General features: G+C 54.3%; 3 protein-coding genes and 1 pseudogene across 10 annotated transcripts; 1 reads left to right on the forward strand and 3 right to left on the reverse strand.

Moving 5' to 3' along the window:
* Positions 1-10142: 10142 nt before the first annotated feature.
* Positions 10143-18167, reverse strand: MEX3D (mex-3 RNA binding family member D). The gene is made up of 2 exons (XM_052643464.1): positions 17564-18167; positions 10143-12008 (listed from the first exon to the last, which is right to left on the reverse strand). The coding sequence occupies exons 1-2, from the start codon at positions 18165-18167 to the stop codon at positions 10639-10641; spliced, it is 1974 nt and encodes a 657-aa protein (XP_052499424.1). The 3' UTR covers positions 10143-10638.
* Positions 18168-23332: 5165 nt separating this feature from the next.
* Positions 23333-32182, reverse strand: MBD3 (methyl-CpG binding domain protein 3). 3 transcript variants are annotated; one of them, XM_052643040.1, is made up of 7 exons: positions 32104-32182; positions 27719-27878; positions 27102-27239; positions 25892-25982; positions 25448-25625; positions 24616-24813; positions 23333-24532 (listed from the first exon to the last, which is right to left on the reverse strand). In XM_052643040.1, the coding sequence occupies exons 1-6, from the start codon at positions 32115-32117 to the stop codon at positions 24621-24623; spliced, it is 774 nt and encodes a 257-aa protein (XP_052499000.1). In that variant the 5' UTR covers positions 32118-32182; the 3' UTR covers positions 23333-24532; positions 24616-24620. The 3 variants fall into 3 exon arrangements, with proteins under 3 accessions (XP_052499000.1, XP_052498997.1, XP_052498999.1); XM_052643037.1 differs by having other exon boundaries at positions 32008-32134; XM_052643039.1 differs by having other exon boundaries at positions 23333-24813; positions 32008-32134.
* Positions 32183-44913: 12731 nt separating this feature from the next.
* Positions 44914-77501, reverse strand: TCF3 (transcription factor 3). Of its 6 annotated transcripts, none has more exons than XM_052642468.1 (19): positions 77402-77501; positions 75015-75138; positions 71847-71919; positions 59788-59861; positions 59492-59570; positions 57081-57148; positions 55872-56001; positions 55567-55616; positions 54251-54353; positions 54008-54171; positions 53797-53926; positions 53408-53466; positions 53229-53307; positions 52436-52509; positions 51928-52089; positions 51740-51842; positions 49407-49536; positions 49017-49252; positions 44914-46823 (listed from the first exon to the last, which is right to left on the reverse strand). In XM_052642468.1, the coding sequence occupies exons 2-19, from the start codon at positions 75084-75086 to the stop codon at positions 46681-46683; spliced, it is 1929 nt and encodes a 642-aa protein (XP_052498428.1). In that variant the 5' UTR covers positions 75087-75138; positions 77402-77501; the 3' UTR covers positions 44914-46680. The 6 variants fall into 6 exon arrangements, with proteins under 6 accessions (XP_052498428.1, XP_052498431.1, XP_052498429.1 ...); XM_052642471.1 differs by lacking the exons at positions 49017-49252; positions 77402-77501 and adding exons at positions 47022-47248; positions 76980-77090 and having other exon boundaries at positions 51928-52086; XM_052642469.1 differs by lacking the exon at positions 77402-77501 and adding an exon at positions 76980-77090 and having other exon boundaries at positions 51928-52086.
* A 23531-nt stretch (positions 77502-101032) lies between these two features.
* Positions 101033-116927, forward strand: LOC128051015 (60S ribosomal protein L18-like; annotated as a pseudogene).
* Positions 116928-140648: the final 23721 nt, after the last annotated feature.

Here is a 140648-nt window from a genome sequence, read left to right on the forward strand (position 1 = left end):
GGTTTTTGTTTTGTTTTTAAGATATTTTTTGATATGGACCATTTTTAAGATCTCTGTTGCACGTGTTACAATATTGCTTCTGTTTTATGTTTTGGGGTTCTTGGCCATGAGGCATGTGGGATCTTAGCTCCCCAACCAGGGAGGTTCCAATCCTAAGGTTTTGAACAAAGGTTCTGAGCCCTTTGTTGACATCCTTGCCAACTGGTGTGGCTGCATGTGGAGGCGGGAGGTTCAAGCCCATCTGCTGTGCTCAATGGGCAGATGTCTCAGGGGCTGGAGGCATGGCCCAGGCAGAGCTGCAGCCCTCGTTCAGGTGGCCCCTCACAGCCCCGGAAGGATCCCAGGGCCCACAGACACCCACCTGCAGGCAGGGCACAGGGGCAACTGAAGAGGGACGAGACCTGTGCCAGCCACCGAGCAGGTCAGAGTTGGGAACCTGAGCCCACCTCTGGCAGGCTTTTCCCTTTGAACTGCCTACTTGGAAAGAATCAGTGCAGGAGACCCAGGCTCAGTCCCTGGGTGGGTAGACTCCTTGGAGAAGGGAATGACAACCCACTCCAGTCTTCTTGCCTGGAGAATTCCATAGACAGAGGAGCCTGCTGCTGCTGCTGCTAAGTTGCTTCAGTTGTGTCTGACTCTGTGCGACCCCATAGATGACAGCCCACCAGGCACCCCTGTCCTTGGGATTCTCCAGGCAAGAACCCTGGAGTGGGTTGCCATTTCCTTCTCCAATGCATGAAAGTGAAACGTGAAAGTGAAGTTGCTCAGTCATGTCCGACTCTTAGTGACCCCATAGACTGCAGCCTACCAGGCTCCTGCGTCCATGGGATTTTCCAGGCAAGAATACTGGAGTGGGGTGCCGTTGCCTTCTCCACAGAGGAGCCTGGCAGGCTACAATCCACTGGGTCGCAAAAAATCAGATACGACTGAGCAACTCACACACACACCTGCTATCAGTTTCCAAATTGCAACCTGACAGTGAAGCTAAATCCCCAGGGCTGATGCCTCTCATCTCTGGTCCTCTTCCTTCCTGGTCTTCTTCCTTCCTTCCTTCTCTGGATCTTTCTACCCATTTTCAGGCACTTATGCCCCTGTGGCTTCCCTGGTGGCTCAGCTGATAAAGACTGCCCACAGTGCCGAAGACCTGCGTTCAATCCCTGGGTTGGGAAGATCCCCTGGAAAAGGGAATGGCTACCCACTCCAGTATTCTGGCCTGGAGAATTCCATGGACTGTATAGTCCATGGGGTCTCGAAGAGTCAGACAGGACCGAGTGACTTTCAGTGTGTTCCTATGGAAAAAATTAAACCATCAGTGTTGCTCTTTCTCTCAACCCTGTGACTCGGTGCATTCCTGCCTCTGGGTGGAAAGACCCACTTGAAGATTTTGTGGAAGAACGGAGTAAAGGGAGGGAACCAAGGGGCTGTGGGTCCATCAGGAGAGGTTGCAGGCCTGAGTGTGGTCAGACCTGGGAAGAGAAACTGTTCTGCATAAAAGAGAGAGAGTTTAGAATCTCCCTGGATTCCCTGGAGAATCTGGAGGAATGGGGTGTGAGCAGAGAAGTACACAAACCGTGTGTGGATTGTGTTTTGTTTTGTTTTTTTACTTTGCTACTATCATTACTACTGAGGTAACATGAGATGAAATTCACCGTTTTAAAGGGCGCAGCTCATGGCACTGAGTGCATTCACACTGTTGCACAGTCACCACCCCTGTCTAGCTCCAGAACAGTCCATCACGCCAGAACACCTGTCCTCATCAGCAGTCACTCCTCACCCCCTCCACTCCCCCAGCCCCTGACAACCAAGAACCCACTCTCTGTGTCTGCGGATCTGCCTGGAGATCCACATTTCCCATTTTCTGTTCTGGACATTTCCCATCAACAGAATCACATGCTGTGTGGCCTTTTGTGTTTGGCTTCTCTCACCGAGTATCATCGTCTTTTTTTTTTTAATTAAAAAAAAATTTATTTATTTGGCCTTGCTGCATAGCATGTGGGATCTTAGATCCCAGACCAGGGATGGAACCTGTTCCCTCTACAGTGCAAACCTGCAGTCTTAACCACTGGACCTCCAGAGAAGTCCCGAGCACGGTAATTTCAAGGTCCATCCACACTGCAGTGTGTCAGAACGTCACTCTTTTTCCTGGCTAATACTCTAATGTATAAATGGATGTTTCAAGTCACTCAGTTTGGGGGTGATGCATTACCCAGCAATAGCTAACTAATACACATGCCAAAACATGAAAAGGACCCAGCCCCTTTTCTGCCCAGAACATTTGTTTCTGGGAGTGGAGGGGAGGCAAAACATCCACGGTCCATTTAACTGTGCATCTTGCAAAATGACCTACCTAGAGTATTTATTTCCATCTGTTTGTGGGCGTAAGAACAGCAACAATCTGTGAAAATCGCCCACACCCTGAGCCTACAATGGTGGTTTATTAAAAATAAACCAACCATGGAATATATTAGTATCATAACCTCCCAGGCCGATTCTTATTTCTAGGTATGAGAACTTCGAGAGATGGCAAAGTGCCCACACCACCCTCACACTGAAAATTTCTGGAATCTTCTTCAGAGAGGTTAACTGTGTGTCTTAAGAAGTAAAATTATTAGAAGAATTATTAGCCTCACCTTTTGGGGCATTTACCACTGGCTGGAGCTTCATGAAATGGAAATAAATTCATTCCAGGGATGACCAGGCCTTTTTTTTTTTTTCTTTTAAGAAACCATGCAAAGCCTATTTAAACCTGAAGAGTGAGGGAAAATTTGGCTTCACTCAATTCTACCCTTTTCTCCCAATCTAAAGCGTCGGTAGAACCCAGCCTCTAGACTATCTCTTCATTGGTCTGTGAGAGTATGTCACGATGCCTCCTCCAATCACCAGCAAGTGAGGCGGGACCAGGGCTGTAGCATCCCGGGCAGGCACGTTGGTTGGTGCCATGGCAACCTGGTGTGCCAACACAAAGCCTCGCAGGCTCCAGGTCCTGACTGCGGGCATCTGGTTCCCTATCTACTCTAATTCTCAAAGTTCACCTAAGTGCTGGGGGCTTTCCTCTCCCCATTTAATAGATGAGAAGACTGAGGCACATGGGTTGCTAGGAGAACAGCTGTAAGTAGGTCAACCTGAATAATATCAGACCGCCTCACTGAAGAGTTTAAAAAATTCTGATGACTCCGGGAAATCATGCTGAGCAAAAAACAAAAACAATGTCACAGTCTCATATACTGTAAGATTATGTTTATATAGCACTTTTGAAATGATATCCTTTTTGAAATGGAGGACATTTGAGTGGTTGCCAAGGTTAGGGAAATAGGCCACTGTGGTGGTATATACAAGTACCTACCCTACTGATACAACTGTAGACAACTAAATACACACACATACACAAACACAAGAAAAACTGAGGAACTTGGAAATCTGATTTAGATATAAATGTATCCTGGTTGAGGTACCGACTGTCGTTTTGCAAACACAAACTTTGGGGGAGACTGGACAGAGTGTATACGGGATCAGCATTATTTCTTAAAACTCCAGGGGAATCTACAATGATCTCAATAAAAATTTCAGTTAAAAACTCTGCATTGGACTTCCCTGGCAGTGCAGTGGTTAAGACTCCTTGCTTCCATAGCAGGGGTGAAGGTTTGATCCCTGATCCGGGAGCTAAGATCCCACATGCCAGCGCAGCTCAATGAAAATTAAAAATAAACCCCAAAACTCTATTCCTTGGTTCCTCAATAAACTAAACATAGAATTACCAAATAACTCAGTAATTTTATTCCTAGGTCTCTATGCAACTAAGCCTGTGTGCCTCAAATACTGAAGCCAGTACTCAGCAATGAAGACCTAGCACAGCCAAAATTTTTTCTTTAATTTTTTAACACAAAAACATTTAATTTAAAAAATTCATTCCTCAAGGATGAATGGATGACAAAAGGTGGTCCATATATACACTAGAATATTCTTCAGTCATAAAAGGAGAGAAGCCCTGACACTCCCTACACTGTGGATGAAACTTGAGAACACGATGCTCAATGAGGGAAGCAGACACACGAGGACACACAGGGTGTGATTCCACTGGTGGCAAATGTCCAGAACAGGCCGATCTATAGACACAGATCCTGCTTGTCAGGGACTGGTGGGTGCGAAGTGACTGCTAATGGAGGTGGGATTTCTTTTTGGAGTGATGAGAATATTCTGGAATGAGATAGGGGTGATGGATGGGCCAAATGGTGAATATACTCAATCTACACGTCAAAGTGGTAAATTTTGTTATGTTTACTACAATTGAAAAAATATCCTGCTGCCCACATGGCACCCAGACTAATTATAGCATAACTAGGGGGATTCAGGCTTGGATATTTTTTAAACCTCCTCATCCACACTGAGGATCTGTGTTGGGAACCACTGGTTAGAGTACATGAACAATCCATGAGAGCCAGATCTCCAGGGAGTATGCGCCGGATGCAGATTGAAACCAACTAACTTGTAAACAATAACAATACACTTGAGGAAAGGGAAATGCTGCCTGGAGAGTTACTGTTAAGGAATCAGCCTTACCATGAGGACTCCCCTGGTGGACAGTGACTAAGACTCTGCTCTCCCAATGGAGGTTTGATCCCTGGTCAGGTAACTAGATCCCACATGTCTTAACTTTTTTTAAAAAAAAGTTATTGTTAATAATTTTAAGTTCTGATGGTGACATTGTGGCTACGTGTGTTACTCAGTAAGCATCCTGGCCTTGCCGACAAATGCAGTTTGCTACAGAGCCTGGTGGAGGTGGGGCAGGTGGAGAGAAACAGCCAAGAATTGCTGGGGAATTTGAGAATTGGTTATTTGCTGAAGCTGGGTCCTTTGGATTGACCCTCTCTACTTGGATTTACATGTGACATTTCCAACACTAAAAAGTTTCACGAGTCAAGCATAAGTCATTTTAGCTGGGATATGAGTCCATCTTAAGGGTTGCTTGAAATAAACGAAAATCAGATGTTCCAACTCTGCAAGCGGAACCCTCCATGTGGGTGGGTATGTGGGGAGATTCCGGGACACAGCCTGTTCAGGGCCAATTTGGTCCAATCCCTGAGAAACAGGATGAACACTTCTCACTGGGGGAGGGGAGGTTCCTGCCACCAGGGGAGACTTTAGAACATTTTCATCATCAGAACTGGGGAAGGGGGGCTCCTGACATCGAATGGAGGGGCAGGGATGCTGGTCAACCCTCTCAGTGTCCAGGATGCCCCTCAGAGGATGATCCAGGCCCCAAATGACCACAGTGCCTAGGGGGAGAACTTACATTAATTATTTGGAAAAATAAACTCCAAGCCCTGCTCACACTGGACACCAGGGTAAATTCCCAACAGTCAGATGGTGTAAACCAGGTGGCCTCCAGCGTCTGTGTCACCTCCTCTCCCACTCAGGTGTGTATTTAAATGTGTGCAGTATCTCAGGACCTCAGGAGGTCAGGCGGTTAGGGATCTGGTTAGGCTAAAGAAAAAACCCTCAGTTTCATTTGGGTAGGGGGCAGCGGTCCCTGTCGGGTCCGCCAACGTTTAGGGTTGCTGAGCGATGGATTGTGGGCTGTAGAAGGGGACCGGCTTGTGTCCTGAGGAGCCCACAGGCGTGGGCCAAGGGCAGTTACGCCCACTTTACATAAATAATAAAGAGCGGGCTCTGCCGCTGTATCGGGCAGAGTGTCATGCGCGGCTCCGGCCACACGGTGGCGACAGAGGACAGGCAGTTCTGGTCCCTCCCCGCCGCTGGAGGGGCCCGGCTGGGAATGGCGCAAGGGGTTAGTAGCAGCAAAAGTGCTTGGGGCTTTCTGGCTTCCTCCAGCTTCCGCCCCGGAGCAAACCCGCTCCTGGAATGGCAAGGATCAAGGCGTTCAGTCCATATCCATAAATGTGTGTGGAATTAATTCTGCTCCAGGTTCACGAACCTGCCAGTCCCCACCCCACATCCTGGTGGTGTTCAGTCCCTAAGTGGTGTCCCAGCCTCTCGGAACCCATGGACTGCAGCACACCAGGTTCTGCTGTCCCCGGCTATCTCCCTGAGTTTGCTCAAATTCATGTCCAATTGAGTGGTGATGCCATCCAACCATCTTATCCTCTGCTGCCCCCTACTCCTCCTGTCCTCAATCTTTCCCAGCATCAGGGTCTTTTCCAATGAGCTGGCTCTTCACATCAAGTGGCCAAACCATAGCTTTGACTCTACAGACCTTTGTTAACAAAGTGAGGTCTCTGCTTTTTAATATACTGTCCACATCCTGTTAGGCTGCTCTGCACCTTTAAAGTCAGGGTGGAATTTAGGAACCACAGGAGGGATCTCTCCAGCATATATGTATCTCCCTGCAAATCAATGGGTTCTCATCCCCCTTCTCATCCCCCTCCATACCTCATAGAGTTACCACATGAAGCAAATAAAAACATAGTATGTTCTGTTAAATCTGAATTTCAGGTAAGTAACTGAATGATCATCAGGAAGAGGGGTGTCCCAGGCAATATTGGAGACACATTTTGACTAAAAGCATGATCCACTGTGTATTAGAAATTCAAGTTCACTGGGTGTCCTCTATCTTCTAGGATGCATTATTTCAGCTCTGGCCTCTGGCTTCGGTGTCCCTTGGACATGCCCTCATTCTCATGGGGTGTTTTGAGGATGTCCTTACTTTCTGGCACTGCAAGATGTCTAGGCTCATTTTATAGTTTCCCTGTGCAGGGCATAGAATCAGCCATTTCTCCAAGGTGCAGGGGCAGCTTTTAATACAGCTGTGTGAGTTTCCTATGTTGAAACAAAGCACCACACATGTGGGGGCTTAAAGCAACACAAATTTATTCTCCCTAACAGTCCTGGAGGGCATAAGTCCTCAGATTCACACGTGGGCAGGGTTGCCCCCTCTGGAGGCTCCTGGAGAACACTGACTTCCCCCTTTTCCAGCTTCTAGAGGCGCTGCATCCCTGGCTTGCAGCCCCTCCCTCCATCCTCACAGCTAACAGTGCAAATCTCCTGTCTCTCTGCCTCTGACCCTCCCTCTCCCACTTATAAGGGTCCCGTGATAACACTGGGCTCCCCCTGGGGATTCCAGGGTTATCCGCATCTCAGGGGCCTTAACCCCGCCTGCAGAGTCCCCTCTGCTGCATGAGGTGACCCATCCACAGGCCCTGGGATCAGGATGTGATGTCTTTGGGATTATTATGCTGCTGACCACATCAGCCCACAGGTTTTCCCTCACCCGTGGCTTTGTCACCTTGGGGCCACTCTGATCAGGACTTCCACTCCTTGTTACTCTCATCACAATCTCTGGGCATACTGGCCTTCCTGTTTCTCTGTTTTAAGAGTCTACATAGTAAACAGCTTCCCTAGATGCTATCTCAATTTAAAGTAAAGCCAAACAACATTTAAGATTCAATCTCTTGGTTGCACAAGTCACATTTCAGATGCTGGGTCACCCATGTGGCTGATGGCTCCTGTACCAATCGGTACAGGTCTACAACAGTCCCATCATAACAAGATGCCCTATGGGACAATCCTGAACTGGAACGTTCCAGAGAGATGTGGCCCACAGAGGAACCTCCAGTCACCTGGGGCTATTTACATTTGAATTCTCTTGGCCGAAGTTCAGTACGGGCTGGTGTGTCTTTCGTCTTGTAAAGGGGAAGGTCCAAGGGTAAGGAAGACCATGGCTAAAAATGGGGACCCAATAAAAGTCCTGACACAGGTGGGAGAGATCAAAGGAGGAATTCCAAGGCCTGGCTCCAATTCACCTTTTCAACTCATCTCCCATTATTCTCACCTGTCCCTCTGACCAACCACTCTATGTTCCCTGGATGTGTCCTGGGATCTCATCACCTCCAAGTCTGTGCCATGCTCTCTGCACCTGACTGTGCCATCCAGTCAACCCCTCAATCTAGCCCACCTACCATATCAGTTTCCCAGGGCAGCTTTTAAAAATTACCTTAAAGTGGGTGAAGGAAATGGCAACCCACTCTAGTATTCTTGCCTGGAGAATCCCAGGGATGGGGGAGCCTGGTGGGCTGCCGCCTGTGGGGTCACACAGAGTCGGACACGACTGAAGCGACTTAGCACCAGCAGCAGCAACAGCAGCAGCAGGGCGGGTTAAGACAACAGGTATATGTTTTTCTTGTTCTGGAGGCCAGAAGTCAGGGATCAAAGTGTGGCAGGACTGTGATTCCTCTGAAGACTCCAGGGCGGGTGGTGGGCAGTCCTTCCTGCCTCTTCCAGCTTCTGGGTACTCCAGGCGTCCTGGGCTTGTGGCTGCATCAACCCCAGTCTCACCTCCAGTGTCACACAGCTTCTTCCCACATGTCTGTGATCCTGCTGTGTCTCTTACAAAGACATTAGATTTAGGGCCACCCTAACGCAGGATGAAGGTTTTTCTGATAGCTCAGAGGGTAAAGAATCCATCTGTGATGCAGGAGACACAGGAGACACGGGTTCAATCCCTGGGTTGGGAAGATTCCCCTGGAGGAGGAAATGGCAACCCACTCCAGTATTCTTGCCTGGAGAATCCCATGGACAGAGGGGCCTCCAGGGTCACACAGCTTCTGCCCGCATATCTGTGACTTCTGCTCTCTTATAAGGACACTCTCTTACAGGGCCACCCTGATGCAGGATGATCTCGATTCTTGACTATAGCTGCAAAGACTGGTCTGTAAGCTCCCACCCATAGGTTCCACGGCTGTATCTTTTGGAGGCCAATGTACCAATGCACTCCAAGGCTGGAGCCTCACCAGTGCCGGGAGTGTGGACCTAGGTGTTTCCCCATTTACAGATGGGGACATTCCAGCAGGACTAGACTGGAACCCTGGATGCACGGGGTCTGTCCTGAGACCCACCTGGGTTCCACAGTCTGGGGTGACTACTCTCAACCAGAAGGTCCGAGGTGGCCTCCATTTGCTCTTGGGGGTGCCCTTTCCATCTCTGGCTGCTTCCTCTCTGTCCCTGTTGCCCCTTCAGATGCTCCTGTTATCCCAAACTCTTGGCCTCCTGAAAGCCCTCCAGGATGCTCTGCTGTCTTCCTAGTTTCCCTAGTGGGCTGTGTTCTCCAGATCCCTCAGTGCCTGTTCCCTGAGCCAGCAGCCTGTGGTCACCTGGCCCCTGGGCTTGTCCCTGGAGCAGTCCTGGGCCCCTCCCTGTCAGCACATCCCATCCTCAACTCACTCCACAGCTTCCTCCCACCTCTGGAGCTCTGGTGGCCCCTGCCAGCGGCCCACAGTCCAATATGTGGTTCCCCAGTCTTTGCCTCTGGGCCAGTCCGTCTTGAAGAACCATGTCTGGCAGCCCCACACCCCAGAGTCCTCTGCTCCCAACTAGACGCCTGGGGGACAACACCTGAGGCTTATCATTCAGATGTTCCTTGGGCCCAGGAGACCTCAGGACCCCTCCTAGGAGGAAGACCTACCCCTCCTCTATACAATGTCATCCTGCTGGGCATGGGAGTGCCACGGCAGCAGGCAGGTGCCCCAGGAAGCAACCAATATCACCACTCCCCTACATGGCTCACGGCTGTCCCCATGGTTGGTTGTCCCCTAGGATGTGGGGTCCTGAGGATAAGAGGACCTGGCTGGACCACCTCTCTGTAGAACCCCGATAAGATGCCAACAGCACCTGGCTTGTGGAAAAGCCTAGAAGCGGGATATCCTGAGCCCTAATGCTTTGACCTGGAAGACTAGGTGGGTGGGGCTGGATCTGAGCCCCCACCCCGATCCCTCCCCCATGCCCACCCACCCCACACCAGGCCAAGGTCTCACGTGTAGTAAAAAGACTTTATTAAGAAGGCTTTGAAGTCAAAAAATAAAACTCTTGATACAATTTTCTGAACCCTTAGGTCAGCTCAGCAAATATATAATCAGTAATTTAGCTGTGTAAGATTAAAGGTCCGTTACTTTATTTAAAATAAAATATATTTTAGTCTTAAAATTTATTCCATAAAGTACATATTTCCCTATAAATTCCCTACATATACACGAGGTAAAAAGTAAAAGTTTTTAAAAAAAAATAAAAACAAAAATTAAAAACTGTCAACAGAAACCACAGCAGAAAGGGATTAATAATTAAAAAAAAGTTAGAAAGTTCCGGATGCCCCTCGCCCCCTCCCCTCCCCACCCCCCTCCAGCCTGCGCGCGGCTTACATACTACAGGGTAACCATATGATCCCCCCAAAGGGAGCCATCCTCCTCCTGGAAGTTTCTACAGAGGTTGAGACTGTGGGAAAACAAACACTGTCAAATTGATATCCACTACATACAAAAGAAGTACAACCCAGAGTTGTAAAAATCGTGTTTTGTTTTTTCTTAAAAAGATCACCTTGGGCTGGGGGCAGGGGTTGTGGGGGACAGGGGGTAGGGAGTGTCTTAAATAAAAAGTGCAAGCAGGCAAGCAGGCCTTTTCTCTCTGGTTTATTTTAACCTGTCGACTCAATACTGTCATTTGTTAAGAACTGAGGTGCCGCTTGGCCGCGTCGTCTCCACGCCTGGGACCGGAAGAGTTAAAGCTCGTCTGTAAACACTGGCCACGCAGCCCGCTGCCCCACCCCCTTCCTCCCCTCCAGGCCCTGCGCACCCACCCTGCACCCATTGATGGCCCGGGGGTGGGGGTGGGACCGCGGGCGCGCCAGGGGCCCAGCTAGGAAAAGATATGGATGGCCTGGGTGGCGGGCGTGCGGCAGGCTGGGCACTCTGGCTCGCTCTTGCCGCAGATGCGGACGGCGCAGTCCATGCAGAAGAGGTTGTGGCCGCAGGGTACCAGAGCGGCCATCACCTCGCCCTCGGCACACACCACGCACTCCCGCGCCGGGGCCGCAGGCGCCGGGGCCGCTGGAGGCTTACGGCCGCTCTCGGGGGCACTGGAGTCCAGCGCCGAGCACGAGGAGGCCGAGGAGCTGCTGGGCAGCGAGGTGGCTGCAGAGAAGCTGGCACTGCCTGAGAAGGACGTCAGGGAGCCCTGTGGGGGCCGCCAGGGCAGGGCACCTACTGGGTCTGGTGTAGGCCGGCGGGCCAGCGGGAGCTCCAGGCCCAGGCCACCGGGCTCGGGCAGCGTGGGTGAGTGGCGTGGTGTGCCGGTCCCGCTGCTGCGTCGGGCACCCGGGGCTGGCGGCGCGGGGGCCCCATTGACCGCTGAGCAGCCACCAAAGGCCGGCAGCGGGGTGGCCCGCTCGAAAGGCGCCCAGATGGTGGCCGCGGTGGGCACGGTCAGGTCCAGCGCCAGGAAGTCGAAGCCAAAGTCGCAGTCCTCGGGGGCGGGTGGCCCCGTGGGGGCCCCAGGACCGTCCCCACCGAAGGTGAAGCCCCCGTTGCCAGAAGCGCTGTAGGGGCTGGCGGGGCCAGCGTCCGGCACCGGCACAGGCACCGGCGGCCCCCCGCGGCTGCCTGCGTAGAAGGACTCAGGGCCTCCCGGGGCGCCCAGCGCAGTGTCCCCACGAAGGCTGGCTGTGGGTGCTGGGGGCCGGCGGCCGGGGTTGGGGGCTTTGGCCCAGAGGCCTGCGGCCGCCCCGAGCAGGTCCAAGCAGACATCTGTGCCGTTGGAGTGGAAGTCGCTGTCGGGGCTGGCGTCGGTGAAGGCCCCCGTGCGCAGTGTGATATGGGCCTCGATCTCCTCACGTGCCCGGTCCACGTTCTCAGGCATGCCCGTCACAGCAAACACCGGCTCCTTGTCACGCCCAGGCGTCACGATGTACGTATGCGTCCGTTGCTGGATGCGCTTGATGGTGGCGCCCTTGGGCCCCACCACCAGCCCCACCACGCGGTAGGGCACGCGCACCTGGATCGTGGTCTGTCCAGGCAGGTTGGGTGGGCCCTGTGCCGTACCCGGCAGCCCGCCCGCCTTGCTCCGCGTGGCCCGGATCACAGAGAAGTGCTCGGCAGCTGACAGGATCTCACGCTTGGCCATCTCCACGTCCTCCTTGCGGCCGGTCACGATAAAGACTGGCTCCTCCCCTCGCACTGGAGTCTTGATGTACGTATTCGTCTTGGCTCTCAGAGCCTTGATCTTGCACCCTGGGGTAGGGGAGGGGGGGACATGGTGAGGGTGGGGACCCCTCCTCCGGACAGTCCCTCCAGGGCCACAGCTGCATTGGACAGCCGGTGACCTGGGTGGGCGCCCCCACCTTCCAGCTGTAACACCAGACAGCCACTCTACACGTCCTTCCTCTATAGAGACACTGGTCACTGGATTCAGGGCCACCCCAACCTATCATGACCACACTCTAACTACATCTGCCAAGACTCTTGCCAGGTAACGTCACATTCTGACATTCCAGGTGGACATGGATTTGGGGGGACATCTTTCAACCTACAACAGGGCCTCTTTTTGCCTTTTTGACAATCCCCCTGCTATGCGGCAGGGGTTTGTAGGACCAGAGCGGACACTGAGGCTGTGTGGAGGGAGGTACACAGAGTGTCCCTGAGATTACAGTCACGTGAAGATGGAGCCCAGGGCTGGAGGAAGGTGGCCACAAGCCCCAGGATGCCAAAGCTCGTGAGCACCACTGGAAGCCTGGAGGCCAGAGAAGACCCTCCACTGGAACCTCTGGAAGGAGCATGCCCCCCACCGACACCCCGATTTCAGATTCCCACCCTGCAGAGCATTCAGTTCTAGTTTCAAGCCATTCGGTCCACTGTACTGGACAGAGGACACTAACGCAGACTCTCTCACACCAACTCTCAGACTGCCTGGAGGGGAACCCAAGGCCTGGGTGGTGGGAACTTCTCATCACGTGACCCTCCCCCAACAGCAGATCCTGCGCCCCAGGTCAAAACACCTCCACAGGCCCCCCAGTGGTCCCAGCCACTGAGGGGAAGCCGGGGACATGCCCTGGGGGTTCATCACTGCTGCCCAGGTGACCCTGGGCCGTAGTCTGAGGGTTGACCCTGCAGAAAAGGGCTGGGACATCTGTTAAGGAGAGGGTCAGTCATGCAGGGTCCTTGACTTGGCACCTCACTCAGCATCTAGGCAGCCCTCCCAGGGCTAAGGGGAAGCTACCCATGAGAAATCGAAATGCCAGGTGTGGTTTCAACCAGGCCCCTGACACCCCACCCCCACCCCAGGGCCTTCTGAGACATTTTGAACGGGGCCCAGGAGACTGGGAGTCCCCCCACCCTCTAAGCACTGCGAAGCCAGAAGGACACAAGAATATTGTTTCCCTGTGGCACAGAGGGCGGCTCTGAGTGGAGTTAACAGTGTGGCTAAGTTCTCAACAAGAAAAGATACAAAGTTAGCGGGCAAGCCTTCTGCGCTGATGAAGTCAGAGTGATGGAGCCTGGGTCCCGGGCAGGCGCCCTCACCCAAAGCTGAATAAAAGCAGGGTAGGTGAGCAGGGGTCTGCCATCTCTCAGCCTCACCTCTTGGTCCCTGGCCATTTCCTCCATGCCCACCCGAGGTCCTCCCCTTGGTGGCTGCCCAGCCTTTCTGGTAACTCCAAAGGCACCCTGACCTGTGCCTGCCCCGATGGTCTCCTCCCTACTTTGCTGCTGGGAAGGGCCTCTCCTGCAGTCCCCTTGCACCTGACCTTTCCCATGTGCAACTTTACTTTCATATCCTCCTCCTTCTTTGCATCACATCAGAGCCTGGCATGCCTTCCTCCAGGGAAGCCCACCCTGACTATACTGGGACAGGCCCCAGTACACACTTCTCGAACCTTATGTCTAACTTTCTGAACTCTCTGAGACTGGGGGACTGTGATGTAAGGCTGGTACACTGGGGGTACTCTGGGCATCTGAGGGACCGTTCCATGCCTCAATCTCCTCATCTGTCAAAAGAGAGCAGAAACAGACCCAGCCTCACAGGTTTTGGGCAGGATCTAATGGGCCAGGGACTGGAGCCTGCCCTCATCGGGGAGCCTCAAGGGGGGTGGAACCCTGCAGCTTCCTGTTCATGGGACCCCATCCTGCCCTGACCTGAGAGAAGCCTCGGGTGGAGCCCTCAGTGGCCAAACAGAACCCTGCTCACGATCCCCACTTCAGCTGTGATAGCCACTGGACCCCCCACTAAGACCCCTAGAGGTGGCAGAGCTTGGGGGCATGAACTGCACAAGACAGGAAAACTGGGGCTCCAGGAGTGACCCTGAGGGCTACTGCCAATTGGTGGGTACAGCAGAAATGCAGATTCCTGGGCCCTGCCCCTACCAAGGATTCCAACTCAGAGAACTGGGGAGGGCGGGTGACTTCCCCTGGCCTCAGCGAGCCCCATAGCGGCCGGACCTGCCCTCAGAGAGGCAGGGCCTCCGGTCCCCACAGCCAGCCTAGTTGCAGGCAGTCCTGCTTCCTGCTGCTCACATGAGCCTGGACCAGGATCCAGGCCACCCCTGCACTGAGTGTACTAGGCATTCAAGGAACCAGGTCCCACGGGAGCTCATGCAGGTGACCACAGACCACACTTACCCAGGGAACCTCTCAAGGCCACGTGGGAAGGAGGCTGTGTGCTGGGGGAGCGCTCCCGGCTAAGGGGACAGTGGGGAAAGCATTCCACAAGCAGGTGGGTGCTGGGACAACCCAGTGGGGTGCTGTCCCAGAGCAAGGCTGAGTCACAGTCGGATGTCTGGGACAAAGCGGGCTCCCGTGTGAAATAGGGACCCGTTGTGCAAGCAGGGAAGGCTGCGACCCCCAATCTGGGCCTGGGGATGGCTCTCTTCCTATGCTCCCCACTCTGGGTGGGTAGATAAGAATATCAAGGCATGGCCCCCATCACCCTAGGATCATCCCACAGGGATGGGGCCACACACAGGCAGAGAATAGCTAGCAGAGGCCCCCCTCACTGAGGGACAATGAAGGGGACCCTAGGTGGCTGGCAGGTCAGGCCTGGTGCTGAAGATCCAACCCCAACATCCCAGTCATGGCCACACTGCAAACTATGGCAAGGGGAGCCAGGCAGGAGGGCACCGGGGTGGATGGGGGTGGGTCTTGGAAGGAACTGGGCCAAGGTCAATGGCAGCAAATATGTGCCAGCCCTGCCCACTTCTGATGATGGGCTGGGGTGACACCCCCCAACTGGTCCTTCTGAGTTTCCACTTTTTTGTTTGTGGAAAGGGGTCAGCTCCTGACACATCCAACCCTGGAGCCAGTTCTCTCCCAGCTCACCTTTTCTCCCCACAGTGCAAAAAGAGTCTGAGAGACTAGAGTGCAAATTCCGGCCCTACCAGCTGGCTCTGGCTGCACTTCCACCTCTGCCGCTTTACCCTCCTGGCCTGGAGGTGGCAGGTCCTCTTTAGGGGATACCAAGGGGCAAGCTGAGGCCCCCACTCAGTGGGTCCTCTCAGTCCCTCAGGCCTCTTCAAGCCTCAGGGACCAGAGAGCACCACAGGGGTCATGGTCCCCACCCCTTGCCCAGAAGTTGCACAAACCTAGCGGGGAGATGACTGAGGCTCACGGAGCAGCATGGAGTTGTCCAGAAAAGGGAGAGCCCAGGTCTGTGGCTCTGGTTGCCAGAGGAGGCTGGACAAATGCACACCCCCTCCATGAACTCCAGGGAAGGGGCGGCCTTGGACCAGGGGTCAGACAGAAGAGTAAGTTCAGGGCAGGCCACGACCCTTGCACTCGGGCCAGCAGAGCAGGAAAAAGGGACAGGCTCCATGTTCAGGGACCCACAGGGTAGACGGGGCGGGGTGGGGGATTGTGACTGGAAGAAGGGCATAGTGTGTCTTCCAGGCTAGGCTTGAGAACTGGTGAGGGAAGACGGGAGCCACAGATACTTCAAGAGTGGGGAGCAAGGGCTGCTGAAGTTGCTGACCTGTTCTGGCATGTGTGCTCCACCCGGAGGCCCTGCACCCGACTTATTACGGGGCGGCGACTGTGTGTCGGCCGGGACTGGGCAGAGAACCAGCATCTTGCTTGAGAATTTTCACAAAAACCTCCATTGAGGTGCTCTCCCCCACCTCCTGTCGCAGGCAGGAGCCATTCTAGATTCAGGGAAAGCTCGGGGCGGGGGGGGGGGGGGGGGGGTCCCTGCCTTGCTGCCTGCCATCAGTGGGAACCCAGGCGGACACCTGGTAAACGGGTACCAGAGGCACAAGTAAGAGACAGGGCGGAGCCTGACGACTCAGCCACCAGGCGGCTCAGATAAGACCAGGGCTCGGGGCCCTCTGCCTACTGCCCACGCCCCCAGGTGCTGCCGGGTGCATCCACAGGGGGCTTGCCCTCATGCTCCACCATCCACGGATCAGCCTAGTGACCTTGGGTGGCATCCCTGGCCTCAAGTCTCCACATCTGCCTACAATGGGCTTCTGGACACTTGGCATGGGGCGGCTATCTTCTTCCAGGTCCCAGTGCAGTTACAGGGCACCGGGCAGGGAGGGGACAGTGCTGGGAGGGGACAGGGCAGGGAGGGGAAGTGTTCAGTTGGGGTCTCTTGGTGCCTGCCCATGGCCAAGGACCCCCTTATGGCAGTCCCCTGACCTAGCACCACACCTGGCCCTCCTTGTGTCCACATGAAGGGCAGACAAACGAATGACTGAATGTACCTGTGCTCGAAGCAGCAGGCTTGCTGGCCCTAAGGCCCCACCCACCCGGAACTAGTAGAGGGTGGTGTCCAGGTATTCCTGTGGTCCTCTGCCCGTGGCAGTTAGGATGACAGGTCATCTTGCAATTCAAGCCCCCCATACCTTTCTCTAGCTCTTGTGACCCAGGTCCCAGAGGCAGGGTCCCCCAGCCCCATCACAAGCCCCGCCCAGGCCCCACCCCAAGTTCTAGAACCTGGCTGACCAACAGGGAGGCCCCAGCCCAGAGGTGTGGGCAAGAGAAAGTTGAGGCTGGTGGGCAGGCAGCTAACAGGGTGGGTGGGTGTGTGCTGGGACGGGCACTGCCCACCACCCTCCGGCCCGCCCGCCCCGCAGCTCCAGGGCCAATGAGCGGCCGCCGGCCTGATGTCACCCAGCCTGGCTCTCTAACAAAGAGAACAATGGGGCGGCTGCAAAGACCTCCGACAATGCTGCTTCGGGACCCCCACACCCTGGCCAGAGGAGGGCTGTCGGGTTGGATCCGCCCAAGTGGCTTTCACAAGGGGTCCTTGTGCACACCCCAGATCCCTGACTGGGGGCTGACAGCAGGAGGGATATTCGCTCACCCTGTCCTGCTCCCCACCCCTAGCAGGGTGCCCAGGCTGGCAAGTCCTAAGGTGTACCCTCTTTGTGCCACTAAATCTCTCCTGACCCTGCCAGAATGCCTTCGCCCCTAGCCCCCCTCACACACGAGCGAACCGCCCCGGGCCATTTCTGGGTGTGGAGAGGGCACTGCCCGTCCCCAACCTCCTTATCCCCGGGATGGAACCTCCGGGAGCCCAGGGCCCAGCAGTGAGCTGCACGCAGGGCGCTCTCCAGGCTGGAGGAGCCCAGACAAAGGCAGCAGCGGGGCCGGAGGGCCGAGGGGAGGAGCGCGGGCCGCGCCCAACTTTCTCCCGCGGCCAGCGGCAGGACAAAGGCGCACAGGCGGCCACCGAGGCCCGAGCCCACGCGGGGCGTGGCCGGGGTCTGGTGTCCAGCTGTCGGCTGGGCTGGGCGGCCCCTCTAGGGGCGAGTCGCGCGGGAACCCCTGGGGCGGCGCCCCCGACGGCGGCCACTCACCCTGGCGACCCACGATCTCGGCGACGTGCTCGGAGCTGGGCACGGGCACGCACTCGGTCATGTTCACGCTCTTCTTGCGGCTGCCGATCACGCTCATCTGCTCGGCCAGCAGCGTCGGGGGGCCCAGCGCCGCGGGGTGGGGCGCGAAGCCCGCGAACACGTCGGGCGGCGACGGCCGAGGCGGCGGCGGGGGACTCACGTCCGGCTCCAGCAGCGATAGCGGGCCGGGGGCCACGGCCACCCCGGGCGCCCCCGTCTCAGGCCCGTCGGGGGGCGCCGGCTCCGCCGCGGCCCCGCCGTCTGCGCCCCCAGTCGCTGCACGCGCTCCGTCTCCGCCGCCCGCGGTCGCCCCCTCCTCGTCCTGGTCGCCCGCGCCCCCCAGCCCCAGCCCCGAGAGCTGGTCCAAGGCCAGGCGCAGCGCGGCGGCCGCGTCGTCGGGCTCGGGCGGCGGCCGGGGCGCGGGCGCGGCCTCATCGGCGCCCTCGGGCAGGGGCGGCGGCGGCGGCGGCGGGGGACCCGGGCTGGGGTCCCCGCAGACCGGCGCCCCGGGTTCGCCGCCGCGCGCGCCCCCGCCGCCGTCGGGCTGTCCGGTGGAGCTAGGCATGGCGGCGCTAGCGCTCGGGCCCGCGCTCCCGCCTCCCGGCCGCCGGCCGCCCCCGCCGCCGCCGCCGCCCGCGCCGCCGCCCTCCGCCTCTGGGAGCTCGGCCGCCGGCCGCCGGCATCCAGCAGCGGGGCGGGGCGGCGGCGGGGCTGCTCGGGCGCGGGCGGCGGCGGCGCGGCGCGGCGCGGCGCGGCTCTGCTTGCTTCTCGGCGGCGGAGGCTAGTCGGCGGCGGCGGCGGCGGCGGCGGCGGCGGCGCGGACGCTCCTTCCCTCCGCCCTCCCGCCGCCTCCCTCGGGCCGCCGGCCGCCCCGCCCCGGCCCCGCCCCCGTGACGCGGCCTCCGCCAACAATGGGGCGCCGGGCAGGGCGCACGCGCGGGGCGGGCGGGGGTGTCACGTGGCGCGGACACCGCTGCCGCGGGCGCTCGGGCGGGCCGGGCGCGCTGGCACGTGCGGGCGCGGCCGCAGGTAGGTGCCTGCGGCGGCCCGGGCCCAGGGTGCGCGAGGGCGTCCGGCCCCATCCTCGCCTCTGCGCCGGGGTCCCGGGCTCCCCACTCGGAGACCACTAGCGCCCCGGCCTGGCTCGGTACTCCAGTCCCCTTCCTCTCCGCGGCCCCCGTGCACACCTGGCCTCTGGGCACCCCCGGGAGGTCACGGGCTCCCACATCCTCTAAGTGGTGGTGTTTCCGGGCTTTGGCTGGTTTCCACAGGCCAGAGCCCTCGGACGTGAGCGCCGCTGGGTAAAATTCCCCGAGAGCGGCCCCGCGTGCCCACGCCTAAAGCCATCCTGTCCTAGTGGCCTCCAGCGCCCTTCGGGGGCTTCTTTTTGCCTTTGGGGCGAAAGAGCCTTCCGGTTTCCCTTTACATGTAAATAGATGGGCTGGAAGGAGGATTGGCCCGCCGAGTCGCCAAGGGGACCTTGGCCCCAGTCCCTGGCTGGATGCCGCGGAACCTCAGGACAGTTGCATGGGCTCTTTGGGTGCGAGAGGGGACGGCCTGCCCCTTTGCCCAACACTGGTCTCTGCCTTGGGTCTGCTGCCATCCTCACCGGACATTGATTCCTGCCCCGAATTCCATGGAGTCCCTCAGCCATAGCTGCACCTAGTCTCTTCTCTTCATGGACTCTTGTCTCTCCTGGCAGGTGCCCCCTGCCCCTTGAAGCCCTCAGCTCCTTGCCTCCTTCTCATGCCTTTCCCGACCCCAGGCTACATTCCACCCAGCTTCTCTCCTGGGGTCTGAGAGGAACTTTTTTCCTTTTCTGTGTTTGAATGCTCTCAAGTATTGATTACTTCATCCTGACTTATGTGTGTCCCCTCCCCGCTAGGACTGGGCTCCTGGAGGCAGGCACTGGAGCTACAGAACTGCTGGGCTCCCAGGAAGCACTCAGTGTGTGACCCCGGCACTCCCTCCCATGCCTCCCTCTGTTCCAGCCACAGGCTTTGTCCTGTCTCCTCACCCAAAGTTCTGCTGGCTTTAGCGGGTGTTCAGGGAACAGGGGGACCTGCCCTGGCCCACCTGGCCAGCCTCAAGTCCCCCTGGGGGCAGGGCGTGGGGAGGGGCCTTGGTGCCTGCTCATCCTTCCCCCTTCCTGGGACCCCACCCAGGGTGGCATGCTGGAAAGGGGTTTGGGTGGGGAGAGGAGAGGCCAGGAATGGAGGAGACAGTGTTTGAGCTGGGGCAGAGTGGTATCCAGCCCTTACTGGTGACAGATGGGGAACAGGCCAGAGGGGCTTGCCCTGGGTGCACCCCTGTGGGTGGTCATGCATGCACATGTGTTCTTCAGACAAGCTCGGACTGGTGAGAGTTAACAGCACAGTAGCAGGAGTTCAACATCAGCAGGAACTCTCCCAGAAAGTCAAGCAAAGAGACAAAAGGTGGGGGAAGAGAAAATAGAGGAAAGTGGACAGAAGTTGTCCAGGAAATAATGGGATAGTGGAGCCAGAGCCTCCAAATAGCTAGGACCCCACAACTTGTTTGGGGACTCAGGTGTCCTGGGACCACTAAGGGCTTTCGGGTCACATTCCAAAGGATCAGGAAGAAAGCCGAGGTTCCTAGGGAAAGTGATGGCTGACCCCAAGGTCCATATCAAGAGGAAGGAGAAATCAGGATGTTTCAGGCCGCAGGTCATCACAGATTAGCTTAGTATACTGCAGGATGCACTCCAGCAAAAAAAAAGGGAGTAAGTAAATGAAGAAACAGGTGCTGCGCTAGGAAGGTGAGTTTTGTGGGGCTGGATGATCATCTGAGGGGTTTGACTGAGGTCACTGAGGGGAACTGATCATCAGAAGCAAAGATTTTAAAAGAAGGCTGCCAGGCAAGAAATGGACAAGAATGAAAAGGGGGAATGGGGACTCTGGGGCCTTGATTTCAACATGCAGTTGGAGACACCTGAACAATGACCTGTTGTATGTACGTGTGGTTTTGTTCATGATGGCCCTGTGGTGATGTGCTTTAAAAGTCCTTTTAATAAAAAATAAAAGTCCGTTCAGAACTGCAAACCACCCATCTCTTAAGTGCTTTTCATGCTGAAGTATTTAGGGGCAGGGGGTGGTGTCTCCTTCGAAATGTACCAGAAATAAGATGAAGGGAGGGATGGACAGAAAGGTGGATGGGGGTTGGGGGAAGCTACAAATGAAATGGCAGTCCTGGACCCCTGGGCAGGGTACTCCCCTTGGCACTGTGGACATTTGTGGCGGGGTCTTTCTTGATGGCTCAGAGGTAAAGAATCCCACCTGCCAATGCAGGAGATATGGGTTCGATCTGTGGGTGAGGAAGATCTCCTGGAGGAGATAGCAACCCACCCCAGTATTTTTGCTGGGAAATTGCACGGACAGAGGATCCTGGGGGGGGGCTACAGTCCATGGAGTTGCAAAGAGTTAAACACGACTGATCAACTAATCAACAGCATCCGCAGGGAATGGGGGGACGCTGTGGGATATGGAGCAGCCTTCCTGGCCCTACCCACTTTATGCCTGGAGTCGTCACCTCTCCTCTACTCCCTGGAGTAGTTTTCTGTGGCGCCATCTGTCCAGCCTCCACCCCTGAATCGCAGGGTGTTCATCTCCCTGTGTGGCTATGTCCTCACTTTTTATAAGGGCACCAGGCATTGGGTTCAGGGTCACTCTACTGTGTGTGACCTCATCTTAATAGTGACGTCTGCAAAGATCCTATTTCCACATGAGGTCCTGCTCACAGATTTAGGGGCTGGGATCCGGATGTATCTTTTGAGGGGACAATGCAATGCACCAGACCTCCCTGGGTGCAGAATCACCAAGCTGAGAACCGCTAATCACCCCCCCACACACACACCCACGCATGTGGCGTGGGGGGCCTGGATGGTCACTTAAAATGCTCTCAACCCTGCTCTTAAAGTCTAGTAGATCAGAATGAAACTGTTGCAAAAGGTCCCTGATGGGTCGGCTGACACCCAAATTGGTGAGGATGAATTTCTCTACTCGGTCTACTGAATCAAACGCTCATCTTTTCCAGAAACATCTGTGCAGACACACCCAGAAATGTTTTACCAGCTATCTGGGTGCCCCTCAGCCTGGTCAAGTTGACCCCTAAAATTAACATCATGGCGTGGTTATGTCTGGCTTCTCACTGACCAGCGTGTTCTCAGGGCCCATCCACACCCATGGTAGCAAGTGTTAGGGCTTCTCTGGTTTTTGTGGCCAAGTGACGCTCCTGTGTCTGGAGGAGCTGGATTTTTGTATTCACCACTGGATAGACACTTTGGCCATCATTAAAAAAAAAATTATTTATGGCCATGCTGGCTTTTCATTGCTGCAAAGGCTTTTCTCTGCTTGCAGAGTGGTGGCTACTCTCTAGTTGAGATTCAGGGTTTCTCACTGTTGTGGCTTCTCTTGTCGTGGAGCATGGGCTCCAGAACACGCCAGCATCAGTTCTGGCGCAGAAGCTTAGTTGCTGGGACATGTTGGCATCTTCCTGGATCAGGGATCAAACCCATGTCTCACGCATTGGCAGAGGAATTCTTTACCACTGAGCGATCAGGAAAGCCCTGGCAGTCACTTTCTGAAAAGCCTCACCTGATCTTATACAGTGGGTATCAACCCCTGATTCCCTCCAACCCCACTGAGGATCAGCATCCCTATTCTGGACAGTGTGGAGGTGTTCTGTTACTGTCGTCATGGCCCCCAGCCCCATGTGGCCAGGGCAGCTGAGGAATGCAGTGCCTAAGTTGTCACCGATCTCTATATCCATGGCCACATGTGACTGGTGGGAGTCCCGCTGCTTCCTCTGACCAGAAAGTCCCTGTTGCCAGGCATCACTGTCCCGTCACCCCCGGCCCATGAACCTGGGGGATCCTGAGGTGATAGGTTTCCAGGGCTTCCATAACAACTCTTTATCCCCTGAAGGGATAGCAGTGACAAGGCCCAAGAGGCTACAGTGAGCTGGGGGAAGCTGAGGTTGCAGGGGCTTGGCCACATGGCCAGGCAGGAGCTGCCTCCACTGAACAGGGTAATGTCCCCCAAAGTCACCCTGGGGCCTGTGGACACATCACCTCATAGTGCAGAGAAAACTTTGCAGGAGGGATTAAGTTAAGGCCCCTGAGATGGGGATGACCCTGGATTCCCTGGGGGTCCTAGTGTCAACACAAGGTCCTTTAAGAGGGGGGCAGGAGATGCTGCACTGCTGTGAGGATAGAGGGAGGAAGGGGCCACAAGCTAGGGATGCGGCACCTCTAGGAGCTGGAAAAGGCAGGAGCCTGTGCTCCCCTGGAGTCTCTGGTGGGACTGGCCCTGCCCATGCCTATGAGCCACAGAGTAGGAGTGAGGAGGGCCCAGGCCACCAAAGCCCTGACCAGTTGTGGATGCAGACAGAAGCTCTGAGGGTCCAGGCTAGGTGGCCGGGCAGTGGAGGAGCCAGGGTTCTCCCAGCTCCTGAGTCTGGCTTTGGGTCAGGAGAAAAGCCAGCCATGACCACTCCCCTAGGGGTGGAGGGGCTGCTGGAGTAGGGTGGGTGGGACCAGCTCTCTCGCTCACATTGCTGGGGCCTGACCATCAGGAGACCCCGCTTAGGGCCACGGGGAAGCCATCCACCATCCTTCTCACTCTCTGGCTCAGGGAGACGATGAATTTGAGGGAGGCTCCCGGCACGTGGACACAAAACCCCCGGATCTGGACTGACACAAAGCCCTAGGCCATACTTGCCTGACACGCTTTATTCGACACCACCCACAGAAGCCTCCCACAGCCTCCTGGCTCCCCTCAGGGCTGCAGCGGAGGGCCTTTCCTGGGGCCGGTGGCTACCTGGGCAAGTGGTGCTGCAGCCTTCACGGGGCAGTGCCCAGTCTTCAAGGCTTTGTGCTTTGACTGAACTTGGGAGGACAGGGTCAGCCAGCCTCCTGGGCTGGTGTCCTCAAGAGGGAGCCAGCAGTGTGACCCAGCCCCCGGAGGTTCCCAAGGCCACTACCACCCCGCCAGCAGGCCACCAACAGCCCAGGGAGTCCGGACGAGTCCAAACGAGGCAGTGACCCGGGCCTCTCCTGACAGTCATGGCCACAAGTACGGCAGGCATGGGACAGGTCTGGTGTTCACAGGCCACACTGGCCATGGCTCAAGCCTCCATGCTGATGGATGGGCTGCAGCGAGGGTGCTGGCTGGGATCCACTCAGGTAGCAGGGTCTCCCTTCGCCCAGGCCCTTGGCCTGCTCGGACTGGGGCAACACGACTCTGTTCACCTTGTTCTGCGGAGGCCGCTGCCCAAGCTAGCCGGAGATGCACCTGATGAGACCCAGGCCCGAGGGTGGCACTAGCCTGGAGCCTGGCCCGAGTCTGGCTGTGAGCAGTTAGTTCTCCGTCAGGCTAGGCCAGGTCGGAGACAGCGAGGTCTTCAGGCGCTGAGGCCCGAGTTCCCGTCTGTGTGCGGCCAACACAAGGTTCGCAGCAACGGAGATGTTTGGCCCCCGGGGGACGGTGAGTTTATTGTGGGTGCGCTGCCCGGCTGGTGGGCCTGGGGAGCCATCCTGTACTGCCTCTGGGAGCGCTGACATGTAGTCTGGGACATCACCCCTCACGAGCACAAGTCAGAGGCGAGACTGTTCCACATAGGTTTCTCCAGTCCTAGGAACCCTCGCAGACAGCCTGGTGGCAGTTGTCCTGTGTGAGGAGCTCAGGGCAGTGGCCGTGGGGACCAGGTTGGCCTGAGTGCGGTGTGGAGCAACCACCTGAGCAGGGGCCTCCTGCGGACGGGCCAGGCACTTCAGAGAAGCAGATGTGGGGGGTCCGTCAGGCGAGGGGCTGTCCTTCAGCCGAGCTCCTGTGGCCCAGGGGAGGGGGCACACCAGGGCAGGGTGAGGGCCGAGTCTGAGGTGGCCCCATGCGGGCAGGCTGGCAGGTGGGGCCCCTGCAGAAACAGATTGAGTGGCGTGAGTGCCTGGCCAGTCCAGAGCTGCCGCCGCAGGCACAAAAGGCCAAGCCTGGTGGCACCTGCTCTAGACGTGCTCCATTTCTGGGTCCTGGTCGGGCTCCTCCTCCTCCTCGTCCTCGTCTTCCTCCTCATCAGCGCCCGCCCTGTCCAACGGTGCCTCACCGTCCCGGGCCAGCTCCTCCACGTGGGCCAGCATGTCGGCCATCAGCGCCTCCTCCAGCCGCTTGCGGACTTGCTGCACCAGCTCTTCTTGCTTCCTGGGGACACAGGGACCCAGTGGCCAGGGTTTTCCGGTCTCAGACAGACCCGAGCCCCACGCTGTCCCACCTGCATTTGCCGCTGCCCCTCCCCAAACCAGCTCTGCTGAGAGGGCCGCTGTCAACCTGGGCCCACAACCCCTGGGCCCTTCCTGCCTCTATGCCTGCCCCCTCTATATGGGCGAGACTTCCTACCATCATCAGCCCATCCTCGGTGCCCCCACACTGATGGCCAAGAGGGCACCCTCCAGGCAGGACCAAGGCCACAGTCCTGCCTGGGCCCTGTGGTCCCCACCTTGCTGACTCTATTTCTCCAAGTGGTGCTTTAAACATCGCCCAGACTCTCACACAGTTGTGTCTTGACCTATCACTTCTGTCACCTCCTACCCACTCCCTCCACATGAGGCCTGTGTGTGTGGTCTAAGCAGGGGTCCTCACCTCTCACGAGGCTCCCCTCTCACCAACCCCCAGCACTCTAGGTGCAGCTGCTCTGCCTTGCAGTCTCCTGCCCACCCCCCACCCAGAGCCCCTTGAGGGGCTCACAGCCCAGCACAGAGAAGCTGCCGCATGGCCAAGAGACCTGGGCTCTCTGGAGCACATAGCCTTTGGGGAGGGAGGAACAAGGGGCAACTACCTGATGTCCTCATCAGTCACCATAAAGGCCTTGCAGAGCGGCTGGGCCGTGTTGAGCCACACCCCAGGGTTCTTCTCCACAGCAGCCGAGAGCTGCCCGGTGATGGGCGTGGTGCTGGTGTGCAGGGCACTGGCGATGGCCGACAACAGTGTCTCATCTGTGCAGCCGGGACCCACTCCTGCTGGGCATGGGAGATGGTTACCAGCCTTGCCCCCTCAGCCCTTCTACAGGTTTGTCCCGAACCTCTCTCTGCAGTGGGCAGCCTGCAGTGACACAGGAGCACAAGCTGCCCTCGCAGTGACAGCAGGGAAACCAGACCCCCAAGGCTTCTCAGGACCAGTGACAGTCCCGTCCCCAGGGTCAAGTGCACCCTGGCTGGCCCCAGGCTGGGGGAGCCAGAGCCTTGTCCCTCCTCTGTCCCCTGCTCCCTCTGTGGCAGGTCACCTTGCAGACCCTTGGGGAGGTCCATGGTCTTCACCAGCTCCTCCGCGATGTCAAAGGCATTCAGGCCGCTCAGCTTCTTCTCCCAGAAAAGCTGCCACCAGACACATATCAGGCGAGGGGATTCCCAGGCCACCCGCCCCCACAGCAGGCAACACGGGGGCTGGGGTTTCAGCATGACCTCTGACCCCACACTTGCTGGGGCTATTTGCACCCCAGGGCGGAGAAACCCCAACCCCATTTCCAGCAGGATGAACACCCCAGACATCTGACTTGCTGTTGGATGGTCTGTGGTCCCTTCACCCCAGGGTTGGGGGTCAGGAGGCCGTCTCCACCTGGGCTGAGCCCGGGCCTGAGGCCCTGGGCATACAGTGAGCTCACACCCTCAGGCTTTACCTTGAGACCCGGGAAGGGTGTCTAAGGGGTGAAGACCTAAATGGGAGGGTGGGAACACAGAGGCTTCTGACCTGTTACCCGGAAGGCTGCAGCCCACATGGCACCAAGGGCACTGCCCATAGTGAGACCCCTGCCCTGCAGGTCTCCCAAGTGTCACCCCTGTGCCAGCCATGGCCTCCTGACCCGGGCCAGTACCCCCACATCTCGCTATCTATTGGGTGTTTGTAACACATGCGAAAATGTGCTAAGTCTTGGTTTTTGGAAAACAGTAATAACACTGCATATGTGAAATATCACTGACCTGTTCGTGACAGTGGTGCCCAGGAGGCCCCGTGTGTGTGTGTGTGTGTGTGTGTGTGTGTGTGTGTGTGTGTGTGTGTGTGTGTGTGTGTGTGTGTGTGTGTGTGTGTGTGTGTGTGTGTGTGTGTGTGTGTGTGTGTGTGTGTGTGTGTGTGTGTGTGTGTGTGTGTGTGTGTGTGTGTGTGTGTGTGTGTGTGTGTGTGTGTGTGTGTGTGTGTGTGTGTGTGTGTGTGTGTGTGTGTGTGTGTGTGTGTGTGTGTGTGTGTGTGTGTGTGTGTGTGTGTGTGTGTGTGTGTGTGTGTGTGTGTGTGTGTGTGTGTGTGTGTGTGTGTGTGTGTGTGTGTGTGTGGAGACTGCTTCCTGTGGGAGTGCACTCCAGGATGACAGTTCCTGATCAACAGTGCTGGGGGCCCTGGGCCCACCAACTGGGCTCTGAAGAGCGGACCAAGCTCCAGAGCCCACCTGACCCAGAGGCAGGCCTGCTGCCGCAAGCATCAAGGTGTGTGTGCGGGCTCACCTGCCGGGGCTGTTCCACAGCCTTCTGGGGGTCGCTCTTCACCTTGTTGCTGGGGTGGTTGGTGATCTTGGTCACTGGCTGCTTGAAGATGGATGCTGTTTGCCTGACTGGGAGGGCTGTGTTCAGGTCAGGCTTGCCCTGTGGACATGGGATGGGGCAGGTCCTCAGAGTGCCTTCCTGTCAGTGAGAAAGCTGTGCTCCAGGGCTTCAGGGTCCCCAGCACACCCTCCAGCACCTCTGCCCTTGGTGAGCTTGGCTGGGGGCTGTGGACACACACCTGCCCCCTCCTGCCTCATGGCCCCGTTCTCTGCAGAGCACAGGCTGGCGCCCTTAGCCACTTCTGTCCTGCAATCAGGGCAGGGGACAAAGTCCCTGAACACTTGTTTATTGGAGACTTGTAGACACTCCAGGCACCAGGTGCCCAAGCACAGACTGCAGCTGGGCCTCTCCTGGGTAGGTGATGGGCAGGTCCCGATCTTCCTTCTGCTTTTCCATAGCTGCTGAGTCTCCCCCAAGGAGCAGCCACGCATCTAATTCCAGGACAGGGGGGTGGTGGTGGTGGGGGGGGGGGGGTAAGCTCCCCCCGCTGCCCCCAGCAGCAGCTCCCATGGGCTCACCTTGACCTGGCTTGGGGAGTCGTAGCGCACCCGCTGCCGGCCCTTGTTCACCTTGCTCATTAGCATCTTGCCCGTGCGGAAGTCAAAGGTGCTCAAGTCCATGGAGCCGCCCAGGTAGCGTGCCAGCTGAGGCTTGCTTCGGAACTTCTTCCCGCTTGGGCTGCGGACACAGAGGGTCAGCGGAGGCCAGGCACCCATTCCCCCAGCACAGCAGATGCCAAGGCCAAGAGCAGGGACAGATGCCCCTGCCTACGGCAGGATGGGGCCAGCCCTGGGAGCCTGGCTGACATTTCTGGAACATTCCGGAAGCAGAGTGTTGTTGGGAAGCCTGAGCCCTGGCTGTGAGGCTCTGCAACCTGTGCAGCCCGTCGACCGGGCCAGGCCTTGCCTCGCCTCTCAGAGCTCACACCGCAGGTGACCAGCATGGGACCCTGCACCAGCAGTAAGGACTGGTCACTGGGGACAAGGACGGGTGCGGCCGCTTTGAGAGACAGTCCAGCAGTTCCTCTAATGGTTACAGAGCAAGTCCACCTCTAAGTATCCAAGAGGAATCATGACACACGTGGCAAAAACAATGATGCCTCGTCACTCACGGAAGCTGACTTACACTGACCAAGGGAAATGGCCTGGATGTCCCCCGACCAGGGGACCTCACTCAGCCATGAAAATCCCAAGAACTAGTGAGTTGTACACGTGAAGGCTCCAGCAGGCCTGGCACCCATCCAAATCATCCTTGTTGCTCTCCGTCCCTGTCACTTTCCATCTGAGGCTGATGAGGGCTGCATTTTGTAGACCTCCCCTGAAGGCCTTTAGTCTGAGCTCATGCCAGCCCACACCTGCCCCCTCCAGGTGTCCCTGAGTACTGCAGACCAGCGACAAAAGCAGGCAGCATGGAACCCATGCTGAATATCAGCTGGGCAATGCCAGCTCTGCCCTCCACACCTCCCACCCCAGGGTTCCAAGGCTGCTGGGGACTCTTCTGGAAGATCTGCTTTTCCCTTACTCCCTGTGCTGGCTGACATGAACAGAGTTCATATCCTGACTCCAGCTTCATGGGCCGAGGCAGGACCTAGACAAGCCCTCGCCCCCACCCACTGCTGTCCTGCTCACACAAGGCCAGGGAAACAGAAATCCAGGCTGCAGATCTAGGGCTTGGGAGCAGGGGTATGGGGCAGAGGTAGTTGAGGTCTAGGGCTGTTTCTGGAAGAACAGAAGGGTCTACTATGACCATGGTGACAGCTGCACTACGTGTGATCTGTATGCTTTACACAGGTGACAGTACAGATGTCTCCTACCTCAGTAAAGCTGTCACAATAGTGAAAGTGAGGCCAAGTAGGTGGGGGCTGCCAGCAGCTGGAGAGCTAATGGATGTGGGTCTCTTCTAGGTGACAAGAACGTTCCAGAACTACAGTGGTGATGGCTGCACCATGTGTGTGAATGTTCTAAAAACTGCCGAGCTGGACACTTTAAAAAACTGAATCATGCAAAACGTGAACTATATACCCTTTTTAAAAACAGTTTTTGTACACTTGTATTGGTACATAAAGATGTCCGAGGTATTTTATCCAACAAAACAAAAAAATCTAGATTTGGTAAAACCTGACATACAAGAGTGACCTTTCTACAGAACAAGGCCCACCCCGGGGAGCAGATCGACAGCCAGAAGCCAGATGGAGGGTCCCCTGAAGCACTGGGGTGTTGTGGGGATGGGAGCCAGTGCCCAGCGTGGACACAGGGCTATGGGAGGGGTGAGGAGTGGGCAGCAACCCCAGGCCTATAAGGGAGCTTGTGATCCAAGATGCCTTGTGAGGTCTTAAGAGCAAGACACAGCTGGTTCCAGCCAAGCTGAGCCTGCTGTTCAGGGAAGGGGGCTGATCTGCTGAGCACCACCTGTTTTCCTCAGAGTATTCCAAATTTTAAAACAAGCTCCACAAAGTCCTCTCTGTTCCACTCACCCTAAAGAGTGACGCTAACTGCCAAGTCCTCAACTTCCTGCCTGGACTGTAAACGACAGCCACAGCTGCAGTCAGCTGCTTCATCCTCATCGCCCAGTCCTCAGGACCCGGTTGCCAAGCTGGAGGCGGGTGTGTGTGTATAATCCCTCCCCAAGTGTGTGAGGTGACACCACCTCTCCTGCAAAGAACACTGTCTCCCCACTACTCTGTGGACCAAGACACCAAGGTTCCATGTGCCCAGGGGCCGGGCTAGGATCCAAGGGCAGCTATGTCCGACTCAACAGTCCTGAGAGCTGCCTTCCCTCTGCGAGAAGAGTACCAGGGAAATCCACGTGCTCCTGCCCGGGCACCTGGCTCCACATCGGGGGCTGAGAAGGCCAAGGATCCATATCCCAGAGAACACTGTGGGTTTCCTATCACAGCCCCCAGATCTCCCACTTCCTGGGACCATGCAGATTACCTAGACCAGAGGCCTGGGAGAGGCACTGGACCCCACACCCCCATTCTGTCACCTCTCATGGGATCTGTCCAGTCCCATTCTGGAGGCTTTCCCTACCACCAGATCCCAGTGCTCAGGACCAGGGCCTTGGAGTGGGGTGCCACTGTCTGAGGCCCAGACAGGCTCCCAGGTAGGGAGCAGGTGGGGACGAGACCTAAGATGATGGCAGTACGGGGCCTTTCAGCCACCCTGGCCACGGTTCAGCTCCTGAGCCTCCTCGCAGGCTCCTCCCACTGCCTGGACACTCCTCATGGCTCCAAGGCCCAGCTCAGCTCTGGACCACCTATTCAGACAAGCCCTCACTGACCTACCCCCAGCTCAGCTAGGCACCCTGTCATTCACCCCTCAGAGACCCCTGCATCTCTGCATATGTCATCACCTGTAACTATGAAAGCAATGGGGCACTTGATGACTGGGGCACCAGCTGTCACCCAGGAGAGGACACCTAGGGCTTGTTCCCAGCTGAATAGTCAGCAGTTGCTACAAAGGCGTCTACTAAATTAACAATGGATTAAAAGCACAGAGACCTGCCTCAGTCTTTGGATCTAAAAGGAAGAAGTAAGTACCCAAGTGTGCTTGGAATTAAATGAGGGCACGTGGTTCCTAGCCAGAGGCCACTTCAGGCACCTGGGAGGACAGAACCAGGATTCAAATTTTCTAAAGAGCCAGCCATGCAGTCAGATACAGTGAAGGGGAATATACATACAGGTCCCTAAGAGATGCTGATTGTAACCCCACTATCTCCTGCTTGACCTTTCCAGACGACAGCCAATCACAGTGTACACTGGAGGGCTACCAGCGCTTTTCCGCTTTTCCGACGTGAGAACCTGAGCTAGTCCCGGGCGAACTGCCATCCCTTTCCTGCTCACTTCCCTCACTCCTCCCAAAAGGCGGCTAGCAAAGGCCCTGAACGTGCTGCACACTCCTCACCACCTGGCAGGCATTCAACACGTGGCAGGTGTCCTGCCTGCCTGCCTGCCTCCCTTTCGCCAGGGTCCTGAAGCAAAGGGGAGGGAGCCATCAAAGCCGGCTCAGAAACAAAGCATCCTCACCAATCAAAAAAAAAAGGAACAGAAAAGCAAACCGCAGGTGGCTGACGGTCTGAGGCTGGGGTTCCAGCCTCTTACTAATTGTGTCACAGAGGTGTGGGTCCGTGCTACCTCACCCAGGCCAAGGGCAGGTCTCCGTCCAGTTTGGGTATGGGGGAGGGTTCACAAAGGCCGTGTCCCTGGTCTGGCGACTGCAAGGGCCACTACCCACGGTGCCGAAGGACAGAAGGGTGGATCTTAAAAGACATGCAGCTCTGGAGCCCAGCAGCCCTGGTAAGGGGCCAGGAATCTACATCCCTAGGCAGCCTTCCCTGGTCCCCCAGAACCAATACTGCTTCCGGAAACCCTGGCTCCCCATCCGCCCAGGCTGCGCCCGGCTCGGGAGAGCCCCACGCGGATCAAAGGGACAGCCCAGCCCCCACCCCTGCCTCCCAGCGGCATCTGGCTGGAATCGGGGTGCCCCTTGCCCAGCCGGCCGCTTCGCTGCGGCCGCCGAACAAAGGCCTCCGCGCGCCCGGGACCGGTTCCAGGGCCATGCGGCCGCGTGGGAAGCGCAAGCGCACTGAGACAGGGCCTCGCCGGACACGCACGCGCACCGGGCTCGGCCCAGCCGGGCACGCACGCGCAATGGGCAAAGCGCCCGCCGCGCGCCGGCACGCACGCACGCATGCACGCACAACGCACGCGCGGGGCCCAGGCCGCGGCCCCGGTCCGGGCCCCCAGGCCGCCGCAGAGGCCGCTGGGAGGCGCCCGTTGGGGCCCTGCCCGGCCGGCACGTTCATTCACCTATAGTAAAAGACATCCCTGTGGCCGGCCGACAGCCCCGACCTTCTGGGCACTTCTTCCCTTTCCCAGCCCTGCGGGAGCGCCGGGCACTCCCACCTCTTCCGCTCCATCGCGCCCGGGTCCTCGGCCCGCCGCCGCCGCCGACGCCGCCGCTGCCGCCCGGACCCCCGCTCGCCGCCGCCGCCTTAGCTGCCTCCGCCGCTGCCGCCGCCACTTGCCGCGGCTGTTCCGGCCCGCAGGCCCCCACCCTCCGCCCCCAGCCGGGCGTGCGCCGGCTTTGCCGCCCTCTCGGCCCCCTCCCCGCGCTCGCCAGCCCCCGCTCGGGGGGCCCGCTCCGCCCACCCGCCCGCGCGCGGGGCCCCGTGCTGCGCAGGCGCCGCGCAGGCCCCGCCCGGACCACCGCCTCCGGCCCCGCCCCTTAACGGCGGCGCCAATCAGCGTGCGTCCTGGAGGCGGGGCCTACGGCGGCGCGCGGCTTGTCTGCTATGCGCGTGCGCTTTGGGCGGTCCACGCGTTCCTCTTAGCGCCCGGTCTCAGCTGCCCCCGTTTGAGTGGTCTTTTCCCCGAACCTCCTCCGCGGTCCCTCTGGTGTTTCGGGATGCCAGTCCAGTGCCGGATCGCTATCCTGCTGCTCCCCTAGTCTCGTCATTGGCATCCACGTCTAGGCGCATTGTAGGTGACCACCCACCTCCACACCCCAAGGCCCACCCGACGCTTTAATGACACCTCAGAACCCAGGCGCCAGCCCCTTCCGCCTCCTCCTTGGTCCACCGCATTCTGTTTTCGTGGGCTCTAGGACCTTCCTCGGAAATCTCCCTTCCCTCTTACGTCCCCTCACACTCCCCTGGGAGCTCCCCTGGCTCCGCTGCTCCCCCAGGGCTGAGCCTGGGCGGTCCAGGGCAGGTATTTCAGAAAAGACTTATGAGTGAGTGGGCGAAGCTGTGGTCAGTGCCAGGAGTGAGCTGGGCCTCCCGTCAGGCTTTTCCGGGCTTCCGGCCCGTGGGGGATGGGAGGATGCGGGTGGGAAGAGTCTGGGCTCCCCCGAGGGCAACCAGCTGGGTCCGCAAGGCGCTAACTCCCTGCAAGTGCAGCCCTGGGTCTCCCGGTCTCTGCTCTGCTTGGAGGCGGTGCCTGGGCGGAACCCCAAAGATCGAGGCAGACAGGTGCCACTTGTTTAAAGTCCCCGGTAATTGCAACTTATTCGTTACGTCCCTTTCTCTTCTGGGTTCCCCAAGGCGGGTAACTGGGCTGTTCTCCCACAAACAAAGGACAAGGTGGCCGGGCAGGCACCCTGATGGGTGAGCGGTCATCCGGTTACAAAGCTGGTTTCCAGCACTGGATGCTAGTGTGCAGTTCAGGCCCAAATCCAGGCCTCGAGGACCCTGGCCTTGCAGGGAGGGCAGTGCTGGTCACTGTTGTATTTTCTCCCAGCGTGTGTGACTTTATTTTTCTTTTTAAAATCGTAGTTGCGAAGATAGACACGTGCATTGTAATCAATGAAAGCACGGGTGAAGACGCTTAAAGGAAAAAGTTGTCATCCTTCTTGCCGCAGGAGCCCCCAGCCCTGCTTTTACTGCTCTTGGGTGCACATCAGCTGGAATTACTAGGTCATCTGGTGATCCTGTGTTCTTAATTTTTTGTTTTGATTTCTTGAGAAGGGCAAAACATTGTTTTAAACTTTTTATTTGTATACGATTTTCAAAGGTTACTCTGCTTTTGCAGTTATTACCAAATATTGGCTGTATTCCCCTTGTTGTGCAGTACATCTTTGAGCTTGTCCATATCCAACAGTTTGTACCTCCCACTCCCCTGCCTGTATATTGCTCCTGCCCCCACTGGCAACCACTAGTTTGTTCTCTCTCTATATATGTGAGTCTGCTTCTTTTTAGTTATATTCACTAGTTTGCTGTATTTTTAGATTCCGCCAATATGAATTAGCATACAGTTACTTTCTTCATCTGAATTTTGTTATTTTTTATGGCTGAGTAATATTCCATTGTATTGATACACACACACACATACACACAGAGACATCCATATATACCACATCTTCATTATCCATTCATCTGTCAATGGACGTTTAGGTTGCTTCCATGCCTTGGCTATTGTAAATAGCCAGAGCAGTAAATAGTGCTGCTCTGAACACTGGGGTGCTTGTATATTTTTGAATTACTATTTTTATTTTTGTTTTGTTTTTTGATATATACCCGGGAGTGGAATTGCTGGATCTTATGGTAGTACTATTTTTAGTTTTCAGAGGAACCTCCCTGCTGTTCTCCACAGTGGCTGCACCAATTTACATCCCTACCAACAAGGCAGTAGAGTTCCCTTTTCTCCACGTCATCACCAGCATGTGTTATTATTGGTAGACTTTTTGATGATAGCCATTGTGACAGTTGTGAGGTGATACCTCATTGTGGTTTTGATTGGTGTTTCTCTGATGATTGATCATGCTGAGCAATTTTTCATATGCCTACTGGCCCTTTGTTTAATTTTTGGAGAAGCAGCCAGGCTCTTGTCCACTGTGGCTGCGCCCTTTCTGTTTCCCCCCGGGAGTGAACAAAGGCTCTGATCTTTCCACACCTTCCAGGGTTAGTCTGCGGGTTTTGACAGTTGCACACGACAGGTGTGTAGTGTCAGATCACAGCATCTGACATCAAGAACCAGCCCCGCCAGTCTCTTGCCTCTCAGGGAAGCTGACCCCAGAGCATAGATAGTGGGCCTGTGGGTGCTACTTGGCCCAAGCCAGGCCCCTGGGATTGTCCTTGAGGGACTGCCCCAGAGGCCTGACCAGGAGGGTGGCTGACCCGGGGTGCCGGTGGCAGATGCCAAGGGGAAAGGCCAGGAACACTGCAAGAGAGGGACAGGGGCTGGCCAACTCTCCTGTTGGGTGGCCACTGGCTCTTTGAAATAAACTCTGTTTGCCTTGGCCTACTGGCCCAGTCCCTGAGCAGACACCCTCTCCTGCCCATCTCCACAAGGTGAAAGGTAGAAATCAAACCAGGAGGCTTAAACCATATGAGGACCTTGGAAAGACTTTCAGAGGCAGGGTCTCGCTCCCCTGCATCTGCTACCATGGAGGGGCTGTCCCAGGCCCTGTGGGTTATGGAGCAGCATCCCTGCCCCCTCCCATCCTAACTCATGCCAGGAGGACCCCCCCCCCCCAGTCATGACGACTACAGACATCCCCAGCCAAGGGTTCCTCCAAGCTGATACAAGGTATGCGTGGCACTCACCTCAGGGAGAAAATTTAGTGAGCACCAAAAACGTCAAGATTTATGGCACTTAATGTACTATTTTAACATTTCAAAATGAAAAAATCCATGATGAGCAAAATGTCAAAATTTTTTACTGAAGTATAGTTTATAGTGTTTATGCTGCACAGCGCAGTTACATGTAGTTATATTGCACACTCAGTTATATGTATATATATTCTTTTTCATATTCTTTTGCATAATGGTTTATCATGGGATGAATAGAGTTCTCTTTGCTATACAGTAGGATCTTGTTTATCCATCCTATATATAATAGTTTGCATCTGCTTGTCCCAAAAACTCCCAGTCCTTCCCTCCCCACTCCCTCTCCTCCTTGGCAACCACAATTCTGTTCTCTATCTCTGGGAGTCTGTTTCAAAGATATGTTCATTTGTGTCATATTTTAGATTCCACATATTAAGTGACATCATATAGTATTTGTCTTTCTGACTTACTTTGCTTATTATGCTCATCTCTGGTTGTATCCATGTAGCTGCAAGTGGTATTATTTCATTCTTTTTGATGGCTAACGTTCCATTGTGTGTGTGTGTATCCTATCTTCATCGATTCCTCTGTTGATGGACACCTAGGTGGCTTCCATGTCTTGGCTGTTGTAAATAGTGCTGCTATGAACATAGGATGAATGTATTTTTTCGAGTTATAGCTTTTGCTATATGCCCAGGAGTGGGATTACTAGATCATATGACAACTCTTTTTTTTTATTTTTGGCCACACCATGGGCTTGTGGGATTTTAGATCCCCTACCCGGGATCAGATCTGGGCCCTTGGTAGTGAAAACAGAGTCCTAACCACTGGACCACCAGGGAAGTCCCTATTTTTGGTTTTATAAGGAATCTCATGCTGTTTTCCATAGTGGCTGCACCAATTTACAGTCCCACCAACAGTGTAGGAGGGTTCCTGTTTCCACATCCTCTCCAGCATTTATTAGCTGTAGATTTTTCTAATGATGGCCATTCTGACTGGTGTGAAGTGGTTCCTCACTGTGGTTGTGATGTTCATTTCTCTAATAGTGATGTTGAACATCTTTTCATGTGCTTATTGGCCATCTTTGGAGAAATATCTATTTAGGACTTCTGCCTATTTTTCAATTGGATTGTTATTGAATTGTAGGAAATGTTTATATACAAAATGTCAAAATTTTAAATAGATTGAACAGTGCTGTTTTAAAGTCTGAGACAAAATGAGGAAGATATGCCCTTTATATGTGTTTTTATATAGTTTTTGATGGTTTATTTTTCTCTCCCAGAATATTAAAGTGGTTGAAAAAGTTAGCCTAAATATTGTACTTAATCCAAGCCTGCATTTATTAGAATTTTACTTTTTTGGCTTTCGCAGGAGCAAACTCTGATATTTTCATTAAAACTATTAACCGTCATGAAAATACAGAAAAACTCATGTATGGCAGGTTCACATTTCCTTTTGTCTCAGGCTTTGATGGGGCCTATGGGACTGTCCACACCTGCGAGTTAGATATTGTTAAAAAAATAAAATAAGTGTAACTTGTCTCACAATCCATCACTTATTGGTACTCAAGTGACATCTATTAAATACAGAGATTTAGGTGATGTCTGAAGTCACATCACTCCACAGATAGTTATAATGGCAAATGACAGGAACAGAATGTCTCACTCTTCCCTCACAGCTCAGTTGGTAAAGAATCCGCCTGCAATGCAGGAGATCCCGGTTTGATTCCTGGATCAGGAAGATCCTCTGGAGGAGGGATAGGCTACTCACTCCTGTATTCTTGGGCTTCTCTTGTGGCTCAGCTGGTAAAGAATCTGCCTGCAACGTGGGAGACCTGGGTTCAATCCCTGGGTTGGGAAGATCCCCTGGAGAAGGGAAAGGCTACCCACTCCAGTATTCTGGCATAGAGAATTCCATGGACTATATCCATGGGGTCTCAAAGAGTGGGACACACTGAGTCACTGAGTGACTTTCACTTTTCACTTCAGTAGACTGGTTGAGCTTCCTAGGGGGCGCTAGTGGTAAAGAACCCACCTGCCAATGCAGGACATAAAGAAATGCAGGTTTGATCCCTGGGTTGGGAAGATCTCCTGGAGGAGTGTATGGCAACCCACTCCAGCATTCTTGCCTGGGAAATCCTCATGGACAAGGAGCCTGGTGGGCTACAGCCCCTGGGATCACAAAGAGTGGGACACCACAAAAGCAACTGAAGGTGCATACAGTAGACTCGTTAATAAACGTTGGTACCAGGCAGCTGCTTAAAAACTGAGGATGCGGTGTGGGTTTTAATTGAAGTATAGTTGATTTGTAATGTGGTAGTTTCAGGTGTATGGCAAAGTGATTCAGTTATACACATGCACGTATATATTCTTTTTCATTATGGTTTATTATAAAGTGTTGACTGTAGTTCCCTGTGCTATACAGTAGGTCCTTGTTCATTTCATATATAGTAGTGTGTGTATTGGAGAAGGCAATGGCACCCCACTCCAGTACTCTTGCCTGGAAAATCCCATGGACAGAGGAGCCTGGTAGGCTGCACTCCACGGGGTCACTAGGAGTCGGACACAACTGAGCAGCTTCACTTTCATGCGTTGGAGAAGGAAATGGCAACCCACTCCAGTGTTCTTGCCTGGAGAATCCCAGGGACGGGGGAGCCTGGTGGGCTGCTGTCTATGGGGTCGCACAGAGTCAGACACAACTGAAGCAACTTAGTAGCAGCAGCAGCAGTGTGTGCATGTTAATCCCAAACTCTTAATTTATCCTCCCTCCCGCCCTTTCTCTTTTGGTAACCATAAAGTTTGTTTTCTATGTCTGTGAGCCTATTTCTTACTAAGTTTTTTGTATCATTTTTTAAAGATTCCACATATATGCAATATTATAGATTTGTATTTTTCGGTCGTTTATTTTACTTAGTATGAAAATCTCTAAGCCCATCCACGTTGCTGCAATACTTCATCCTTTTTATGGCTGAATAATATTCCATTGTATATATATACCACATTACCCATTCATCTGTTGATGGACATGTAGGTTGCTTCCATGTCTTGGCTATTGTGAATAGTACTGCTATGAATATTGGGATCCATGTATCTTCTCAAATGAGTGTTTTCATCTTTTCCAGATATATGCCCAGGAGTGGGACTGCAGGATCCCATGGTAGTTCCACTTTCGGTTTCTTAAGGAGCCTCCGTAACGATTCTCCACCATGGCTGAACCAGTCAATGTGGGAGGGTTGCCTTTTCTCCACACCTCTCCAGCAGTTATTATCTGTAGACTTTTTAATGATGAAGCTGGGTTCCTTCTGAAGCGCCCTGGCCTCCAGGAAATAAACAGTAGGTGAAAAAGGCTGGTGCACAAAAGTACGTAGCGCACGCCACTCCTTGTGTTAAAATGTGTGAAGCTGCTGTGGACTCAAAGTATGTGTCAGTATGTCTCCCTGAAATGTGTGTGTATATTGACACCCCAGCCCCCCAGTGTGGCTGCATCTGCAGACGGGCCCCCAAGAACGCCATCAAGGTTAAATGAGGTCAAAAGGGACCTGATCCCCTAGAAGAAGCGTGTCCGAAGAGTCCCCAGAGAGCTCCCCTGCTCTCAGATCAAGGAAAGGCCACGTGAGGACGTGGTGAGGAGGCGGCTGAACCAAGCCTCCAGAAGTGAGCTCAGGCTGCAGCCTCCAGAACCAGGAGAGGTTCACTGCAGCCTCGGCGGCTGGGCCTCTGTTCTGTGGTGGCAGCGCAGGCAGAGTCATGAGATGGCTGTTTTCACAGAGAGGATGTTTCTAGCCTCCTCCGGGACTTGGCAGGTGTTACACAGTCCATCCTCCTGCACCTGCTCGTGTTTGTATCTGTGCCTATGCAGATAGGTTCTCAGATGCCTCCCTTCAAGACACAGAGTCTCCCCTGAACGAGATGTGGAGGGGATGGCCTGAGACTTTTGAGTGGCTTGTAAAAGGCAACTCCCCCAACCTCGCCCACCATATAGTAAGGAGGCTCAAGTCACACCTGAGAGGCCCACATGGGGAGCAGCCATGTGAGGGGGCCTTGCGGAAGCCCCAACACCTGCCCACCCCCACCCCCACCATGAAGCTGATGCCTCTGCTGCAACTTCGTGAGGGCCCCTCAGCCAGCACCCCTCAGACAGATCACTCTCAAACTCTCAACTGTGAGGTAATGTTTGTCCTAAGCCACCAAGTCAGAAGTAATGTTTAGGCAGCAAGAGATAAAAACACCATGCAAGTATCACCCACCACACATCTGAAATGATCAAACCATGTCTGCCAGCCCCTGGGAACCTCAGACCTGTGCAGTTCTGGCATTGAAGGGGTCCCCAGGTCACTGCACCCCAGCATGAGCACGTGCAGGCAGGCAGGTTTCAGAGCGAGGTTTAATGCCGTGTGTGTCCACACACAGAAGCTATTTCCACCAAAAGAGGAAATAAACTCGTGCCAGGGACTTTCTAGAGTCCATCCAGAGAGCCTGGGCAGTTCCAGATGCAGATGGCAGGAGGCAGCACAGCAGACATCTGGAGGGGGGACAGAGCAGGGTGAGCAGACGCCACTGCCATGTGCTTTCCCATCTGTGAGATGGGCATCCCTCCACCCCGACCAGACCCAGGCAGGCTGAGACTCCAGGATAGAGCCCCAAGGGGCCACACCCACCCATAGACCCAGGTTGCCATCCTATAGCTCTGTACTACCAGGCAGGGGGCTGGCGCAGGGCCCTGCCCTCAGGATTGTTCAGGTGAGCCCCCTACACCTGCTGCCCTAGCCATGGACCTGCAGGCAGTTCTGCTTCTCTGCTGCTCAGGTATCCTAGGCTACCCCCACTGACTGCTGCTGAAACTCACCAGAGGGGCCTGAGGTTGTGAGTTTAGTCATCCTTCTTGAACTTGCCGTTGATGTAGGGCACCCAGTCCAGAATCAGCCGCCAGTCAGTGGCCCATACCAGCCCCACAGCACCCACGGCACCCCACAGGCTCGCCGTGGGGACCCTGCAAAGACAGCAGGGGTCAGGCCTCAGCACCCCTCCAACGCAGCTGTTCATCAGGTGTCCGACTTGCACCTGGCCCTGCCCCACGTGTGGTGGGACACATCTTGCTGATGACCCCGAGGCAAGGCCATTCCCGTCTGCTTTCATATCAAGATCTGCTTAAGGTTTTATTTGAGGAATTCTGCTAAGAAAAGAAAAGCCCAAGCCCAAGCTTGTAACCATAAGGACAGAAAAAGCTCGCAGGTAGACACATTAACGAATGCAGTTTACAGCAGCTCCATCCCCGAGACAGCCGATGGACAGAGGTAAGAGTTGTCAGGGACCCGTCCTACTGATGAGACCATGGCACAGAGAGGGCAAGCCATGTCCCTGAGACACACAGCCCGCTGGGTGCAGAGCCAAAGCAGGGGCTCCAAGACTACCACACCCCACGTTTACATCCAGCAATGGGCATGGTCAAGGACATCCCCAACAATCCCACCTCCTGGACTGTATACCTCCCTTTGAGTGTCAGCTGGACCCAGTCACACCCCTAATGAATAAAATATGGAGAGGGGTAAATCACTGCGGATAGTGACTGCAGGCATGAAATTAAGGCACTTGATCCTTAGAAGGAAAGCTTTGACAAACCTGGACAGCATATTAAAAAGCAGAGCCCTCACTTTGCCGACAAAGGTCCATATAATCAAACCTATGGTTTTTCCAGTAGTCATGTATGGATGTGAGTGTTGGACCATAAAGAAGGCTGAGTGCTAAAGAATTGATGCTTTTGAACTGTGGTGCTAGAGAAGACTCTTGAGAGTCCTTTGGAATGCAAGGAGATCAAACCAGTCAATTCTAAAGGAAATCAACCCTGAACATTCATTGGAAGGACTGACTTTGGCCGTCTGATGTGAAGAGTTGACTCATTGGAAGAGACCCTGATGCTGGGAAAGGTTGAAGGCAAAAGGAGAAGGGGGCAGCCAAGGATGAGATGGTTTCATCACCACCTCAATGGACATGAGTTTGATCAAACGCCAGAAGACAGTGGAGAACAGAGGAGCCTGGGTGTGCTGCAGTCCATGGGGTAGCAAAGAGTTCACGACCTAGCAACTGAACAACAGAATCAGAGCCACCTGCCCTCGACCCCACCGTCCTGGCCACTGGCCTTGGGGCCTGTGGATGCTCACAGAGGGAGGTGGCAACGAACCTGACCTCCAAACGGCACCCAAGGTGATGCTGCTGAGAGTCCCTCGTGGGCCTTCCTTACACCCTCAACACCTCTCCTCCACTTTCTCACAGGAAGACACCAGGGCTCTGAGAGGGGCTAAATGCAGGGTCTGACCCATCTGGTGAGCATGTATGCTCCGAATCTGACACAACCGCACAGTGCCTCCTTGCGGTGAGTCCTGCTTCCCGGCCTCCGGAAGCCAGTGTAGAGTGCAAGGCTGCACCCATTCCTCTTTAGTTTTTACATCAATCTCCTGTCATGGATCATACCGTTTGTTTTTCCTTGTCTAGGGACTACAGTGTCAGCCTGCAAGGTTCTGTTTATCGCTGTCTCTGGCACCCAACGCAGTGCTAGGTGAGAGCACACACTGGTGCTCATTGGGTGCTGATGAGGGTGTCGCTGCTCTGATAAGGCAGACAGGGAAAGATAGATAGACGGTAGACAGATAGATAGACGGTAATCGAGGGCTCGAGCTGCCCCGGGGGAGGGGCGGTAGGGGTCTCTGGTGGTCCCACCCGACGCCAGGGACCGCTTTTCGGCCTGAGTTGCCCCAATTATAAAGCGCCACTATCACTGTCCACCCGAAGGTCCCTAGCAGCGCTGCCGTCTAGGGACAGTCCCCACGTTTCACTCTCCCTGCCAGGGCTCGAGGACACGACTGCCGAGTACAGGTCCCTGTTTCTCAGCGCCCCACGTTGTGGGTTCCCCAATCCCGCTGCCACGTGGGGCCACACCCATTCCACCCGCCCCCCACGGGGACCAGGGACAGATACAAGTGTCGGCTTCACAGCAACGTCAGGCAGAAAAGAAAAGCCAGGAGCGCACAGGGTCGGTTTCCAGGCTCCAGGAGCTGAGCGGGGGCGCTGGGCGCGGACCGGGTGGGCACCATCGTGGCCCCTAGGTGGAGTGGGTCGGGGGCCCGCCACACGAGTGTGCTCGAGGAGACCACGCAGCCGGTCCGTGCCTCATTTCCCCATCTGGGACCCGGAAGGACAAGGGGCTCGGGGGCTCGGGCTACGTCCTCACCAGTTTCTGGCCAGCTGGCGGTAGCGCGGGCCCAGGAACCTGGTCAGCATCGCGGCGCCTTCCCTGCTCAGGGTGACCCTGGCCCTGCCGATTCGGGCGCACTGCGCAGGCGTGCTAGCCGCAGCGCGCAGGCCCGCAGGGAGGCCCCGCCCTGCCCCGCCCGCTCCAGGGAGGGCTGGCAGTGGGACACCTTGAGACCGCCGCCGCTGCGCACGCAGATTCACAAGCTATTTACACTAACTTCCGGGAACGGTCTGAAGAACTCAGACTGGAATGGGCGGGCCCTGGAGGCCGGGCCTTGTGATCACGTGATGCGCAAAGCTGGCTCAGCCTCTGGCTGTCAGAGCGTCCGGAAGGTGCGCACCCCGCAATTCGCGGCGTTTTGTGTTTGTGTCCCAGTTAGGTGCTAGAACTTTACTTTTAGTTAAAGAAACTGAGACCTGACGGGGAAGCGACTCGTCCAGAGTCGCACAGAGGGGAAGGGTGGCGATTTGAACTCTCTTTTGGAGGAATTGGGCGTTGTCACTGGACTCGCTGCGTGTGACACCTTGGCCAGATGATAGTGCTTCCTCTAGCCTCGGTTTGCTGGCACTAAGTTGTGTGTTGCTCGGAGGCGGGCCCAAAATTGTTTGCACGTTTCGTTTGGGAGATATTCCTCGTTCCAGCAGCAGAGGGGGGCCTGGCTCCTCGCGCTGTGTGCATTCAGAATACCACCTTTTAGCTGGTGGACCCAGGACAGGTGAGTCCTCGTCATTCTGGGGCTCCAGCAGCGAATGTAGGCTTGGAGATGCGGACTGGACACCGTGGAGTTTGTCTGGCCAGCCCAACCCATCCTCCTGGGATCCGCCCTGGGCACCTCCTGAGACTGTAGCCTCAAACCTGCCCCTGCCCGCTGACCAAAGGGTTGGTTAGAGACCACGGTCTGGGCACGATGGATGCTCGTTGCTGCTGAGTTGAACATAGTTTCTCTGCCTTTTCAGATGCCCTAGGATTTCTTACGTTGGGATCAGAGAGGACCTGAAATAGGCTCTGTCCTTGATGGAAAACCTAAAAAGTGGGATTGAGGGGCCACCCTGAAGATTGTAGAATCTGAGACAGAGATTAGCAAAGGTGAGCAGACATGGGCATAGAGGCCTTCGGGCTGCAGGTCCTGGATCCAGCAATTTCTGAAGCTCTGCCACGTTGCTCCTTGTGCTTAATGCACTTCAGCTCAGGGGGCAGAATGCTTTTTTATTTCAAGTGATAAACAAAAATCAGATTAAGAGGAAATAAGTAAGGCATGTTGGGTGGCTTCAGGCTCAGCTGCATCCAGGAGTCTAGCAATATCATTACATGCTGTCTCTCCATCTCTCAACTCCTGCTTTCCTCTGTGTTGCCTGTATTCTCTGGTGAACTCTCTCTGAGCAGAGGCACTCAGAAACTCTGGTTGACATAGAAACTGCGGGTTGACATTCCAGCAGCCCTTGTAGGAAGATAGCACCTCTTTCCCAATAATCTCAGAAAATGCCCCAAAGCTGGTCCTTACTAGCATGTTGCGGAAACAGAAGAGCTGGCCCTTCTCATTTGAGGATGTGGGCTAAAATTGGAGGAGGAGCCCCAAAATAGAATACCAGGATTCTGTGACCAGAGAGATGGTGAATAAGCAAGAATGGTTGCCCTCCCACCCCCACCCCTAGCCACCCCTGGGTTCCATGTAGGATCCCCGTTTGGCCCTCAGGAAACCGAACTCTTTTCTCATGTTAAACTCACATTACATACAATTAATGTGATGGCAGGTAAGAGGGGTACCTGGACACAGACCCACAGGGAGAGGCCACCTGAAAATAGAGGTGGCGATCAGGGTGATGAGGCTGCAAACCAAGGCACACCCTGGGCCCCTGGAAGCTTGCAAGAGGCAGGAAGGACCCTCCTGCGAGGGCCAGGAGGGAGCATGACTGCCACGCCTGAAGCCCCGTCCCTGGCATCCCCTAGGCCCTCGTGGAGCTGTTTCAGCTGCTCTGGGAGCCACGCAAGCGCACACAGGAAGTGGCGCCATCCCTGGGGCGTGTATGCCCAGTGACACCTGGGCATCACCTTCCTCACCCCTCTTTTCATCCAGAAGCACAAAACAGCTGAAAGATCAAGGGAGAGCCAAGTATTGTCATAAAATGTCATTTATTGCTACAGTGCTGTTATGTACAGGACAGGTTGCCAAATCGACTCTTAAAGAGGATCACTATTAAAAGAATCCAGCCAGCTGTGTTGAGTTGTATAAAATTATTTTACTTAAATTTTTTTTCTTTTGTTTTAAAAAAAGTCAGTTATCCTGAGGCACTCAGAGCACAATTTTCCTGTAACTGTGATTCTTCCCCCTCCCTCAAGGCTTTTTCCCCGGGCTGGGTTAATCTCATTTTATATATATATATAACATATAAAACTTAAATTATATATGTGATAAAGAGTTCAGAAATCTGTGGGCCTCAGGGAGCTGCAGAGGGAAACTGAGGCAGCTTCCCCAGAGATAAGACCCACAGACCAGCGGGATCACCTAGGAGTGTGACCTGGTCTTGGTAGGAGAGCCCAGGGGAACCCCAGGAGTCCAGAGGTGGCCCCCCAAGCTGGGATATCCCACCCATCCTGGTCTTGGGGTTTCCTCAAGCTTCTCATGGGACACCCAGCCACAGGGGCATTCCAGTCTTGGGGGACAAGCAGCCCCAGTGCTTGGGGAATGAGGGTGGGAGTCTTAGGGTAGATGCCTGGGATGCTGGTGGTGTGGGGTGCCCACAGCCAGCCTGGGGGGTCCATAAGGCCTCTGTGCAGGAGAGAAGGGAGGGCAGGTGAGATCCCACTGGGCCTGACTCCATGCCTAGGTGACACAGAGTGACCATCTTGGACTTTCAGTTTAAGTCTGGGATGGTCCCAGCAGTCCAGGTTGAATCGGCTCCCTTGAACACAGGTGAGAAGGGTACCTGGGGAGGCTTGGGAGCTGGCACTTAGAGCCTGAGGGCAGCCCACCCTCCAGGGTTGCAAACACACAGACCAAGGGCCTTCCTAGGCAGGCACCCTGTACATCCCCACCCCCCCAACATACACATCAGGACAACCACTTGGGAAGCGGGGGTTTCTGTGCTAGAGTTCGAAGCAGGGGCTCAGGTCCCCTGGCCGAATAGACGAAGATGTACAGGCCCTGAGCCCAGGAATGCTGGTTTTCACAAAGTCCTATCTTGGAGAAGTCCACAGGCTCGGGGCTCAGTGTGGGGCTAGCAGCGGGACGGAGGGACAGAGCTGCTTACAGGGGAGGAACCTTGACCTTCTGAGCTGGGATCATCCCTGTCTCCACTGAGATTCCCCATCAGGGTGAGGCCCATCCACCATTTCACAGAGAGCAAATCTTAGAGAACAGGCCCCCCACGTTAGAACTGGAACAAGATGGCAACAACCACCCGTGGGACCAGCAGCTCCCAGAGAGGATGGGAGACCACAGGTCTACATGAGGTCTTTTTTTGCCATGCTCCACTGCACGTGGGATCTTAGTTACCAGACCAGGGATGGAACCTATGTCCCTGAATTGGGAGCATAAAATTTTAACCACTGGACCGCCAGGGAAGTCCTGGGGTCATTTTAATACAATTTTTAATAATCTGGTTGATAATGAAATGCAATGCTAATTTCTAGAAACAGCAGCAGAAATAGCAAGAGACAAGACACTTTTATACAAAAAAATTTGTTGCTTACAAAACATATGCAAAAAAGCTAAAAAAAAAAAAAGCATTCTAATTTTCTTCTACGTTATATATATATAAAAAAATCTCGTAACTAAGGTTCCTTTTATTTTCCTTAAAAACAAAAAAACGATTAGGCTTAGGCACGATTTGCTGCTGGCTCCGAACAGCTTCTCCCTCCCGTGAGCAGCATGTTTGACCTCATACTTAACTTAAGGCATCTTTTTTTTCTTTTCTGACAAAGTGTATATATTTCTGGCTTGCTTTCTTGCTTGGTTTCAGGTTCTATTGCCAAAAACAAACAAACAAAAATGCTCCTTTGGGCCCAGGCCCGGGTGGCAGGGCCTAGACACAGTTTCAGGATCCATCCGGTAGGAGACCTGGTGGCCGGGCCCGGGGCGATGCTGGCTCGAGGTTGACCTCGGGCGACGTGGGGTGGGGATCTGGCCTCCGGCGTGACCGTCTCAGGTAAGACCGAGGTGGGGTCACTTGTCCGGGTAACATTCCTGTCACAGGTGCCCGGCAGGGTTGTGGGCCTCGCCCAGGCCGGGGTGGGCAGCCGACAGCACCATCTGGGGGTCTCCAACCACGCCTGATACCTTCTCCTCTTCCCTGCGCTTCAAGCAGGCCGCTTTGGGGTTCAGGTTACGCTCTGAGGGGAAGGGAGAGCACTGTGGGAGAGGGTCCACCGGGGAGAGGGGAAGAAGTGCACCTCCGTTTCTCCGCCCGTCCGCATAAGGCCGCGGGGGCGCAGTGGGCATAGCGCCGGTGGGCAGGGTGGGAGCAGGGTCTGCAAAGTGGGCGGAGCGCCACCAGTGGGGAGAACGGGGCGGGGCGGCCGGGCGCCTACCTCGCACCTGCTGCTCCAGGCCCAGAATGACCTGCACGGCCTGTTGCAGGATGAGCAGCTTGGTCTGCGCCTTGTCCGACTTGAGGTGCAGCTGGCACATGCGCCCCAGCTCCCGGAAGGCCTCGTTAATGTCCCGCACGCGCACCCGCTCCCGCGCGTTATTGGCCATGCGCCTCTCCCGGTCCCTCAGGTCTTTCTCCTCCAGGGACAGCACCTCCTCCGTACTGCTGAGTCACAGCACCGGGGGCCCCATTAGTCCTGGGCGGGGTCATGGGGAGGGCACCCGCTGGCTGTGTGGGCGCACGCCCTGGGCAAGCTCCAAGGGTGCCCTGTGCCTGGCTGCAGGCAGGGCCTCGACCCCCACCCCAGGGTAGACAGGGAGCTGGAGCGCAGTCTTCGCCCCCTGCCTGCTCCCCGTGCCCAGGATGGCCCAAGAAGCAGGGGAGGCCCCATAACCCCTCCCGGGATGACGACCTTCCCCTTCAGAGCAGTTGTTTGCTGAATGATGGAGCTGGGCCTAGCTGGACCACCTCAGGCACAAAGGGCCTGGGACCCCTGGAAGGAGGGTTCACAGCGTCGAGACCCCTCACCCTGGGCCCCCAGAAATGTCTCTCCCCATGTTGGACTCTGGCTGCCCGACAGCCACCCTGAGTCTTGCCCGCAGACCCCTGGAGTCTGGTACTTGCACTGTGAAAGCTATATGGTGGATGCAGTGTCGAGCCCTCCCCAGTCTGTAACAGGGGCTCAGTTTGCCACCTGGAGACCACGTGGTCAACACCCAGCTCAGGCCCCTGCTGTGCAGCAGGGGGCGCTGCACAAGCCATCTCTGCCTGTTTCCCAGGACAGGGCCAGTCTCAGACACCCACCTTGTGGCCTGGGGCCCTGTTCTACCTGCCCACCCTGCCCCCTCAGGCCTAAGTGACCCCTGTGGGTGGCGGCAGCGGCCGGAGCCTAGGACAAGCGCGCAGACCAAACTGACAGTCAGGCCTCAGGTCCCCTTTCTTCCCTCAGGTCCTGGCGGGCAGGGGCCATGGGGGAAGAAAGGCCTGGGCCATAGCCCTGGCATCCAGTGCTCCAGTGCTTGGGCGCAAGTGCGAGGTGAGGAGGGCGGCTGGGGGAGGGGGAGCATGGGAGGCAGAGAGCAAAGAGGCAGGCGCGGGGGGGCGGGACACACACACACACACACAGCATGACACGCACATCGCCATGGAGATGTGGAAACCTCAGAGCTGAGGGGATAGAGGACAACAGGCCAGGGCCCTAGCTCCAGTCCAAGCGACAGCACTGCAGAAAAGAAAGGGTTAACAGGGCAGCAAGGGTAGGGTGGGGGATTTAAGGAGGCAGCGGTGGGGGGCCTCGCTCAGCCTTTAGGATGGGGGTGAACCCCCCTGCAGGTGGGGCTGATGGGCTCTCGTGGCCATAGAGTGCCTGCTTAGAGCGACAGAGAAGCCTGTGGGACCCAGGGGACGCTAGTTGCTGCCAGCCCAGCTCTGGGCTTCGTGAGAAGGAAGGGCTGGGGAGGTGGAGGGTTCTCTGGGGTCTGGGGACACAGTTTTGCACCCAAGTGCCCAGGTCTAGAGGGCTAGGGATCTGGAGTCTGTTCTTCCCATCTCAGAGGGGACAATGAGGCCAAGACAGGCAGAGGGCCAAGATCAGGAGCGGGGTATGGTCACTGGGGGAGTGGTCACTGCAGTGACAGTCACTTTCAGGGAGGGTGGTCACTGTCAGGGGTGATGGTGACAGCAGGGAAGCGGTCACTGAAGGAGGGATGGTCACTGCAGGAGAAGGAAAGTCAGCGGGGGGTGATGTCATAGCAGCAGAGACGTCTCTGCAGGGAAATCACGGGATGACATCACTGCAGGGGGGCGCTCATAGCAAGGGGTGACATCACTGCATGGAGAGGTCATAGCAGGGAAGATCAAGGGAGGGGAGGTGGGCTCCAGGAAAGGGGGGCGAGCAAGGGCAGTGGAGGGAAGGGAGCGCGCCCCCACTGACCTCGCACCTGCTGCTCCAGGTTCAGGATGACCGACACGGCCTGGTGCAGGATGAGCAGTTTGGTCTGGGGCTTCTCACTGTTGAGGTGCAGCTGGCACATGCGCCCCAGCTCCTTAAAAGCCTCATTGATGTCTCGGACCCGCAGCCGCTCCCGTGCGTTATTGGCCACCCGGCGCTCCTTCTCCCGCTCAGCCTTCTGCTCTGGGGGGAGAAGGTCGTCCTCGTCCTCGTCTGGGCTATGGGGCCAGGGGCCAGAGGAAGACAGTGAGGCAGGGCTGGGGGTGGACCCGCCGCTGCCACGGGAGTGGGCGTCCCAGGCGTGTGCACGTGCACCCCCGGGAGGCCCTGTGCACGTGTGTGGCGTGCCGCGGGAGTGGGGGAGAGCGGCACCTGGACCGGGTGCGTGGAGCTTTGAGGTCCTTCTTCTCATCCTCGACTGTGTCAGCCGCCACGTTCTCTTCATCCTCTTGCTCTTCCCGCTTGATGTCAGTGGTGCCCGGGGCAGTGCCGCGCCCAAGATCTGCAAGAGGCAGGGGTCAGCAGGCCATGTGGAAGCCCGCGGAGAGCTGGTCCCCAGCCCCACACGGGCATCCGTTCCCAGACCCCGAGGACCAAAAGGCCTTGGAAATAAAGTACACGAAGAGGTTATGGCCACTCAGGGCCGGAGAAGTCTCCTAAAACACTGAAGCACTGTCCTCGAAACAGAAATCAATAAACTTGAATATATCCAACTTGAGAACATCTCATCACCAAGAAAATAAGCAGCTGAGCCACAGAACAGAGACTCCTCACCCACAAGCTGAGAAAAGGGAGGAGTCTCAGTGAGGGGAGGGCCGAGTGTCTAGGGAGCAGGCAGGGCACCTGGGCACCGCAGCTGCTCCATCACCCCTAATGGAGGAAACACCATGGGTCTTAGCACCGTGGGTGTGACCTCTTGGGAAAACCCTCTGGCTTGACCTGGAAAAAGCAGCAACACACAGAGCCGGAAATCCCAACCCACACCAGGAGACACTGCTCAGGAGATTCTGGAAAGTGCCAGCACAAGGGCCCAGGGTGGGGAGAGGCCTAGTGTCCCGTGAGGCCAGGGTGGTCCCTGCATGGGTGGGAAGGCCACCCAGCAGGATGGTGACATAAAGCAACCTGCAGCGAGGGTATACAGCTGCTTGAAGTCACTGTGGATCCCAGGAAGGTCTGGGCTGTCCTGTAGGAAGGGGTGACCCCCTGGGAAGAGACTAACTCGGGTCTCTTGGCCCTGCTGGCACCAGGCTGGGCGTCCTGGGCCCTGTCGGGGCTGGGTAGCATCCCCACCAGACAACGGCCCCCCAACCCCAGGATGAGACCCTGGGTGTGGAGGGATGCAATCTAGACGTCCAGGAAGCACAAATCAGAGCCAGGCTGGTTCTAGGGGTGGGGTGTGCAGGCAGGCATTAAGATTGTGTGGTGGGGGCCTTGTCAAGTCTGCATAGCACACTATGTCACCTCACAACCTGTTTTTCACAAGGTTGCTGAGGGCGGGGTGGATGGAGCAGCCCCCATGAGATTCAGGGCCCCAAACCCCAGTGGGCAGCCTGCCACAGTTACCCCTTTCTGCTAACGATCTGCGAAGTAGACGGCTTTCCCCTGCTGACTGCGGGACACGCAGCATGCTGCCACTCCCTCAGTCTTGAAAAAAACCCTCTTGACCTCACCCCCTCTCGCTACTGCTGACTTCTCTGCTTCCCAGAACAATTAACACCCCAGAAATCCACTGACCTTGGCCCCCCTGCCCTGGCCGGGTCCTCAGCTCAGCATCTGACACAGTGTGCCCTCTTCCCCAAGCCTCAGTACCCGCCCCGATGCACAGATCTAGGATCTGCCCTGTCCGCGCTCCACCTGGGACCCTCCAACTCCAACATGTGCCAAGGACGCCTAGATGCCACCTCCAGACTGGAACCCCACCTCATCTACCACGTCTTCACATCCTTCAGAGCCCCTGGAAGTTGCCCCTCATGGCCTCTGCCCAGGTTGGTCCCCAGCAGCCACCGACACCCTCCTTCCTGGAGGAGCAGTCTCTTCTGCCCCCAGTTTGTCCTCCCAGCAGCAGCCACCAGAGGGCGCCTGTGAACACCTGAGCAAAATCCCAGGCCCTCTTCTGTCCACAGCTCTCCAGGCTCCCCACCTGCTCCGAGGTAAAAGCCCAAGTTCTCCCATGGCCCACAAGGCCCTGAACCACCTGCCTTCCCCTCCTCCCTCTCCTCACTTGGCTCCAGCTGTTCCTCCATCATGCTAGACACGGTCCTGCCCCAGGGCCTTTGCACATACTCACTCTGGCACCTGCCTGCTCACTCCTAACTTTAAAACTGCAGACTCTGCAGCGCCCCCTCCCCGCCCACCAACTTTCCCTCCAGCATGTGTCCTGACACGCTCACTTCACCTTCCGACTTCCACACAAATCACCCCCTTTCTCTGCTCAATCTGTTTTGTTCCCCAGCTCCAGAAGCAGCAGTGCCCCCACCCCAGCCTTGTGGGACCCCAGGACCAGGCCCAGTAGGGCTTCTCTGGCGAGGCTGAAGGTGGCACTGATGTGGAGAGTACATTCCTCTGCCCCTTCCTTAGTACCCTGGGGCCTCAGTTTCCTCAACTGGAAATGGGGGTAGACAGTCCTGAGCCCCCTTTTCCAGAGGAGGAACAAGGGGTCAGCCCACTGGTGGGCCCTCAGCACAGACAACGCTGCTGAGACTCACCGCCGTAGGAGTCAGGCGGCCGGGAGAGGTCGGGGAGGGCCACATGGTTGTGCACGAGGCCACTGCTGCCAGACAGGCCGTCCTCCGAATGGCTGCTTCCCACCTGTGGATGAGGGGGGTCATTGGCGCTGGCCTGGCCTGTGCAGCCCACCCACCCTCCTCCCAGGTCTGCCCTCACCAACACTTACCAGGCCTGCATGGCGCCCACCAAGTGGCATGACAGGGCCAGCGAAGCCTGAGGTCAGTGCCCCATGGCCAGGTAGCAGCCCGTGCACATCGCCTGCAGTGCCCACAGCATGGCTGCGGAGCACGTGGATGGCTTCATCCAGGTGATCCTCCACTTTGCTCTGCTGCAAGAAAGGTGGTGAAGGGCTGGGAACAGCCGCCAGCGACCTTGCTGACCACTGCCTTGGACCTCATCCCCAATAAATTAGTTGAGACGTCCATTCTGGTCAAGGGGCACCTGTCCTGTCACACATTCTGCTGTTTCCACCACATCTGGGATTCTTACAGGACATGGTTTCCACGTGACCATGGCAGAAACGAACTGCTGAGCCAACCTGCCCCCCCCCCCCCCCACATCAATGGACCTCCTCAGGCACCCACCGTCCTTGGAACAGGTATTCCTATCTGTCCCTGTGCACCTACCCCACACTCCCACCATGGCGCACCCTCCCCAGCCCCCAGGACGCTCACCAGGCCATGGAGACCCCCATCGTAGCTGGGCGATAAGGCACCGGGGGCTCCTGGTCGGGGCCACTGGGATGTCCCTGGAAGGGGCAGGAGACATGCAAGTGAATGGGCACAGGTTTAAGGTGTGTGCCACGCAGCCTGACACACGAAGCAGCAGGGCTGGACCAGGAGGCCCAGGCTACAATGCTCAGACTGGCCACATGGGGGCTCCCACGCCCGCAGGTCGGTCTAAGGGCTTGAGCCTGGATCTTGGCCCAGCTGACCTGGCAGCTCCTGTCTGGGGTGTGCACCCAGTGGGAAGGTCACATCTTTGCACCTCAGTTACCACTTCTATGAAACCCATGGGGAAGGAGGCTCCTCCCAGTCCCACCGTACCTAAGCTCTGAGAACACTGTACAGGCCTATGGGTACTGTTAAAACTGCCCACACACCCCAGAACCCTTGGTCGTCTTCTCTCTTTGGACCTGAGTCCCCGTCCAGAACACAGCACAAGGCACACAGTGGGCGTCTAACTAACAACCGTAGGTGTGAATAAACGCCAACACGCCCATGTCTGCTCTGGCTCTTGGGTACCCCAGGGCTCTCCTGGATCCCTCTGCCTCTGCAGTGCATGGAGCACTCCTTCCCAGCCTCCCAGTTTTGTGACCTGAGATCCCCCTCCTCCAGGCTGCCCTCCTCGACAGCCTGGGAGACAACCATGGGAACATGAGCTGAGGCAGGTGGTTGGTCCAGCTCCCCACCCAACTGGGGCTGTAGTCACCAGCCCTGAACCCCTCCCCCAACACCCTGCACAGACCTGCCAGGCCCTGTGGGGAGCCCACCGGGGTGGAGGGGCTGGAGGAGAAGTTATTGCTTGAGTGATCCGGGGAGTAGATCTGTGATGGGACAAGGAGAAAAAAAGAGCCACCAGGTGGCCTGTCAGGGCCAGCTTCTCGGGGTCACTGGCTCAGCCACCCACCACATCCCACGCCTCACCGAGGCCAGGGCCTTGCCAAGGGCATCTCCGGAGCTGCTGGATGTGGTCCCACGGGAGCCTGTGAGTGGAGAGATGTGAGGCCCTGGCTGACAGAGGCTACCGCACAGATGCCCCAGCCTAGCCCTGGGCAGTCCAGCCAGTCGGGGTCTGCTGCCGTCCAGCACCTGCCTCTGCAGGGCTCTGGGGCCAGGTGGGCTGTAGAGCCGTGTGAACAGCACACCTTGGGGGCCTCAGTTTCCCCAGTGGGGGCCCCTAATGAAAGAGCCATTTTGAAACAGCTGAGGGGGGCTGAGGAGCCGATGGTAACAATGATAACCAGGACCACACTGATAATGATACCAACAATACTAATCTTGAGCCCATGGGAGTGGGGGATAAGGGGCTGTACCCAGGAGGCTGTCCGTCCCGCTGACGGGGGGCGTGTGGCTGGAGATGCTGCTGTAGGTGCCTGCAGGGCCCGAGAAGGTGGGTGCGGCTGGAAGCCCGCCATTCACCTCTGCTCCGTGCAGCTGGTAGCCCTGCAGGGTGGGAAGGATAGGTCAGAGGGGTCACCCCAGGGCACTGCCCCCCACCTGCCAAGGGCCACCCACATAGCTTACCATGCGCTCATGCTGGTGCAGGCTGCCAAACCCGCCGCTGCCCCCCACAGAGCTGCCGCTGCCTGCCGGGAGGGGCAGGGGGGATGAGCCCCCGCCCAGCATGGGCCCAAAGCCTGCCTGGCCTGGGGCGCTCCAGAGTTCGGTGGAGGGGTGGAGACTGCCATCTGTGGAGAGGGGGATGGTAAGGTGGGTGGGCACAGGGACCCCCGGCCTGCTCCAGGCAGCCTGGGTGAGCCCCCATACCTGCCATGTAGAAGGGGGTGGGGTAGGAGCTGCCGGGCGTCTTGGCGGATGGGTAGGCCGTGGGGTCCCTGCCGTAGTCGTCCCCTGAGCTGGGGGGGTACACCTGCAGGGGCCGCGGGCATGGTCAGGCAGGAAGGACTGGGGCTTAACTCTTGTCTCCCCTTCACCCCACCCCCCTGTACACTGTACAGCTCCAACCCCTCCCTCCAAAACCGTGGTGGCCAGTGTCTGCGGCTTGCTGGTGTCATCACCTATCTGCAGTTCCTTCTTTACCCCACCTCCTGCCCACTCTGCAGAGTCCCAGATTCAGACCTGAGGCCTTTGTAGATCAGACGCCTCACCCTCACCCAGACAACCTTTTCCCTCCTTAATCCAACGAACTCCTATTGATCCATCAAAGCCCAGCAGTGCTGTCCCCAGCGTTGGAACCTCCCTCAGACCAGCCCTCATCACAGGAAACCTGGGAGCCTCAGAGGCAGGGCCCTGGGTAAACCTTCTGCCCCAGCTGCTCCCAAGAAGTAAGAGAGCAAAGGCCTTCTAGGATCGGCACCAACCCTGATCAGCTGGCACTGTCTGGAGAGTGCTTGGACTGACTGGCAACGTCTGCCCAGGCAATGGAGCAGACAGCGGGGAGCAAGTGATGCGTCAGGGGGGATGGAGTGGCCTCAGGGGCCTCTCACTCTGATGTTTCAGATGTGACATCATGAGATGAGGCTTAAAACAACCTCCACTTGCCTGCCCCCGACCCCTAGGCTTCAGGATTTCAACCTCGGATGGTAACCCTGAGCCTGGAGTGGGCTGGGTCAGCCTCGGGGGCTGTGCTGGTGGCCAGTGAGGGAGGCAGGCAGAGAGGGCAGTGACCGATCCAGGGAATCCGGCAAACTGCCTTTTCTCTCAGCGTGATTAAGTCACAGGAGCTCAGCACTGGGAGCCACTGACGGCTCGGCACCATCTGCTGGGCCTGGCTCCCTGCCAACCACAGGCAGAGGGGTAAGGATGCAGGGTGGCTCCAAGCCAGGCACAGGGAGGAGGAAACCCTCTGAACTGCCCTCATGATGCCCACCAGCTCCCGCGCCCAGGACACCTGTTCAAGCCCTTTCTGAGGAGCCTCAGCCACAGGAGACCACTTGTCTTAAAACACAAGAGACCCAGGCTAGACCCAAAAAAGCACTTCCTGACTCCCTCAGAGCTGGGGCCTCAGGGCAGAAGTCCCCCGAGCCCTTGGGGCTTTCACCAGAACCCACGTGGGGCTGGCCCACCCTGGGGGGTGTCACAGAGGCACTCAACCCATAGGGCCCATCTGTCCCACGACTCACTGAGGACGGGAGGCCAGGCGGCACCTTCCGGACCTTCTTGGGCTGCGAGTCTGTCGGGACAGGAGGAGTGAGAACCCCAGCCCGGCTCCCACCCTCACCCTGGACCTTCCCACCAGACGTGTCTGTCACCAGAGGTGGCAGACAGCCTCCCCCACCACCCACAGCTCAGAGAGGGGACCTGGGGGCTTTTCTCTAATAGAACAACTCAAGCCTCTGTCCACACACAGAACCTGGGGGGTGGGCATGTGGACTTCATAGGACGCGACCGCTGGGCCTCAAGGGGACTGTCACCCTGGCCCACTCACCCAGGCTGCTATCCGTTGCTCTCCGCCGAGGGTGCCCAGAGTAGGAATAATACTGGGACCCGCCCTTGATGCCCGAGGGGGACAGAGGCCCTGGGCTGCTGAGGGCCAGCTCACTGGGGAGGAAGCCCACCTGAGGGAGGGAGCGGGGGGAGGTGTCACCAGTCAACCCCCACCCCCCCAGGCAATTTTGGTTAAAACAATAAGTGCAAAGGCCAAAGTCAGGTCCTGGGGTGGGCGACCTGGGGAGGAGCTCCCTTCTGGCCAGCACCTATGGAGTGTTTCTGATCTAGGCACGAATACAAAAGACAGAGAAACACTGTCAAACCTAAAGATGCGCGCGGTCTGGGCGCTAACACACACAATTGTGCCTAGGGAATCAGCCGGTTTACTTTGTATGTATCCCTCCACTCTGCCTTTTTAAGGCAAACAGTTTAAACTTGCAGACACTGGTATAAAATGGGACTCTTCCCTGGAGAGTAGGCGTGACTGGGGCTGAAGGCCCACAGCTGCAGCCTTAGCCTTCCCGTCTGTAAAATGGGCACGCCAGCCACTACACGGCTCAGGGGTCATTGTGGGGACTGACGGGGCCAGGCAAGGTCTCCCTGGGCAGAGGTCCTGGTGGCCAGCAGGCGTCCTGTGGCTGTGATAGCTGCCACACTGGCTGTGGCCTGGTGAGCACAGGGGTGGTGCTGTCTGCAGCAGGGCCTAAGACTAAAGCCCCCAAGGGGTGGGGGAGAGGGCCTAGAGAGGTGACCAGGACAGGAGGCCACAGGGGACCGCTATGCTGGGTCACTGCCCCATCAGCCTTGCAGCAGGGGTGACAACCTTGCCCAGGTTGGAAGCTGTGGGCCGGACCACAAGGCTGAGGTGGCCTCAGGTTCCGTCTACCACTTGAAGCTGGGTGGGCGGGTGTCTCCTGAAGCCCCTTCAGCTGTGTAGGGGGCCCACAGGCTGGACCCAGCCTCTCCTCCACACGCACCTGGCCTGGCCTGTTTTAGCTGCTGCTGGCACTCGGCTCAGCCAAAGCAGCTTCACAGATCAGGAGGAAATCAGGATGAATTTGTTTAAAATTAAAACTAGAGAATATAAGGTGCTGACGAGAGATTAGGTGCTCCCCCCGTCCCCGCCCACCTGTACCACCCCCCAGTCTGGAGAGTGGGGTTCTCCAGGCTCTGCAGTCCCATGCCCTCTCCGTAGACACTGCCTCACCTGCGTCAGGCTGCTGACCCCGGTGTCTCTCCCGAAGGCAGCATATGCACCCCGCTCGCTGCCCTTGCCTGGGGAAAGGAAGGAGGGTCACCCGGAGCTGCCTGCACACAGTAGGGACTCCACAGTGCACAACACACTGAGAAACGTGGTGGGACACTGCTCTCCCTACAGGGTAGCGAGGGCCCAAGGGACAAGTGGGGGTCCAGCCAGATGCTGCCCCCAGATAACCTGCAGAGTATCCTGCAGACATGCCAGGCCCCCCCTGTCTCACCCCCAAGCTGGGACAGCACCAATTTGCCCCTCCCCTCCAAGCTTCGGTTTCCTCTGTTCAAGGTCATGAGGTGTCAACTCCCCAGAGTGCTGGGTTCCCAGGGGACAGGCTGGGGTCCCCGCTACTGCCTTAGTTCAGCACCCAGGGCTCAGGCTCCTTCACCAGCCTCCAGCCGGGGTTAGCTAATGAGTGAGCAAGTGATGTCCCTGGGGATGCTAAGTCAGGTGACTCGGTGAATGGGCCCTCCCTCTACATGGGTGGGCAGGCCCCCGCTGTGGGGGGACAACCTGTCAGAGAGAACTGCTGGTGCGAAGGGACTGCTGCGGCTACACAAACACCTGGATCCAGCCTTATCTGAAGCAGGTCCCTGGATCAGTCAGTACCTGAGCCATTCAAGTCTGTTTCTGGCTTCTGCTGAGCACCAACTTTGAGGGTGGACTGTACTCGGCCCTACTGTGAGTAAGGACTCAGAATATTTGACTGACTAACGTGATTTATTCTCAAATTGGGGGGGGGAATCTCCCTTTTATTTTAAAGGACAATTCCAAGTAGACTTCTGGAAGAAATGCTGTTTTGGGGGCAGGCAGAGGGACCATGCTCCTACCAATATGCAGATACCCCACAGGCCGCACCCTCCTGTGCAGCTCAACCTCCCATGACCCCTCCATGCAGGCAACAATGGGCCCATGTAGGGATGAACAAACTAAGGCCTGGAGGCCAGAGGAACTTGCCCCACAGTCCAGAGAGTGAACTTCCTTCCTCCCAGGGCGGGTGGCTGTGGGAAGCAGAGCTGGCCAGCCCAGCCAGGGCTCTGGGCACCCGCCCTTCCACCCACCATAGAATATGGGGCAGGCACTAAATAGGGGGTATCCTGAAAGGAAAGATGAGGAGACGAGGAGAGGAAGCAGAAGTTCTGGGATGGGACCCGCAGTGACCAGAGCCCTGTGGGTATACAGCAGGTGCCTAAGCCATGCACCAGGCCCCTACATCAGGGCAGGACCACCAGGGCTCATCAAGGAGCCGGACCAGGTTAGGAACCACACTGAAAGACTGACCCCACCCCTAGGGCCCTGGCACTCACTGCCCACGCCCCACCAGAGCCCCTCCAGCCCTGGTCGACAGGTGAGAAAACCGGGGCCCCAGGAGGTGAGACCTCGCCCACATCGCCACTAGTTCCCTGGGTGTGTCCTGGGCTCCCTGCTGCCCTCTCTGAGCTCCTTGGCCACAGGAGCGTGTGGTGGGCGCGGACACAGTTGGGCTCTGGGCCCTGCTGACCAGGCCAGGCTGTAGGAACTGCCCATGTTGGAAGAGGCTGAAGGAGGCCCGTGGGGGATCCTCTGTCGTGGCAGGTGCAGAAGTGACCCCAGGCTCCTGGGTCAGGCCCCGCCTCCCAGGCTGGGAGATACACACAGATGCCTGCTGGATACAGCAGGTGCTGGACGCTGCTCTCCCCAACCCCCTTCCCAGGGCCGCGCCCAGGCCACACTCATCCATCTGGCTCCTTCGGTGTATCCAGCCACACAGGGCTTGACCCCAAAGCCCCCTGACACTGGCTGCCCCCTGGCTGGTTGGCTGGGGACCCCCAGTTCACCCACCTTCCCAGTGACCGCCAATCCTGCCATGACCCTTGGCCTGGGAACCACCCCCCACCCCCCCCAGCCCCTCTCAACCCCCAGAGATACCAACTCCACCATCAGCCCCAATGCTTCCCTCGGAACAGGGAGACCAGGGCTCATGGGGACAAGGGTCCCGGGGGCCAGGTCCCTTCTTGGTGAGCAAGATGGGGGTGGGCCTTCGGGTCTGGGGAGCTGCAGAGTAATCACTGCCAGTTCTCAGAAGGCTCTGTGACAACCCATCCGGAGGGTCAGAAAGCCAGGCCTCAGGGTGGGGGACCCTCGTCCGGATCCCGATCCCCACAGTCAGGACGTGGGCGCTCCAGGGAGGGCGGACAGGCCTCAGCCTGGTCCTGAAGTGGTCAGGACTTCACTTCCCAGCTGCACTTGGAGGGTCCCTACCCATGTCCTCTCTCTGGATGGATATTCTGGGAGCCTTGGCACTCAAGTACACTGACCACCCCCTGGACCAAGTGGGCGTGTGGGGAAGTGTGGGGGGCACGGGTGCCACACATGTAGACACTCACCTCCGAGCCCGGGACCCAGGAATGTGGAAGGAGGGAGGCTGCTGTGGGACTCACCGAAGTGGGCGCCATCACTATAGGTCTGCGGGGAGACAGCAGGGGTGAGGGAGGCACCCCCGCCTCAGGGCTGGGAGACAGGCTTGGGGAGGCGCCTGGGTCAGGACACGACCCTGCAATGCAGAGCCCAGAGTCCCTGCAGACCAGGCTGGCATCCAGTCTCACTGCTCTGGGCCCATCCCCCCATGCAACACGACCCCAGGGAGGGAAACCAAGGGTCTCGGCCTCTAGCGGCCCCTCACCCGGCCAGGGTCGAAGGAGGAACTGTCTTGCTCACTGGTGCCCCATGAGCCCGAACTTGGCCGGTCCTCGAGACCTGTAGGGCAGGAAGGCAGGGTCAGGGGCCTCACCTGCCCACTCCACACCAGCCACCACCCCTGGCCAGAGGTGAGAGGTGGGGTAGCCCTTACTCAACCTGGGATGCTTTCCAGGCCATTCTGACCCACCCTGGAGCCTATTCAGATGCACCCACCCCACTCTGCCCACAGTGACACCACCACCAGCAAGTACCCTGGGGTACACGGGTACCAAGAAGACCAATTCCACCCATCCGGGACTGGCCCCCATCCTGCCAGGAAAGATGGAGCCCTTGACTGGTCTCTGGGCCTCTCAGGGGGCGGGGGACGGGAAACAAGGGATGAGCTCTCATCTCCCCTTTCCAGTAGCTGCCAACTCAAAAGGTGGGGCCGTGCCTTTGTTGAAAGGAGCAGCAGCAGCAGCTACCACTGACTCCCCGCCAAGCACATAGGCTGGCGCCTGGGAAAGTGGAATCCAATCTGGAAGACAGGAGCTTACCCCGCTCACCCAGCCCAAGGTGTGGCAGGGGTTAACCAGTTGGAACTGGGGACAAGGACCGTGGATGGAGGGGTGAGCAGGGTGGGGCCCTTATCTCCCTGAACACTCGCCAGGCATGGCCCAGGACTCTCCCCAGCTCATTCGGGGCAGAGAGCACGTGCTCGTGCTTTTCATGGGGGAGGGGTGGGTTGTCTCCAACACTGCCCATCGGGGCCACAGGGCTCAGGGCCCGGAAGAGCAAAAATGAGCAGTCCTGGGGCCCCTCCCGTGTCTCAGTTTCTCTCCTCAGTAAGTGGGGTCATGAACACATCCCACTTTGCAGGACTGAGGGTGTCCACATCTGACACTGAGTCAAAGCTCCCCAAGCTAGGCTGGGCGAGAGATGAGAGGAGGGCCGTGCCCAGCACTGTAGGCTGTGCCAAAAGACAATCCCTCCCCGCCGCCCTGACCCTGCATGGTACACATCCAGAACACCCTAGCTGGAACCTTCACCCAGCCTTCCTTTGCTCATCTGTACCAGAAACTTACTTCAAACTGAAGCCTCCTATTTTGGTGCCTTTGTGTTAATCATCTCCCCTGGAGAATTGGTGTTTAATTGTGGTCTAATTTGCATAATCATGCATATTAATCTTCTGATGAATATTCACATAGCTCACTTAAGATTTTGTTTTCTAATAAAAAATTTCCAGTGGGATTATGATCGGGGGCTGAGACTTGCCATGGTAAGCAGGGGGTCATACAGGGAGCTCCCATGGTCTCCATGAATCCATCCAGCATTTGCCACCAGGTTTGGGGTATCTGTTCCCCAAGGCTCTGGGCCTTCACTTGGACTACGGGAACTACAGCAGCTGGTGGTGGGGGGTGACCTTGGGCACAGGGCCAGCACTTGAGCCCCAGTTTCCCTCCACACCTGCTTACCTGTCGCCCCCTTGCCCTCTAGCACAGCCCCTCTCCTAGATGAACTCATTCTGTTCTAGGTCCCCCACTCCCGTGGGCATTCGCAACAGGCCCCAGGAACTTCGAGCAAGAGCAGGAGGCCAGGTCCAAGGCCACAGCCAAGCCTCCCTGCACCCCAAAGCCTGGCAGGGCTGAGGGGCGCTCCTGGGGCCTGACACCCAGGGACCCAGCCAACACAGGCCCCACAAGATTCAGGCAGAGGCAATCAGGCCCTGCTCTTCCCTTTCAGGTAAAAATCTCCTCCCCCAAGCCCAGCCTCCCCCCTCCTAGAAACGACAAAAATAGGGATGACCCCTCCCCCACTACTCCCATTAAATTATCCCCCCCACACGGGTTAATTACACATTTAATAACCCATCATGAATATTCATAACACATCCCTTGTTCATGTTCCAATTAATATGTACTAACAGAATTAGACTTCACAGTCTGAGTGTTTTTTTTTTTTTAATAATCACACTCTTATTTTAATAAAGCTGGAAATGAAGTGGTGGTGGGGCCGCACCCAGAAAAATCACCTCTCTGCTCAATCCTGGCCCACCACCCCGGCAAGAGGCAAGAGATGCACGGAGCACAAGGCTGGGGGGTTAGGTGCGGCACAGAGGGACTCGCCCAGCCCGCACCCCAGCTGGCTGCCCCCTTGGCCAGGTGACATGGCGGGAGGGCGCCTCTGAGGGGCCTCGGTACTGGGTGATTCCTCCACAGCAAGTCTGCCAACTGGGACCTTGGACCAAGTCCAGCCCTTGCCTCCTTTTGTCAATAAAGCTTTATTAGTACAAGGTCACGGGCATTCGTTCCCACACTGTCTACAACAGTGTTTGTCATTGTAGACTAGTTGCACATACTGTCTGGCTCTTTATCAGAAAGGTGAGCTGACCCGAGCATGGAGAATCCTAGAGCCAGTCCCCCTGTATAAAGCAGCCAGACCAGAGGACTTTGGTACCTGGAGTGTGGGGAAGATGGTCATGGCAGCTGAGCAGGGCCCTGCAGTGTCCCCACCTCAAACCTGCAGCTGTACAGCCATGGTTGCTGTTGGGGGTTCTATCCTGCAGCGCCAGGCCTTGGGTCCCAGGCTAAATCCAAGGAGCTATCCTCTCCCCACCTCACTCCAACGCTCGCTCTGCAATCCGACCCTGGCTCAGCCAGGGTGTGTCCCCTGGGTCAAGCCACCACCCTGCACCAGTGTCCCTCCAGGTTCCCTGTGCACCCACTACCCTTGGCAGGCTAGCTCTCCTCCCTCTCTCCAGCCTCTACCAGGGCTCTCCACTGCCCTCAGGGTAGAGACCAGACTCCTCCCTGACCACAGTTCTCTCCCAGCTCACTCCTACCTGACCCCCAGCAGGTGAGCAGATCTCAACCCCACCCAAGGTCTGCCTGGGTGGTCCCCACACCTGATGACCCTTTGTCCCCCTCTGTCCCCAGCGATTCTTGCACAGGGCTAGCCCACAAACAACCTCCACAGACACCCGTGGCCCCCTCCATTGATCCGACAGCTACTGAAACCATCAAAACGTCATCTGCTGTGCCATCCTCCCATGGTCACGTGTGGCGACTACTTGCCTGCATTGTGGCCTCCAGGACCGGGGAAGAGTTCCCACCACCACCAGGGGCTAATTAACACACACTCAGATGGACGTAAGTGGCTAGCGACTGCTGCATTGGACATGTGAACCACCCAAATAAAAACTAAATAATAATGATATAAACCACAACACACACCATGATCACACCTGAGAAAAAATTAACAGCACCTAAAGGGCTCCCGCACCGCCTCCAAGCAAGATTTGAGGCTAAAGAGAAAGTCAGTGGGGGTAACACCCCACCACTTCCAAACCAAGGCTTCACTCCAACCCAACCTCTCATGAACCCCTGGAGAGGAAACCCCTAACCCCAGGGGCTTCCCCAGTGGAAGGAGCTGGCCCTCAGGTGGAGGAGGGGGGTCCCACAAACAGATGATAATGCAGAGAAACGGGGTCCCTCAGGTGCAGAAGTTGCCCTGCCCCTCCTATGAATTTCAGATTCCTCATAAAGCACAGCAGAAAGACCCCCTTCTGTTCCAGTCTAACGGGCCGGGTGGGAGGGTCTCGACTCCATCCCACCACCAAACCTAAGTTCAGAATCCCAGTCAGGAATTCCCTGCAAAAACAGGCACAGGGCAAAACAAAACCAGAATACGGAAGACAGCCATGTTCATGGATTTAGGATCGATCCCAGGAAACAGAAGGGTATCTAAGACTACCACCATCGCATGTGCGTTCCCAAGGAAATTGCAGAGCTTGTGGGTTCCCTGGAATGGATAGAAGATAAGGCTTCCGGGAGAAAGGAAACAGGAGAAACTAATAATTTTGCAGCACATTCGCAAAAGCAGCATCAGAGGTGGGGAGGCGGAAGTGACAATGCAGAAGAGGTGATGAAACACAAGGGTGGGCTCTGGGGATGCCCCCAAACACCAAGGAAGGGGGCATTCTGAGACCCCAGGCGTCCAGGGAGAACAAGGGAAAAATTACCCAAACTCAAAAACACTGAGTTAAAAACAACCTAGCTGCTCAAAGGGAAAAGTGAAGAGCTGGAGGAATGCGTACACCTCTTGGACACCACGTGCTCACATCCCCACGCGATAATACAATGCATAGGACTGAAGCTCAGGGAGGTATATAGAGGCCTCCCTGGGGAGTACCAGCCCCAATCCCATCCCAACCCACTGCCACTCACAGGAGGCAGATGCCCAGGTGCCGCTCATCAGAAAAGCAGAAGCAAGGTGACATCAGCTGCAGCCCCTCCCTGTAGAACATCCAGAAGGAAGCGCTCCAGGCAGGAGGGTGATCCCAGCACAGGCCACTCCAGTCAGGAGGAAGTGATGAGCGGGCACCTTTGACCCACACATTAAACAGAATTTAAGACACTATCCCACCAAGAGTGGGCACCAGAGTGCACAGGTGCTGCACTGCCCGGGGGACTCCCCATGGTTTCTCCCAAGGAACCCTTGAGCAGCTGCCATCATCCCCACTTCAAAGATGAGGAAACTGAGGTCTCCTAAGTGGCAGAATTAATATAACAAGAACACGTGTTTCCCAGCTGGATACAAACACACAGGACAGGACTTGAAAAGAGAAATGACATTTTTAAAAAGTGGCAATGTATTCAAACCAAACAGGAGGCCAGGGGAAGGTCACTTTCCCGCAGAGCACGAAGATGTGATTTCACTTTTGGGGAAGAAACAGCCTGATCCAGGAGGATCCCCCTGGACGCCCACCAACAGAGTTGCAAACCAGCACAGGCTGCCAAACTCAACCCAAGAAAGTACACCAGACCCGGATGGCAAGGAAGAAAAACTACCATTAGTGTATGAAAAGTGTGAGAGGGATGCAGACTCGACTTTTCTGAAACCTGAAAAGCGCTCTGGAACAAGTGACTTGGGAAGACGATCAGATGCACATAGACATACCAAATAACACCAGTGAAATGGAGGGACCAAGACATTTATACACAAGTCTGAATTCAAGGCTCAAACTCTCGCTGGAATGGAAGGTGGGTTTTTGCTGACAGTGGGCAGGACCCCACTGTCCTGTGTCCTTGACATTGGACAAATGAAAAGCTTGACTGCGATGAGCAGGAGACGAAGCTCTCACAGCTCTGGGTCAAAGTGCCCCTTCAAGGCCTCAGGAAGAATGACAAGAGGGCCATTTCAGGCAAGCAGGAAGACCCCGCACCTCCCCAGCAGTGGCAACAGCCCAAGCCATGGTTACTTGTTGCGTCACTGACCCAGAAACGAGCCAGTCGAGGAACAAACCCTCCACTCCCCAACTGGAAAACTGGAAATCTCCGAAAGAACTTGACCAGAAGGGAAAAAAAAATTTTTTTTTATATTATCACGAATCTACATTTAAAAATAATGAAAACACACATTATTGAAACCAACGAGATATGGCCAAAGTGGTCCTCGGAGGGAACTTTATAACCCTCAAGCGAACACAGGTAAACAAATGAGACTTCAATTCAAAAGTAAAAAGAGAAACTTAACAAAAAAGGAGGACTAAACACAGAAGTAGTGGGGAACTCCCTGATGGTCTGGTTAGGACTCCAAGCTTTCACTCCCAAGGACCTGGGCTCGATCCCTGGTTGGGGAACTAAGATCCCACAAGCGACATGGCATGGCCAAAAAATAAAGAAAGTGAGAAAGTAAAATAAAACAATACAGAAATAGGGCAGAGAAAAGCAGTCAACTGATAAACATCAATTCCACAATGAAGTAGACTCCCTGGAAGAAAAGTCAATAAACAGATACAAGGAGATTTCCTTGGTGGTCCAGTCGTCAAGACTATGCCTTCCAATGTGGCAAGACTCTGCCACCAAAGGGAAGATGGGCTTAATCCCTGGTCAGGGAACAAAGACCCCGTATGCTTCGGGGCAACTAGGCCCATGTGCCACAATTACTGAGCTCATGCACCTCAACTAGAGAGCCCATGTGCCACAACTACTGAGCCCACATGCCACAACAAAAGATCCCATGTGCTGCAACTAACCTGTGATGCAGCCAAATAAATAAATATTTAAAAAATAAAAAGGCTGAATCCCACAAGGCATGCAAAACGCAAACCTGAGGCTGGCAGATCTGGTCTGGCAGTTAAACAAGGATATACACCAAATGCGAAATTCAGGGTGCTTCAGGGTAAGAAAAACCATTAATTTCTGGACAGAGTCAGGAGGTGGGGAAGGAGGACAGCAGGGGCCGTCCTGGGATGCCCAATACACCACGATGATGCCAATCACTCATGTGGATAGTTGTATAGGACCAGAAGAAAATACCCAGAACATGATGAACAGTCAGAGAGATCTATCTCAAATCAACAGCCAGGATCAGGCCCGGTCCTGCTGACAACAGCCAAACAGCACAACAGCACATGCCTGTGTGGTTCCAGAAACACTGGCTGATGAGAAAGGCACATGGCATCCTCACCAGGATGGAGGAAGCCGGGTGCCTGCAGGTGGTTTACCTGGAAAACCAAGCCAAGGGAAGAACCTAATTAGGGGATGTCAGGAGGCAACCATGTAGAAAATATGATGAAAAAGATCTCCAAACAACAGTTGTTCAGTTGCAAGTCATGTTTGACTCTTTGTGACCCCATGAACTAAAGCACGCCAGGATTCCCTGTCATTCACTATCTCCCAGAGTTTGCTCAAACTCATGTCCATTGAGTCAGTGATGGCATCCAACCATCTCATCCTCTGTCGTTCCCTTCTCCTCCTGCCCTCACTCTTTGCCAGCATCAGGGCCTTTTCCAGTAAGTTGGCTCTCCAACCACAGTATAGAAAGTCCTAAAACATCTAGAAACAACCCTCACTGCAGGATTATGTGACCAAATTAAGAAAAAACCAAAAACTATTAAGTGATTAAGTGCCTTATAATTTTAGTTTTCAAAGTTTATTTTAAAAACTTAATACTAAGGGTTGAAATTTAAGGGAGAAGACACCAGGTTCTTACAATGTAAAAATGCAACACCATAAAGACAAACAGTTCTTCCTAAACTTATCTATGAATTTAACATAAAATCAAAATCCTGACAGGTTTTTTTTTTTTGAAGGGATGTGGGATGAGAGGAGACATAATTATTCTAAAGATCAAAGAAAAGAATCAGCGTATCTCAAAATATATGGGTGGGGACCTGGAAAACAAAAATTGAGGTAAGACTATAAAATACACCACAAAGCTATAGTAACCAACACTGGGTAGTACTGAGGTAAAACATTTATATTTTTATAGGAAAGTAAAAATTTAAGGCAAAAATTCATGGCTAAATGGCAATTTAGGAAATGCTCTGAGGCATATTGAACCACCAAGAAAGATTTTCTTGAGTTTATTCTGTTCTAGAACTTCCTAAATTAAATGCTTACTCCACTTCTTTCCATTGTATCTGAAGACTGTCAAAGACTATGATTCCTCTCCAAGTACAGCTTTGACTGCACCTGTTTCTTATGTTTACATTATTGCTGATTTCTGTCTAGCCTGGCTGTGTTGTACTTTCCTCTTTAACTCAACAGGCAGACAAGAGGAATTTTGTTATTTCCAAGTAGGTAGGCCTTTTGTTTATTTCTGCATTTTTTGGTCTTTTATTTGTAGTTTTACTGCATTGTTCTCAAGAATATGAGGAATTATATTTTGGTCACTTTTGTTACATCCTTTTATTATGCTTGGAATGTGATCTATTTTTATAAGAAGTGTGATCCCTATTTACGGGGCTTGGCCTTTGAAGGATAAGTGTTTCTAACTGAAGGTGCCTTTCAGGCCTCATTGCAGGCTTTTCATCAGTATCTCTGATGAAAAGGGCCCAAGAGTGTCTGTTCTGAGCAGTCCCACAGGTTAGCAGGATATGTGCCATTGGCCAGGAACTGCTATGTAAGTTCAATCTTGATCACTCCATCATTGAGGTTCTCTACCTCCCACTTATTTTTCACTTTGCTCTCACAAAAGCTGTAAAGGCGTCCTTTTCTGCCCTCCAGCGTCTTTTCCTGTATATTCCTCACTTTGATGGAATGAGGAACAGGCACATTCATGACCGTCACATCTGCCCTGCAGAATGGACTGTCATCTAATTCTTAAAAATTTCTCAGAAATGGCACCAAGGCTAGAACAAATGGAAAGACTTGACAACATAAAAATGAAACCTGTAAACCACTGAGAGGAATTGAAAATCTACATCATCAACAACAGTTATAAATGAAAACTTACGAAAAAGGCTGCAACACAGATCACAAAACACTAATATCCTTCCTATAAAAGCCTCCTGCAAATCAGTAAGAACAGTATAGGGCACAGGACGCTACAAAGAGAATACAGCATTGGGTGGTTAGCTGGGATGGTTACTAAACTCTCAAAGTTTCAGCTTTATCCTAAGTATAATGGGGGGGATGACTGCACCTGTCTCACCACCCCAGGAGGACTGAGGACTCAGAATGAATGATCTAGGGTTGGTTCCTGGAGTACAGTGCTTGAGAAATGCTGATATAAGTTGCTGGTAAGTGTTACTAGTGCTGTTGTTTAAAAATTCATCAGGCAGCCATAAAAAGGAACAAACTGTTGATCCAACAACTTGGATGGGTCTCCAAGGAAGTGTGATCAGTGGAAAAAGCTGACCCCAGAAGGCTCCATGCTGTGTGGTTCCATGTACGCAACATCCTCAACACAGCAAAGTTGGGAAGATGGAGAAGAGGAAATCAAGGGTTGCCAGGGTGACGTGGTGGGGAGGGGTGAATGGTTGCAGGTGGGAGGTCGTAGGGCAATGGAATAGTCCTGAAGAGACCGTGGGGGTGGCTTCATGGTGCTACATGTGGGATACAAATGGACGGAGCCTCAGACACACAAATGGTGCACGCAGGACTCATGAATAAACTAAAATACTGAGTAAACTCTGTGGCTTGTACCACGGTTGGTCTCCTGATTCCGTGTCATATGAGAGGAGGCTGGGAAGGGGTAGGCTGGGGAGGGGCTTGGGGCTGCCCTGCACATTTCTTTACAACTTCCCATGAATATATTGTGATTTCAAAATAAAACGCTGACTAAATCCAAGTAAAAAGGGAGAAGGGCTCAAGACAGTGATCAGAAATTCATAAGAAAATAACCCATCTGACCAATATGCTTTTGGAAAGATAATCGCTCATTAACACGTTAGTGCCCGCTAAAGAGGCGCATTTGGAAGAGGTGGGGAAGAGCCGACCCTGGGATGCCAGAGGGACATCCTCACCATGGACACAGGTCCATGGCCAGCGGTTCTGGTCTGGAGCTTAGGCTAAGGCTGTAACCACACGTCCGTGCTGACCCAGGGCGGATGCCGCCTTGCCTGCCTGTGAAGTTTGTACCAAGAATGTGTTATGAACATTTAGAAACACAAACCAGGAGAGCTGCAGAGACATGACAACAGAGAAGCCCTTCCTCTGGGGTCAGCCAGCACCCCCTGATGTTTCTGGGTAGGGGGCCCTTGACCCTATATTTGGGCACAGGAGGTGCTGCCACTGAGACAGCTGTGCCTCGGGGTTTCCCAAAAGGGTGGGGGTGGAAAAACTATTCTCATTCTACAGCCTTCTGATCTAACACAAGCAAGCCTCCACGTAAGGTTAGTGTGTCTTCAATGTCTCAACAGAGTCTCTAGACAGAGACAGCACAGATTGGCAGGGTGGCTGCTCAGCCCATACAACCCGAGACCCTCTTGCTGGAGACCCCTCCCCACGGTCTGGGCAGCTGCTCTTCTGATGCAAAGTGCTTTTTTGGAGCAGGTCTAGGAAAATGCAAGTGGACTTGAAGGAATTCTAAGCAGACACTGAGCCAGGATGTACAGAGCAGAAAGGGAGGACTGGGCTGGCAGGACCCCCTGGAGCTCTCATCCCCTTAAGGCAACCCTGCCTGTCTGGAGGGCGGTGACCCAGGCTCAGAAAGCAGGGGGCTTCCCCAAGCCCCATCCGGCAGTTTGACCACCAACACTCATCCCTGGCCTCTTCCTGGGGTCTCCAGCTCCACCAGGGAAGGAGCAAGGGAGAGCCCCCTAAAGGGGCCAGTCTCTGTTCCTGGGGTTCTCACGTCTGGAGCAGGACCCCCCTTTACTGTGAGCTCAAGGCAGACATGGAGACGGCCCTATGTCTCAGGTCTTAAAGCACCTTCACGCCCAAGGACTCATCGAATCAGCTGACAGGGAGACTTGTTTTATAGATGAGGAAACTGAGGCATGCAGGCACGTCACCTGGGTCAGGTGACACAGCCTGCCCTGTGTCTGACAGGACAGCAAGGAGGGGGCCCCTGAGCTCAGGTCTTAAGGCTCCCGGCCCCGTGTCCCCTCCCTCACTCCTGGCAGCACTAATGGCTTGAAACGAACTGGGGACCTCGGGCTGGTCCAGCCACACCACACCCTCGTGGGCAAGAAAGCTTAGCCCTGACATACAAGGGGTCAAGACCAGACCCTTCCCATCCAACATAGTCAGGTGGGGCTGTAAGTGAAATGGGCCTGCAAGAACCAAGGAAAATCAACCTGAAAAACCCACAGGGGGGCCCCCAGGCTGGGCCAGGTGTGGGGTGTCTTTGGAGGACTTTCCTTGGGGGCTCCTGGCCCCAAGCGAACCCTGGAAAAGGGAAGAGAGTCAGGAAGAGGCCTGGGGAAAGGTGAGGGAGCCACCTCACCTTCCTGAGGAGGAAGGACAACGCCACCTCCTCCAGGAAGCCTCCCAGGGCCTGGCCTTCTGCTTAAAGCAGGAAAGCAGCAGCAACCCCAGCTCCTGAGGGTTGTTTGGGGGGCAGGGTGGCCGGTGGGGATTTCCACACTTGAGGAGGACGCCAGCCAGCCCTGAGGCCACTTCCTCCGGCGGAGAGGAAGGCCAGTGCCGGGCAGCAGCAGACAATACCACCCCCACCTTTAGGAGGTGGGGGTGAGTGAGCACAAACCACCCTCGAAACCCCCTCCACCTCCAGCCGGCTCCCTGCAGCCACCCCGATGGAATCTGGAGAAGATAGACACTTCTATCGTGACCCCAGAGACATGAAAGGACACAGCCTCCATCCCAGGGCCGTAGAAAGAGACTGAAGTCCACATACAGCACCAGCCTTCCCAAGGAGATGACCCCCCAGCCATCCTCCCCAACACGCACTGAGCTCGTCTCTCTGCCCACAGCCCTCCAGGGCTCCCACCTCCCTAGGAGAAAAGCCTGAGTCCTCCCCTGAGCCCACCAGGCCCTCCACGACTTGCCCACCCTTCCTCCCTCTGCTCCTCCAGCACCTCAGGAACTGTCCTGCCCCGGGGGCTCGGCATTCACAAGCCTCAGTTCAGACATCTCCCCGGAGACGGCCCTTCTGCCCGGCTACGGGGTAGCTTTCCCCCAGCACTCTGCTGCCTAACCCCTGCTGTAAGCTACTTGCGGCCTGTCTATCCTCCTTGTCCACCCTCTGTACTTGGTGCCACAGGGGTGACCAGCTCATCCAGGAGTGCCAGGGACAATCCCGTGTAAACACTCAAACCCCCAGATCTAGAGCACACCAGGCCAGTCGCTCACCCCAAAGCCTGGTCTTGTATACAGAACGTGCCAAATACACACTGGACCAAGAACAGCCAGGAGCTGGGCAGGATGTGGAGAGCTGGGGTTCCACACCACACCCCTTCTGGCCTCGGGTTCCCCCCTGGGGAGGGACTGGAGACCCAGAACCCACCGGGACCAGGGAGACCTTGGAGGCCCAAGTGCCCACCTTAGCCCGGACAACAACTCTGCGCTAAGTACTGGACTCCCTCCCCTAGCCCCATGGCAGATCAGAAGACCATGACAACCGCTAGCTCTTCAGCTTCCCTCAGGCTCACTGTCGCCCCATCTCACGCCTACCTGTGAGCCTGGAAACACTACCCCAAGCCCCTCATCCCCATACCACCTGGTGGGCCTGAGCACTGCCCCCAAACACCTCCTCCCTTGGTGCCTGGTCCACCAGCCCCCGACAGTGGTGGTCCTAGGCTGCCTGGCCCACCCTCCAAGCAGTGATCTCCTCCCTCAAACACAAAGCCAGGAGGCAATGGGGTCCTCCTACCTGAGCTTCCAAACTGGGTCCCAGCCAGGGACGCGGGCCGGCTCTTCCCGTTGGCCACAGGCAGCGGGAACATCTGCAGGAAGGGAGGGAGAGGGTAAGTGGGGATCACAGCTCTGCCGGGGTCCTGTCCCACTGGGACCCCCACCCCCAAGGAGCACCTCCTAGATCAAAGTCACCAGTGGAATTCAAAAACTCCTGTTTACCGCTTTCCAAAGATGAATTAAGAGCACTTGATATAATCCCTACTCTTAGAAAGGATACACTTTTAAGTTCCAGCTTTAAATAAAAGTGATCATTTATACCTCAGACGGGTCCCCAGGCATTGGTTGTTCCAGCCTCCGACCCTGACCTTCCCTGACCAGCCTGGCTCCCACCTCTCCTTGTGTCCGATCCCGCAAGTGGCATGGTGAGGGGAGGACACCCAGGCTCCACTGCCGGGACGGGGAGCAGCCCGACATTCTAGGCTCTGCTCTGAGGTTGTACCCCTCCCTGCCAGTGACTGGGCAGTTCTCCTGAGGGTGGGGGCATCCAGTGTGGGAACATCACCCCCCAACCCCCACCCGCCTCCCCACTCACTCACCCAAACCCACGGTGTTAAGTCCCTCAAGATTAAACAGCTTAGCAGCATTAACTGGGAAAACCCAACATCAACAAACCCTTGTGCCATAGAAAAAAACAAAACATAGTCCTGCCCTGCCCCAAGGGTCTGAGTTCAGAGGTTCTTTTTGGGCCCCAAGTGACTCAGACTGGCCTGAATCAGGGCTTAGGACCTAACTGGGGAGCGGCTGATGGCCCCCAAACCCTCCCTGGCCAACCAAGAGGTGAGGGTGTGGGGTTTGTGGGTGTGACTGTTGGGGGTAGCGTCACAAGCCTGGGGAAGGACCAGGAAGGGGGTTTCTGCCTGCACACCCCATTCTACAGAACGGGAAACTGAGGCCACAGGCTAAGCTGGCAGGGTGAGTGCAGAGGCTCATGGCAGGTGAACACCCAGGCTGGATGTGCGTTCTTGGGGTTTGTGTCCCCTTTGGGCGCAGTGTGGTGCTCACTGGACCCAGGGCCCTGTCCTCAAGGTGGGCCCCTTTCCCACTGGGGACCCTAGGCCTGCGCCGGGGGAGGGGCAGGCCTGGGGGTCATCAGTCAAGCACCCCTGGAGGAGCAGGGGCTCAATTCCATTTCTGTTTCATCCTCCAGGGTGCCGGGGGCCGCTGACGTGGCACTTGCCACAGGGGGCACTGGGCCGTGTCCTGTAGGTGCTTAACGTCTTGTGATCAGCCCAGACAGGCCCCCGCACTGCTCAGAGCCTCAGTGTTTCCTTCTGTGAAATGGGACTCAGGGCTCAGGACGCGTAGGCTGTTGTGAAACCCAAGCACACGGGGGCATGCACAGGGCTCAGAGGAGTACAGTCGGACCACCGTGCCAGCGCCTGCCCACAGCACCCTCCCCGGCCCCCAGTTGTTCTAGGCCATCATCAGGCTGGGGACAACCTCAGGCCCACCTGAGGGACAGCGCTCAGAGCCCACATGCACTCAAGATCACCCATCTAACAAGAAGCCCCAGACCAGGAGGACATGGATCTTAACAGCTGGGGGCAGCTTTCTTTTCTGGTGTTTAAGTGACAGTTACCTCATTTCCTTCACATGGACCTGCCCCAAAGATACGCTTCCCTTTAAAATCTTTTTGTTTTAGTCGAAATTAGGTTGCTTTAAGAAAACAAATTAAGTCAACTTCTATGGGGCAGGTGGGAGGCAGAGCTGTGAGCCGCAACCGGGGCTGTGTCTGGACCTCTCTCCCCATGATGACAAGGAGAGTGAAAAAGATCCAGTTCTGGGTTTCCCCAGAGGATAGACACTGGGCACCTTTCCCACTCCACCTCAGTCTCCTTATCCATGAAGTGGGTTGCTGGCTCTGAGCTGGTGAGGGAGGGGGCAGTCTGGACCCTCCAGACAGAAAGGGGAGGTGGGCAAGTGGTTGGGGCTGTCGGGTGGCAGGGGGAAGGGGCTAACCCCTCCCCTGACCCCTAAGCTGGTCTGTTCCAGCCCAATAGTCTGTGACTTGTCAGTTTAACAAAAAAACAACTGAGTAGCACCCCTGGTTACTCACCCGCGGAGGAAAAAATAAAACGGGGCTTAAAAATACCAGCCTGGCCCTTCCGGAGCCGCGGCCGCTCTGTCCCGAGGGCTGTTTTTCCGCAGGGTGGCTTCAGCTTGGGGACTTTTGTTTTTGACAGACCTCAGTGTCCTAGGCCTCGTACCAGCAGATGATCAAATTCAGACCAAAAGAATCAAACCAAAATGGTGCTCAGTGGGGCAGGGAGAGGGGCAGGATTTAGGAAGTCCACATGCAGTCCCCAGGTTTACTTCTGTCACAGGCAGCCCACCTTACAGATGGGCAAACCAAGGCCCCCACTCCTCCAAGGGAAGCTCTAGCTTCCAGCCCCCAACCCCCAGGCCTGTCTGAGCTATGTGACCTCCGGAAGCCAGCACCCTCTCTGAAGCTCCATCCACCTGGCCAGGGAACAGGCTGTGGCTGGTGGAGCACACTGCCTGGGAAGTGTAGGGACATCCTCTGCCACACCCCACACTCCCATCCCTCCAGATTCCTGTGCATTGCTCTCAAGGTCTTTGGTCATTTACGACCCCAGCTCCTGGTGACACTGTGCACTACAATCACACGTCTACTAAGTGTGTCCTCTCTCCATTCACAGAAGGCCCCCACATTGGGCACTCCCATTTTTTTGCATCGACAGTGCTGTGAATAACCCTGATCACACCATCCTATAGATCAGAAGCAAGATCACTGTCAAGATCACTGCATGCCCAAAGCAAGCTGGGGTCTCAGGGCCAAGCCTCCGCAAGGAGGAACTGAGGGCCCTGGGCAGCCCCACCCTTACTCTGGGCCTTAGTTTCCCCAGCTGTAAAGGAGTGGGCTGGACCCACTCTGTGCCAAGGCATACAGTTGGGTGACAGGTGCCCTGAAGCTGCACCCTTTTCTGGAGGTGTCAACCCATCCATTGGCAGCTCCCTAAATCCCCCCAGCCCCACCTGGGGTTCTTTGACCCAAACAAGTTTGAGGTCCAGATACTGGAGGTGTTTTTGGCAGTGGCTTCTTCCCATGGTCGTAGGGCCCTGGACAGCTAGGTGGAGAGGAAGGGTGGGTAGGGTCGCTCACCATGCTAAAGTCCAGGAGGTCACTGAGCTCCTTGTCCGTGCCTACAGGCGCCATCCTTTGCGACTGGTTCATTCTCCAGGGGCAACGAGGGGCCGGGGTCAAATCCTTAGGCCTAGAGACAGCCCTGCGTGGTGGCCACCACGGGTGCAGGCAGAGGGGAGGAGGAAGGAGAGAAGAAGCATGAGTGAGGACAGCCGAGGTGGACAGATGGGGAGGCCGTTTAAGAGCCCCTCTAAATGCTCCCAGGGTCTGGGTCCTTCGCAGCGAGGATTCCGGGACTGGGGCCCCTAGAGACTCCTCCCCAGGGCCATGGGGGAGTTTGAACAACGGGGTTCAGGCAGCACAGAGTAGATCCCCTGAACTCCCTCAGCGACCACCAAGGAATCAAGTTGCAAATGTTACACTGGATGCGGGGCGGAGTGGTCCCTTCCCAGATAGGTCAGAACCCGCCCCTTTCCCCGCCACCCCTCCTATTTCCTCCCACCCGCACGCTTCCCACCAGCCCCGGCCCCGCCCCCGCGAAGAGGGAGGGGCGACCCAGCCCCGCCCCAAGGGGAACTTGGTGACCCCCCCAACAGCTGTCAGAACACGTTGAAGGCCTGGTCACCCCCAAACTCAAAGCAAAATAAATTCACAAGTAAGACTGCAAAGCCCCCTTCCTGTCCCACGACTACACTGGCAGCGGGGGTGTCCCGCAAAGGGACCGACCCACAAAACTTCCCACCACGAAAAACAACCGAACTCTGAAAAGAGAAACACCACCCTAGGGTGTTTTATTGTCACGATATATCTGGCAATTATTTTTAAGCAACTTTGAAAGTATCTCTTGCCCTGGGGGAAGGGGGTCCCAAGACCCGAGTCTCCCCCATCCCCCCAAGGTCCCTAGGGGCTCCATCCTAGCAAGAGGGGGAATCCACCTGCCAGGCACCATCCCACACCCAGAAGAGAGAGAACAGGTCCCCGTCCCACAGTCAGACAGCGAGGCCCCTCCAGGGTCTCCTCCCGGGCCCCCAGGGGGGAGGAGGGCGGCAAGCAGAAACCGTGGGGGCCACGAGGGAAGCTAGGGTTCCGAGGTGGAGGGAGACCCGACTTCAGAAGCGGAGAAACCCCCGCTTTGTTTGCCAACTGGAGACGGGTGTGAAACGGATGCCCCGGCGCACCCCCTCCCCCGCGAAGCTTTTTCTTTTTTGGAGGGCGTGTGAAACTGACTTTTTTTTTGAGGAGTACGAAACCGCACTTCTTCGTGGGGTGGCTGAAACCGATTTTAAAGCAGACCTGAGGGGGGGCTGAAACATGCTTCTCTGGGGGAGGTGAGATACTTCCAGGGTGTCACGAGGACTTTGAGGGGCTCGAAGCCACTTTGGGAGGAGAGGAGCAGGACCGTCGTCCTCGGGGGGGGGGGAAGGGGCGGCAGGGGGCCCGGGAAACCAATCCCCACCCCACCCCCCGCAGCCGGTGCGGGCGGCGCGGCGCGGCCCGGGAGCCCTTTGAAGCTTGGGGCGCACCCGCCGCCCGCGCCCGCGGAGCGCAGAGCAGATGTGTCCCCCAGCCTGGCCCCGGCCCGAGTCCGCAGGCGCGCGGCGCACCTTCCCCGCAGACAAAAGGACGCTCCTTCTCCCTCGCTCGCTCCCCTCCGAACTCCGCCGCCGGCCGGGCCCCCGGGGAAGGGGGCGCCCGCGGCCCCCGCGCTGCTGCCCCGCCACAAAGTTGGGCGGCGCCGCGTCACCCCCGCCCAGCTCCGCAAACTTTGCCGAAGTGTCGGTCGGCGGGGGCGCGCGGGCCCGAGCGCGCTCTCCACGTCGTCGGCCCCCTCCGGCGCGCAAAGTTGGAGAACAATGACTCCGGCCGCGCCGCCCCCAGCCCAGCCCGCCCCCGCCCGGCGTCCCCGGGTCCCGGCTTAACGGCGCAGCGCGAAGAGGCCCGGTCCGCCGGGCACCGCACGGCGGAGGGTCCCAGCGCGCTCACCTGCTCGGTGCGGCCCGGCCCGCAACGCGCGGGGGGCGGTGGCATGAACGGCCCCCCCGGACAAAGAGGCGTCGCGGCCCCGAGGGGCGCGCGTGGGCGGCGGCGCGTGGCCCGGCTCCCCGCGTGTCCGCCCCAGGGGCCCTGCGCGCGGCCCTGGAGTTGGCGGAGACGGCGTGCGACGAGCCCGCGGTGCCCTCCTGCCGCGTCGCTGGGCTCGGTCCGGCCCGCTACGCCCGCGGCCGCTGCCTCATCTTCCTGCGGCGGGAGACATGTTCCGCCCCCTGCCCCGCGCCCCGCCCCGTCCTCGACAGGCCCCGCCCCGAGCGCCCCGCCCCGTCGCTTCTCGCGGATCCCTCCGCCACCGCCCGCTCGCCCTGCCGCCGCCGCCCGCCCATACGCGCACGCTGGATGCGGCTGCGGACCCGCGGAGCCCGGCGCCTGGAAGGGGAACGCCAGAGATCTGTCGGCCAACGGCGGGGGCGCGGAGGCAGGAACTATCTTTCAGCGCGGAGGCGCACGAGAGCTGAGAGTATACTTGTGACGCAAGCGGGAAGGGCCGTGAGATGCAAAGATAAGGCGGAGAGGCCGGGGCCAATCGGAGGTAGCGAAAGCGTGATTGGCAAGGCTGCCTGCAGTTCGTGCTAGGCCCCGCCTCCTCCCCGCCCACTTCGCTCGGCCTAGCGAAGAGGCGGGACTCTCCGAGCTGAAGGCCGCGAGAAGCTGTGCGGGGCGGGGAACAGCTGGTGTTTTTATTCTCGGGTTTGCGTGGCCGCCCGCACAGTCTCTTCGTCTTGGTCGTATCTGAGTTTCTAGGTCTGGCCCCTAGTGCTGGGTTTTGCGAGCGGGCATCCTATGCCCGGAGTGAACGAATCAGACCCGTTTTACCCTTGCGGCCACGGCGTTAGCTCCGTTTTAGGGTCTGAGAGCTCCGCGTGGAACCCACTCTATGCTTCTGACTTGCTGGTTGCCTTTGGCTGCCTGAGACTCAATTTACTGATCTGTTAAATAGGATTTGGGCCTGAGTTTGAGCTGGACTGAGACCTGACAGTCTCAGCTGCGGTTCCGGGGTCGCAGAGTCGTATACGACTGAGCCACTGAACTGAACTGAATGAGACCTCACAAAGCTTTCTGACTCTCTGTGAGTTCACTGAGATCCCAAGTTCACTCCACAGCCAGGAGCTCTTGAGCTTTTGGGAATCGTAGACGCTACAGAATGGAAATAATAATTATTATAAAGGAAAATTAACACACTCTAACACGATTTGTGCCCGCCCCCCCCCCCCCCCCCCCCCCGCGCCCCGTGTCCGCAGAGATAAAATCACAGTCCCTTCCAGGCTGCGAAGAAGACAATGTCCCCCTGGCCCAAGGGGCTCCAGCCATAGTGGCCTCCAGAACCTTCCAGGCTCACTCTCACCTCCAGGCCACTGCACTGGCTGTGCCTTCTGCCTGAAAGGCTTTTCCACCCCATCTGGAGCCCCAGGTCCCCACAGTTCAGGGCGGTCAGGGAGGCCCTAGATCCAAGGAGCAGGACTGAAAGCAAGGGAGAAAAGTGGGAGCCCAGGGCGAAGGGGAAGGGGAGACGACTCCAGGGCAGGCGGGAAGCTCAGGTGGTTCCTAATAAAGCCTCTTCCTGCTATATGGGGACTGGGCTGACCCTCCCCTTGACCCTCAGCGCCAAAGTGCTGCCATGTGCCACAGGTCTCAAGAGGGGACCGAGGATTTGGGGATGTCTGGGTTCAAATCTCTCATCCCACCTGGCATCACTTGCTCAAGCTCTTGCTACTTTGGGCCTCAGTTTTCCCATCAGGCAAATGGGAGAGTGTAGTGATGGTCACTGTGTAGGTGCCAAGGGCATGTGCCTCTATCCTGTGGCCTCTCCCCACTGGAATACCCAAATCTATGGAGTGAGGGCTCCCAGACCACAGCCTTTCCCCACACCAACCCTGATCCCACAAGTCCAGGGTCTGCTCTGGCTTGCCCCTATCCTGGGAGGCTTTCTTGAGGACCAGGCTGGGGCTGCAGGCCCTCTGGACCCCCAGCCAACTCAAGGTGGGCCAGCACGCTTTCCCCTGACAGTGCTAAGGGTCTAACCTGTACAGACAGAACTGGGGCCAGTATTCCTGGAATTGACACACCCCCTGAAGGGGGTAAATGATCCATTCATAGGCCATGCAATTATTGAGCACCAAGGGTATGCCAAGCTTGGTGCTGGGTGTGGGATTGCAGTGATGACTATGACTTGTCTACTCCTTTTCTCCAAGGCAAGATGAACTGTCAGAGGCCCGCTGTTTTAGTCCCAAATGTGCTTCTTCTATCCATATGTTCAGCTGTCAGGTCCTCAATCCTGAGTGATTAAACTCATAAACCCATTGTACAGATGAGGAAACTGAGGTTCAGAGAGCTCCTCCCTGGGGTCCAGTCCACCCTGGGGCTCACACCTGCCAGGAGGCTCTCCCAGGACCCACAGGCCACCATTGTCTTCCCTGGGGAGGCCCAGCCTGGGGCTGAGTCACCGGGTGGAGCAGCCCATGGGGGACCACCACCCCCCCTTGGCTGCCGCCTCTGCCCAGCCCTGAGGCCCGGGTGTGCCCTACAGGGCACTGGCACAGGGACAGGCACCCAGCAGCTGGTGCCAGGGGCCCCTCAAGGGCAGCCCACAGCCCGCCCACCCCCGCCTGTCTGACTTTGGCCTTTGTTCTCCTCTGGTGCCCGCCAGAGACCTGGGGCCAGGCAGGAGCAAGGGACCTGCCTCCCCCAGTGGGGGCTTCCTCCCTCCACCCAAGTCACACCTACTGTGTGCTGTCCTGGGAACCTCGGGAGGAAGACAACCCCAGCTCTGGTTGGGAAAACTCATGCTGAGGACAGAATTCCACGAGTGAGTGGGGTCGCTGGGGACAGAACACAGCAATGGTGATGGAAACTTCCAGAAGACAGTAGATTGGTACGCCTGAGTTAACCATGGATTTAGGACTTGAGGGCCACTCTTCTGACATCATTTTCATTTGTCTCCAGAGTGGGCACCTTCTCCTGGGTGTGAACGGACCCCCCAAACACACTCTCCCACTCCCACCCCACCCAGCCCCGCCCTGCTGTTCCTTAGCCCAGGAGTAAGGGAGGGGCCCTTATCAATCAAGCCAGACCCCTTACACAAACCTCGGTTCATGGTCCCTAATTGGGGGGGGGGCACAGGGTGGGGGACAACTGCCTAGAGCTGGGGTCTTAATGGGCCATTGGACCCCCTGGAGGGGCCTGGCCCTGGCTTGTCCATGCTCTCCGTGACTCCTCCCACACAGATCTGATTGGGGTTCCCTCATTCATTCATTCTCCCTGGCTTCTGAGAGGGAGGTCTCTGCAGGGTATACTTCTTGGGCCTGGGGCCAGGGGCTCTCCCTGGATGTGGGGTGGGGGGCGTCTTACCCTCTTCAGAGGAGGGAGGAAGTGCTGGCCATGGAGGGCTCAAAGCGGATGATGGACAAGCAGCAGCTCTGCTGGCCATGCTCCCACCTCCCAGCCTGCCTTCCCTGGTGCTCAGAGCCATGGGCGTAAGGAGGGGTGGGGACCCAGTGATTGGACCTGGTTTGTCCTGGGGAGTCAGTGGGCCAGGAGGGTGCCTGGAGCCCCAGCCTCATGCTTTGCATTGTCGGGTTATCAGAAGAGTTTGGGGTGAGTTCCCTTCTCTGGGGTGGGTTCCCTGGGGCAACGACACTTGGGTGTGACCAGGATGAATGGTCAGTGGGCAAAGAACAAGGAGCCTGGGGGGCAAGGGACTGTGTGGTGTACTTTAGGACTCCATGAGGCTGGAGCCCAGAGAATCGGAGCAGAGAGGAGCCACGGTCAGGGGCACTGGGTCTGCATGGCAGGTGCGCTATGGAGTCATGGTGGGGGTCTGAGCAGGAGGGGGACATGGTCCCATGGCTACATTTGGAGGTGGATTCAAAGGGTTGGTCCTGGGGGTAATGAGCTGGGTAGACTGGAGGTAGGTTTGAGGGGTGATGGAAGGCTTACCCGGGGGTGGGGGTGAGAAGGCAGCCATCCATGGGCGCTGGGTGTGGGCTGGGGACCTGGGTTTGTGAATAGTGGTGCCCTTTTTGGAGCAGGGGTATCTTAGGGCCAGGGACCAGATGAACGGGGCACAGGAAGTCCACATTCCCGCCCTGCCCAGGCCCCAGGGGACAGAGCCTTGGCTTGGCCATGAGGGACTTCATGAGTGAATGAATGAGTGCCCACCCTAATCTAAAAACCCCAGCCCCAAGCTGAGCCCCAATTCTGCTCCCCTATTCTAGACTGAACCTTGGGCCCAGGCTGAGCCCCCAACTCTGGACCAAGCCTGACTGCGCTGCACCTCTCCCACCTGGGCCCCCCACTACCACCTCTCCCTGCCCTGTACCTGTCCACCCCCAGGGCTGGTGCCACCTGTCCAGGGCAGCCCTTCCACTTCCTGGCCGGGTGCCCACAGCTCCTGACTCAGGGCCCCCGGGGGCCTGTCCCACCACATTCCGGGGCAGCTTGTGCAAACATGGGGTGCCTCCCGACCAGCCCCCAGGCATTATCCGGCCCAGTTCCCCTGGGGGTGGATGGGGTGAGGGGGGCAGGGCAGGGGACAAGAAATCTTGCCAGATTCCCACTGCCCACGCCTGTGGCCCCACTGACCTCTGCCTTGGAGGCATGGGGGTTCCTGAGCTTCCTGTGGGAGGCAGCAGGAACCACCCATTGTTCAGACAGGGAAACTAAGGCTCCAGCCCCTGCTTGAGGCAGGCCAGCCTCCTACACATGGCCCACATGCCCGCCCATGCTCTTTCACCTGTTCATGTGCGTGTGTGTGTGTGTGTGTGTTAGTCACTCAGTCATGTCCGACTCTTTGCGACCCCATTGACTGTAGCCTGCCAGGCTCCTCTGTCCATGGAATTCTCCAGGCAAGAATACTGGAGTGGGTTGCCATTCTCTTCTACAGAAGATCTTCCCAACCCAGGGATCAAACTCAGTTCTCCCACATTGCAGGCAGACAGGCAGATTCTTCACCATCTGAGCCACCAGGGAAGCCCTCACCTGTTCCTTGGCGCCTTTTGGAATCGAGAGCATCCTAGCGATTAGCACCTTGCCACACTAAGGTGTGTGGGTTTTACTCAAGGATTCTGGGGAAAGTCATGGGGGCAATGTGGTCTCCTTGGAGACAGGGGAGCTGAACCTGAAATGCTGAGTTGGTCCCAGGCTGGCGAGGGTGCTCAGGAAGAGGGCATGGGGCTGGGGCTGGGAGTGGCCTGGGGTGGAAAAGCCCTTCCATAGTGTGTGCTGGGGGCCCTGGAGAGCACTTGGCAGTGAACAGCACCCACCCCAGTCCTGGCCACCCTGTGTGGGGCCAGGACCCCACACCGGTCTCTCCTTCCCCCTTTCCACCGTAAGTTACCAGGCCTTTGCCCTGGCTGTGCCCTCCTTCTGGGTCATCCTTTCTCTCACTTGTGCCTGGCTCTCTCCTTCTGATCCTTTGGCCCTCAGTTTCCGTGTTGCCTCATCCAGGAAGCCTCCTTGTCCAGAGCAGGCCAGGCCCCCTTCCTCTCTTATAACTCCTGTCACCATTCATCTTTTTGCCATTTCTGTCACCCTATCACTCGAACCAGATCAGGGGCCCCCAAGGGCGAGGCTCAGGCTTTCTTGCTCACTGTTGCCCCATGAGGCTCAGAGCATCCTGGGGATAGCACAGGCCCAGGGAGTGGCAGAGAGGCAGCTGAGGTCCAGTGGGGCTCCTGGTTCTTGGGGATAGACGTGGAGCCAGGCAGGTGGATGTCTAGAGGAGCACACAGCCCATGAGCTCTGCTCCCAGCCTCTTGGTCCCGCTTGCCAACAGATTCAAGTCCCACCTCCCACTCCCCACCATGAGCCTTGGCTGTAAGACGCCAGCATGCATGGCTGGACGTGTCATCTTGGAGCTCTGCACCCCAGAACCCTCTGAGGGCTGGGTCCCTAGATGGGTGTTTACAAGGGCCAGGTCAATGGGGTCACCCATTAACAGGATGCAGGTTTTCTGCCGGGCATCTCCTGGGATCCCTACTGGTGCTGCACAGGTGGCAGAGATGTTTGGGGGAGGGGGGTCTGGTAATCAGCTGAGCTCTCTGTGCTCCAGGGATGGGAGGGAACTGAAAAGTTTGGCTGCCCACTTCCCCCCACCTCCTTGCCTTCCTTAGGGGTGGAAAAGGCACAAAGGCCACAGCTACAAAAGGACAAAAGTCTTCAAATGTGACTCTGTAGATATGCCTCTGACATGTAACAAACCGACAGACAAGATGGGAATTCCCAGGTAGTGCAGTGGTAAAGAACCTACCTGCCAATGTGGGAGACACAAGAAATGAGGATTCGATCCTGGGGTTGGGAAGATCCCCTGGAGTAAGAAGTGACAACCTGCTCCAGTTTTCTTGCCTGGAAAATTCCATGGACAGAGGAGCCAGGCAGGCCACAGTCCATAGGGTCACAGAGAGTCAGACACAACCAAGCGACTTAGTACACACACACACACTGATGAGATGTGACATATGGAGAGAAACTATTTTCAACTGTCATGCGAGTGTATGTTCCTCAGTTCTTTGTCTCGTCACAACAAAGATTTGGAGTGATGGAGATTAAAGCCTCCATGGAGTGTCACAGCTCTCAGGTCTTGGATAGACCGTGTTATAGCTCTCAGGTCTTGAATGGACCATGTTATAGTTCTTAGACAAATCAGTGTTACAGCTCAGTATTACAGCTCTATTTTATTTATAAGATAGCAGGAAAATCCATCTTCGAGGCATGAGGGCATGTCGATCCAAAGACACGAGGAGAAGAGCACCCCAGCGTGCAGGGTTGGTGGGGGGGAGAGAGAGAGAGAGCTAGCTTTGGCTCCTCTTTTTATATGTGTATCTCTCCCTGGGCCTGTCCTATGTAAATTGGGCCAGCCAGGAGGTCCTCACTGGCTCAGACCTTCTTTTGTTCTATTTTTGTGGACTTTTCCCTTCCTTGTCTTTTAGCCACTGCCATTTTGGACTCCTTTTCCCTGTTCTACCTACCTAACACAACCTAGTAACAGAATAAGGATTTATGTCCCTTCATATACAAAGAGTTGCTACAAATCAATAAAAAAGCACCAAAATGGAAAACTGGACAAAGAAAGGAACAATTAGTTTACATGTGAAGCCACACAAATGGCTGCTGGAGAGACAGAAAAGGAAGCTTAAAGTCACTCATGACAAAAGAAATGTAAACAAATATGCAAATAAGAAACCACATTTTGTTCTGATAGTTGCCAAAATGATAAAAGATTGATCATGTCCTGCAATAGTGAAGCTAAGTGTGGAGGTCCTCTGAGGGTGTGCTTAATAAAGAAGCTCTGCATCCCTTTGGACTCCCTCTCTAATTCCAGCCCTAACACTCAGAAATCTATTAAAAATGATAGTGCAAGCAGGGGTGTTCATTAGAATGTGGTTTGTGGCAGCTATTACTCGGAAACAGCACATACCAACCACCAGGGATGAGAGAGGATTCCAGCCGTGGCTGAACAGGGAAAACTGAGCTGCTTGATGGGGCAGGGGAGTGTTGCATGCATGTTCTGAGCCAAGGACATCTGAGGTGGACTGTTCAGATTAGATACAAGTTCGAGACCCACAGCACCATTTTGGGAGCACAGTTTGTGTGAAGCAAAAATGTGTGTATCAAAAAAACACAGGAGGAGGAAATGCCCCAAGGGTTCAGCGGTTACTCTGGGTGCGGAGTTGGTGGGGGGGGGGGGGAACTTTCAGTTCTTATTTTATATTTATATTCATGAGGTGGGATGAACTTAGAGGTTGGATTGTGTTTTCGGTGTGAGTGTGTCTGTTCTGGCATTTTTAAGTTTAGTTTGTCAATCCCTGATTGAGGTTGGGTCTCTGAAGAGCCATGGGAAGGGGTGGGGTGGGTTTCCACAGGGGAGATCGAGATTCCTTTCAGGAACTGGGTTCACTGGGAGTTCCCTGGAGCGGGCAGACTTCCAGATGCCCCTTGGGTCCTCTGGGGGAAAACCCCTGGTGCTCTGGGGAGGGGCCCCCTGGGTGACCTTGAGCCTAAGCCAAGTACAGGGAGCGCTGCAGAGAGAGTCTGGCATGGGTACTTCCTCACTCAGAGCCCAAGTTCTCATCAGTTCAAGGGGACTGGAGATCTCACCACCCACCAGGGACCAGGTTGGGCCGCCTGGTCTCCTGGCAGGTGCTGGGGGAGCCCTGAGGGGCGGCCCCTTCCCCAGGGGCAGGGACGGCCCCGGGCACTGCACAGAGGAACTGGGTTGTGTGGGTCACAGAACTGCCCCTTTAAAGGTATCAGTTTCCCCCGCTTTGCGGGGAACCTGGAGAAGCGTGGAGGGCATGCCTTGGACCCAGAACCACCAGGGTCTTGGTTTCTCATGTTGGGCCTTCCCTTGACCCTGTTGTGAGGGCGGGGCCTGGCCCCAGAGTGTTCCTAGGCTTCCTTCCACCCCCTGCCAGCCTAGGTGGCTCCTAACCCCTCCGTGCATCACCTATAAGGTCTGCACACAGGCGCAAAGAATAAGAAATTCACTCCTCAGCTCCTAATTCCTTCCCTGCCTGGGGGTCTGGCTGTGTCAGGCTGGCAGCGACACTTGCAGTCAGGGCTGGGGTCCAGGCAGGCCCTGGGGTTGGGGGTGCAGGAAGAATCCAGAGCAGGAGCAAACTGAGGTCACCTACAGGGTGTGCTCCAGCCAGCTCCCCCCAGACCCCCCATCCATGCTGGTGCCCCCTCCCTTCTCCTTGGACATCATGACTCATGCTGACCTCAGGGCCTTTGCATGGCTGGCCTCTTGGCCCAGAGCACCTCTCTCCCTCATTCTCTCCTCAACCCATCCATCCCCAAGACTGTCAGCTTTGCTTGCTCAATGTCTCCCTCGCAGTTCCTGCAGGGCAAATGCCCCCATCCCTACCAGACTGTCCCCAGAGTCCAGCCCACCCAGTGGAGAGGCTGGGCAAGACAGTGGTCCCCATTTCACAGGTGAGAAAATCGCAACTCAGAGGGAGAGGCCAGAGGTCAGACAGGGAGAGGCACTTAGAAGCGCCCCCCTGCCCAGCCCCTCTCCACCAGGGCAAAGGCATTTCCTTCTGCTCAGGGGGCTGTGGGGTCCTAGGGCAGCTGGTGGGGCGCCTAACGGGTCTTGGGGCCTGTGTGTGTGGCAGCAGCAGCTGGGGCTCCTGGGGCCCAACCCCCACTCGGAGTGCGAGTGGGAGGTGGGGGAGGGGGAGCAGCAGCTGGCGCCTGGCCCTGTGCCAGTTAGGAACCTCCGCGGGGTGGGGCTGCCCTGGGACTGTCTCTGTCTCTCTCTTTTGGCCTCTGTCTCTGTATCTCCCTCTGTCTCTTCTCTTTCTGTTTCTCTCTTTGCCTCTGTCTCTCCATCTCCCTCTGTGTGTGTCTCTGTCTTGGTCTCTGCCTCTCTGTGTTTCTTTGTCTATCTGTCTCTCATCGGAGCTGGGGGACTAGCCCCATTTCAGGTCATTAGGATCTCCCCTTTACCTCCACCTGCTGGGTGTAATCACGTGAACTGAAGGACCCCCACCTCTGCACCCCCGCTGTGGTCTCTTTCCCTCCCAAGATAGGGAGCCTGGGACAACCCTCTTGTGGGCTGGGGGACCCTGGGCAAGTTTCCCAGATGCAAAGTCTGTGGGCATCCTCTCTGGGCCAGGGGTAGGGTGGGCCACAGCCAGTCTGGGAAGAAACAGTCACTAAGGAGCCACTTTACAGGCATCTGAACCTGTCCTGGGGGGGGTCCCCTACCTTAGTGACACGAGAGAGTCCCAGGGAGGGGATACGGAGGCCAGAAGTGATCCTGCAGGGGGGTGGGGTGGGGTGGGGAGAAGCCCAGCCAATGCAAAGGCCCTGATGCCTGGGGCAACCCTCAGCTAAGTTCCTGGGTCCTCAACCGGAGGCCACGAAGCAGACTGATCTGCCCACTGCCCCACGTGAAGACCCCTCCCCCACCCCGGAAGTGTCCAGGCAGCCAGGAGGGCACTGGGAGTGAGCAGGGAGCAGGGTGACTGCCTCCCCAGGGCCCTGACTGCCCAGTCTCTACATTCCCCCACGTCTGCCAGTACAGCCATCCCCTGAAACCTCCCTGACAATAGATTCCGACACAGCGGAAATATCCCCAGGGGGCTGTGGCTTGATCACCCCTTGATTTGCATTTTTGCATATTAATGAGGGTGGAGCTGCTAATTCTGCCACGTTGTTTTAAAGGTGCAGAAAAGCTGGAACTGCTGAGGAGTGAGGAGGGAGCATTCCTCACCAGGAGTAAGGAAGGGGGGCCTGGGTCCCCAGATACAGGATCCCTGTCCCTCCATCTCAACCGTTGCCTCTTGGGTCACAGGGGTGGGGTCCCCCAGTCTCTGTGCCTTTTGCTCTTGAAATTGGGGCATCAACCTTGGGGGCTGTGGGGCAATGGGAAGTCTGGAATTTTCTGTCGGGAGCTCTATCCTGAGCATCCCATGGTGGGAAAGTCGAGAACTGAGGATCAGACTCTGCCGTAAAATCTTTGGATTCCGTCATAGACTCTGGATCCAGCATCATCTCCATCTTCTGAGTTCAGGCCGGAAACCCCACTCCCCACCACCACTCCCCGCAGCCCCGGTCGGGGAGAGGGGCGTTCTGACCCCACTTGTGTCCCTAGGCTCTCTCAGCCCAGCCTCAGGACTCCTTCCAGCTCCCCCTTGCACATGCTGCTCCCCCGCCAGATGCTTCTGCTTTCCCTACAAGTTCACCTCTGCTGTGGCCCTCCAGGCCACCCTGCCCACGCGCCTGTTTAGCCCTGTCACCTCCAGTTCCCCATCCCGAAACTGGGAGACCGAGGCACAGGCTGGCGAGGTCACACAGGGTCCCCCCCTCAGACCACTCCCCTCCCATTGGCCGCGGGGATGGGGGCTGAACCCTGGGGGTCCTTGCGGCGGTTCAGGCCAGAGGTGCGCACTTGGGCGCGTGCTGCCACCTGGTGGTGCCCTGAGGTGGGTCTGAGGTTTTCCTCCGGCCTCGGAGACCCCACTCCAAGGAGCACAGCGCGCGCTGGGGGACCCAGGAAGTCCTCGGGTGCAGGGATACCGAGGCGGGCCACAGTCCACGGGCCTGGGGGCGCGGGCAGCAATGGGCAGGATGGAGAGGCTTCAATGATGAGGAAGGAAATGGAGGCCCGACCCGGCTGCCCTGTCCTGACCTTCTCCAGACCCCTCCCGTCAGGCCTGTGACTGCTCCAAAGCTTCCCGTTCCATTGTCACCCTAATCTGAACATTTTATGTCCACACAGACCCCTGGCCTGACCTGGTGCGAGGTGTGAGCGCGGGGCAGGGGAGACTCCCCTACGCCGCCCGGGACAAACGCACTGGGGGCCCCGGGGCCAGTGTCCACCAGGGGGCGTCCGCTGCCCAGAAACCCGCGGGGGCCTGCTGCGCGCGGTAGCCGTCTGCGCACGCGCGTGCCCGGTGCCTGTGGGCTCTGGGTGTTCGCTGCGCTTGTGATGTCCACGTGTGCCCGGTTGGGATCTCGCACGTGTGAGTGCACTGTGCTCGCATGTACGCAGCTCTCAGCTGTGCTCACGCGCTCGGTCCTACCGGCACGCTGGCGTGTTCATGTGCTCGAACGTGTTTACGTTGCCCTGCAACAGCTTGGTTGGGTACCGTGTGCTCAGGACCTGGCGCGTCCGGGCACAGGCGGGCACAATTTTGTTTGCACTTGTGAGGCCTGTTTATCCACGCGTGTGCACCTGGGATTGCCATAACCAGACGTCCACATTTCCTTTGTGCATCGATCTGTCTGCCTGCCCTCGAGAGGGGTCCTACCTGTACGTCTCCAAGTACTGCCCGGCATATCTGCAGATGCGCAAGTCCTGGCAAACACGTGTCCACGTATTCTGGCATGTTTATTGAGTGTTTACACATGTGCATGCTCACGTGTGCACTGTGATGGGGCACACATACACACGTGTGCTCGGGGATGTTAATGCATATCTCCATGTCAGGGCTTCCCTGGTGGCTGGCTCAGACAGTAAAACATCTGCCTGCAATGCAGGAGACCCGGATCCAGTCCCCGGGTAGGGAAGATCCCCTGGAGGAGAATCCCCATGGAGAACCCTATGGACAGAGGAGCCTGGCGGGCTACAGTCCATGGGGTCACAGAGTCAGACACAACTGAGCGACTAACACACACATGCAATGTACCTGTGCTTACAGCCACAGCTCACACTCAAGTCCCCCTTCAGAGACACTGCTCCCAGAAGGACCCCTTCCCACCAGTCAGCTGTCAGAACTCTCTAACAGGTCCTCCCTGAGGTCCTGACGTGCATTTTGCCCCTTCCCTGCTCTCCCTTTCTTGCCTCTCTGGCCTCCACCCAATCTCCTCCCGCTGGTGGTCACAGGCTCCGTGTCACCTGCAGGTATCACATGTCACCTACAAGGAGACAGGGAGCGTCTGGCTGTGTTGACATCTGGGCCTTTGCTGTGGCCATTCTTTCTGGCCCAACTTCCCCAGCTGCTCACATGTCCCCAGCTCAATGTCACCTCCAGCCAGTGCTGCCCTCCACCACGTCCAAGAACAAGGAAAGCTTGTTCCTTTCCTTTGTTGTCCTAATCTGGGTCTTGGGTATTGCCTGTCCCCCCTGAGGAGTCATGCTCTGTGATGTCACCCCTGATTTCTGGCATCCCAGGGACACCTACCTGAGAAACTGGCAGAAGGACACAACCCACAGTCCCCTTGATTATGGGAATCTATGCCGTGCTCTGACAACCCAGCCACTGTCAGCCGGTCCTGGAGAGGCTCCACCATGGCAGAGCCTGCCTGATATCCAGCCGCCCCCGTGTCCTCTCCACTCTCATCTCTCTCCCTAATGGTTCCCTCTCCTCTCATCAAGCTTCTGTTCATCCTGTAGGGCCCTATTCCATTAGTCCCTCTTCTAGGATGCCTCACCTGGTCTCCTGGGGGTGAATGGATGAGAGGCTGCCATGGAGGCAGGGTGATGGCGAGTGGTCCAGGCCAAGTGTACAGACAGAAGCCCATCAGTGGTGCATCAAAAGAGGACTCCAGGGAGGGGTGAATGCCAGTTCCTGGGTGCCCTGCAGCGGTTGGCAGAGCTGACAAGCTGCTCAGGAGGTTCTGATATCAGCAGTGTATCCCTCTACTGTGCTTCTCCCCTGTGCCTCTGTCCTTCCCTCTGCCTGTCTGTCCCCTCCCTCTATCCCTACCTCCCTCTCCTCTCTCCCTCTGTCCCTTGGTCACCCCTGGCCTGGCCATACCCCCAGCCACAGGGGGCCATCTTCTTGGCAACAGTGGCCATGGGGTCAGTGGCTGGATCAATCTCCTCTCACCTGGGTAGCCCTGACCCTGGACCCGGAAGGTGACAAGGAAGTAGGGTCAGGCCTGGGGTCTGGGCTCGAGGGATGTTGTGGGGTTAGGACAGGGGTCCCTCAGCCAGGGCAGCGGTGGCGAGGCGTGGAGAGGGAGAGAGGGTCTCTGGTGGTATGGTCAGCAGAGTAAGAGGTCAAGTGAGCCCTGGGCATATACTGACTTCAAGATTTGCCCAGGCCTGTTCTTCCCAGCACTAGTCACTACGTGCGAGGACCTGGAGGAAGGCTCAGTCATTGTCCCAGTTTGCAGCTAACAACAAGGACGCCTGACTGGGCCCTGGTCACAGCTGGCCCTGAAAATCAGGGCTGTGTCCACAGCAAGCCAGGCAAGTCCACATTCCTGAGTTGGCTGCTATCACAGCTTCTGGAAGATTCCAATACTGCTACTGAGCAGTCCGCCATCACTGCTTCTAGAATATTCCCCCCATCACCACTTCTAGAATACCCCATTGTCACAGCTTCTAGAATATTCCATCATTACTGCTTCAAAAATATTCCTCCCATCACCACATCTAGCATAGCCCACTGTCACAGGTTCTAGAATATCCCACCATTACTGTTTCTAGAATATTCCTCCATCACCACTTCTAGAATAGCGCACTGTCACAGCTTCTAGAATAGCCCACCATCAATGCTTCTAGAATATACCCCTCTCATCACCACTTCTAGAACATTGTACCACCACAGCTCTGAAGAGTCTACCTCCAGGGGCCTTTAGGTTTTTCCTGTTTGGGATCAGGTCATAGAAGTTTCCCAAACACACCAGAAGGAACGGGCTCTCTCCCTTCCTCAGCGGCCGTGGGGACAGCTTAGCAGAGCAGCCAACAGGGGTGAGGGCCACAGGGGCCCCTGGGTACAGGTCGATGAACCTGGCCTGTGAGAACATTGATCACTAAGTGCGTTTGTATAGATCCTGGGACAGGTTAGCCCTGGCCCTGGGGGAAGCAAGGCAGGGCCAAGGTAGCCATGGGGCATGGGGGGGGGCCCCTCCGCTGGCTGACTGGGGACGCTAGGGGTGCAGTACAGCACAGAAGATAACCTCATTCGTGTTCTCCTCTTTTCGAGCCTCACTTTCCCCATCCGGGAGGTGAAGATGTGGAGGGGGTTTGTGGTGGGCCTCCTGGGCCCCTCTATCCAAGGGAAGCACCTCCACCTCAGAGACATCAGGCTACTGGCCCAGAACCACACAGCCTCAGGGGTGGGGGCTCTGCGACAGGCTCTGTTGATGCAAAAGACTTTACCCAGGGCCTTCCCACCCTGCGGCAGGCACTAGGGGGCAGCTGGGGACCCCCTCCCCGCCGGCCGGGGCTGCTGGCCCTTTAAGAGACTCGTTTTGGCGCGGCCTCGGTTATCGATTGCAGCCTTGGAAACACGATTAGATTATCCCGGCTGGGAACGGCAGCCTGGCGGGGGCCTCGTTGGGGGAAGCAGGCTTCTTGTAAACGGCTCCCCGAAGGGTACTGGGGCTGGGTCTCCGGGGCTCGATGCTGGGGGCTTCCCGGGTGCCGGCGGCCCTGTGCTCCAGATACTAGGGGTGGATAATCGATTCCTCCGTTTTGTGAGTAGGAAACTGGGGCGCACAGAGGGGTGCGCTTTTGTCCAGCACATTTATTGAGCACCTTATGTATGTGAGGAGCGTGAATTCAACAGTCACTATATAGAAAAACGTCATTGAATAGTATTATTATCATAAATAATCATCCCTGCTGTCCTACGAAGGCTTTATCTGAGTCCACTCTGATCACTGTGACAACTGGTATGGGGTGGGGGAGCCTATGATCCCATCTTGCAAATGGGGAAACTGAGGCCTGAGCTTTTGCAAGCTTCAGGGGCTGAGCCAGAACATGTAGCTTCCTCCCTCCCCACGAATTGCCCCCCTCCCCCTCTGATTCCTGGGGCACCTCCCAGGTGAGTCAGTTATAAAGGGAAGAGACTGGTTTGCGGGGACAAGGCCTTCAACCAACCCTACTTTGTACTGCAACGCCAAAGGCATCTAGGAGGCATTTGAGCTTGGTGGGTTGGTCTGAAGGCAGATTTACAACCCCCTCACCAAATGTGGGCTGAGCAGGTGGTGAGTGGGAAGCAAAGAGCGGGGAGGATTGATGGGCCACCGAGTCTGTGGCTGGGGCGCCACCTCCATCACCAAATTCTGAAGTCTGGGAAGAAAGCTCCACTCATCCAAGCCTGCCCACTTGCGTGAGACCACAAGTGACTTCCTTGACCACCTACTGTGTGCCCAGGCGCAACCCCCACCCACCCTCACCTGAGCTTACCTGCAGGACTTGCAGTAAGAGTGGATCCCTGCGTCCACCCACGTTCACCCTGGAGGCGCCCTGAAGCCCAGTTCCAAATGCTCTTAGAGTCAACGTTTGTCAATTGACTAAATAATAGTACTTAGCAATAATGGTAACTGTGCTTGTGCTTCGGAGAAGGCAACAGCACCCCACTCCAGTACTCTTGCCTGGAAAATCCCATGGACAGAGGAGCCTGGTAGGCTGCAGTCCATGGGGTTGCTACTAGTCGGACACGACTGAGCGACTTCACTTTCACGTTTCACTTTCATGCATTGGAGAAGGAAATGGCAACCCACTCCAGTGTTCTTGCCTGGAGAATCCCAGGGACGGGGGAGCCTGGTGGGCTGCCATCTCTGGGGTCGCACAGAGTCGGACACGACTGAGGCGACTTAGCAGTAGCAGTAGCAGCAGTGCTTATGCTTAGTCACTCAGTCATGTCCAACGGTAGCCCGTCAGGCTCCTCTGTCCATGGGGCTTCTCCAGGCACGAATACTGGAGTGGGTTGCCACACCCTCCTCCAGGGGATCTTCCCAACCTGGGGATCAAGCAGCAAATTAAATAACAACAGTTTAGACCAGATGTAGCTTCTTTTTAAAAAAATTTACTTAATTATTTGGCTGAGTTGGGTCTTAGTTGCAGCATGTGGGATCTAGTTCCCAGGCCCCCTGCATTGGGAGGGTAGAGTCTTAGCCGCTGGGCCACCGGAAAGTCCTTGGATGTCACTTCTTGATTACCCGCCCAGCCTCATCATTCCAAAAACCTCTATTATCCAATCATTCTCAGCATTTATTGAGTGCCAACTGTATGCCCCAGCTACCGCTTTCATCCCCTCAACATCCCTGTGAGGCTGGGAATATGACCAACCTGGTCTACAAAGTAGGAAATGGGGTCAGGGAGGTGGGCGGGGGGAGCTTTCTCAAAGAGCTGAGAAGACGAGATTCTAAACCCAGATCCATCTGTGTCTGACCCTTAGCTTGTCTCTGAGGAAAGGGGTTGATCTCTTGTCCTGAGGTTCTGAATGTGGAGACACTAAGGCCCAGAGCCAAGGAGAGGCCCAGGTGTCTCCCAGAGCTTTGAGGAGGAGCCAGGAAACAGTTCAGGCAAAAGTGGGATGAGCCAGGTGTGGGCTACAACCGGACAGTGTGACCTTGGGACCATCCACAGGAAAGGGGACTGATCCTTGTGGGAAGGGTCTCAGGAGAAGGAGGTCCAGGGAAGGGAGCATGCCCCTGCCCTCCCACAGTGGGAGGGGACCCCAGACCAGCCAACCAGAAGGGCCCTACACACACACACACACACACACACACACACACACACACACACACACACACACACACAGCAGGCACTTAATAGATGCAAGTGGAGGACTTTCCTGGTGGTCCCGTGGCTAAGACTCCAAGCTCCCAAGGCAGGGGACCCAGTTCCATCCCTGGTGAGGGAACTAGATATCTAACTAAGACCCAGAGCAGCCAAATAAATTTAAATAAATAAATAAATTTTTAAAATTTTAAATATTTTTAAATTATTGTTTTTTAATAAATTAGAAATGTAGAGTCAAGGCCCAGGGGTGACCATGGGAAGGATTGCCTGGGGGCTGGGCCACAGGAGGGGTGAGGGGCCCACCTGTCCTCCTGGAGTCACCCCTGCAAAGTGCAGTGTGGGCCTCTCCCAGCTGCCTTCCCTGTGTCCTTTCGTAAACCTGTGTCTCTCTGCATCTGTCTCTCCCTGTCCCTCTGTCTCTCTGCCCCTCTCTCTGCTTCCCTGTCTCTGGGCTTGGCTGCAGTCACATCTCCCCACCTCTTAGCTCCGGCTCACCCCCTCCCCAGGCCCTCCCAGGTGCCCGTGGCCATGGCCTTTCCGGGTGCCCAGCCCCCAGCCATGAAGAGCCTCTGGGGCATGAAGAGCCTCTGGGGGCTGGAGAGGACAGCCCACAACCTCCCAGCCTCAATGACTTGAGAAGCTCCGCAGATACTCCCTGCACCTCCCAGAGCAGGGTCTGAGCCCAGCCCCTGCCCTCTCTGGACAGTGTTACCCGGCTGTAAACTCCCAAAGGGCTGGGCTTCCGGGAAGCCAGAAACTGGCTCAGCCCTTATTTGAATGCAGGCTGGGAGAGTCTGTTGTCTGGCTGTGTCCTTCAGTCTGGGGTCCCAGGCAACCATGGCGAGCAGACACCGGATGGTGGGAGAGGAGAGTGAATGAATCCACCAGTCCCTCAGGTATGATGCCTCCCTCGGGCCCTCCACTCACATCCTGCTGGGGCAGCGGCAGTCAGGGGTGCTGGACCAGAGGAGGGCCAGTACCCCTGGGGCTGGGTGTTCCCCTCGCTGCCTCTGGGCTTGGGCTTGAGGTGGTCCCACCCACAGATCCATCGAGATCCATCCCAGGTGCTGCAGGCTGAGGTGAGCAGGGTGGCCTAGGTCCGGAGGGGGCAGCAGTGGGGCAGGAGGTGGGACAAGGAGGGAGACTGTGACACCATCCGGGCTGGGCTGCAGGGACCTGTGGGCCGTGGGGAGGTCTGCGGTCTTTTTGTTGAGTTCACTGGGGAACCCCAGGAGGCATTAGAGTGATGATGGAGGGGTGAGGCTGGGCACGGGGAGGGAAGGAACCCTGGGGATAGGAGGAGGCCAGCTGGGATGAGGCTGTTCTGAGACCATGTGAATATCTGAACTGGGGAAGGATGGAGAGCATGATCTGCCTTCCTGCCCAGTCCCTGACACCCAGAGGAACGGGGTGCCAGGAAGGAGCCTATGGCCAGGAAGGGGTGCAGGGCAGTGGCCATGGCCCTGCTGGCCCCTCAGAAGCAGTAATTAAGGGCTCCCGGCGTCCCTGCGGCGTGATGTATGTGCACCTTAACTAATCATTTATTAGGTCACTGATGGTTCGTCAATATTAATTCATTTATTTAAACAACTCGGCTCCGTAATGAAGATGTTGCCTGAGAGGGGACGCTGGTGGGTGGTGGGGCCGGGGTTGCAGGCAAGGGGCTCGGGCCTAGGTCTAGGGGTCTCTGGGGCCCCGGGGAGCTGATGTACAGGTGATATGTCCCAGCAGCTCAGGGTTACACCAACATGCTGTGCCCATGAGGAGACCAAGGCTGGAGCAGAAGGGGAGATGCCTGGAGGCCCTGTAGCAATTGGGGAGGGTGGGGAGAACTCAGGCTGACCCCTCAGGACATGCCACTGCTCTCCGGCCCTCCTTGTGCAGCCCCACCAGCCAGCCACGGGCTGAAATGCTCAAGGCTGGCTTGTTCCCTGTGTGTACTGTGCCCTCTGCCCAGTGCATCGTTCCCTCACTCCTGGCCTGCCTGCCGACTTGGACTTGTTGGGGGAACATTCAAGAACAAAAATCAGATCACACTCCTCTTCTCTCTGCTCAAGAGCAGTCTATGGCTCTTCAGTGCCCTGCAGAGGAAATCCAGATGCATCTGTCTCCGCTGACCCCTGCCGACCCTCCCCACTCAAAGGCGTCCCCATCACATCTCTAGCACCCATGACCCTGTCCTAGTGATTTGTTTATCTGTTTGTCCTCTCTTTTCCCTGCCAGCCTCACCTCACTGAAGGAAGGGAACTTGTCTGTCCCAGAGTGTGGGTGACAGGCAGCAAATGCCACCCCACCCTGCAGCAGACACTTTGGGAGGTCTCAGGTCGTGGCACTGGGGCCCCTGTCACTTCAACACAGCTGCAGCGGTCTGTCCCCAGTGAGCCTGGGGCCCCCTCTGTGCTTTGGAGGGAACAGAGGTGAGGGGCGATGTCCCTCCACATCCTGATGGATAAATCCTGTCATTTGTCCTTGGTAGTGACCACTCTGGGGCGTGTCCCTCCAGCTCCCTCCCAGGAGGCCTCCTGCATAACCTGCCCTCACTCAGCTGGTCTTGGGCTCAGCTTCTGGGGCCCCCAACTCTGAGACACTGTGATTGGAGTCTCTGAAACAGGTCCAGGGACAGGAAATCCACATCACAAAGCTCTCCAATCCCCTTGCTCCAGACTCTGCCATTGTTAAAAAAAAAGAAAGAAAGAAAAATAAGGTAATCATTGAAATCCGCACAGAGATGGCAAAGACACAAGAATGAGGGTGTAGAAGGTGTACAGACTCCAGGGTACCCGTCTTATTGCTCATCCCATTCTCTGCCATTCTGGGATCTCAGAACTCTGGAATGCGGAGATTTGGGAATATCAGGATCTTGGGATTCTGTGATTTTCAGGGTTTGCAGCTTTATTCTCTTCCAGGAAGGCATGGCAGCTGCAAAGGGAGGCAGGCAACTCACCCCTGAGGAATTTCTAGATCCCTGCTGGCCTGGGGCAGATTTTATTCTCTCTTCTTCCACCAAGAGCCTGGTGGTGTGTGTGTGTGTGTGCTTAGTTGTATCAGACTCTTTAGTGACCCCATGGACTGCAGCCCACCAGGCTCCTCTGTCCATGGGATTTCCCTGACAAGAATATTGGAGTGGGCTGCCATTTCCTCCTATAGGGATCTTCCCTACCAGGGATCGAATTTGGGTTTTCTGCATTGCAGGCAGATTCTTTACCACTGAGCCATCTGGGAAGCTTGCCAAACTCACCTGGCTGACCTATTTGGCCACAGGGACCTGAGTGTGTCATGGACATGATCATTGTCTCCTTTCTCCAGAAGGGGACACTGAGGCACCGTGTGGCTAGGTTACACAGCAGGTGAGTGTCAAAGCCAGGATTTGAAATCCTGGTCTCCATCTCTCTCACCCAAGATACTTCTTTTTCTTAAAAGATTTATATTTATTTGACTGTACCGGGTCATAATTGTGGCATGTGGGCCCTTTTGCTGTAGCATGCAGGATCTAGTTCCCTAACCAGGGATCAAACCCAGTCCCCCTGCATTGGGAGCATGGAGTCTTAGCCACTGGACCACCAAGGAAGCCTCCCACTCAAGACTTTTCTAACAGTCATTCATCCAGGGCCCGCTCCTGCTCTACAACCTCCCTGCTGCCCACAGGGCCATGTCTTGGGGCCTCCACCCTCCCTGTCTTGGCAGCCACAGAACCCCCTCTGTCTGTTGCTCACTCTGAAGGCTGAGTTCCAGCCCAGCACCCCCCACCCCCCCACCCCCACCACCGAGCCCAGGACTTTGTGAGATTTCAGCTGGTTCCCTCAGTGGGCCTGTCCAAGGGGCCCTGGGGAGGCCAGCCCGCAGCTCCCTCCACCCTCCCAGCTGTGGCCTCTATCTTGGTTCTGGTCTGGCCTCTGATGGCTGCAGTGCCCATTATACAGATGGGGAAACTGAGGTTCAGCCAAAGCAGCAGGCTTCCCTGCCAGGCACACCTGACAACAATAACAATGAGAATATCTCACTGCGGGGGTGCGGTGAGAACTGGTCAGTTCATTCATTCACTCACACCCCCCAGGGTGCACCTCTCTGATCCCTGGGTGACCTGGGGCCCCAGCTGATGAGTCCAGATGGGGTGGAGAGAGAGCTGGACACAGTCATTCCCAGCCCCGTGGAGGTCAGGGTGGGAGAAAGAGGTCTGGGGGTAGGGCAGGGGGTCAGGGAGGGGCTGAGAGCCAGACCTGGGGGAGGACTTGAAAGATGAGAAAGTGAAGAGGAAGGGAATTTCTGGTAGGAAGACCAGTGCTTGCAAAGGTGCAGAGGTCTGGAAAGCCCTCCTGTTCTTAGAAATCTTGCCTGGCTGTGGCGAAACGTGCGCTTGTGCTCAGTCTCTTCAGTCACGTCTGACTCTTTGTGACCCTGTGGACTGTGCCTGCCAGACTCCTCTGTCCATGGGCTTCTCCAGGCAGGAACACTGGAGTGGGTTGCCGTGCCCTCCCCCAGGGCATCTTCCCAACAGCGAGGCTCAGATTGCAGCCGAGGTTCCAGGACCTGTTGAGGGTTCTGCTCTCTTGCAGGAGGAGGGCTTGCGGTGGGATGGGGGGTGCTCAAGTCAGGGAGGGCACGCCCCCTGATTTGCCTCCCAGATTTATAACTCCACTGTGGGTGCAAGTGGGAGCTAAAAGCTCCACTGAGAATCAGCGACATTGTGAGCATTAACTGAGCACCTACTGTGTACCAGCCTTTGACCTCATGCTCAGAGGTGACAGCACAGGGCTGGAGCTGGCATGTGAGGGGCGGTGGTTCTGCCCACATCACGTCCAGACAGCCGGGCCCGCCTCCCAGGCCAGCGGAGGCTCCCATGGTGCATCCAGGAGGGCCTTCACTGCCTTGGTGAACAGCTGGAACGGCTGGGGCTTGCAGGGCCAGGAGTGGACCAGTCGTGTGTGGCAGACCAGCGCTGGTCCACATCTGGGGTCTCCACAATGCCCGAGGAAACTCCTGGCCACTCGGACAGTGCACAAGGTGGGCGGTCAGGGTATTAAAGTTAACTTCCTTTTAAACAGACTTAATTAGTGTTCTCCAGTCCCACATAAATTAATCGTGGCCGGCCACGGAGGCTGGAGTGCCCGATCGATGGGCCGCTGGACGGCAGCAAGGAATCCTCTGGCTCATCCGTCAAGTCGCTCTGGCTGATAACGGCTCACGGCTTTATCTTCTCCAACCAGGCCCAGGCGGCCACGGGAGTCTGGGCAGGAGCGGCCCTTCTCTGGGTCTCCGTTTCCACATCTGTGAAGTGGGGTGATGCTCAGATGCGGGGAGGCAGGCAAGGAGCCTGCAAAGGAAGGAGTAAGGTAATAGTAATGCTCCAGTGGGCCATGGGGCCATCCTGGGGCTAAGTATCACTTAATTTAATGCTGGTGAAGGGCTACAAGACTCCAGTTTTTGAATGTGTCAGCTGAGGGCAGAAGAGGCCATGTAAACTGGGCATCAAACTCCAGGATGTAGTTTAACCATGTCTCCAGGTGTCTCCTGCTCCAAGGGCTGGGATTTTGGGGGTGGTCACCTGAGGCACTGGTTATGCACCGGTTGTATTGGGAGAGGGGCAGGGAGGGTTGGAGAATCGCCCAGGAGACCCTGTATCCCAAACTCAGATGAGGAAAGAGGGCACCCCAAGTCTTCTGGAGTCAGTGCTCTTGAACAGGGCGGAGGAATTCTAGGACACGAAGGGTTCTGGCAGCTCCTTTGCCCTGCCAAGGCCAAACGGCCAGGCAGGGGTCCCCAGGAGCCCTCTGAATGGGGACTGAGGCCCCACATTCCTGCATGTCTACACAAAGGTATCATGAAAACCTCCTGGGCACCAACCCGGCCCCCCTACCCCCACCCCGGGTATGGGCGGTGGGAACATTATAGTGAGAATGTGGGAAGTGGCCTCTTTCCGAGGTAGAGACAAACAAATGAATGTCTACTTAGAAAACCATGGAGGGTTCAGGGAGGGCTTCCTGGAAATGGGGGCATTGGGCTGAGACCTGGTGGAAGGGCTAAGGAGGAGGGGTGGCTGAGGGTAGATCGCAGGTGGAGACTGTGGGAGGTGTGAAGAGGTTCAAGAAAAATCCTAAACCTGGAGCCATTCTGGAGTTGGGAGGAAGACAGTGAGGTGGGGCATTTGGTGAGGGCCTGGGGTTGCAGCTGGAAACTTCCCTGGGGGCTCAGACAGTAAAATGGTAAAACGGTAAAACGACTGCCTACAATGCGGGAGACCCAGGTTAGCGGGAGGCTCCGGTTAGGTCCCTGGGTCGGGAAGATTCCCTGGAGAAGGAAATAGCAACCCACTCCAGTACTCTTGCCTGGAAAATCCCATGGACGGAGGATCCTGGTAGGCTACAGTCCATGGGGTCGCAAAGAGTCGGACTTCACTCAGTCGGACTGAGACTTCACTTTTCACTTGGCTTTGCATCACACCGAATTTATGTGGGGCGTGGCCTCTGTGGGAGTGACCGCTATGGGGCGTGGCCTGGCAGGGTCACCCCTCTTCTGAGCGCAGAGCTTCGGTAGCAGTATTTCCTGACGGGGGAAGAATTTGGACTAAACTGAGACCCGGGAGACTTGTCTAGAAGTCGGGGAGGCTCGTGGCAGACAGCTGGACCACGGGCTGCTAGGCCTGTGGGGTAGAGTGGGGCCCGAGCGAGGAACGGAATGGGGAGGGGATGGAGCCTAAGGGGTATTAGAGGCTCTGCCTGGGGGGCAGGGAGGGCTCCCCAAGGAGAGGACTTTTTTTTTTTTGGTGATGAGGCCAGTGTATGTGGAATCTTAATTCCCCGACCAGGGATTGAACCCATGCGCCCTGCAATGGAAGCGCAGACTCCTAACCACTGGACCACTAGGGAAGTCCTGCAAGGGGAGGGCTTTGAGGAAGGAGAGGGGACTAGCTGGGTGACAGGAAGACTCGGTTCTGCATATGTGCATAAGGCCCTGAAGAGGGTACAGCAAAGAAGCTTGCTGTGTGGAGGCAGAGTAGGGGGCAGGGAGCTGAAGACCCCTAAAACCCCAGTGGAAAGTGGGCAGGGCAGTCAAGGATATGGGTTTTACCGAGAAGGGAGGGAACCACGAGGAGCTCGGGGACAGTGTGGGGAGCTTTCAGCAGGTGAGGGGCTACAGTGCAGTTGTCTTTTCGGAAATCCTTCTAGTTCCCGGTGGAGGTTGTCCCAGGAAGGAGGAAAGAGGGGTGGAGGTGGGGGACTGAGGTCCAGGCGGGAAACAGGGGTGCCATGGCCTATAGGGGTACAAAGGTGGAGAGAGGTGGCCAGATTAGGGTTCGTTCTAAGAGGGGGTTGGAGAGTCCCTCAGGACCAACCCCACCCAGAGAGGAGAGGCGTGACTTGAGGGGGGCTCCCTGTCCCTACCCCTCACAGCTGCCAGAGCCCAGACAGAAGGCTTCGATCTCAGTGGCTGGGGGCTGCCTGGAATTATTATTCATAAACATATTACAGGCCCAGCCACTGAGCTGGGATCCCAGCCCTGTGTGTCTGCCGGTCGCGTCTGCTGTGCTGTGAGCTCAGCCAGGTCTGGAAGCAGGCTGCTTCTCCTGGCCCAGCACCGAACAGCCACCCAGACAGGCGGGTCCTCCACCTGGCTGGCCTCAATCCATCCTTCTGTGCAGTGGGGCTTCATGTGGACTGGCCTGGAAAAGAGGTTGTTAATGGGGGCTCTGCTGGCAGGAGAGGGAGGCTGGGGGTGACCCCTCCACCCCCGGCATGAGCTCCACCCTGGGGAGACGGCAGACAAAGTCCCACCCAGGGGAAGGGTCAGCATAGGGAGCCCCCTTCAAGCTTCAGATTCCCCATCTGGATCCGGTTGTTGTTCAGTCACTCAGTCATGTCTGAGTCTTTGTGACCCCACGGACTGTGGCACGTCAGGCTTCCCTGTCCTTCACCAATTCCTGAGTTTGCTCAAACTCATGTCCATTGAGTTGGTGATGCCATTCAACCATCTCATCCTCTGTTGCCCCCTTCTCCTGCCTTCAACCTTTTCCAGCATTAGTCTTTTCCAATGAGTTGGCTCTTTGCACCAGGTGGCCAAAGTCACCAAGCAAACAATACCAATAATAATAATAATACATGTCCAATGCAGCCGAGAGGGGCTTCCCAGCAAACCCTGTTGCTTGGGCCAACTGACCTTCCTCTCTGGGCCTGACAGGAAGAATCTTGGCAGATAGAGAAAAACGATGCCTTTGGAAAATGATGGTCAAGGTGCAGCTGGCTGAGTAGGGTCCCAGGCAGACACACCCAGTGACAGCCAGCCCTGCATCCATGTCCCACCTGACTGGTCTGCTAGGGGCCTGAGGCCAGCCACCGGGCTCTCTGAGCCTGTTTTTCCCCCCTGTGAAATGGGCATGGTTTGTGCCAAGAGGCTGGCTTCTGAAGGTTGGAGCCATGGACTGGATATGAGTGAAGAGGTGACCTGTGTGAAATGAGCTCTACCTCCATTAGAACTTCGCCTCCTGGAGGGGAGGTCAGGTTCCCTCCCCTCGGTGTGTCCCCAGAGCTGTTAGGCAGGCAGGCAGGGAGGGGATGAAAGGAGGGGCTGCTCCTTCCCTTTAGGGGATCAGCATCTCTCTAAACTCCCTGAATGTGCAGTAGGTCTGTGTACCTGTGAGCCTCGGTCTTCCCAGCTCTGAAATGGTCATGCTGACTGGACTGCCCCGTTTGAGCTGGGCCCCTGGCTCTGGGCTATTTGCACCCGCAGAAGGACAGGGAGCTCACCTCCTCCCCAGAGCCTGCAGTGGAAGTTTGATGTGTGCTAGGCTGGGGCCTGGGGATAGGTCTGGGGGCGGCAATTCTGAGAAAAGGTGGAGACAGTTCTGAGAAACCCCGAGACCCTGAGGGACTCCTTCCCCTTCTCAGAAACGCTCCCCCACCACGCGGGAAGATGCCTGAGCAGGAGATGCTGGCAGCCAGACACGGGCAGGGGGCTTGGACCACTGTGGACGCCGGCCCCTGACAGTCCTCCCTCTCCCCCTGCCACTCCCCGTCTTCCCCGTCTCCAGTCATAGCCCTCCACCCAGGCCAGTGTCTCCCACTTCCTGCCTGTCCCCAGGGGGCTGCCATCCTTCTCCTCCAGGCCCTGGGCCCACCTCCCCCCGGTCCAGTCCCTCAAGATTCTGAGCTGATGGCTCTCTGCCCTGCCCTCAGCCCCTCCCTCCCTGGGTTCACTCACTGCTTTGGGCTGACAACCCCGTGAGCCCAGAATTCATGTCTACTCAGCACAAATCTGGGGCTGCTTCCACCCTGCCTGCCCTGCCCGCTGTCTCCTCCCCATCCTGCAGAGGGGGTGGCACACTGACCTACAGCTCCTCCTCCCAAATGTTCCCCGGCTGCCCCGGCCCAGGGTCATGCTAGACACAGGTGACCCTCCAAAGTTTGACCTCTCTGGGTGCCACCCGCAGGAAGCAGACTCAATCCTGGGCCACCCCTCCACCTTGGTGTCTTGTTGGCAGCCCTAGGGTGGCTGGGCCACTCTGATGTCAGGCTGGGAGTGAACGCCATAGGCTCCAGGCTGACCAGCTTGATTATTGTGCACAGCTGGGGTCCCTCCCAGGGCCCCCTGGGAGGCAAGATGCCGCTCCTTGCCCAAGTGCTCACACCTGAGTCCTTACATGTCCCAGGTGGTCCAGAAGGAAGGTGGGGCTCTGGTGGCCAGTAGTGGTGGGCTGAGATAAAAGGGGGGCCCTTCCCCTGGTGTTGGGAGAAACTGGGCAGAAAAGGAGGAATATTCCTTGGTCAGAGAGACCCCCAATCCTCCCATCCCCACCCCCACCTGAAAACCAGTTCTCCCAGGATCCAGAGCGCGTGGGTGGGGGGTAGGAGAGGGGGTTAGACTCAGGCCTGCAGCCCCCCACGGGTGTCCCTGAGGCCCACTGGAGCGGTCTCTGTGGGGCAACCCTCTCCATTAAGGCTCTGCCCACTCTCCCCTCAGGATGTCGCATCCCTAACTTCTGGGCATGCCAGTACCCCCTTGGAAATCACTGATAGGTCCCTTTAGCTTTCGAAATCCCCAGCCCCCAATTTCTGCCACAGATATCAAAGGTTTCACATAGATCAGAATGGTTCTAAGAAGCAGACAGGAAAAAAAAGTGAGAAGTTTTGGAGGCAGAGGAACTGGAGTCCTCAGTCATGGTGGGAGAGGAGGTGAGATGGGGTAGTTGAGATGGGATCTTCCCTGGATCCCTGGGAAGTTACACAATCATCGCCCCCTGGCTCTGCGGTCCCACCCCCAGGGCAGCCACAGCCTCAGGTTGCCATTCTGGATTTTTTGAAGTCGAGGTAAAATTGACTTCAGGTAAAGCTAACTATTCTGCAGTGAACAATTCACTAGTTTTCAGTACATTCACAGTGGTGCGCAAACACCACCCCTGGCTCCAGAATATTGCCCAACCCCAAAAGAAGGCCGTTCCCATCAGCAGCCACCCCTACCTGCTGCCATCCTAGCCCCTGACAACCACTCCTTCTCTGTGTCTGTGGGTCGGCCTGTTCTGGACGTTTCCCATCAGTGGCATCACACCCTGTGTGTCCTTCTGTGTCTGCTTCTCTCACTGAGCATCGTGTTCTGAGGGTCTGTCCACGTGGTAGCGAGTGTCAGGGCTTCTCTCCTTTCGACAGCTGAGGGACGCTCCTGTGTGTGGAGGGACCACAACAGTTTACCTGTCACCTGCTGGTGGTCTCTTCTGTTGCTTTCACCTTTGGCTGCTATGAACAAAGGTCCCCAGATTTCTGTTTGAGCCCTGCCTTCCGTTCCTCTGGGTGACCCCTGGCAGCGGGGCTGCTGGATCTCATGGCGATTCTGTTTCTTTTCAGGAACCACCAAGTTGTTTCACACAGGGGCTGCCTCATCACAGCTCCTGAGTTTCACCTTCATCCTCTGGGGAGAAATAGCCACCTGAGAAAGTGGGGCTGTGAAACCAAGAGGCATGAGGAGGTGGATGCCCAGCCCAACTCAGCCAGACCATCGTTCAGACCCTCTCACTCCCCCATTGACCTCAGCTTCCCCATCTGACAAGTGGGCAGATGGGGTCAGACTGGGACTTCAAATCTTTATATGCCGCAGTAGAACAATGTTTTTTCAGACAATCGCTTTGCAGAAGGCTACCTGGTGGCTCAGATGGTAATAGCATCTGCCTCCAATGCAGAAGACCTGGGTTCAATCCCCGGGCCGGAAAGATCCCCTGGAGAAGGAAATGGCAACCCACTGCAGTATTCTTGCCTGGAGAATCTCATGGACAGAGGAGCCTGGCGAGCTACAGTCCATGGGGTCACAAAGAGTCAGACACAATAGAGCGACTAAGACTTTCACACTTTCATTGGTTTGGATGGATGAAAGTGGGGTCATCTACTCCAGGTGGTGTTGCTGCTTGAGGACATATGAGCTTCCTGTTGTTGCTGTCATAAACACCACAAACTTAGCACTTTAAACCACATGCATTGATTCAGTCCCGGAGGTCAGAACTCTGACATGGGTCTCACAGGCATGGGCAGGGCTGCTCCCTCTGGAGACTCCAAGGGAGCACCGGCTCGGCCTTTTCCAGCTTTTAGAGGTGCCGCATACCTGGCTTACGGCCCCTCCCTCCATCCTCACAGCCAGCAGCCCGGCATCTCTCTCTGCCTCTGACCCTCCCCCCTCCCTCTTATAAGGACCCTGTGATGACACTGGGTCCCCCGGAATCCAGGGTCATCCCCATCTCAGGGGCCTTAATTTAATCCCTTATTCAAGGTCCCCTCTGCCCCATGAGGTGACGTGTCCCTGGGGCCTGGCAGTTAGGGGTGGATGTCTTTGGGGGCCACTATTCAGACCACCACAGAGGACACCCCCCGCCCCGCATTCACCCTCCCTCATCCCGTGCCTACCTTGCAACCAGGACACCATTCATAGCCTCTGCGACTGCAGGAACATTTTGTGCCCCTGGGATTAGATGATCTCCAACTTCCTCCCACCACTCACTTACTCAAAAAGCATTTATCGAGTACTGGCTGTGTACTAGGGCTCTCCAGCAGGGCCAGCTTTGCAAGCAGGGGACCTATGCAGTCTCCCAGGCCTCCACGCTTGGTTTAACACTCTGCTGCCACCATCTTGAGCTTCTTCTTGATCATTTGATCTCTGACCTTGTGCTTGGTAAGTGACGTCCATGGGGACTATGCAGCAAGGCTTGAGCTCAGGACGCACACACGGACCACTAGCCCCCCAGTTCCTGCCGCCCTGCTTGCATCACCAGCCTCTGCAGCATTGGCAGAATATTTCCATGTCCAGAAGAAAACACCCAGTGTGAGATGAAAACACCCAGGTTTTGGGCTGTTTCATCTCTTCTGATGAGAACAAAACATGCATGCACAGTCTATGAAATCCCGCATGTCTTTGGTGTGATTCTGGTGTGAAATCCAGTGTGTCTTTGATGTCTTTGGTGTGGTATCTGTAGGTGTGATTCTGCACCTACAGGACATGCAATCTGGTATCTGTGTGTACGATCTGTGTTGCACATAATATATGGTCATGTTCCTGTTGACCATTCAAACTTGTAATTTTTCTTTACTTAAAAGACACTGACAAGCCACCAAGATTTACTGTATAGTACAGGGAACTAGAGTCAATATCTTGTAATAACCTATAATGGAAAATAATTTCAAAAATAATATGCATATATGTATAACTGAATTACCTGGCTGTGCACCTGAAACACTGTAAGTCAATTATACTTGAATAAAATATACATTAAGAAAAAACAAAAAGTAAGTAATTATTGATATATTTTTTAAGAAGACACTGAATCGCAAAAACTCATGGAAAAAATCATGACAAGTAGAGAGAGAGAGACACCGAGGGAGAAAGGAGAAAGCTGTGCATTTTAGCACCTTGAATAACACTTGATTTCTTGCTTTCAGAATGGGTGGTCCTTCATTTTCATTTTGCAGCAAAGCCCCACCCGTTATGCTTTGGGTCCTGCATTCTGGGCCCTAGAGATGGCTGTGAACAGACAGGCGTCTAGTGGGAGGGACACTCAAGGAATAGGTGAACATTTTGAATGTAAGGTAGACAAGATAGTGATAGGAGTTGGGGAGGAGATTGGGGAGGGAAGGGAACTGTGATTATGTATTTGTTACATCTGTGAAATGCCGACTGTGTAGTAGTGGTGATGGTAATTTAATTTCAAGTTGTCCGATTAAAAGAGGGTCCCACTTCATTCTCCCAGCCCAGCTGCCCTGCAAGTGTCCCCATGGTGCCAAGCACACAGGCTTCTATTTTCTCAGCAACAGAGGAAAGGATTCCTCCTTACTACAAGGAGACACTACACGATTGGCTGGCTCCAATGAAGTACTCCCACTAGCCAAGACATGGTTTTAGAAGGTTCTCTGAGACTGGGAAGAAACAAGCCTGGACACAGATATTTTTAGGCCCAGGTGTAAGAGCTGGGGTGAGGGAAGCCAGAGAAGAAGATATGATCAAAAGCTATGCTGGGGACCCAGATGAGGATTCACAAAGGACGGGGCATTGGACCTGGGGCTTTGAGGAAAGTGTCAGAATTTGCCTGGCCATGAAAGTGGAGGGCAGAGGAAACACCATCAGTGAGAAAGAAAGCATGGCTATAAAAGGCGGCAGTGATGGAGGTGGGCTGAAGAGCCTTCTAAGCCAAGTCAGGAGAGTGGGACCTTTGCCCCACCAATGAAGAGGCAAAGAAAATGTTTAGATCCAGGGTCTAAACTGGATCTGTGAGTGAAAAAGAGCCCCCTGAGGTCAGTGTTGGGGGTGGTCTAGACCAAAAATCAGCAAACTATGGCCTGAATGCCAAATGTGGCCCTTGGCCTGTTTCAATAAAGTTTTGTTGGCACACAGCTATGCCCACTCATTTCTATATCACCTATGGTGCTTTCACTACCAGAGTACAGCTGAGCTGTCCTGACAGAGACCGGCTGACCCAGAAAGCTGAACTTATTTACCCGTGGCCCTTTGCAGCCTGGTGCAGAGGAGTGAGAGCAGAGCTGGGGGCCCAGGAAGAGGTGAGGCTGTGGGGAAACTGAAGAGGGGGCCCTTCCCAGGGAGATCAGGAGGCAGGATGGAGGATGTGGGAAGGCCTGAACGTGGAGGTGGAGGAGGTTGAGTGGACAGCGTCTTTAGCTGGGAGGTGGGTGGCCTGCTAGGCCATCGGTGATGAGGACACAAGAAGGACCCTGAGTCCAGTGAAGCTGGCTGAATTGGGGGCCTGGGGCAGTGGAGTTGGCTCTCAAGGGAGGAATGCAGTGGCCCATGGGCCTAGAACCTTCCATGGGGCCCAGAAGCCGTGGGCCAAGTTCCCCAGTGGGCCCTGTGGCCCTGTGGGCTGCCTTCAAAGGGGCCCCTGTGTTGCCAGAGGTGACCTGGTGACTGAAGAACAGAAGAAGCCTCCCCCCAGCCGGAAGGCCTGAGGGTCAGGAGCTGCGCTGCACACAAGGATGGATGCCCACATCCATCACGTGTGGAAGTCCTCCTGGTGGCCGCCTGGCTAGTCTAGAGGGAACTGCAGAGTCGGGAAAGTTTTCCCTGAGAGGAAGCCCCGGAGCCACCGTCCAGGGCATTTCTGGGGTGTGTGGAGACACTGTAAGAGACCAGGGGAGAGCTGTCCACGCTGTGAGGGGCAAAGGTGGCCTGGTGACGGAGCAGAGCTCAGACAGAGCTCAGACGACAACCAGAGGCCCGAGGGCTTCATCCCACACAGAATGGGGCCCTTGAGCCTGCATGAAAGGCCCGTTGGCCAGGACATCTCCCTGTGCAGGCCTATGACTCTGGCGCTGGGCTGGGCCCCTGTGGCCTCCCGTGCTCCCCGGGCCCCCGCCTGACACAGCCCCTGGTGTGCCGAGGATCTCCGGAAGGATGGGCCGTGGGGAAGGCCAGGCGATCGATAGCTCCGTCAGCGGCGGGGGCGGGAGGAAGCCAGGCCCCAGGCGTCTGCCTGCTGTCCCCCACCCCACCCTCCAGGAAGGCGGATAAGACTCAGGGACCCTCTTGAGCGAAGCCGGGCACCCGCCTGCCACCCGGCACCCCTATCTGCCGCGGAAGGACCCAGTTCCTGAATTGCTTGGATGGGCCGCATCGCAGGCCTCCACCGAAGCCTTTAATAGCCTGGGCCTAATGTTTTATTGTTGGTTTTAAAAGTGTAATTAGTTCAAGTGTAAACAGAAAAAACCTGCTTAATTAAGAATTTTTAAACAGGGGCATAAAAGCGCTGGCGGAAACACTGTGAACCCCTAACTGCTTTCATAAAATCGATCGAGAAGAGGCTCCGAGCGCACGGGCCGGGCGGGGCGGGGGCGCGGGGGCCTGTGGGCGAGCCTCGGGACTGATGCCTTTCACCCGACCAGGCGCAGGCCCCAGGGACCTGCCGGTTTACGATCGGGGTCTGGGGACCCGTACCTAATGATTTTTACGCATTAGTGGAGATGAGAGTTGGCTAAGACCAGACTGTTTAAGAAGCCTTTATGGGTGTCTTAGAGCTGAGTCCCGTGATCCCAGGGCTGCCTGGGTGGTGAGAACCCCCACCCCCACCACGGAGGCTCTCCTCCTGACCCCTTCTTGGGCCGGTGGCCGGTCATCCTCTCCTCATGGACCACACACACAGGATGGTGGACAGGGGAGCTCGGTGGTCACTGGCTCACCTCTCGGCCTATCAGGCCAGTCCCCTGCAGGTATGGACACCCACCCTCTGCATCAAGTGCGTGGGCTTACTGCAGGATGCTGGCAGCGCCTGCCTTCCACAGGGGCAGGAGGTGTCCACAGAGGTGCTTCAGGCTTGGAAGGAGCCAGGGTTCAAGGCGAGATCATCTGGACCCGGCTGCTGGGAAGGGGCTGGGTGGGACTGTCACCCTTCACCCAGAGGCCATACAGGCCCCAGGCTAGGCCCAGCACCTCACCCAGTCCCAGAGTTTGTCTGCTTGAGCATCACATTTGAGAAGCAGGGGGAAATTTCAGAGAGCCAAGTGGTTGATGGCACCATGCAGGGGTATAGACTGGAGCCTGGGGGCAGGGATCCTGAAGGTCCTGGGACCAGCCTGGCAGGGCGTGGAGTGCAGGCTGTGGTCCAGCCCCAGTGCTGTCTCTGTGAAGGGGTCCCCTCTTCCCTCACCCTCTCCCCCACAGCAACTTTCTGAGAATAAGAATATGCGGTGATTGCAAAGTGGTTGGCAGGTCTAGGTTGGGATCTGGGACCCACTTCCAGTCTCGGAGCCTCGGGTGTTGAGAGGGGTTGGTGGTCTTCTTTACCTTTGTGCCCTGAGAACCTCCTTGGTCTGCCCACTCTTGCTCCCCAGAGACGGAGATGGGGGATCAGAGCCAGCCAGAGCCGAAGGCCTCGCTTGTCAGGAGCTTCTCGGATTCTGCTGCTACTGTGGCTCCAACCCATGTGGCCAGAATGCTGCCCCACTGCACTGGCCTGGAGACTGAGGCTGACCCAGCCCCATGTGACCCAGGAGTCGGTCCAGTGATTCCTGGCTTCGATGCCTGAGCTTGGATCTGCTGAGCCACATGGAGACCGCCTGGGAGGGTCAGAAGGAAAGCCTCCCTTTCCAGAGCAGAGAGGCCACCTGCAGGAGGCCTGGGGTCCATGTCTCTGGAATCTGCGCAGGAAAGAGCCCTACGGACACCCCTCAGGTGATTAGAGAGGCTGAAACGGCTGCCTAAAGCAGCCCAGCGGCTTGGGGTTGGGGGACCGAGAATCTTGGGGCCTCTCTTCCTGAGGGACAGGGACCAGGTGGATCCCCTTTGACCCCCTGCCCACCTGCCCAGTGGTATTGGGGGTGTCTGGGCTGAGCCCATCAGTCTAGGGGGTGCACCGTGTACATCATAATGATATCGATACATGGAGGGAGGCCGGGGCCCAGCACGGAGGCTGCCGCCCGGGGCCTGCCTGCTCGCAGCCGCAGCCACGAAGGCAGATCAATAACTGGCGAGGCAGACAGACTGGGGATTTCTCTCCTCTAATTGGGAGGTGTCAGCAGGGGGAGAGGGGGCAGAGCCCAGATGTGCAGGTGTGGCTGGCCCCTCTGTGGCCAGCGCTCAGGGTCTTGGCCCCGCTCGGCAGCTCTCTCATTCGTGAGTCTATCTCCGTCTCTCTCCCTGCGTCTCTGCGTTTCTTTGTCTTCTGTGTCTTTGCATCTCTTTATCTCTCCTTTCCTGTTGGTCTCTGCTTCTCTGGGTAAGTCTTTGTGGGTCTCTGTCTCTCTTTTATTTTTAAATATTTAGGTATTTATTTTTATTTGTTGGCCATATAGCATGTGGGACCTTAGTTCCCCGACCAGAGATTGAACACACACCCCCTGAATTGAAAGTGCAGAGTCTTAGCCACCTGCCACTAGGGAGGTCCTTCTCATCTCTCTTTTAATCTTCATTTCTCTGTCTGTCTCTGTCCCTCTCAGTGTCTATCTCTCCTTGTCCCTCTCTGTCTCTCAATCTCTGTCCTTCTTTGTATCTCTCTCTCTTTTTCCCCTCTCAGAATCTAAACTAGAATCTGAAATCTCTCCCAGAAAGCACACTCAGGAGCCCTAGTCCAGGTTGGGGTGAGTTGGGCTCACCTCCCCATGGACCCGGGCCCCCCACTCTGGCCCCGGTTGAATGCCCTTCACTTGCAGAGGGTTTGTTCAAATTTGAACAAGTTCCCCCTCCTGTAAAAGCCATGAGACCTCCATGGGAGAATCCCATTCTGGCCGTGACTGCATTCCTGGCGATCATCATGGGGTCTGGTACATCATGCCCCATCTATTTGGACCCTTGTCCTTTATAAGGTGGGGGTCTGTGCTACAGATGAGCAGACCCATCAGCTCCCTGTCCTTTCCCCACCTCGCGCATGCTTGAACCTTCCTCTTAGTGGGGCCCTGACTGAGCTCTCAACCCTTTGGAACCTCAGGGCTCTGTTTGCAAAGTGGAGGTGAATTTCAGAAAATGACTCCCATTCCCTGTGATGAGCAGGGTTCCCTCAGCAGGCAGATGCTTGTGGGTGTGAGGAACAGGAAGCTGGATTCCAAGGGCACCAATAATAGAACTGTGGAGTGGATCTATGGGCTGAAAGTCAAAGATGGCCGTTGCAGGTAAGGCTTGATCCAGCAGTACAGCTTGGTTACCAAAATCCCAAAGATGATGGCCAGAAGGCTCTTCCCTCCTTCAAGCTCAGTGGGAGAAAGACAGAGAAAAAGGAAAGGAGACAGGGAGAGGGAGCGAGGCACATTCCTCATGGTCCCTGAAGCATTTCAAGGCTTGGGTTGAATCATTTAAGTCGCAGGACGATCCAGCCTTAATCCCTGGGGATGGAAATAGCGGCCACTGAAAAGGGAGAAGGACGATACAGATGTGAGCAGCCAATGCTGGTGCATAGAACTTTTCCTTCCTCTGGGAGAGGGTGGGGGAGTCGAGGAAGGTGCAGCAGATGCTTGTGCAGCTGGGCTTAATCCGGCCCACAGGTCCAACCCACCAGTGGTCAACTCCAACTTCTTTCCACCTGGAGGTGGTTTCCACTGGAGGAGCTCCAGTGCCCCCTCCTCCAGGCAGCCTTCCTTGACTGCCCCTCCCTGAATTTCCCCAGATTGAAACCCTGCTTCTGGCCTGGCCCTGGTCTGTGCTTATCTAGCTCTGTCCCTGGCCCTTAAGGCCACAGGTCTCATGGCCTCTCTGCCCTTCTGCCCATATTGTCTACATGTCATTCTAATAAATCCCGCTTCCCTCTGCTGCCCCTGCCCAACCTATTTCCCCTCCTGTAGGAGTATCTTGGGGCTTTTCAGGTGGTGCTAGTGGTAAAGAACCCACCTGCCAATGCAGAAGACATAAGAGATATGGGTTTGATCCCTGGGTCGGGAAGATCTCCTGGAGGAGGGTATAGCAACCCACTCCAGTATTCTTGCCTGGAGACTCCCATGGATAGAGGACCTGATGGGCTACAGTCCATGGGGTCGCAAAGAGTCGGACATGACTGAAGCAACTTAGCGTAGCACAGCACAGAGGAGTATTTTGATCAGGGGAGGATCTGGAAAGTGGGACAGGAGTGCTGTCAGCCAGCGTCTCAGCTAGAGAGGGAAAAAAACACAATTCTCTGGTGAGATTTGAATTTCAGAGAAGCAGCAAATACATTTTTCGTGCAAGTTTTAATATACATTCTTGCCTGCAGGCATGTCCTGGCTGTAGGATACCACAGGGGCTGTGCCTTCCAGCTCCCCACATGCTGGAGTGGGTATGGGGAGGCCTCCCCCAGGGCATATGAGGATGGGGACCTGGATCCCCGCAGTCATCATCAGCACTCTGCACCCAAGACCCACTTTTACTAAACAGTCACTGTTCAGCAGAACTCACATGTGACTGGGTCTCCTGATTTTATCTGGGGACCTTGGTTGGGGGGACCGGCTCTGCAGGGCCTGGCTGACCTCCAGAGCATTTATTAAGCACCTATTGTGGGGCTTAGACACTCCCCTCAGAGGTGGGGGCTGGGCCGGGAGACCTGAGTAACCAGTTCCTCGGGGATAGTGTGACCGGGCCTCTGGAAGCCCCCAGCCGAGCCAGGCCTGGCCACTGCATCCCTCCCAAAGCTCGATGGTGCGCAGATCGCAGATCGATGCCTTCCCTCACGGTGTGGTGTTCGCAGGAGCTGTAGTCTTGATCGAAGCAGGCAGGGAAGGGGATGGGGAGGGCAGGGAGCAGTGGAGTGGGATGGGGGATGGACTGAGCGCGAGCGCGTGTGTGTATGTGTGTGTGTGAGTGTGTGCCTGTTACATCTGCGCAGCTGAGGGTGCACGTGTGCCCACATCTGTGTGGGAGCATCAGTGTGTCTGCTGGCCAGCGGCTGGTGGAGACATCCGGCCAGCCTGTGCCCTGGTGTGGATGTTGGTGAGTGTGGTCTGTGTAGACACGTGTGAACACTTCCATGCGTGTGGTGGACCCTCTGACCTTGTCTTCTGTGCTGGTGGCCTGCCCATGTTGAAGAGGTCCCCCAGGGCCATGGGTGGTGAGGGTCAGCAGGGACCCTCAGGAGGCCAGAGTCAGGGGTGTCGAGTGTCCTGGGTTGATGGCTCTCCCGGGGCTTCCTGCCTTGGCTGCCCACACGTGGACACCAGGATGGTAGTTCCAGGTGTCCACCTCCCCTTTCCAGCTGGACAGGAGCGGATGAGACCACCGGGTCCTCCAGGCAGACACTTGGCAACCATCCCGCTAAAGCCATTTCATAAATCCCCAGTGAGGGAGGGCCCAGGGGCCTGGGGGGATCCAGAGACAGCTACAGAAACAGAAAGAAGGGGGAGGGGTGGGGGACAGAAAGGCTCTGAGAGACACCCAGAGAGCGGCAGTTCACACTGTCTCTCTCTTTGTCAACTTGACTCCCCCAGGCCCGTAGGATAACAGGTCCTTACACAGAAACAGGACTAAATGAAGAAGCCCCCTGGGGCACTCGCTCCTGGGGTGATCTGAAGGGCAGAGCTTGCTCCTTCCCTCAGAGGCCCCTGCTGGTGTGCTGGCCTGCGGAGCTGGGGGGTCAACATCCTCACAGCTGGTGGATGGACCCCACCATGGGTGCTCTGCCCAGCAGTTCCCCCTACTTACACCCTTCTGCTCACAGCAGCTGGAGGGACTGACATGCCAATTAGCTTGTGCCGCTCTCCTGCTAAGACCCTCACTGACTCCCTATTGCTCTTATGATCAGATGCAGACTCCTCAAGGTGGCCATGTCAGAGGTGGGTCCTGCTGTCCATCCCCATTTCAGAGAGATAAATGCTGAGGCTTGGAATGGAAAAGCGACTCAGCCAAACTTCTGAGTTCTGGCTCAGCTGGGAGAGGAACAGAAGCAGTGGCTGGGCCTGAAATGGTACAAGAGGGAGTTTGGACACGAGACAGGAGCCCAAAATGGGGAAGGACTTGCTCAGTCTCCAGAACACAAATGCAGTACCCATAATATCCCAACATGAACACACCGGCATGTTTGTCCAAAAGAGACTCACTCAGGTCCTAGTGACTCTTGCTGCTGCTGCTGCTAAGTCGCTTCAGTCGTGTCCGACTCTGTGCAACCCCATAGACAGCAGCCCACCAGGCTCCCCCGTCCCTGGGATTCTCCAGGCAAGAACACTGGAGTGGGTTGCCATTTCCTTCTCCAATGCATGAAAGTGAAAAGTGAAAGTGAAGTCGCTCAGTCGTGTCCAACTAGTAGCAACCCCATGGACTGCAGCCCACCAGGCTCCTCTGTCCATGGGATTTTCCAGGCAAGAGTACTGGAGTAGGGTGCCATTGCCTTCTCCGTAGTGAGTCTTAGTCACCAACAATTATGCCAAATTTCAGTTCTTGCTTCCAGGCTGCGAGTTCAAGGGGAGATGTATCTGCATGAGCTGAGAAGTGACAGTGAGGGAAGAGGCAAACAGTGTAGACCCAAAGTCAACAAGTGAGGTTTCATGCTGCTGCTGCTGCTAAGTCTCTTGTTGTGTCCGACTCTGTGCGACCCCATTGACAGCAGCCCACCAGGCTCCCCCGTCCCTGGGATTCTCCAGGCAAGAACACTGGAGTGGGGTGCCATCACCTTCTCCGGTGAGGTTCCATACTTAGGGGATATTAAGTGCAGAAATCAAAAGTACTACAAAGACCAGTCATCACCCCAGAAAAGCAGTCTTCATCTGGACCCCCATTTGCCCAGAAGTCACAATCCGTTCCTCAACTCTGTTTCAACAAAACATCAAATCTTTGAGAGAGAGAGAGAGATATATATATATATATATATATATATATATATATATATTTTTTTTTTTTTTTTTTGGACCACACTGCATGGCTTGCAGGATTTCAGTTCACTGACCAGGGATGGAACCTGGGCCCTGGCAGTGAAAGCTCTGAATCCTAACCACTGGCCACTAGGGAACTCCCTGGGATATCATTTCATATATTAAAATAACGTAGGCTTTATTTTCATTTGTTTTTCAGTCATTCAGTCCTGTTCAACTCTTTGTGACCCCATGGACTGCAGCATGCCAAGGCCCCCTTCTCCTCCTGCCTTCAATGTTTCCCAGCATCAGGGTCTTTTCCAGTGAGTCAGCTCTTCGCATCAGGTGGCCAAAGTATTGGAGCTTCAGCTTCAGCATCAGTCCTTCCAGTGAATATTCAGGATTGATTTCCTTTAGGATTGACTGGTTTGATCTCCTTGAAGTCCAAGGGACTCTCAAGAGTCTTCTCTAGCACCACAGTTCAAAGGCATCAATTTTTCGGCGCTCAGTCATTTAAGACAATCATGATAAAAGGGAGAGAAAATGAAAGAAAAGTTGCCCCATCCATCTGTCACAGGTTGAATACAGCATTGCCGCCCCAACCCAAATTCATGTTCACAGCAACCTCAGAATGGGACCTTCTTTGAAAACAGGGTCTTTGTGGATATAATGAGTTAGGGTCTTGAGATGCTTTCCAGACCTGACTGAGGAAGTGCCATCGTGGGGGTTGACATCCACCATAACAAGGACCAAAAGGTTCATTGCAAGGAACCCAAGAGCTAGGATGCCTATCAAAGGCTGCTGGTCAAATTGAACAGGTTTCTGGCCAGATCATGCACCTCCATTTTCAGTCAAGTTGTACTGAAGGGATTGTGAGCTGTGCCAGCCATCCACCATGGTCCCTTTTCCAGATGATAGAGAAGATGAAGTTTCCAGGCTGGGCAGGCAAAACGGCTGTGGTCGTGGGGGCTACAGCCAATGATGTGTGTGTCTAGGAGGCACCCAAACTGAAGGTGTGTGCTCTGTGCCCAGAGTCGCATCCTCAAGGCCGGGGAAAGATCCTCACCTTTGGCCAGCTGGCCCTGGACCCCCCCCATGGGCTCTGGCCCTGTCTTTCTCTCTGGTCCTCCCCAGGGCTGAGAGGTGTACAGGTATTTCAGCAAGGCCCCAGGAACCCTGCATAGATACACCAAACCCTCTATACACTCCAAGGGCCGGAAGCTCGAGCACACCAGAGGCTGATGAGCCAGTCTTGGCTACACAAACTGACCCCAGATTCTACCTTGTTATAGAAAAGATTTGTGATGCTAAAAAAAAGAAAGAGTCTTGAGATGACATCATTCTGGATTTAGGGTGTGACAGAAAAAGACAGAGAAACATACAAGGAATAAGGTGATGTGAAGAGGAGGAGCAGAGACTGAAGTTATGTGGCCATAAGACAAGGGCTGCCAGCAACACCAGGAGCTGGGGAAAGAGGCTGGGTTTTTCCTGCAGAACCTCGGAAAGGAATCAGCCCTCTGACACCAGGATCTTGGAGTCAGGCCTCCAGAACAGGGAGAGAATAAATACTGTTGCATTAAGCCATCCAGTTTGTGCAACTTTGTTGCATGGACCGGAGAGCACTCACACCTCTTCCTACTATTATAGCATCTGCCCTGAAACATTTGTGTGTGACCTTTCACCCTTTTTCCTGTTGATGGGAATCTTTTCTTCCTGTGTGTAGTTCATCCAAGACACTGCTCTCTGGTCAGTTTACAAAAGTATGTGACCGTTTTCCTAAGTAAATACTCAGCAGTCGTCACCTTAAATACTGGGACATGGATATATCATCATATATTTATTCATTAAAGATTTATTTATTTTTGGCTGTGTTGGGTCTTTGTTGCTGCAGGTGAGGTTTCTCTAGTTTCAGCAACTTGGGGCTACTCTCTGGTTGCACTGATTGGGCTTGTCATTGCAGTGGCTTCTCCTGTGGCGGTACATGGGCTTAACTGCTCCTCTGCATATGGAATCTTCCTGGAGCAGGGATCAAATCTGTGTCCGCTGCATTGGCAGGTGGATTCCTAATCACTGGACCGCGAGGGCAGCCCTATCATCATTTGTTGAGCAAATTGTCTTGTTTTGAACACTTAGGTGGCTCCCATTCTTTTTCTGTTGGAGACAGGACAGCTGTGAGCATCCTTGAATTTAGATACTTGAACACACCGTGGAGTTTTCCTTCAGGACATTCTCAGTGTAAAGGAGTTGCTTGTCAGAGACCATGAGACAAATATTAAGGCCCTGATGATACATTTTCTCAAATCATCTCCAAAGTATTAGCAAATGCACATCCTTTAGTTGTGTCCCAGCTGGTACATTTGCCATCATCTACGCCAGCCATGGGAATTGTTATTTTTTAACCCTCGAAATGTTGAGGTATACATTTCAGTTATTTGTATACTGATCAGCAATTCCACTTCTAGATATACACCCAAAAGAATTGGAAAGAGCTACTGAAACAAGTACACACATATTCACAGCAGCGGGATTCACAGGAGCCATAGGTGGGAACAATGTAAGTGTCCACTGATGGATGATGGACAAACACAATGTGGTCCATCTATGCAGTGGAATATTATTCAGCCTTAGAAAGGACAGAGATTCTGACACCTGCTACAACCTGGATGAACCTTGACGATGTGATGCTCAATGAGAGAAGCAGACACAGAAAATTGATTCCACTCACAAGAGGTCCCTGGAGGAGTCAGATCCACAGAGACTGAAGTAGGTGGCGGGGCCAGGGGCTTAGGGGAGGGTAGGAGGAGTCAGTGTTTCACGGGAACAGAGCTTCAGTTCTGGAGGATGATGGTGGGGATGGGTGCACGACAATGTGAATGTGCTTAATGCCGCTGAGCTGTGCTCTCAAAAATGGTTAAGATGGGGAGTTCTACGCCATGTAGATTTTGCCACAATACAAAAACATTTGTAATGAGGAAAAAATGAGGTAAAATGTGTTTGCAGTGAAATGCACAGATCTTGGTCTGTAGTTTGATGCATTTTAACAAATGACCACTCGTTATGTGAACAGAATCTTACCACATCGGAACGCTGTGGTTCTAATTCGTGAATTCTGGTTTTTCATGTTATTGGTTATTTGCATTTCCTCTTATGGGAATTTCCTCATTGTGGTTTTTGCCCATTGCATCAGGGTGGGCTGCTGCCAAGAACCAAAATAAACCTGAACAACCCTCGAAAGGAGGCTGCTCAGTCTAGACACTGCACATCTCTAAGTGCCCATGTGAACCAGGGGTCCAGGGAAAATCGTGCAGTAAGAGAGCATCAACCGAGACGTGTGGGTGACATGTGCTTGCACAACCTCAGCCTGTGTCTGCAAGGAGACCCCTGACCCTAGTAATGCATATCCCTTGGGAAGCGGACTGAGATGGTGGGCTTTTTGCTCTGTTCTATCTGCCATGGCTGAAAATATCGTTTGCCACTCCATATAATAAAGTCAACATGCTCAGAATTTAAAATGTATTGGGACTTCCCTGGCTGTCCAGTGGTTATCCATGCTTTCACTGCAAGGGGCACGGGTTCCATCCCTGGTCGGGAAGCTAAGTCCAACAAGCCACATGGCACATACAAAAAAGAAAAGGAGGAAAAAGAAATAAAATGTACTGCTGGTGTGCCATTGTTCCCAAGAGCAGAGCGTCTTCCTGAGCCCAGATCTGAAGACTCTTTTCTGGTTGAAACATCCACCTCGTCTCCCCTGCCTCATGCCCACCACTCACATTCCATCTCCAGGTCTTTGAGTCTCAACCTTCCCTGGGCAGAGGACTGAGGGTCCCTTCCCAGCTCTGAGTCACCCCTGCACTGAAGGGCCAGCTAAATGTTGATGGGAAGATGGGGAGGCAGACATACGGATGGGGACACAGATGAGTGTATAGATGGCTCAAAGCATAGAAGGGTGGTGGAGGCTAGATGAGAGGAAACACAGGAAGGTCTTAGAACAGGGCCTGGCACATAGGCAGTCAATTAAATGTGACCTTGTGACAGGATGGGGAAGGGAGTTCACAGGTAGACAGTGGAATGGATGAATGTCTAGGTGGTAGGAGGATGGGTGGATGAAGGAATGAATGAAGCCATGTTCGGCAAGTGAATATGTAGGGAGACTAGGTTATGTGAATAAGTGCTGACATCAATATGGCAACAAATGGTTGGGTAGATGGAGGATTGGACAGATGGAAGGGTAGGGGGATGATGGATGATGATGACAGATAAATCTATGGGCCTAAGGATGGATGATGGATGATGTATTAATAGATGAATGGATGAATGGACAGATGGGTGGATGGATGGATGGATATAAGAGCATATTATAGATGGTGAAGGTAAGCCTGACTGGCTGGCTGGGTAGATGAATGAATGGATTGATGAGTCTATGGATGCATGAATGAGTGGATGGGCCTATGGATGGATAATGGGTGATGTATTAGTAGATGAATGGATGGATAGATAGAAAATCATATAATAGATGGTGCATATGAGGATGATTGGATAGATGGATGAGTCTATGGATAGATGGAAGAATGGATGGGCCTATGGATGGGTGATGGATGATATATTAATAGATGAATGGATGGATGGGCAGATGGATGGATGGATATAAGAACATATTATAGATGGTGGATGAATGGATGGATAGATAAATGAATGGGTGGGTGAGACTGTGGATGGATGAGGGATATTTGGGAGGATGAATAAATGAATGATGGATGGATAACTAGGTGATTGAGTGGATGGATGAAGGCATGAATAAGTCTATGGTTGGGTGGATGGATGAAAGAATGGATAGAGGAATGATTAATGTATGAACAGTGGATGGATGGATGGTGGATGGGTGATGGATGGATAGATGGATGGATGATAGATGGATGGATGGAGAGTGAATGGATGGATGGATGGATGGTGGATAGATGGATGGGTGGGGGATGGATGGATGGATGGATGGAGAGTGAATGGATGGATGGATGGATGGTGGATAGATGGATGGGTGGGGGATGGATGGATGGATGGATGATAGATGGATGGATGGGTGGGGGATGGTAGATGGATGGATGGATGGTGGATGGATGGATGGGTGGGGGGTGGATGGATGGATGACCATACACATGGATGGATGACCAGATGGACAGATGGATATGTGGACACTGTCCCCATTGAGTCCCACCTCCAACAGGGCTGCAGGCCACCACTTCCAGGCCTGGTTGGTTCCCAGGGGCTTCACTTTCTGGCTTGGATGTAGCCTTCTGCTACCCTCTGGGCCTCAGTCTCTCCCCACATTTGGGGAAGGGACGGGGGAGCCCAGAATCCACTGTGCTGCTCCCTCTCCCACCACCTCCATTCCTCTTCCCCAGGAAGGACCGGTCCAGGATCAACGAATGAAGAACAAGATGCAAAAAGGTAATTAATCTATGGAGAGGGGAGGAGTGTTAATACCTTGAAGACACAGGGGACACACCGTCAGCTCCCACCAATTAGTGGCCTAAACCTGTGTGGCTGCTCTCCATGCTGCGGCCGAGTTGATTACTCTAATTAATTTTGCATCGACCCACATGGATCTGCCGGGGAGTGCTGATTGGCCTGGGAGATGGATGCTGCTGGCTGGCCCATGGCCCCCATGGTCCCCGGTTCCCCACACTCCCCGCCGCTTGGCCGGTCCCTCAGTGTCCAGTCTGCAAGGTCAAATGCTGCCCCGCCCCCGCACCAGCCTCTAGCATCCAGCCCACAGCCCAGTACACACCTGGATCTGCAGAATAGGGTGAGGGCACAGCCGGGAGCCTGTTGCCCTGTAACAATGGTTGTGCAGAGCTGGAGGCAACTTTCAGGGCCGACGAGAGACCCCTCAGCTGGCCTGGCCTCTGAGGGCCGCCCAATGGGAAAGCATATTCAGGGGGTGAGGGAGCTATGTGCAGCTAAGGAAGCTTCTCCCTGCCTCGGCTTAGGGCAAGAGCCAGACTCACCTTTCCCCAAGCATGGGGCACTTCCTGCAATCCAGGGCTTTAGTTTCTTGTTTCAATGCGCTCAGATGGTTAAAGCCTCTGCCTACAATGCGGGAGACCTGGGTTCAATCCCTGGGTCGGGAAGATCTCCTGGAGAAAGAAATGGCACCCCACTCCAGTATTCTTGCCTGGAAAATCCCATGGACGGAGGAACCTAGTAGGCTACAGTCCACGGGATCACAAAGAGTCGACTCACCTGAGTGACTTCACTTTCACTTTTTTTTTTCCCAATGCTTACAATGATGCAACCCTGGAGGTCAGAGGCCTTACAGGACTAAATCCAGGTGTGGGCAGGGCTGGTCCCTCCAGAGGCTCCTGGGAAGCACTAGCTCCCCCCTTTTCCAACTTCTAGAGATGCCCACATCCTTGGCTCACGGCCCCTCCCTCCATCACAATCAGCAGCCCAGCATCTCCCATCTCTCTCTGCCTCTGTCCCTCCCGCCTCCCTCTTAAAAGGACCCTGTGATGACACTGGGCCCCCAGGAAATCCAGGGCCATCCCCATCTCAGGGGCTTAACTTAATCCTTCCTGCCAAGTCCCCTCTTCTGTGTGAGGTGACACGTCCACAGATCCTGGGACCAGACAGGAACATCTTTGGGGCCATTATTCTGCAGACCACAGGGAGGTGTCCCAAAGCAGTCCCCAGGCTCTGGTCAGAAGTTGGATACAGCCATACCTGCAGGGGCTGTTTTGCTTTTTTTAATATATGTAATTTTACTTATTTACTTTCGGCTGTTCTGGGCCTTTGATATTGTGAGCAGCCTTTCTCTAGTTGTGGAGAGCAGGTGCTGCGCTCCAGCTGTGGTGCACAGACTTCTCACTGCAGCGGCTTCTCTTGCTGTGGAACACAGGCTCTAGCGCACAGGCTCAATAGTTGCGATGCGTGGGCTTAGTTGCTCCAAAGCATGTGGGGTCTTCCCAGACCAGGGACTAAACCCATGTCTCCTGCATTGGCAGGTGGATTTTTAACTGCTGAGCCACCAGGGAAGCCCTTAAGGGACTGTTTAAGTTGTTGGGATGAACAGAAAGCCAAGACAGGGACATATGTGGCCCAGAGATCTCCTCCAGGAAACAGAAGACAAACATTCTGTATAATCTCAAAGAAAAGAAAGAAGTCAGAGATTTTATAGAGAAAAGATGAAAGATGAAATGCTAAGTAAGATGAGAGACTCAGATCAAAAGAAGGCTGGCAGAGCAAAGCCTGTCAATTAATAACAGTGCAAAACTATTGCCACGTGCGGCGCAGACCAGAATCAACATTGCAGCGATTCAGAGTGGCCACTAGTTTCAATCATGCCAGAAGGCAGAGGGGAAAACTACATAAGACGGAACACTGTGTTCCCAAACAGAACCATATTCCACAATGCAACAGAAGAAAACTTTCCTCAGGTGAAGAAAGGTCTGAATCTACAGCCCCCCAAAAGGGCTTCCATTTTTGAGGCAAAATTAAAGTAAAACAATCAAGCCCAGCAATTCTCGAGGGCATATCTGTGCATGTAGCGGCTTAAAGGGAACACACAGAAAGATAACTGTCAGGAACTTAAAAGTGCTGGGGATGTTAAAGACACCAAGCTGTCACATAAAGGAAATAGTGTTAGAAAGACAAGGAAAGAACGGGTAGATGCCTCATAACAGGCTTTACCCCATTTCTCCTAGTACTTGTTGAAAAGAATACACAGAAAAATAAGGCAGAGAAGGATAAGTGTGGTTTAAATGATGAGATCAAGCTAATAGATATATCAGACTCTCCTGGGACAGAGGATAGAATTCTTTTAAAGGCCCTGGATCAAAAGCCAGCCCCCTACTGGAAGGTGGGGTGGACTGGGAGATTGGGATTGACAGATACACTGTTGATACTATGTATACAATAGATACCTAATGAGAACCTACTATACAGCACAGGAAACTCTTCTCAATGCTCTGCAGTGACCAAAAATGGGAAAGAAATCCAAAAAAGAGGGGATATATGTCTATATATAGCTGACTTTACTTTGCTGTACAGAGAAAGAGGAGAGTGAAAAAGTTGGCTTCAAGCTCAACATTCAGAAAACTAGGATCATGGCATCCGGTCCCACCACTTCATGGCAAATAGATGGGAAAACAGTGGAAACAGTGGCAGATTTTATTTTTGGGGGTTCCAAAATCAATGCAGATGGTGACTGCAGCCATGAAATTAAAAGACACTTACTCCTTGTAAGGAAAGATATGACCAACCTAGAGAGCATGTTAAAAAGCAGAGACATTACTTTGCCAACAAAGGTACGGTCTAGTGAAGGCTATGGTTTTTCCAGTAGTCATGTATGAATGTGAGAGTTGGACTATAAAGAAAGCTGAGCGCAGAAAAATTGATGGTTTTGAACTGTGGTGTTGGAGAAGACTCTTGAGAGCCCCTTGGACTGCAAGGAGATCCAACCAGTCCATCCTAAAGGAGATCAGTCCTGAGTGTTCACTGGAAGGACTGATGTCAAAGCTGAAACTCCAATATTTTGGCCATCTGATGCAAAGATCTGACTCATTTGAAAAGACCCTGATGCTGGGAAAGATTGAAAGCGGGAGGAGAAGGAGATGACAGAGAATGAGATGGTTGGATGGCATCACCGACTCAATGGACATGAGTTTGAGTAAACTCCAGGAGTTGGCGGACAGGGAGGCCTGGCATGCTGCAGTCCATGGTGTTTCAAAGAGTCGGACACAACTGAGTGACTGAACTGAGCTAAACAGTAGAAACTACGCTTCCGTGATGACTCAGATGGTAAGGGGTCTGCCCTACAATGTGAGAGACCTGGGTTCAATCCCTGGGTTGGGAAGAATCCCTGGAGAAGGAAATAGCAACCCACTCCAGTGCTCTTGCCTGGAAAATACTGTGCACGGAGGAGCCTGGTAGGTTACAGTCCATGGAGTCACAAGGAGTTGGACACAACCGAGCAGCTAACATACACACACCAGAAACTAACACACCGTGAAGCAACTATACACTGACAAAAAATTAACTTTAAGAAATAGTAAGGATGTTGGGCTTCCCTGATGGTCCATTGGTTAGGAATCTGCTTGCCAATGCAGGGGACATGGGTTCTATCCCTGGTCCAGGAAGATCCCATGTGCCATGAGGCAATTAAGCCCATGCTCAACAACAAGAGGAGCCATCGCAGTGAGAAGCCCGCATACTACAGCTGGAGCAAAGCCCACGTAGCATCGGAGCCTCAGAGCAGCCAGAAATAAACATAAAGAAATACATTTATAAACCTATATTAAGGATGCAGAGCTTGTCAAGAAGAGGAAGACTTAGAGATAACATTCTAGACTAGTGTTTATTTTTGAGTTTATTGAAACTCTTAGAAGCTGACATGAAATTATCATCTGATAACCTTCTACAGCAAATATAAAGTTTAAATTTTCACAAACTTGAACTTATTAGAAGGAATGCAAGGCTCATCTGAAATTCTATAAAGCAAGATACCTATATATGTGTATGTAGGTGTATAAAGTATTAAATATATCCATGTATTTTTTTTTTTAAGCCAGGCACCTAGTGAGCCCTGAAGAAATCCTGATCCATTCCTTACAGTGGAAAGAATGCTGCCATATATGTCAACCACAATAACTGTTAGCCACTCAGTTGTGTCCAACTCTGTGACCCCATGAACTGTATGTAGCCCGCCAGGCTCCTCTGTCCGTGGGATTCTCCAGGCAAGAAAACTGGAGTGGGTTGCCATGCCCTTCTCCAGGGGATCTTCCTGACCCAGGGACTGAACTTGGTTCTCCTGTATTGCAGGCAGATTCTTTACAGCCTGAGCCACCAGTACCAAAGCATGAAAAAGTACTTATTTTGTGATCAAAACAATTCGAGTCCTTGAGAAACAATGCTAACAAAACTTTCCTCACCAAAAATCTATGGGTGGTGGCCAGGTACAAATCTAACGCCTTAAATGCTTCCGTAGCTAAAGGAAAAGACAGTTAATGTAAATAAAGCCAGCAACTCAAGAAGGCAGCAACCCTAAAACAGAGCTAATGAAAACAGAGGAACAAATTAATAAAGATAAAAGCTGAAATTAATGAGTTAGAAAAGGGGAACACAGCAGAATTAATAAATAAACCCCATGGCTGCTTCCCTGAAAATAAAAAAGAAAAGAAAATGCTCTAAAATAGACAAACCAGCTGGTGGAATCAAGAAAGTCAGAAGAAACACAAATGAGAATTAGGAATGAGAGAAAGGCTATTAAACCATAAATACTGAAGCTATTTGGATGCACAAAGATAAAACAGTGGAGGATTCTATACCAATGAACTTGAAAACTGGGATAAAATGGATAATTTTCTAGAAAAAGCATAAATTACACAAATTGACCCCAAAAGCAGCAGAACATTTAAGGAAAAACATGAGTTTTGCCTCAAGGTGATACCATGGGTCTCTACCAAAAATAGTTGAAAAGGAGATGTTCAAACAAATACTCATTCATGAATGTTTATAGCAGCACAGTTCATACCAAGTGTCCATCCACAGATGATGGATAAATGCCACATGGTTCCTTCACATAAGGGAGCATCCCTTAGCCCTGAAAAGGGGAGAAGCCCTGACACTTGTTAGCACGTGGAGGGACCCTGAGAACACGACGCTCAGTGAGAGGAGCAGACACAGGACACACGGGGTGTGACTCCACTGATGGGAAACGTCCAGAACAGGCTGATTCACACATACACAGAGTGGGTTCCTGGTTGTCAGGGGCTGGGGGAGGGGGTGGGGTGACTACAGATGGGGACAGAATTTTTGAGTGAGGTATGATGATACTGAAATTAGTAATAATAAATATGTATTTGGTCTTTTCCTCTGTTCCTGGCTCAGAGCTCATCAACTGCTGGAACTTCCTAAGTGACAAGAGATATAAAGGGGTCTTTAGTTATTCACAATAAGTACCTTCAAGCACAGTGACAGACTTTATTTTCTTGGTCTCCAAAATCACTGTGGATGGTGACTGCAGCCATGAAATTAAAAGATGCTTGCTCCTTGGAAGAAAAGCTATGAGAAACCTAGACACTGCATCAAAAAGCAGAGACATCACTTTGCAACCAAACGTCCATATAGTCAAAGCTATGGTTTTTCCAATAGTTATGTATGGATGTCAGAGCTGGACCATAAAGAAGGCTGAATACCAAAGAAATGATGCCTTCAAACTGTGGTGCTGGGGAAGACATTTGAGAGTCCCTTGGACAGCAAGGAGATCAAACCAGTCAATCCTAAAGGAAATCAACCCTAAATATTCATTGGAAGAACTGATACTGAAGCTCCAATACTATGGCCCCTGATGGAAAAGAAAAGACCCTGATGTTGGGAAAGACTGAAGGCAGGAGGAGAAGGGGACGACAGAGGATGAGCTGGATGGATGGCATCACTGACTCAGTGGATATGAGTTTGAGCAAATTCTGAAAGATAGAGAAGGACAGCATTCATAGATTGCATGCTGCAGTCCATGGGGTTGCAAAGAGTCAGACATGACTGAGTGACTGAACAACAACAACCAGCAGACCCCAATATTAAACCTGCCAAAGATAAAATGAAAAAGGAATCCGCAGACTGCCCCCATCTCCATAAAGCAAAAAGAACAAAATCAAGTCTTATCCAGGTAAATCTAGAGATACTGGAATAAAACAATCCCACCATCATCAATTAAGGCAGGTTCCAGGATGGCAGAAGCTAGTCAGTGTTGGAAAATCTATTCAGATAAAAATAGACTTCGTTGTCCTAATAGATTGGAGCAGATGAACCGAAGGCTCATCAGGAGATGCCACTGATATTCGCCAGAGATTCTAGGTAAAACAGGAAAATAACACTTTTTTTTTTTGCTTTAATGGAAGTTAGGTATTTATTTTACTTTTAAATTTTTATTGGAGTATAGTTGCTTTACAATGTGTTAATTTCTGTTGTACAGCAAAGTGAATCATCTATATGTACACAAATATCCCCTATTTTTGGATTTCCTTCCCATTTAGTTCACCACAGAGCACTGAGCAGAGTTCCTCGTGCTATACAGTAGTTTCTCATAACATCAATAGTGTGTATGTGTCAACTCCAATCTCCTGCTCCAACCAAGCCCCCTTTCCCCTTGGTGTCCATATGTTTGTTCTCCGTGTCTGTGTCTCTATTTCTGCTTTGCAAATAAGTTCATCTATATCACTTTTCTAGATTCCACATATATGGGTTAGTATATGATATTTGTTTTTCTCTTTCTGACTTAACTTTGCTCTATATGACAGTTTCTAGGTCATCTTATGGAGAAGGCAATGGCACCCCACTCCAGTACTTGCCTGGAAAATCCCATGGACAGAGGAGCCTGGTGGGCTGCAGTCCATGGGGTCGGGAAGAGTCGGACACGACTGAGCGACTTCACTTTCACTCTTCACTTTCATGCATTGGAGAAGGAAATAGCAACCCACTCCAGTGTTCTTGCCTGGAGAATCCCAGGGATGGGGGGAGCCTGGTGGGCTGCCGTCTATGGGGTCGCACAGAGTCGGACATGACTGAAGCGATTTAGCAGCAGCAGCAGCAGGTCATCTTGGGAAATTCCAACATTTTATGAGCTCTGAATCAGAAACAGAGGCGAAGATCAAATAACACAATCAACATATCTCTACAAGTGACCCAATTTTTTTCCTTTTATGGCTGAGTAATTGTCCATTATAATATATGCACCGCATCTTCTTTACCCACTCACCTGCTGATGGACATTTAGGTTGTTTCCATGTCTTGGCTATTGTAAATAGTGCTGCTATGAACACAGGGGTGCATGTGTCTTTTTGAATTATAGTTTGATCCCTGAGTTGGGAAGATCCCCTGGAGAAGGGAAAGGACACCCACTCCAGTATTCTGGCCTGGAGAATTCCATGGACTCTATGGTCCATGGGGTCGCAAAGAGTCAGACACGACTGCATGACTTTCACTCACTCATTCACTTTCTCTGGATATAGGCTTAGGAGTGGGATTGCTGGGTCATATAGTAACTCTATTTTTAGTTTTATGGTGACTCTATCTTTAACGTGAATGAATAAATGGACAGGACTTCTGGTATCGTTGTTAAACACATGAAACCTTCACAGAAGTCTCCAAGAAACAGTGTACCAGTAGCGTCTTCTACCTTTTTCATTGGGGACCCACATGTGCCTTGACCAGGGGCAGGGGTTCACGGAGGTACAGGGAGATGGGCAAGAGGTTCATACTAAACCCTGGAACCTGCACCAGATCTCCCCACATCCCTGAAGCCTGCGCCTCAAGAGGGCTGAATGGAATGGTGAGGACCTTCAGAAGGCTCATGCCCCCTTCTCTTTTCCATGAAGCCTTCTGGTAAATCCCTTCTATGGACAGTAATTCATCATCACCAGGGCAGCTTGACCACACCATGGAGGTGCTGGCAAGCTCTATAAGGCAGGATAACAAAATAGCCCAGGTTCATAATGGTAGGACAGGTAGTACTTGAATCAATGCCCACTCTGATACCACACAGGGCCCAGGGGGCTCCTGGGCACAAGGCCTTTGATTTCCCCCTTTCTTTGATTACATGAAACAGCCTTCACTCAGCCTCCATGACCTTCCTTGAGTTCTAATGGCAGATTCAAAGCAGTTGCTAATTAGGGAAGGGAGGGGACGCAAGACCAGGGAAAAACAAAGTCAGGAACAGCCTTGGGGCAAGGTCCTGGTTCTCCAACAGTGAATACACACAACAATACCTTTGAGCTATTTTGCAGATACTGAAACCCCTTCCAGGTAGAAGTGTTATTCATTCAGTCCTGTCCGACTCTTGGCGACCTATGGACTGTAGCTTGCCAGGCTTCTCTGTCCATGGGATTCTCAAAGCAAGAATACTGGAGTGGGTTGTCATGCTCTCCTCCAGGGGATCTTCCCGACCCAGGGGTGGAACCCAGGCCTCTTATTTCTCCTGCATTGGCAGGAAGGTTTTTTTTTTACCACTAGTGCCACCTGGGAAGCCCTATTCACGACACCAATGAGAAAAAAACTCAAGAAGCTCACAGACATTTCAGACATATGCAAGACTTAAAAAAAACCCACAAACCTATGAAAGGACGATTAACATGGAATATATGAAGAGATGCTCCAATTCTGAAGGAAAAGACCCAAGATGATAAAAAATGTCAATTTCCTCCATACAATGTTATTTCGATACAGATCAAAATTCCAATCAGATTCCTTTCCCCAGGGTGAAGGAGAACTGAATAAAATTATTCAAAAGTTCATATGGCAGAATACACTGCTGGCTTGGGAGTTGCCAGGGGTTTAAGAGTCCACTAGTCGGGGACAGGGAACTACATATTTTTGCAAGAAATTGAAATGCATTGTGAAATGACAATACTTACAAAGTCATGCTATCACTGGCCTAAAACCTGATCAAAGAATATACTGGGCTCCCCAGGTGGCACAATGGTAAAGAATCCAGGAGACACAAGAGACGTGGACTGGATACTTGGGTCAGGAAGATCCCCTGGAGCAGGGCATGGCAACCCATTCCAGTATTACAGAGGAGCCTGGAGGGCTAGTTCATAGGGTTGCAAAGAGCCGGACGTGACAGAGCTCCCACGCGTGCATAATTGAGGTGTCTTTTCATTTTCGGCCACAGAGGCTGCTGTTGGCAGAGCTGTTACGGGTTTGATATGGGTTTTCTTTTTCCTTTGTAAATGTTTATTTATTCATCTGGCTGCACCAGGTCTTAGCTGTAATATGTGGGGTCTTTAATTGTGTCACATTAGATCTAGCTCCCTGACCAGGGGTGAAACCCAGGCCCCCTGCTTTGGGAGTACAGCAGTTAGCCACTGGACCACCAGGGAGGTCCCATGATGTGGGTTTTCTATTTCTCTCCTTACACCAAAGGAAGCACATTCCTGGGTGAGAGGGGATGGTGTCTAAAATGGCTCACAGCTCTAGAAATAGTAAACTGCAGCGTTCTTTGACTTGTTTTTTACAATTAGAAATGATGTTAATATCTGCATCAATCTGGCCCCAAATCTTCAGTCCTTCCTTGATGGGAACTTTGCAGTGATGGTGGAGGGGTACATACACACCTCCATCGCAGGGCTCAATCCTTTGACTTGAGGTGGCCATGTGAAACTTCAACCCAAGCAGACTTGAAATCACCTTGACAATGTCTACCCTGTGCTCAGATGTGTGAGCCACCCGTGCTGGGTGACCAAAGACCCAAAACTTAGGGACTTACAACAACACCCATTTTTTAATTTTTAAAAATATTTATTTATTTGTTTGGCTGCACCTCGCAGCATGCAGCTGCTGAGTTTACCTGACTAGGGATCGAACCCACATTCAGGGGAGGAGACTGTCCCAGTGTGTGACTCGCTTGGGGACTGACCTAAGGGGTATTGGCAACACCAGGTGATACTCTGGTCCCAAAAGTGTGATGAGCGAGGGGATGAGTCACCCCAGTTGTCCAGACTATCCCACCTATATCCGTTGATAGCTAGCCAACTCCAGACGAGATCAGAAAAGTGACCTCCCCAATCACACACAGAATACACTGTTACATATTGTAGTATACTATACATCACTTTGCCAACAAAAGTCCATATAGTGAAAGCTACGGTTTTCCTAGTAGTCACCTACGGATGTAAGAGTTGGACCATAAAGAAGGCTGAGCACTGAATAATTGATGCTTTTGAATTGTGTCACTTGAAAAGACTCTTGAGAGTCCCTTGGACTGAAGAAGATCAAACAAGTCAGTCCAAAAGGAAATCAACCCTGAATATTCATTGGAAGGACTGATGCTGAACCTGAAGCTCCAATAGTTTGGCCACCTGATGTGAAGAGCCGACTCATTAGAAAAGACCCTGATGCTGGGAAAGATTGAGAGCAAAAGGAAAAGTGGGTGGCAGAGGATGAGATGGTTAGATAGTATCACTGACTCAATGGACATGAATTTGAGCAAACTCTGGGAGACAGTGAAGGACAGGGAAGCCTGGCATGCTGCAGTCCATGGAGCTGCAAAGAGTTGGACACAATTTAGTGACCTAAAAATAGCAACAACTGCTATTATCCATGCTGTTATATCCCAGTGAGGTATTGTGAGTGTTTGTTATGCAGCATCATAGCATTTGATGACTGATATAGCCTCACTAATCAGCTTCTCTGCAGGAGAGGCCTGGAGCAGGCAGACTGAGAAACTGGGACATTCTTAATAAAGAGTGATGTTTCACGAATGAATAAAGAATGTGGTACATCTAAACATGGAATATTACTTAACTATAAAAAATAATGGAATTATGTCACATGCCACAACATGGATGGATCTAGAGATGGTCATCCTAAGTGATGAAAGGCAGAAAGAGAAAGACGAACATGATTTATCACTTATGTGTAAATCTAAAATATGATACATATCATATGATGTTGCTTAAATGTGAAATCTAAAAAATGGTTGTTGTTGTTCAGTTGTAGCACAAAGGAACTTATTTATAAAACAGAAATAAGCCTTCCCTGTTAGTCTGCTGGTTAAGAATGCACCTTGCAATGCAGGGAACATGGGTTTGATCCCTGGTCTGGGAAGATTCCACATGCCACAGAACAACCAGGCTGGCATGCCACAACTACTGAGCTCTTCAGTTCAGTTCAGTTCAGTCCATCAGTTGTGCCCGACTCTTTGCGACCCCATGAATCGCAGCACGCCAGGCCTCCCTGTCCATCACCAACTCCTGGAGTTCACTCAGACTCACGTCCATCGAGTCAGTGATGCCATCCAGCCATCTCATCCTCTGTCATCCCCTTCTCCTCCTGCCTCCAATCCCTCCCAGCATCAGAGTCTTTTCCAACGAGTCAACTCTTCGCATGAGGTGGCCAAAGTACTGGAGTTTCAGCTTCAGCATCATTCCCTTCAAAGAAATCCCAAGGCTGATCTCCTTCATAATGGACTGGTTGGATCTCCTTGCAGTCCAAGGGACTCTCAAGAGTCTTCTCCAACACCACAGTTCAAACGCATCAATTCTTTGGTGCTCAGCCTTCTTCACAGTCCAACTCTCACATCCATACATGACCACTGGAAAAACCATAGCCTTGACTAGACGGACCTTAGTCGGCAAAGTAATGTCTCTGCTCTTCAATATGCTATCTAGGTTGGTCATAACTTTTCCTCCAAGGAGTAAGCGTCTTTTAATTTCATGGCTGCAGTCAGCATCTGCAGTGATTTTGGAGCCCCCAAAAATAAAGTCTGACACTGTTTCCACTGTTTCCCCATCTATTTCCCATGACGTGATGGGACCGGATGCCGTGATCTTCGTTTTCTGAATGTTGAGCTTTAAGCCAACTTTTCCACTCTCCTCTTTCACTTTCATCAAGAGGCTTTTTGGTTCCTCTTCACTTTCTGCCATAAGGGTGATGTCATCTGCATATCTGAGGTGATTGATATTTCTCCCGGCAATCTTGACTCCAGCTTGTGTTTCTTCCAGTCCAGCGTTTCCCATGATGTACTCTGCATAGAAGTTAAATAAGCAGGGTGACAATATACAGCCTTCACGTACTCCTTTTCCTATTTGGAACCAGTCTGTTGTTGCATGTCCAGTTCTAACTGTTGCTTCGTGACCTGCATACAGATTTCTCAAGAGGCAGGTCAGGTGGTCTGGTATTCCCATCTCTCTCAGAATTTTCCACAGTTTATTGTGATCCACACAGTCAAAGGCTTTGGCATAGTCAATAAAGCAGAAATAGATGTTTTTCTGGAACTCTCTTGCTTTTTCCATGATCCAGCGGATGTTGGCAATTTGATCTCTGGTTCCTCTGCCTTTTCTAAAACCAGCTTGAACATCAGGAAGTTCACGGTTCACATATTGCTGAAGCCTGGCTTGGAGAATTTTGAGCATTACTTTACTAGCATGTGAGATGAGTGCAATTGTGCGGTAGTTTGAGCATTCTTTGGCATTGCCTTTCTTTGGGATTGGAATGAAAACTGACTTTTTCCAGTCCTGTGGCCACTGCTGAGTTTTCCAAATTTGCTGGCATATTGAGTGCAGCACTTTCACAGCATCATCTTTCAGGATTTAAAATAGCTCAACTGGAATTCCATCACCTCCACTAGCTTTGTTCGTAGTGATGCTTTCTAAGGCCCACTTGACTTCCCATTCCAGGATGTCTGGCTCTAGATGAGTGATCACACCATCATGATTATCTGGGTCGTGAAGATCTTTTTTGTACAGTTCTTCTGTGTATTCTTGCCACCTCTTCTTAATTTCTTCTGCTTCTGTTAGGTCCATACCATTTCTGTCCTTCATCGAGCCCATCTTTGCATGAAATGTTCCCTTGGTATCTCTAATTTTCTTGACGAAATCTCTAGTCTTTCCCATTCTGTTGTTTTCCTCTATTTCTTTCCATTGATCACTGAAGAAGGCTTTCTTAACTCTTCTTGCTATTCTCTGGAACTCTGCATTCAGACGCTTATATCTTTCCTTTTCTCCTTTGCTTTTTGCTTCTCTTCTTTTCACAGCTATTTGTAAGGCCTCCCCAGACAGCCATTTTGCTTTTTTGCGTTTCATTTCCATGGGGATGGTCTTGATCCCTGTCTCCCGTACAATGTCACAAACCTCATTCCATAGTTCATCAGGCACTCTGTCTATCAGATCTAGGCCCTTAAATCTATTTTTCACTTCCACTGTATAACCATAAGGGATTTGATTTAGGTCATACCTGAATGGTCTAGCGGTTTTCCCTACTTTCTTCAATTTGAGTCTGAATTTGGTAATAAGGAGTTCATGATCTGAGCCACAGTCAGCTCCCGGTCTTGTTTTTGTTGGCTGTATAGAGCTTCTCCATCTTTGGCTGCAAAGAATATAATCAATCTGATTTCGGTGTTGACCATCTGGTGATGTCCATGTGTAGAGTCTTCTCTTGTGTTGTTGGAAGAGGGTGTTTGCTATGACCAGTGCATTTTCTTGGCAAAACTCTATTAGCCTTTGCCCTGCTTCATTCCGCATTCCAAAGCCAAATTTGCCTGTTACTCCAGGTGTTTCTTGACTTCCTACTTTTGCATTCCAGTCCCCTATAATGAAAAGGACATCTTTTTGGGTGTTAGTTCTAAAAGGTCTTGTAGGTCTTCATAGAACCGTTCAACGTCAGCTTCTTCAGCATTACTGGTTGGGGCATAGACTTGGATTACCGTGATATTGAATGGTTTGCCTTGGAAACAAACAGAGATCATTCTGTCGTTTTTGAGATTGCATCCAAGTACTGCATTTCGGACTCTTTTGTTGACCATGATGGCTACTCCATTTCTTCTGAGGGACTCCTGCCTGCAGTAGTAGATATAATGGTCATCTGAGTTAAATTCACCCATTCCAGTCCATTTTAGTTCGCTGATTCCTAGAATGTCGACGTTTACTCTTGCCATCTCTTGTTGGACCACTTCCAATTTGCCTTGATTCATGGACCTGACATTCCAGGTACAGCATCGGACCTTGCTTCTATCACCCGTCACATCCACAGCCGGGTATTATTTTTGCTTTGGCTCCATCCCTTCATTCTTTCTGGAGTTACTTCTCCACTGATCTCCAGTAGCATATTGGGCACCTACTGACCTGGGGAGTTCCTCTTTCAGTATCCTATCATTTTGCCTTTTCACACTGTTCATGGGGTTCTCAAGGCAAGAATACTGAAGTGGTTTGCCATTCCCTTCTCCAGCGGACCACATTCTGTGAGACCTCTCCACCATGGCCTGCTTGTCTTGGGTTGCCCCGCGGGCATGGCTTGGTTTCATTGAGTTAGAGAAGGCTGTGGTCCTAGTGTGATTAGATTGACTAGTTTTCTGTGAGTATGGTTTCAGTGTGTCTGCCCTCTGATGCCCTATTGCAACACCTACCATCTTACTTGGGTTTCTCTTAGCTTGGGTGTGGGACATCTCTTCAGAGCTGCTCCAGCAAAGCACAGCCGCTGGTCCTTACCTTGGACGAGGGGTATCTCCTTACCGCCACCCTTCCCGACCTTCTGAGGCTGTGTTTTGCAAGTATTTAAGCCCACATGCCCTAGAGCCTGAGCAATAGGGCATCAGAGGGCAGACACAAATGAATGCAAAAGTAGGAAGTCAAGAAACACCTGGAGTAACAGGCAAATTTGGCTTTGGAATGCGGAATGAAGCAGGGCAAAGGCTAATAGAGTTTTGCCAAGAAAATGCACTGGTCATAGCAAACACCCTCTTCCAACAACACAAGAGAAGACTCTACACATGGACATCACCAGATGGTCAACACCGAAATCAGATTGATTATATTCTTTGCAGCCAAAGATGGAGAAGCTCTATACAGCCAACAAAAACAAGACCGGGAGCTGACTGTGGCTCAGATCATGAACTCCTTATTACCAAATTCAGACTCAAATTGAAGAAAGTAGGGAAAACCGCTAGACCATTCAGGTATGACCTAAATCAAATCCCTTATGGTTATACAGTGGAAGTGAAAAATAGATTTAAGGGCCTAGATCTGATAGACAGAGTGCCTGATGAACTATGGAATGAGGTTTGTGACATTGTACGGGAGACAGGGATCAAGACCATCCCCATGGAAATGAAACGCAAAAAAGCAAAATGGCTGTCTGGGGAGGCCTTACAAATAGCTGTGAAAAGAAGAGAAGCAAAAAGCAAAGGAGAAAAGGAAAGATATAAGCGTCTGAATGCAGAGTTCCAGAGAATAGCAAGAAGAGTTAAGAAAGCCTTCTTCAGTGATCAATGGAAAGAAATAGAGGAAAACAACAGAATGGGAAAGACTAGAGATTTCGTCAAGAAAATTAGAGATACCAAGGGAACATTTCATGCAAAGATGGGCTCGATGAAGGACAGAAATGGTATGGACCTAACAGAAGCAGAAGAAATTAAGAAGAGGTGGCAAGAATACACAGAAGAACTGTACAAAAAAGATCTTCACGACCCAGATAATCATGATGGTGTGATCACTCATCTAGAGCCAGACATCCTGGAATGGGAAGTCAAGTGGGCCTTAGAAAGCATCACTACGAACAAAGCTAGTGGAGGTGATGGAATTCCAGTTGAGCTATTTTAAATCCTGAAAGATGATGCTGTGAAAGTGCTGCACTCAATATGCCAGCAAATTTGGAAAACTCAGCAGTGGCCACAGGACTGGAAAAAGTCAGTTTTCATTCCAACCCCAAAGAAAGGCAATGCCAAAGAATGCTCAAACTACCGCACAATTGCACTCATCTCACATGCTAGTAAAGTAATGCTCAAAATTCTCCAAGCCAGGCTTCAGCAATATGTGAACCGTGAACTTCCTGATGTTCAAGCTGGTTTTAGAAAAGGCAGAGGAACCAGAGATCAAATTGCCAACATCCGCTGGATCATGGAAAAAGCAAGAGAGTTCCAGAAAAACATCTATTTCTGCTTTATTGACTATGCCAAAGCCTTTGACTGTGTGGATCACAATAAACTGTGGAAAATTCTGAGAGAGATGGGAATACCAGACCACCTGACCTGCCTCTTGAGAAATCTGTATGCAGGTCACGAAGCAACAGTTAGAACTGGACATGCAACAACAGACTGGTTCCAAATAGGAAAAGGAGTACGTGAAGGCTGTATATTGTCACCCTGCTTATTTAACTTCTATGCAGAGTACATCATGGGAAACGCTGGACTGGAAGAAACACAAGCTGGAGTCAAGATTGCCGGGAGAAATATCAATCACCTCAGATATGCAGATGACATCACCCTTATGGCAGAAAGTGAAGAGGAACCAAAAAGCCTCTTGATGAAAGTGAAAGAGGAGAGTGGAAAAGTTGGCTTAAAGCTCAACATTCAGAAAACGAAGATCACGGCATCCGGTCCCATCACGTCATGGGAAATAGATGGGGAAACAGTGGAAACAGTGTCAGACTTTATTTTTGGGGGCTCCAAAATCACTGCAGATGCTGACTGCAGCCATGAAATTAAAAGACGCTTACTCCTTGGAGGAAAAGTTATGACCAACCTAGATAGCATATTGAAGAGCAGAGACATTACTTTGCCGACTAAGGTCCGTCTAGTCAAGGCTATGGTTTTTCCAGTGGTCATGTATGGATGTGAGAGTTGGACTGTGAAGAAGGCTGAGCACCAAAGAATTGATGCGTTTGAACTGTGGTGTTGGAGAAGACTCTTGAGAGTCCCTTGGACTGCAAGGAGATCCAACCAGTCCATTATGAAGGAGATCAGCCTTGGGATTTCTTTGAAGGGAATGATGCTGAAGCTGAAACTCCAGTACTTTGGCCACCTCATGCGAAGAGTTGACTCGTTGGAAAAGACTCTGATGCTGGGAGGGATTGGAGGCAGGAGGAGAAGGGGATGACAGAGGATGAGATGGCTGGATGGCATCACTGACTCGATGGACGTGAGTCTGAGTGAACTCCAGGAGTTGGTGATGGACAGGGAGGCCTGGCGTGCTGCGATTCATGGGGTTGCAAAGAGTGGCACATGACTGAGCGACTGAACTGAATTGAGTTGAACCTAGTCCTAGAGCCTGTGTTCCACAACAAGAGAATCACCACAATGAAAAGCCCATGGACAGCAATTAGAGAGTAGTTCCCATTTGCCACAACTAAAGAAAGCCTGTGTGCAGCAACAAAGACCCAGCACAGCCAAAAATAAATTTTTTAAAAAAAAGGTAGAAACAGTTCAAGTGCCCATCAATGGATGATAAACAATATTGTCCCTCCATGCACCTGAATATTACTTGACCATGAAAAAGAGAGAAGGACTGACATTCCCTGCAACAAAGAAGGACCCTGAGAACACGATGCTCAGTGAGAGAAACAGACACAGAAGGACACACAGGATGTGAGTCCATTGATGGGAAACATCCAGAACAGGCTGATTCACAGACAGAGCTTGGGGTTCATGGCTGTCAGGGGCTGGGGCAATGACTACTCATGGAAAAGGGGTTTCTTCTGAAATTTGATAGTGAACTTAACTGCACAGTTCCTGAATATGCTAGAAACCATTGGATTGCACACTAAAAAATGTTTAATTTTATGATATGTGAATTTTACCTCAATCTTTAAAACAAGGATAAGAAATTCAGTTATGCTGGCAGGCACAATACAGTTATCAAAAGTTATAGAAAAGATGAGTACCTACTGGCCTGAAAATATTCTCAATATTACCATTACGTGTGGTGGGGAGACCAAAAAAACAGCATTTTGATTCCTTGGTTACAAAATGAGTACTTCATATCCACAAGGATATCTGCATGGAAAAACTCTGAACTATTATGTATCAGGATAAGAGAGGTCTAAACCTGATGTGGACTCCTGGATAGGGTTCTGAAACAGAAAAAGGATCTATTAGACATAAATTAGCATTAATTTCTCATTTGTAACAAACATACATCAGTGACAAGATGTTTCCATGAGGGTAGGGGGTGGGGGTCTCTGTCTTATCGTTCCAATTTTTCTATATGTCTAAAATGGTCCTACAGTACAAAGTCTCATTCTTTGTGTTTGCCGAAACCTGGGAAATTTTTTTAAAGGGAGAGAACAGTTGTTTCAGTTCTAAGGAATGAAATTACCAATAATTAGCTTTTCTCTGTTCTTTTCAATATTTTCTAATTATTTCCCACCTTGGCAACATATTATTATTTTTTAATCAGAAAGAGGTCCTAATCTTTAGTGCTGGTCACAGTGTACGAAGCCATTCTTGCAAAATTCTTTAATATTTATGTATCATTAGTTTTCAGGAATGTATGCATCTGTATGGGAGAAATCTGGAAAGGTTTCTCTCTGGAATGGGGAGATGGATATTTTTGGTAGTGGTGGTGGATGGTCTTTATTTGACTACATTTTCACCACCACAGACTCGCAGTGTTTGTGTAATAAAAAATAATAATGGATTTTATTTTTCTACCCACGAACTTCCCCCATGGTCTCCTGTGAATTTTCCCGATGACCTTTCCCAATACCCGCAGTAATTGATTCTCAATCAGATATTCAAATAGGTGCTTGGAGGGAAGACACAGTGATTCGGCAACTTTGATGATAAAGAATTTTTCCTTGGCCCCTCTCCCATCCTGCCGACTGCTACTTGCCGCCTACCCACTCCCACCCCCTCGACCCCCACTTTCCCAGCTCAGCCCCAACTTTGTGCCCCCTCCACTGCCTTGCAAATATCTTTTGGTTTTAAGAGTTCCCCAGGGAAGCCTTGTTCTAAATGAGGTGTAAAAATCTAAGCGGCACACATACGCACAAAAAAAAAATAGCGAGAGGTTGGAATCAATACCCTCTTCACAGCTGCATCGATTAACAACCATATTCTTCATTTATTAATTATGAAGGGGGATTTCAGAGCCGCCTTCTCCTTCTCTGACTGTGACATGGCGGCCCCCCCCATCCCCACTTCCGGTGGCTGCCCCTCCCCCTCAAGGCTGCCCTGGGTCTGGGGGTCTCTGGTCCCCTGACTCTGTATCCCCTAGGCCTGGGAAAAGAGGAGGAAGGCAAACACCTGCCCCCACCTGCAGGTCCAGCCAGAAACCGAGTGCTTGATAATTAGCCTTGCAGCAGATTATTTTATTCCTTGACTTCTTTGCTGTTTGTTCTCCTTGTCTCTCCTACTAGAACATAAGCTCGGTGAGGGACATCACCAGGTTTGTCCCTGCCCTGTTTCAATGGAGGTTTGCTGAGTGATAGTGCAGGTGGAGCCTGACGAGAGAGGGCTGTTCGGATGGGGGCAGTAAGCATCAGTCCTTTGTCTGGGCTAAACCATTGTTACACCAGGGCAAGATATCCTCAGTCTGGGAACTCATGGGAAAGAGGCCAGGTCAGAATCACCTTTATTCCTGAGAGGCAGCATCAAGATAGCCCAGAAGTGACCACAGAAAATGCTTGTGGTAGACAAACAGAGGGGTGAATTTATAAATAGATGGGTGGACAAGTGGATGGACAGGTGGGTGGAAGGGTGGA

The sequence above is a fragment of the Budorcas taxicolor genome, chromosome 7 (assembly GCF_023091745.1).
Source record: "Budorcas taxicolor isolate Tak-1 chromosome 7, Takin1.1, whole genome shotgun sequence".
Taxonomy (NCBI): Eukaryota; Metazoa; Chordata; class Mammalia; order Artiodactyla; family Bovidae; genus Budorcas; species Budorcas taxicolor.

What these genes read in the sequence shown, in the direction of transcription:
- MBD3 (XM_052643037.1), bottom strand. Translation starts at nt 32,117, where the DNA reads ATGGAGCGGAAGAGGTGGGAGTGCCCGGCGCTCCCGCAGGGCTGGGAA. An exon ending in CTGTGGAACAGCCCCGGCAG is followed by an intron (nt 25,983 to 27,101) that starts GTGAGCCCGCAC and finishes GTCTGGTGGCAG; the next exon opens with CTTTTCTGGGAGAAGAAGCT. An exon ending in GTGACTGATGAGGACATCAG is followed by an intron (nt 24,814 to 25,447) that starts GTAGTTGCCCCT and finishes CTGTGTCCCCAG; the next exon opens with GAAGCAAGAAGAGCTGGTGC.
- TCF3 (XM_052642468.1), bottom strand. Translation starts at nt 75,086, where the DNA reads ATGAACCAGTCGCAAAGGATGGCGCCTGTAGGCACGGACAAGGAGCTC. An exon ending in GCCGCCTGACTCCTACGGCG is followed by an intron (nt 49,537 to 51,739) that starts GTGAGTCTCAGC and finishes TGCCTCTTGCAG; the next exon opens with ATCTTGGGCGCGGCACTGCC. An exon ending in CCTGGAGCAGCAGGTGCGAG is followed by an intron (nt 46,824 to 49,016) that starts GTCAGTGGGGGC and finishes CCTTCCCCTCAG; the next exon opens with AGCGTAACCTGAACCCCAAA.
- MEX3D (XM_052643464.1), bottom strand. Translation starts at nt 18,167, where the DNA reads ATGCCTAGCTCCACCGGACAGCCCGACGGCGGCGGGGGCGCGCGCGGC. An exon ending in CGAGATCGTGGGTCGCCAGG is followed by an intron (nt 12,009 to 17,563) that starts GTGAGTGGCCGC and finishes CCCCTACCCCAG; the next exon opens with GGTGCAAGATCAAGGCTCTG.